Here is a 144179-nt window from a genome sequence, read left to right as displayed (position 1 = left end):
TGTTCACAGTGAGAGTTGGGGGAGATAAAGAGATGGCCAGTTCACAGAGAGAGGAGAGAGACAGGCAGATCAGAGTCTTCGTGTATGTCCCCTGAGTGAGAGTCTTTTGTTGTGTAAAGCTGAAAAGTAGACTGTTTGAGTAACGCTGAAAAGCCGTCTTATGTTTTGAGTGAAGCTGTACAGCGATTGCTGTTTTTTTGTGAATAAAACGGACTCACGTGAACTGTGGAAACCGGTTCCTGCTTCCTCCTTTATCTGCCCAACCTGAACCTTTGTTACAGAGACATTTTCTGTCACATGCTAATAAACTTAAAGTGCTAAAACACACAGAGCTAAAGACCCCCTTGTTTGCATGATCCTAATATGAAGACATCTCATCATAATCCATTAGCATTAAACACAAAGTCAATGTACTTCACTGAGATAACCCTATAAAATACACATAATATCCCTTTTTGTACAGAAATGTACACAATACCTAGCCTTGCTAGATAACTCTGAAAATGATGTGTAGTGATTTGGAATCACTTATAATTGACAAATGGATGAGCATAATCTTTAATCTTGTATTATTCATGTCATTCTACTCAGAATGGTAACTATTCAAGGCTTAACCTGATATACCCTTACAATCAGGTTTCATCATTTGTAGTAGAACCAATGAATTAACTGATTTATAATCAGGTATTTTCATGTTTTGTTACTTACACATGGAATATTCATGAAAGTATGTCATATTTAGTATGTAAATGCTTGCTAGAACATGTTGATGACATCGAATGCCATGTCTCTCTAGTACCAAGAAAAAATTCTCAGTTGTTTCCCTCTTCTTCTTGCTTCTTCCACTTCCTCTGCAGCTTCTCATTTCTCCACGCTCTAACCCTCATGACTTGCAGCCTCCATGCCATGTAGAGTCCAAGGAAGCTCGGAACACAAAGTCATGGGAGTTGCAAGGCTTACTTGCGGAAGGCCTCAATTCAAAGCCTCACCTCATCATCCATCGATGCAACAGACATCCACGATGTAATAGAGGTCCAAGACATAGATGGAAATCTCCAGACTTTGGCTGAAAGTGCTGATGCATTATTTCAATACTTTGGGTAATCCGATTGCAAATCGATTTAGACTGAAAGTAGTATAAATGGTTCTTAAGGTATTGTCTATAGACTCCATGAATTTAATTTCTCTGTACTGATAATTTCTTTCACATTCTGTCACTTTACTCGCCAACCAGTTTCATGTTTGTATGTGTTAGATTATTTTGTTATGTTTAGAATAGCAATAAAGTTTGTTTGTATTCAAAGATATTTTGACTGTGGTATATTTTGATATATAATCTCTTCACTTGATTTTAAAAGATCTTGGTTTAAAGCTCATACCTAAAATATTTGTGATATTATTTTCAATAAGCCATGAGAATAATATCACTCAAATAAGTGGATTAATCAAAATTCCCTTATTAAATCTAATTCTTTACTATAGAAATTGTGAGCGGATACAACGAGACGTTGTATTACATTTTAATGGTGGAGAATTTTATTTAATTTTATTTATAACTACTTATAGTAGTTGTCGAACACAACTAATTCCATTATAAATTTCCCTTCATAATAATAACTTAGAATGCAGACAGTTTAATTTAATTCCTAACACACATACTGTAGTTTCTACAACCAGCACAGGCTTTAAACTCAAGACGAGACAGACAGACAGTCAGGCCAGACTGTGACACCTACTGTGGGATGAGTAGTTTCTAGTGACAGAAGAACTCTGGGAGGTGCTGCAGCATGTGATTGGTCAAACACGTGCAATGCGTAAATCAATAAGAAAGACAAAAAGTCAGCAGCCATGAACAAACATGTTGCTGCTAATAAGAGGATTGCACAATTTTTTTAATTCCCTTTACTGAAATATTGTAAAACCAACCAAGTATCCAAAAAGTAAAATCAAATCCATTTATTGTCACTCAACCATATACACAAGTGCAACAGTGGGCGAAAGTCTTGGGTGCAGTTCCAAGTAACACAGCAGTACGTCCCAATATTACAATAAACATCTGATTTGCACATAATACAGTTTACACATCTTGTTACACAACAAAATATACAATATACACCTAATAATATACAGAATACACAAAATAAGAAGACTGTATACAATAAAAATACTCTGTACCCCCCACACTGACTCCACCCATGTAAATAGTGGAAATAAATATGAAGTTGTCTTGACATTCAGCTGTCGGTTGATAGTCAGTTGCCAGTGTGTTATTAAGAGAAGTATAAAATGTGAGTCCAGACTGAGGCTAATCAAGTGCAGTACTAATATATGTATTGTGAGTGATTAAGAGTTCAAAACTCTGATTGCTTGGGGGAAGAAGCTGTCATGTAGTCAGCTGGTGCGGGTCCTGATGCTGCGATACCGCCTGCCTGATGGTAGCTGTGAGATCAGCCCATGGCTCGGGTGGCTGGAGTCTCTGATGATCCTCTGAGCTTTTTTCACTCACCACCTGGTATAGATGTCCTAGAAAGAGGGAATCTCACCTACAATGATGTTTCTGGTAGTTTGCACCACCCTTTGCAGGCTTTGCAGTGGTGAGGGTGGTGCTGTTGCCGTATCAAGCAGTGATCTAGCCAGTCAGGATGCTCTCTACAGTGCTGGTGAAGAACCGTGTGAGGATGTGGTGGTTCGTTCTAAACTTCCTCAGCCATCTCAGAAAGAAGAGGTGCTGGTGAGCCTTCTTCACTACGGCCTCAGTGTGGACGGACAATGTGTGTTCCTCAGTGATGTGGACAACAAGGAACTAGAAGCTGCGGACTCTCTTCACAGGTGCTCCATTGATGTGATGGGGCTGTGCAAGCTCCTTGGTCTTACTGATGTTGAGGGAGAGGTTGTGCTCCTGAAACCAGCATGTCAGATTGTGCACCTCCTCTCTGTAGGCCGTTTCATCATTGTCAGTGATCAGACCTACCACCATCATCAGCAAACATAATTATGGCATTGAAGCTATTTGTTGCCACACAGTCATGTGTGTACAGGGAATACAGGAATGGGCTGAGAACACAGCCATGCAGGGCTCCAGTGTTGACGGTCAGTGATGAGGAGATTTTGCTGCCCATTCTAACCACCTGGCATCTGCCTGACAGGAAGTCCAGGATCCAGCAGCACAGTGAGCTGTTTTAAGCACAGAGCCCAGAGTTTCACATCAAGCTTGGAGGGCTGAGCTGTAGTCTACAAACAGCATTCTCACATATGTGTTCCTTTTTTCCAGGGTGTATTGTAGATACAATGGCATCATCAGTGGAGTGGTTGTTGTGGTAAGCAAACTGCAGTAAGTCCAGTGAGGCAGGCAGCACGGAGCAGATGTAATCTCTGATTAGCTTCTCAAAGCATTTGCTGATGATGGGGGTCAGAGCAACAGGATGCCAGTCATTTAAGCTAGTGATTTTGGATTGCTTTGGTACAGGCACAATGGTGGATGTTTTAAAGCATGTGGAGACCACAGACAAGGAGAGGAGAAATGTCTGTAAAAACACCTGCCAGTTGTTTGGTGCACGCACTAATGATCAAGTCAGGAATCAAGTCAGGAATCTTGGTGTGTCTCTAGAGTCAGACCTCAGTTTCAGTAGTCATGTCAAAGCAATAACTAAATCAGCATACTATCATCTGAAAAATATTGCAAGAATTAGATGCTTTGTTTCCAGTCAAGACCTGGAGAAACTTGTGCATGCTTTCATCACCAGCAGGGTGGATTATTGAAATGGACTCCTCACTGGCCTTCCCAAAAAGACCATAAGACAGTTGCAGCTCATACAGAACGCTGCTGCCGCGGGAGCTCTCTCCATGAGGGTGGTGTTTTTTCCCTCGAAACGAACATAAAAAGTATTAAGCTCAGTCGGGAGAGAGGCATCTGTGTTCACAGCAGAGTTTTATTCCCTTTTAAGTCCTTGATGATATTAATTCCCTGCCACATACTTCTAGAGTCGGTGTTGAACTGTCTTTAAATCTTGTCCCTGTACTGGCATTTGACTGCTCTGATAATTTTATATGATAGCGGAGGGTATAACTAACTTTTATGCTCCTCCGCATTCCCGGAATTAAAAGCAGAGATACGTGCATTAAGTGCTGCACGAACATCACTATTAATCCATGATTTCTGGTTAGGGAACATCTCACAGTCCATTTGATCAAAACGGTCCTGTAACATAGAATCTGATTGGTCTGACAAGCACTGAAATGTGCTTTCTGTTTCAACTGCTGCCTGTAAGCTGGCAGAAGGAGAATTGAAGAGTGGTCCGATTTGCCAAATTGTGGGCGGGGTAGGGATTTGTAGCCATCCCGGAAGGGAGAGTAGCAATTGTCCAAAACCCGGTCCCCTCGTGTGTTACAATTGATGTGTTGGAAGTATTTCGGTGCTATTGAGTTGAAGTTGGCTTTTTTAAAGTCACCTGTCACAATGAATGCGGCCTCAGGGTGTGCGGTTTTCTGCTCACTTATACTCCCATACAGTTCCTTGAATGCCCGGTCTGTGTCAGCTTGTGGGGGGGTTGTACACAGCTGTGATAATGACTGCTGTGAATTCCCTCGGTAGCCAGAATCCCTGTCACGTGGAGATTGGCAAAATTACAACAGGAGTACCGCGTGAACATAAACAATCCAAACAGACTAAATGAGGATGTGATTCATAAAGTAGCTTTGCCCTGTGTATGAGTGTGATTGTGTATTTATTCCCTTTGGGTTTGCTGTAGAAAGCGAATGCCCATATGGAGCCTCAGTGAGAAAATTAATTTTTCGTCTGTAATTGCTCTGTTTTCAACATTTTATTGTCAATTATCCTTAGCTTAATGTATTAATATTGCTGTGCCGCATCGCGCCTTGTGTGAACAGACCGATTGCGTGTCTCTGGAATCTTATCGTGTTGCGTCTGGTGGGAGAGGCCTGTGGTGGCTTGACACTCAGAAACAAGGCACTGCAAATACTAAATTGATATAAATAGACAAACAGAGCTTGAGTGTGTCAGCCATTTTATCTCTGCAGATCTACTAAAATATGTGCATGTGTGTCTGTGTTTTGGTCATGTATGATTGTGGAAAATGGGCCCCCTCCCAGCAAAAATGTAACTGAAGTATCCTTACCTAGGCGCAAATCAATGCGAAGTAGAGGGTGCATGCGCATTTGTAACTGTTGTCACCTTGTACGTTTCGCTGCAATGAGATTTGATTCAAGATTTATCTGGTGTCCATGCTGTGTTCCTTGACGAGAATACATGCCCCACAGATGCAGATGTCCCAGGCAGACATAAAACAAACTCCACGACCCTGGCTAAGACTCTGAAGTTCATTGTCTTGCTCTCCAACTCACGAAAAACATCTGTCCATCTCTCGGACATGGCCGTCCTGTTCCACTCAGTGATGCGACAAGTGACAATGTTTTTCACACAAGCCCACTCATCAAAGAGCATGGTTTCATCAATCAAACTGAGAGCGGGGATTTTGGAGTAGAAGTGATTGAGGTTGCTCTGAATGTATTTCCACTCTGGGATGTCTCTCAGTAGGGCCCACTCAAGTTTTTCTGTGTTCTCCAATGAGCGGCTCCAATTTTGGAGGTAATCCTCCGATGCTGAATAAAAGTTTCTCACTGCACAATAGAAATCATCCGCTTGCATTTCACCAGCTTCCACCAGTGCATCAAACTGCTTTTTTTAATGTCAGAGGGTATGAATGATTCCTCCAGCCTAGCCAGACTTTTCTCAGGTCATGAAAGTGCAACTCCACTTCTGTGGCTCATATGTGGTCTTGCTCTACTATCTCCAGTGCACGGTTAAAAGTGGTTGCTTGCTCTAGTGCAAAACCAATCCAAAGGATCACTGAAAATATCTCTTAGAAATTTTTCTTGGGCATTTTTCTTGAGAAAGTATGCAAGCAGACCTTTGAAAATGTGTATTATTCAAGAGCTGGACCGACAGAGAGGAAATGTGTGTTGCCATGCTGCAATTTCTGATAGTCCAGCTGCACAAAAGCGAGTACATTGCATATGACAGCCTCAGATTTGATGCGGGCAGAAGAAAATTTGTGATCATACAATTTCTTGATCAATTTCGCAGTGCAGTCAACCGACCGAAATCTGTGACCATGCACAACAGAATGATAAGCAAACGAACATGCTGCGTGTTGTCGGTGCGGTCTCCATGGGTGATGGAAAAGCGAGCTCCACGAATATCACACCTCACTTTACTAGTCTTTGTCTGTGACTCATTTTTTAGAACTGTAAACTCTTTTTGAAAATCCTCATTAAATGTGCATGCACCCTTCCTTGACATTTTTCCATCTGCAATTTCATCTGTGTGCTCTTTAAAACTTACTCTTGAATCAGTCCACTAACTGATCATCTATTGATAGAGAATTGTGAATGGACAGTTTATTCCAATCATCACTGACGTGCGGTCTGGGTAGGCAAACTAGGCACTGCCTACCCTGCCAAAATTCAAAAATAAAATGTTTATTAAATAATAAACTTGTATTTGTATTTTTACTTTTTATTCTTGTGATTTATATATGCAATATTTGTGTTATTCCAATTGTTTAGACATTATGATGACAAATGTAGCAGTTACGCATAATCAACTAAAAACATATGGTAGAATAAGCAGTGCTTTTACGGTCCATTCATTGCAGACGACAAGCGGAAAACCCATGTTGCGCATGCGCACTTCGATCCTGTATTCTTTAACATGTACGGCAAAAAGCACAAATCTGCTGTGCCTTTTGACGTAAATATGTTATGCCCGTAATCATCTCCGTTACGTATCAGACATGGACCAATTAAAATCGAGATATTTCTGGACATTTGCGTAGCTAACGTCATTACACCACAGCTAGCGTACATGCCTAATCCCCGCCAAATTCAAAATGACAGAACACCGGCCGTAATAACGGAATTAGGAAATTTCATAACCAAATATGAGTTAATTGCAAGAGGGAGGTCTACGCCAGCCTTAGATGGACTAGCACAGCAAAAGGGCCCAAAAATTATCCGATCATTTCAAACTGATTGGTATGTAAGAAAAGATTGGCTATGTGGCTGTGCTAACAATCAGCGGCTGTACTGCTATCCCTGCCTGCTTTTTTCAACCTGTCAGACTGTTTGGACTTCAGCAGGATATTGTGATTTGAACAACCTGCCAGCAGCTTTAACCAAGCATGTTAAGTCGTCAGCTCACATCCAGTGTCAAATTACACTGAAAACCTTTGGAAAATCTCGGATCAACCTTGCACTTGACGATCAAAGGAAGCTGAATATAACCTACCACAATGAAAAGGTAAAGGAAAACCGTGAGGATTTGAAGGATCTGATAAATGCGTAACGTTCACTGTTTACGCGCTTGTGTGTGTGTGTGTGTGTGTGTGTGTGAGAGAGAGAGAGAGAGAGAGAGAGAGAGTGTACACGATATACATCCTGATTTGTACATTTCTTGATATGCCGCGCTTGTGCGTAACGTTCACTGTTTACGCGCTTGTGTGTGTGTGTGTGTGTGTGTGTGTGTGAGAGAGAGAGAGAGAGAGAGTGTACACGATATACATCCTGATTTGTACATTTCTTGATATGCCGCACTTGTGCGTAACGTTTACTTTTATTACGTATTATTAGCTTAAACAATAAATCAGGTAATCTGGCTTTCATAACTCAGTGCCTAGCCTCTTTAAGACATCACCGCACGTCACTGCTAATCATGTATTTCACATAAGACGGTGTGATTTTATTGGTTTTACAAGCCGTTTCCTTGGCTACCTTTGATTAGAATACTCACGTGACTGAGAAAGCCACATAGACGAGAAAGTTTAGGAGAGGAGAAATACAGGACAAAAGTCTGTCAGAATAAGTCAGAACTGTCCTGGGAAAAATGGGATGTCTGGCCATGCTTAGATATTTAGACTTGCTTTCAGAGAATATATCTTGAATATAATTATATTTTATATTCTGTAATGCACTGGCAGGAGAATAAACAATTGAAAAATACACTTATATACAAAATACACATATATTCAAGATACATTCTCTGAAAGCCAGCATACATATATTATATGTTATTTCTCATTTAAATGTGTCTTCTTTTAAGGATCTTTACATATTTTTAAATGGAAACCAAGACAAAACACTTGATAACAATAGGACAGTGAATTGTTTACTGAATTAAACTTTAAAAAAAAAGTACTTTTTCCCTTTAATTCAATGAGAATGTTATTTAGAGGTATTTTTAAAAGATGATTTTGTCCTCTTTATTATTAGTAAGCATGTTTAATACAACCTTTTAAGTCGGGCACAAGCAGAATAACCGGTTAAGAGCTAATGATTAATCATTGCAATAATAGTCAAATAATCATTCTAATAATAGATAGATTTGTCGATTATCAAAATAATCATTACTTGCAGCCCTAAAACCAACACATGGAGCTACAATTAGTATGCATACTAACTATTCCAAGCACATTAAGTACAAAATAATTACATTAACCCCACATATGAAATCACTGCATCAGCATTCTTAAAACAACTCTTCCATATAATGCTGCATTAAGAAGTACAGAAGGGATCTTACCGTTAGATGGTCTTTAGAAGAGGAGAAATCATGGATGATATCATTAAACTCCATTATTCTAACAATGTCACATTCCAGGGACATACATGTCTCTCCTGTACCATCGTTGATCACAATATATTTTTTATTAAATATTATTTTGAAAAGGAGGTCTCTCTTGAAGCATTTGTGACTGGCAATGTGAGGTATATTCCCAAGACTGTGTCCACATTTGGGAAAACATTTTGAAGGTTCCTTATGTCTTGCAGTAATTCCCTGGCTGGTTCTTTTGTCCCTGGTTCTTTTGTCTTGTCCTAAGAATTTTTAAATCCTTAAAAATGCACAATCTCATCCGATAAGTCTTCTTGTAGGTCTGTACTGTATTTCTGTTGTAACTTTACAGCACAGGAACAAAGCTCTGGATCATTGAGTGTATGAATATTATTTAAGAACATGAAAAGCTGAAGGCAGGCGTACAAGGTGTGATTTGGGACAGCATCCAAGTTTTTTCTAAAAAACTTGGGTGCTGTTGGCTTGAATTCATGAGGTGTGTGCTGTTGAACGAGTGTGTGGTGAAGTTTACTAATCAGTACAAGGCGAAGTCACACGATCAATGAAAACTGAGAGTTCATTAAGCTTTTACACATGTGGAGAAAATGGTTTTGTAAAAATGTTGCTTTCCCATTTTATTCATGACCACATCACTGGAAAGGATTCTACAGAAATGCCATGCTGGTTTCTGCTCTTCAAACAAATAATTTGCCATACGGGCTGCACTAGAAAACAATTTTTATCACTGTGGTGAACAATCGGACAAGATGACATTCTATGAGCCAGTTTAGCCCCTATCTAACTGTCAAGGCAAAGAAGAGTGTCTCCATTTTGATTGGATCATAGCAGGACCAACACAAACAAATGCACAGCCATCAGATAAGCTGCTCGGACAACTGCCAGACACCCCTCACAAGGCAGGAAAGACATTCCAACCAGGGCCGGCGCTACCTATAGGCGAACTAGGCAGTTGCCTAGGGCCTCGGCCTTGGAGGCGGGGCCTCCAAAACATACACATGCTTATCCACCAATCAAGAGCAGCAAAATACTCTGCTGTTTGTCCATTGGATATAACAATTGTCATTCACCTGTAGTTAAACAAATTAATATCACCGTTTACATGCGAGTCACTCCCAACCTCTGAATTTATGAATGAAGAGATTGTAGATGAATAAAATCCAACGAACTCATCCTTCAGGTGCTGCTAAGCGTAAGGCTAAGCAGGCATGCAAAGAAAGCTCGTGATTCAGGTATCATCTGTTTTTGAGTGATTGTAATGTATTGTAAAAAATAAACTGATTCTAACGATCAGTGTCATTTTGAGATGGATCATTTGACGGTTATTTCCAGTTCAAAAGAGCGCGAGCACCGTTGATGGACTGAATTCGCTTCTGACACTTTGAATCCGAGCGTATGTAGCTACAATGCAGACTTTTGTTAGAAAAAAGAAATACGTTCTAAATGAACCGTCCGAAAGAGTCTGCTTCACGGAAATGAATCGGACTTCCAGTCACTGTTGGAGAGATAGAGGCGAATTCATGATTAACTGTTGAACTGAATCTTACAAAGGAGTCGATTCTCCTCTATGGAATCGATTACAACCTGTGGAATATAATCTTGATTCCTAACGCCTCTAAATCAAGGAATCGATTCTTTTAGAATCGATTTCCAGCCCTAGTCAGGAGCTGACTCGCAAAATACTACAGAAAAAGTCAAGTTTGTCAGTCAAAGAGCAAACGCACTATACTAAAGCATTGTTTATTATGTTTTAAAACAGTCTGTATATCTTCTAAAACGCAGATGTTTAGCCTACATTAACTGCTCTAGTCTATCATAATAGACTATAGACCATAATAGACTTCATTTTTTTCGTTTTCCAATCATAAATACTGTTGCAATATTTATTGAAAATAAGTATGCAATCTTAAGCGTATGAATAAGCACACAATTACAGTTGACGAAATTAACTTGTCTTTTCACTTCCACTAGCAGCTGATTTGTGTATCATAAGGTATTTCTCTACAATGCATACCTAATATGACTATATTTAGTCTATCAAAAACAAAACTGTTCATTATCCCAAATAGTGGGTTAGTGTGTTACCATAAATAAATTACTGAACAAATTACTGCAAAAAACTTCCTGACTGCTAAAATAAAAAAAAAAGATGACTTTTCAGATGATTTTTTTTTGTTTACCTTAATTAAAGTTACATTAATATGCACATTTAAGTAAAAATATAAAAATACTGATAACAGGTTTTGTATAAATAAAATGGTTTGGAATCATATTTGTTTTCAAGTCTTTTTATTAAATGATGTTTTATTAACAAAGTTCGGGAGGAGCACATTCAGATAATCAAGGAGATAAGAGGTATATATATACTGCAGACTTACCTCTGTTCATTGACAGTTTATCAGCATCCCTCCACCGCCCCCATCTCCTCACTTTGATTTTTAATAATCTCTTATTGGATGTAAACAACACAATCCAAAATACAATGCAATCCAATGTAATGCTGTGTAAATCTGGCCAAAATTCAGAGCCTGGAGCCCTCCCCTGGACAGCATGCCAAATACGCATAATCTTTACTCTATTTAATTTGATGTAAGTGTGAACTCGTGAATTCTGAAAGGTGGAGGGGAGGAGGGCATGGCGGGGGGCCTCCAACATACATTTTGCCTAGGGCCTCCAAATGTCTAGAACCGGCCCTGATTCCAACACATTGAAAAAGACTTCTCATTAGTCCATCAGTGGTTTCTTAGCAACCTCTCAAACCCTCAGATGCCAATTTACACATTTCTAATTTATTGGAACGGTACATTTGGATAATTCTTTTACTGTTATGGTGAAAATCCTTAGCTGGTGCCCCAAGGATGGAGGGAGGGGCCGTTTGATATTAGTAATCACACATACATATGCCTTAAGTGAAGCGTGATCAAAAATCACCACATATTTTAGTGTCTTGTGTGAGGCCCAGTTCATTTCAATCTCTCTACAACTCTGATGGGAAAAGTTGCAGATTTCAATCATGGTCTATTTTAATGAATCATACTTGCATTCATTTCAGTTCTAGGGTGACATTTTGGGGGGTATAGCATCTGTTATAAAGCAATATCACACGAGCAAGAGTGTGATATGGCCCTACATCAGCACTGCTGTGATTCGCAGCAGGTCGAGTGTCGTAGGTAATTACAGCAGTGCTGATGTACGGCCATATAGCACGATTGCGAGTGTGATATTGCTTATATACAATAGTTCAATGAACAAGTACATTTAAATCATTATGAAAAAACGGGTACGGTCATAAAAACGCATTTGTGCTTGGAACTACTTTCTTACGCGATCAATCAGAATCTGCCGTTGCTGGTAAATGATGCGTCCAAGCCTCCATTAGTAATTCAAAAATTTCACTTCAGAAATAGTATCACGGCTTGTGCTGTTTCTAACAAGTTATTGGATAAACAAGGATAGCCGGCTGGATGTGTGTTTGTGTGTGTGTGAGAGAGAGAGAGAGAGAGAGAGAGAGAGATGGAGCGTGTGGAATCACCTGTTGCCACATCCAAGCAGAGATGCTGTCAGCTTTCTGAAGGTCAGCTTTCTCAGTGGAATATAGACATCCAAATGGGAGTATTCCTCTCTATTTCGTGGTAGCGGTGCACACGTGTCATTCACTATAGAAACAGCGATGTCCTCCACCATTTTAAACAGTAAGTATCCAATCCAAGGTGGAAACTCCCATAAAAGGTAAACACCTTGAGTTCTGTAATAAATCAGTTGTGTCTGTCAGCATGAGCCTTAATCCTTAAGTTGTCCATTTAAAGCTGTTTAAAGCTATTTCCTAGCTTTGGTGATGTATTAGTAATACAGCGATCATGGAGCGCTGTTCTATGTAAACAATGACTAACGGATTCACTTTACGTCACCAACTGGATCATATTACACACAGAAATGATCTTTTGCCACCACCTGCTGGATAACATATGTAATGTAAAAAATAAAGCCAGTAACTCCTAACATATGCACTTTAGTTTAGAACAGCATGAACACAGAGTGATACACACACAGTGAAGCGTCTGATGCTGTCAGAACATCAGTGCTCATGGAACGTCTCTCGTCCAATCAGATTCAAGGACCGGAACTAACTGTAGTATATAATTGTATATACACAATAGTGGATATTTGAGAGATATTTTTCAACTCCCCAAGTGCGAGTCTGAAAGTTCTACCTGTCAATCAACCGCAGCATTTAATCCTTTGAGCATTTTAAGATTTAAAAAATGTGCTACGTGCGGTTTTAAAGTGCATTCACATGGACAAGATTACTTCAGCATGTCTGCTATCAACATGCAAGCAGTGACAGTGTAACACATATGAGAAGGACGTAGCCTACATCTAAAACTGGATAAACCAGGTACCCTACTCCACTAAAATAACTCTAAATGTTATGTTTGTGCTTAGATTAAATCCATGTATAACTGGCAGAAACGGTGCGTGAATTTTACACACTTTCTTTTTAATCTTGTTCATTTTGTGCGCTTTATCATGCAGTAACTGGCAGCAACACACTGCCGTTATGATTGATGTATGCAGTTATGAAATCACACAGCCTACCTTTGAAATCTAAAGTCAAATTTTGGACAGCGTTTGTAATAATTAACAATATATATATATATATATATATATATATATATATATATATATATACAGTATATAAAGATTCAGAAAGAAATATCAGTATAGACTATTATTTCTTTAGATGGACTTGAACCCAACACTTATATAAAAATATATCCATTTTTGGATATGACATATCCAAAAATATGTCAAAAGATTGAAACACTTGACTGAAATGTTTCTCATGATCTTAACAATCTTTTGATCTGAAGATGTATGATTAAATATTTGAAATTAGTTTTGTAGACAAAAATATAATTGTGCCACCATATTAATTAATTTCATTATAAAACTAAAATGTAATAATAAAAAAAAGTTTTTGAAATGGATGACTTGGACCAAATAATTAAGAAAAGCAGTCAATAAGTGCCCAACACAGATGGGAACTCCTTCAATACTGTTTAAAAAGCATCTCAGGGTGATTCCTCAAGAAGTTGATTGAGAAAATGTCAAGAGTACATGTCTGTAATTCTAGACTTTGAAGATGATCAAATATAACACAGTTTTGATTTATTTTGGACATAATTCCCATAAAATGTTTATACTTTTACTAAATAAAATCACATTTTGTTGTGAAAAAAAAAGTGTGTGATTAATCGCTTTCATTCAGAAAGAAAAGTAGTTTGCTACACTTCTTTCCACTTTCATCATATCTGGATACAATACCAGAAGATTGTTAGCCCCCTGACATTTAACTGGAAATACATATGCTATGTTTCATAAAAGTCTTTCTATGACAGTCGGACATTTTTGGAACACTCCCGGGAGAGTCTTTCCAGTCATTACTGTGCAGCTCCTATCTATTTGAATGCGGGAACACCGAATCTCAAAACCTGCTCGCTAGCTTATGTTTCAACTAAAAATCAGCAGTCAAATCTGACAACACTGGTATCACAAATTATGCTTTTTTTTACCTCAGATTACACTAAAAAAACTAAATTTTCCCAGCTTGGATAGCTAACGTGCATGCACATTCTTGAGTTTATTGAAAGGCGATGTCTGGATGTAAAAGCTGATTGGCTCTTTAAGGCGGGACTTCCTTTCTACATCTGTTGACTGTTGGCCACACAGAGCTGCATGGTTGGGCGTTCTCTGGTTCCATGCACAGAGTCCATCATAGACTTTTAGACTATCTATTATTATACTAACTAGTCTTTTCACACTTATTAAAACTGCACTTCAGCTCTTGCATTTTGTCTGGTACTAATGGGAATTTGGGAAGTGGCTCTAATTTCATTGTGTTCTCCCTTACATTAATTGTTACTGCTTGTATTCTTCTCATTTATATGATTCTTTGGATAAAAACATCATCTTCAACCAAAAATAATAATTCTCTCATAATTTTCTCACCTTTTTGCTGAAAATCACACATATGATTTTCTTTCTTCTTCAGAACACAAAAGAAGATATTTTGATAACACAAATATAAACACATCACATCTCTGGCTATGCAAGTCAATGGGGTCCAACACTTTCAAGGTCCAAAAAGGACATGAATGACAGCATAATTGTAATCCAAATGGCTCATGTGGTTTAATCCATGCTTTCTGAAGCAATATCTGTTTTTGGTGAGAAATGTAAGAAACTGTAGTCCCTATTCACAACAAATCTTGATATCTGGCCAAATTGGAACACAAAGCAGGCTTCAAGATGGTTATTCTTTGAATTTGCACATGGTTGCCTGGTTTTGAATCCCAATCTCATTATACACTGAACCAAAATATAAACACAAAATGCAAAAATTTCAAAGATTTAAGAGTTACAGTTCATTTAAGGAAATCAGTCAATTGAAATAAATTATATAGGCCCTAATCTATGGATTTCACATGACTGGGAATACAGATATGCATTTGTTGGTCACAGATACCTTAAAAGAAAAAGTAGAGAAAACCAGTCAGTATCTGGTTGACCACCATTTGCCTCATGCAGCGTGACACATCTTCTTCTCATAGAGTTGATCAGGCTGTTGATTGTGGCCTGTGGAATGTTGTCCCACTCCTCTTCAATGGCTGTGCAAAGTTGCTGGATATTGGCAGGAACTGGAACATGGTGTCATACACATCAATCCAGAGCATCCCAAACATGCCCCCCAAAATGCTCAATGGGAGACATGTGTGGTGAGAATGCAGGCCATGTAAGAACTGGGACATTTTCAGTTTCCTGGAATTGTGTACAGATCCTGAAGAGCACACTTCTCCAGCGTGCCAGTGGCCATCGAAGGTGAGCATTTGCCCACTGAAGTCGGTAACGACGCCGAACTGCAGTCAGGTCAAGATCCTGGTGAGGATGACGAGCACGCAGATAAGCTTCCCTGTGACGGTTTGTCAGAAATTCTTCAGTTGTGCAAACCCACAGTTTCATCAGCTGTCCGAGTTGCTGGTCTGAGACGATCCCGCAGGTTAAGAAGCCGGATGTGGAGGTCCTGGGCTGACTTATTGACTGCTTTTCTTTATTATTTGGTCCAAGTCATCAATTTCCAAAAAAAATGTTTAGTTAAATTTTTGTTTTATAATGAAGAAAATGTATATAATGGCACAATAAATTTTTTGTCTACGAAACTAATTTCAAACATTTAAGCATACATCTTCAGTACAAAATTTTTAAAGATCATGAGAAACATTTCAAACAAGTGTTTCAAAACTTTTCACCGGTAGTGCACACATATATATATATATAATATAAATAATGTACAGGTTTTGCTGTTTCTGAAGGAAATTGGTACCTTAATTCACCAAAGTGGCATTCAACTGATCACAAAGTATAGTCAGGATTTTACTAATGTAAAAAACCACACCTGATCAAATCTAGACAAACACCATTTCCAGCAGCCAACACTCCAACACCTTAACCTTGATGATAATAATGCTAAATTGCTAATTTGGTAAAATCACTTGCCATTATATCAAACACAGCTGAAAGATATTTGGTTTGTTAAATGAAGATTAACATTGTCTTTGTGTTGTTTTTGAGATGCCACAGTATACAATAGACTGGCATGTCTTAAGGTCAATATTAGGTAAAAAATGGCAAAATAAGAAACAGCTTTCTCTAGAAACTCATCAGTCAATCATTGTTTTAGGAATGAAGACGATACAAAGCTTGAAATTGCCAAAAAACTGCAGATATCATACAAAGGTGTACACTACAGTCTTCAAAGACAAAGAACAACTGACTCTAACAAGGACAGAAAGAGATGTGGAAGATGTACAACTGAACAAGAGGATGAGTACATCAGAGTCTCTAGTTTGAGAAATAGACGCCTCACATGTCCTCCGCTGACAGCTTCATTGAATTCTACCCGCTCAACACCAGTTTCATGTACAACAGTAAAGAGAAGATCAGGGGTGCAGGACTTATGGGAAGAATTGCAAAGAAAAAGACACTTTTTAAACAGAAAACAAAAAGAAAAGGTTCGAGTGGGCAAAGAAACACAGACATTGGACAACAGATAATTGGAAAAGAGTGTTATGGATCTTAACCCCATTGAGCTTTTGTGGGATCAGTTAGACTGTAAGGTGTGTGAGAAGTGCCCGACAAGACTGTCACATCTATGGCAAGTGCTACAGGAAGTGTGGGGTGAAAGGTCAAGTGCTACAGGAAGTGTGGGGTGAAAGGTCACCTGAGTATCTGGACAAACTGACCGCTAGAATGCCAAGGATCTGTAAAGCTGTCATTGCTGCACGTGGAAGATTTTTTGATGAGAAATCTCTGAAATAGTGTAAGAAGTTCTGAATTGTTTTTTTTTTTTTCAGATCGTAATAGTAATTTTTCACATTATTAATGTCCTGAGTTTACATTGTAATCAGTTAAATTACACTTTGGTGAATAAAAGTACCAATTTCATTCCATAAGAGCAAAATCTGTACATTATTCCAAACTTGCATTGGTCGCTTCCACCTGAAAGAGCCCCTCCCTGGCTTTGTATTGAACAGGAAGTTATTGCCCCTATTTTGCCACTGCAAAGCCTTTCTATCAAACTAAGCGGAGAAGTTAAACTACACCCCGTTATCTCGCATTTGCACTTGGAAAAAAGTTTCCAGTGTGTTGAATTTGGATATTTATCTAAATGTTGCCTCAAGCTTATGGCTGAACCCTACACTACGTATCAAAAAGTCCCCTTTCTGCTGTTCAGAGTGAATTGTGAGGGGGTTACTACACTTGGTAACCTATGAGTAGTGTGTTGAGATCCTTTAAAAATTTGATTTAACATTTTGAGATCCCCAGATCTGTTTTTTTACAGTCAGGTCCATAAATATTGGGACATCGACACAATTCTAATCTTTTTGGCTCTATCCACCACCACAATGGATTTGAAATGAAACGAACAAGATGTGCTTTAACTGCAGACTTTCAGCTTTAATTTGAGGGTATTTACATCCAAATCAGGTGAACGGTGTAGGAATTACAACAGTTTGTATATGTGCCTCCCACTTTTTAAGGGACCAAAAGTAATGGGACAATTGGCTGCTCAGCTGTTCCATGGCCAGGTGTGTGTTATTCCCTCATTATCCCATTTACAAGGAGCAGATAAAAGGTCCAGAGTTCATTTCAAGTGTACTATTTGCATTTGGAATCTGTTGCTGTCAACTCTCAATATGAGATCCAAAGAGCTGTCACTATCAGTGAAGCAAGCCATCATTAGGCTGAAAAATCCAAACAAACCCATCAGAGAGATAGCAAAAACATTAGGTGTGGCCAAATCAACTGTTTGGAACATTCTTAAAAAGAAAGAACGCACCGGTGAGCTCAGCAACACCAAAAGACCCGGAAGACCACAGAAAACAACTGTGGTGGATGACCGAAGAATTCTTTCCTGGTGAAGAAAACACCCTTCACAACAGTTGGCCAGATCAAGAACACTCTCCAGGAGGTGTATGTGTGTCAAAGTCAACAATCAAGAGAAGACTTCACCAGAGTGAATACAGAGGGTTCACCACAAGATGTAAACCATTGGTGAGCCTCAAAAACAGGAATGCCAGATTAGAGTTTGCCAAACAACATCTAAAAAAGCCTTCACAGTTCTGGAACAACATCCTATGGACAGATGAGACAAAGATCAACTTGTACCAGAGTGATGGGAAGAGAAGAGTATGGAGAAGGAAAGGAACTGCTCATGATCCAAAGCATACTACCTCATCAGTGAAGCATGGTGGTGGTAGTGTCATGGCGTGGGCATGTATGGCTGCCAATGGAACTGGTTCTCTTGTATTTATTGATGATGTGACTGCTGACAAAAGCAGCAGGATGAATTCTGAAGTGTTTCGGGCAATATTATCTGCTCATATTCAGCCAAATGCTTCAGAACTCATTGGACGGCGCTTCACAGTACAGATGGACAACGACCCGAAGCATACTGCGAAAGCAACCAAAGAGTTTTTAAGGGAAAGAAGTGGAATGTTATGCAATGGCCAAGTCAATCACCTGACCTGAATCCGATTGAGCATGCATTTCACTTGCTGAAGACAAAACTGAAGGGAAAATGCCCCAAGAACAAGCAGGAACTGAAGACAGTTGCAGTAGAGGCCTGGCAGAGCATCACCAGGGATGAAACCCAGCGTCTGGTGATGTCTATGCATTCCAGACTTCAGGCTATAATTGACTGCAAAGGATTTGCAACCAAGTATTAAAAAGTGAAAGTTTGATTTATGATTGTTAATCTGTCCCATTACTTTTGGTCTCTTAAAAAGTGGGAGGCACATATACAAACTGTTGTAATTCCTACACCATTCACCTGATTTGGATGTAAATACCCTCAAATTAAAGTTGAAAGTCTGCAGTTAAAGCACATCTTGTTCGTTTCATTTCAAATCCATTGTGGTGGTGTATAGAGCCAAAAAGATTAGAATTGTGTCGATGTCCCAATATTTATGGACCTGACTGTAGATACTGAAGGGTGAGGGTCAAAATCCCTTGGCTCTTCAGATATATCAATACATATATATATATATATATATATATATATATCCTTTTATATCAATATATATCTGTATTCTGTTGCTTAACTTCTTTAATAAAGTGATGAATTAACTATAAGCATGATCACATAATCAATTCTATTTTTTATGCATAACTGAAATATACTTTGAATCTTATGTGTGTTGGAATGTTAACTAGTGTCTTTTAAGGAACATTCCAGAGTCTCTCTCTCTGTCCTGCCCGTAGTCTGAAGGTCCTTTGGGGATAAGCTTAGCTGTGATGAGAGGGGCAGGGAGAATGTTAAACATATGTTCTGTGTTTGATCGTTACTTTTCTATGATTAAGTATATGGTTTAAAGTCCTATGCAATACTACCTGAATAGTAGAAGTGTGATTTTCTCTTATTATTTCTTTAGGGAAGAAAGGTATGTTATTTCTACCCCTCTCCTCTGCCTGAGGAGTGAAAATTTTATCTCTCTTGTTTTGGCTTAAATGACCTGATAATGTGTGCTCTGGCTCTCCTGTGCCCAGAGAAGAACTGTTGTTCGTCAGTGTTTTGTGTGTGCGTTTGACCTTCTACCCAGGTTTTGAACCCAGGAAGGCACACCAGGCCGACTTCGAAGACGCCCGCGATCATCTGCGAGGTCACTTCAGATGTAAATCTCGGGCTCTGACGACAAGTGCGCTGATTAATGTTGATAGGCCGCATAGCTCTCTATATGTTGTGACTTTATGTTCTTTTAGCCAATCAGGAGTAAAATAATGGAATGTACGTCCTTGCAAATGGTATAATTGATGTAAGATTTTGTGTAATGTACGAGTTAGCTTTCGATCTCCTCGTGAGACTTTGTCGCTGGCTCTACCAATTTCACTGCAAACTATTCTTCAGTAAATTTTGGATTCTTTGATTGAACTTCTTGACTCCTGGTTTTCTTTCTCCATATCTGGTCTGGGTCAAACTGTTACACCCCTAACAGTTTGGTGGAGAATGCGGGCAATCACTCCGTGGTGACATTTCTGGCAAATCAAGCAAACAATGTAGGAAGCTTTTATTAATTGTTAGGGCTGTCTGACTGGAAGAGGTTTTGAAGGGGAGCGGGAGAGCTTCACTCCGACGAGGCGTGTGAAGAATAATTTAATTATACTATTGAAAGTATAAGAAGTCGCTGAGAGAGCTGTTTAAGGGGCAACAGCAAACAGCGCAAGTGAAACGTGCTCTGTGAGGGGGCCCAGGTGGGCATGGGTGAAGCACCACCCCGGCAGAGTGCGTCCCTGGACGGGAGGTCCAGTGGCACCATAAACCTGCTCAATCTCTTCCACCTCAGATAGGGGTACCCCGAGCTTAGTGAATCAGGCAGTTAGGGATTCAGATATTAGTTATAAAATAAATAAAATACAATAGGGATTGTTTTGCCAGGGATGCATCAGGAGCGGTCCCAAGTAAGTGAATAAATTGTGACCCTAATTGGTATGGATCAGTATATGTGACCAGGATGTTTGTGAAGAATACTTTGTGGTGAAATTGGTAGAAATCCAGTATTGTTGCTGCTATAGTTAATTTATCCACGTAAAATATTTGCTGCTAAAATCTTTTCGGTAGTGATTTTCAACTGTGACCAAGAAAAATGTCTGATAAAGTGAATTTTCTGAGTAGTTCTGACCAAAACGAGCAGGGCACACGCTGTAAACAGCTCTGCTCTGACGAGCTCAAATCAAAGAAATGTGCACAACTCATTAAGAAAATGGTCAGTCAGGGGTTTGATTCTGATTGGAACGTCATGCAGCAGATTGACTGGCTGCAGAACGAAAAAGACGCTGATAGGGCCAAATATCTATCCGTGTTTGCCTATTCATGGATTTGTAAACTGGGTGGTATACCGTTAAACCATGAAAAGGCAATTCCAAATGTGATGGACGGATGGTCTAGTTTGATTGCCCAGCATGATAGAGTGGCAAAAATTATTGGGCAGGAAGTCGGCTGTGATCTGTGTAGTTTGAGTGAGGGTTTCGAGGCTGTTTGTGAAAAGGCAGAAAAATGCTGTAAAAAAATTCACAGTGCCCTTAGAGTATGAGTCAAAGGAGAAGGGTAGAACATTTAAACATGTGTTTTTGTGTTCACCATCTTGTCCGGTACCCCTAATGGCCAGAGATTTAATGTGTGAATTAAATTTGACCCTTACTTCCTTTGGAAGTAAATATGTTGTTCTAAATTTTAACCGCAGTGGGCTTATGAATGGTGTGTGAAAACTGAGACTGTGAAATTTGATAAGATTTTCTGGGAAAAAGTGTGTGTGTGCTCTCAGCTTGCCTGACAGAAAAACAAATGCAGTTCTACTTTGATAGCAGGGAACACTGAGACACTTTATCAGTGATCAAGGCCAAAGAGCGTTCAGTCTCAGTCACCATTCACTTTCATTGAAAAAAAAAACAATGAAAATAAATGTGGTCTGCTGTGAGCAGATGTGGGCCCCTGTGTGAGAGAATGCATTAAAGCAACAGATTGGGCTAAATAAGTGCAGGCGTGAAACACAGCAAAAGTATAGGAGCATTTATGTCAAAATGTGGTCTGAGGTGATCAGTCTCTAGCAATCTTCTTAACATTTCAAAGCTAGTGCTTGGCTGCAATGAAACCATTCGCTTATCTCAGAGTGGCCCCCACCATGAGCAGAAATGTGCAGTGGCAGAATCTGTTAGTCTAGCTGAGACGCGCTTTGAGTGGAAGTTTATAATTTCCAAATTTCCTGGTGTATGGGCAAAAGATAAATATGATTGTGGTTTAGCACAGATTCAGCCACTGAGCATCCCAGGTCCTTTGCATGAAGCCAAAAGACAATATCCTTTGAAAAATGAAGCTCGACAGGGGGCTGACACTGTTGTAAATGAATTATGCAAACGGGGATTGTGATTCCCTGTTCATCTCCCACTAACTCCCCATGTGGCCTGTCAAAAGCCGGATGGGAGCTGGCGCTTGACCATTGATTACACTTCTCTGAATTCAGTGTCTGAGAAAATGCACCCTCTGGTGGCCAACCCACAACTATCCTACATGAGATAGGATCTGAACATTGTCTTTTTACTGCTTTAGACATTTCTAATGGTTTTGGACTTGTCCCCTAGCCAAGGAGGACCAAGGCAGATTTGCTTTCACCAGCAGGGGTCGCCAATGGACATGGAGTCGTTTGCCACAAGGTTTCTGCAACTCACCCACACTGTTTCATCAGGTACTAGCATCCTTCATCGATCCGGTAAGAAAACAAATTGAATATGACGGATCTGTTATCCTACAATATGTGGATGACATTTTAATTGCTAGTCCAACCAAGTTCAAACATTTGACTGCTGTACAGACTGTTTTGAATGCCCTCCAAAACGGGGGATTCAAAGTGAACTTGAAGAAAGCACAGCTAGCACTGCCTGAATTGACTTATTTGGGGCAAATTGTGGGTGTGCACGGCAGACGCATCACTCCTGAACGAGTTAAAGCTATCATTGAACTTCCAAAACCAAACACGGTTACTGGTCTAAGGCAAGTAATGGGTCTTTTGAATTACTGCCGACAGTATGTTTCTGAATACACTGAACTTTCTAAACCAATCACAGAGGCACTGAAAGGAGGAAAACCTGGATCGGAGCTGATCGACTGGACTGAGGAGATGGAGGAGGCGTTTGTGAGTATCAAAGAAACTCTTGCTTCCTCCCCAGCATTACGTCATGCCGATGCCAGCAGGCCGTTCCATCTATGGACATGGGTGGGAACTCGATCCTATTCAGCGGCCCTGGGTCAAAGGGTTCCAGGAAGAAACTCCTATGGGATGGTAGGATATTATTCTGCCCCTATTCCTGTTTCAATGGCAGGACAGCATCCGTGCCTGTTGATATGCGACTGTGTGAGTGGGCTGTAAAGGTTACAGAGGACATTGTGACTCATCAGAAGGTGATACTGCACACTAGACACCAGATCCTGAAACTGTTAACAAACACTCGTTTAGGCTCTATCTCTAATCAAAGACAAGCTAAATGGGAGGCCACTCTCTTGAGTAAAAATGTGGATATAAATATTGACATTGAAACTGCTATCAACCCTGCATCCTTGCTTCCAGAAGAAGGAACTGCACACAACTGTGCCCGACTGATCGAGACGGACAGCCAGAGCCCTCTTCAATCTGAACCACTTTCTGATGCCATGAAGCTGTTCATGGATGGTTCCAGCTTTCATGAACAGGGAAAACGATTCACTGGCTGGGCTGTTGTAAATGAACATGGTGAAACTGTTGACTGTGGTTCTCTTTCAGGAGGAGGGGCTCAAGTGGCCGAGCTGGTCGCATTGACACGAGCATTGCAGTATGGCCAGGGGAAACGAGTCAATGTTTACACTGACAGCCGTTATGCATATGGTGCTGTTCATGACTTCGGCCCTGTGTGGAGACGCAGAGGATTTCTAACCACTGCCGGTCTGCCGATCTCTCATCAACAGCAGGTAAAAGAACTTATGAATGCCTGTGATCTTCCTGCAACAGGAGCAGTTATCAAAGTCACTGGACATGCAATGGACAAATCTCCTGAGGCCGCAGGAAACCGAGCTGCTGACACAGCTGCCAGAGAGGCTGCAACATGGACTGAGACTTGTGTGAGTGTTATGGCTCTTGCTCCTCAGGAGAGTGAGACCCCCAGAGACATTTTTAAACTCTATGATGAGGATGACCCTGAAGAGATAGAACAATGGACAAAATTAGGAGCTCAGAAAAATGCAGAAGGACTGTGGAACTTTAATGAGCGTTTTGTTTGTCCTGTTTCTGCTAGAACTGAACTAATGTCTTTGTATCATGGTTTGGCACATGCAGGTCCTGAAAAACTACATGCGATGATTTCCAAAACCTGGTGGTGGCCCCGACTGAGGGCTTCTTGCAATGATTTTTGTAAGAGATGTCTAGTATGCCTTAAGGTTAATTCTTCTTCTAAGCTGAAAATTCCCTTAGGACATGCCCTCGACCTCAAGGGCCGTGGACCCACCTCCAAATTGATTTCATAGGTCCACTGCCCCTAGTGGAGGTTTTACATACATTCTAATGATTGTTGATCTGTTTTCCAGATGGGTTGAGGCATTTCCACTGAGAAACTGCACCGCAGATGCAACCGCCAAGATTATGTTGAATGAAGTTTTCCCAAGATGGGGTTTGCCCTTACAAATTGATTCAGATCAGGGTACACATTTTACTGGGAAGGTGATGAAAAATGTCATGAAGTTGATGGGGGTTAGGCAACACTTTCACATTCCATTTAGGCCCCAATCTAGCGGATCTATTGAATGCACTAATCGTACGCTTAAAACTTCATTGAGAAAGAGATTGTTGGAGTGGGGGAAAGGGTGGCATGCAGCTGTCCCAGCGATTTTGTTAAGCATGAGAGCCAGCCCTAACAAGACTACACAGCTCAGCCCTTTTGAGGTAATGACAGGTCGCTACATGCGGCTGCCCTGGGATGCCCCCTTGCAACACGAGGGACCATCCGGGGCTTTGAAAGACACTTTACAAAATTATCTGAAAGCTTTGGATGACAGTCTGCGAGACACACGGGTTAGTGTTAGCACCACGACAAGCAGATCGAGATAATGTTGAGCAAAAAGACATGCCTGCTTTGCCTGAAATAGGTGACAATGTGATGTTACAGCGGAGATAGTTTCCCCTTAGGTCCGAAATTTGATGGGCCTTATCAGGTGGTATTGACCACTAACACCTCTGTTCTACTGGACAGGGGGTTTTGGGTACCATATGGAGACATTGGTCACAGGTGAAACCACTTGAAAAGTGTAACAACTTACTACCTCGGGATCATTAAATGTCTGTCGTGTATGTTAAAATTCTAGAATTCTAGAACAAATGTTTTATCATTACAGATGGCTGAATCCGACGACATACTGAAGCTGCTAATTCTTCAAGAAGAAGTGCGTAGTGAGAGACGACTGAAAGTGAAACGAGCTTTCATCCGATTGGTACTTCCGCTCTCGTTGGTATTTTTAATTCTGATCACTTTATCATTTTTGATGTGGATTCAAATTTAAATTTGGACAGGGAGATTCCATGCGTTTTCAACTCATTGGGATTGTGAGGAGATCGATAACCGTCCATCATGGGTACAATACCCATGTCTAAATTCAACTGAGGGTCTAAATTTAATTCCGACCATGTACCAAAAGGTAAATGATCGTTGTTATCGTCTGGACGGAAATGAGACAGTGACCTATTGGCTTGGTCACTCCCCAAATTATCCCGATACTACCCTCATTATGCAAAAGGTCGGTGGATGAGGAGTGGAGGCGTTGACCTGTTTGAAGGAGATTTCAGTTCAATGAGCTGGATCCCTGACCACATAGCTCGTGAAAACATGAGTGCATGCTCTATACGAATGGATATGGTTAATCGATATTTGTTAAAATCTAGAAAAGGTGATAGTAGAGCAGAACGAAGGAGGCATCAGGTAGCAGATGTGAATGACTCCCACATGATTTTAGGTGGAAAAGCAGTGAAACTTCCGTTATACCCAAGTGCTCCTGATCCTCGCCACATCATGTCATACTATCTTCCCAAAGCTAAGAATGAACTTGGTTACAACAAAGTCATTAAAGATGTAGCCCAAAGCTATATATATACAGCAATATTGTAATTAGAGAAGAACCGGGGTCTGATGAGTATCAAACAACAATAAATGATAAGGATTTGATGAGATGGGGAGTGTTAGTCCCAACTAAATGCCACATGATCCGATGGGACACTAATAGGGCTTAGGTCTGTGATAGGTTAGGACGGATAGATAAAACTGACAAGGACAAGTTCGATCTGAATGGCAGTAAAAATGGTTTGCCTGCTATTAATGCTTTGTCCCTCTCTTGGCCCAGGTACACTAGATTCGATGACCCTTGGAAGGAGACTGCACATGTTGAGCGTTGTTTAGGTAAAGAAATTCAACAGTGGTTTGTTAAGATGTTTCCTCCTGGAGATGTTGATAAATGTAGAGAAATTTCTGAGAAGCTCACCGGTGTGAAGATGATGGAGATACCCTGGGAGGTGTGTAATGCTTCTTTTGTTAAGTCAGGTTACACTTGGGCTAGTTTTTCTGATGTGTTACACCAGTATGAGTTTGCTAGGAACCTTGCTAACAAAACTGTTTTCAACATGGATCACTTGCATGATTACCTTGAAGATAAATGTTATAGTCCTACATCGATGGCTTATAATGTGACAGCCTGGATGCACTTGCAAGTGTTTAAACTGAATATTGAAACGATGTACACTCGAGCAAAGACTAGTCTGATACCTTTAAAGTATGTTGAACTGTTGTGGGACAATTATAAATCATTTCAGGTGAGGATGTGGCCTCAGTTGTCCGATGTAGCTATTGGAGATGAGTAGTTTGACAGGGCAAAACAATTTAGACAATTTCTGAGTCCAATTCCTTCAGTACAGGAAATCAGAGATCTAGAGTCTAAGACTCCATCAAAGGACTGTGCTAAACACAGGTTGACACACCCCATGGGTCCTGCATGGCGTCCAGTTGATAAGAGTAAGAAAGCTAACGAAGCAGAGCTGTCTCTTTGTGTTGCAGAGTTGAAGCAGAAGACTGAATATTTTCCTCGGTTGAAGGCGCAAACAGCTCGGCAGAAATTTATCACTGCATTTCTGGAACAGATAAAAACTAATGATCCATTTGCAGGTTATGAGTATTTGAATTCTGTATGGCTTAAATCTAAGGGCACTCCATGGTATACTGATTCGGAACCTCCGTCTGCTATAGCAGTAGCATTGGTTTTGGCTTTTTCGGTAGGAGCAATATTTACTGACATGACGGAAACAGTGGAGGAATATGTGGAGGAAGCTTGGGAGGAGTTTGTGGCTGCGTCAGAGCAGTTGGTCATGGGAGCTGTTAAATATGTGTTATATGCTTTTGGAGCACTTTTGGGAATGGGTGTCCTCTGTCTGTGTGTGTGGATGTGTGTTCGTTTCTGTTTTTCTTATGTATGCAGGTCTGCTTGCAGTAACTTGAACCCTTCCGAGGAGGAGAACCGACTGAGAAAACTGACGACACGCTTGGAAGAGAAACTTAAGAAGGATAACATCCATGCCCTGTTGTGAGTGGAAGGTGGGAAAGCCTTTGCGTGGGGACTGGGAATTTGTAGTATCCAGCATGGCCGCAGTGAGGCTAAGAGACAAGTGTGACCTGTCAGGGAAGCATGCGTTACCACTCCACCTTCCGTAGTGACCTCACTTGGTAGACTTGGCGGTATTGGACCCCACATTGGTCTAAAACGGGGGACTGAAGGGTGAGGGTCAAAATCCCTTGACTCTTCAGATATATCAATACATATATATATATATATATATATATATATATATATATATATATATATATATATATATATATATATATATATATCCTTTATATCAATATCTGTCTGTAAAGTGATGAATTAACTATATGCATGATCACATAATCAATTCTATTTTCTTATGCATAACTGAAATATACTTTGAATCTTATGTGTGTTGGAATGTTAACTAGTGTCTTTTAAGGAACATTCCAGAGTCTCTCTCTCTGTCCTGCCCATAGTCTGAAGGTCCTTTGGGGTTAAGCTTAGCTGTGATGAGAGGGGGCAGGGAGAATGTTAAACATATGTTCTGTGTTTGATCGTTACTTTTCTATGATTAAGTATATGGTTTAAAGTCCTATGCAATACTACCTGAATAGTAGAAGTGTGATTTTCTCTTATTATTTCTTTAGGGAAGAAAGGTATGTTATTTCTACCCCTCTCCTCTGCCTGAGGAGTGAAAATTTTATCTCTCTTGTTTTGGCTTAAATGACCTGATAATATGTGCTCTGGCTCTCCTGTGCCCAGAGAAGAACTGTTGTTCGTCAGTGTTTTGTGTGTGCGTTTGACCTTCTACCCAGGTTTTGAACCCAGGAAGGCACACCAGGCCGACTCGAAGACACCCGCGATCATCTGCGAGGTCACTTCAGATGTAAATCTCGGGCTCTGACGACAAGTGCGCTGATTAATGTTGATAGGCCGCATAGCTCTCTATATGTTGTGACTTTATGTTCTTTTAGCCAATCAGGAGTAAAATAATGGAATGTACGTCCTTGCAAATGGTATAATTGATGTAAGATTTTGTGTAATGTACGAGTTAGCTTTCGATCTCCTCGTGAGACTTTGTCGCTGGCTCTACCAATTTCACTGCAAACTATTCTTCAGTAAATTTTGGATTCTTTGATTGAACTTCTTGACTCCTGGTTTTCTTTCTCCATATCTGGTCTGGGTCAAACTGTTACACCCCTAACAATATCTACAGCTGTGTCACTTACTCTGTACTATTTTTCTGAATAGCATTCCCCCCCTAAAGCAGCATATACTATGAGAGTAGTGTTTACTGCTTTAGGAAAAGGTCATGATGCATCAGTGTATTACTACTTGTTGGTTCAGAGTCTGGGGGATGGAACCTCGACCACTCTCAAGAGATTATGGGAGAAAGATTTAAATGTAGAATTCCAGTCCACTCCTAGACTGCATCTAGAGATGCAAGCGTGCGCCTTATGCAATTCAAGACCTTACATCGGTTCTATGGAACAGTCCTTTATCCCTCTCTGAAACATGATTAGCCTGATTAGGGGCCGGGTGTGTGGAATCATGACCTGGCCCCGCCCTCCGCCCTGTCACAATGATTCTCAAGCCTATAAAGATAATGTTGTGATCTAAGATCTAAAAGCACTAGAAGAGAAATGCAGCCGCGATCAGATGATAAGAGCAAGTCATTTGTAACTCTGATAAGTGCAGTCTCTGTACTGTGATGGGGCCTAAATCCTGACTGAAATTCTTCATATATACTATTTCTCTGTAGAAATGAACATGGTTGCGAGGACATTACCCTTTCTAGTATTTTCGACATAAACGGGAGATTTGAAATCGGTCTATAATTCGTCAATTCTCCAGGATTAAGCTGTGGCTGAGTGAACAACTCCATACATAAGTTTATTCTTAGCCATAATTTACTCTGATTTAGAGTGTAAAGTTGTACACTCATCAACGCTAGTTACCCATAATCCAGTGTGGAGAGGACAGAATGATTATTTGACATAAGTAGTTTCTGCAACAGTTCCAGAGCTTTCTCTGACATGCAGTGTTTATGTTCACTGCTTGCTGATGAAGCGTATTCACTGGAAAAGTGAACAAGTGAGCAATTTCCGTTACACCATGTTTTCAGTAACAAGTAATTTGTACTGAAAAATGAAAATGCTGCATGACGTCACAGTCACATCCAGTCAGAACATACTTGATGTTTCATATACAGTCACGTGGAGTACAAATTTGGACCAATGAGATTTGACTGTGGGCAAGGCTACCCCACGCAACGTCAAAGAGATTGAAACAAAGCGATCAATAAAATGTCCTGTTGCTCGCTGAATGATGCAGTCGTGGCTGGCTGGGACAAACATTCCAGATCTACATGGAAGAGACAGCTTTTATTACTTGTTGAGTCCTTACCAGGTGCGATGCAATAAAATCAGCGTCCTCTGTGTTTTTGCCACCACAACAAGCGACAGGACATTTTGTTGATCGCTTTGTTATGATTTCTGTGGCATTGTGTTTGTTTGATTTGCCCACAGTGAAGGTCTAAGATATATCAAAGAATGACATCACGGTACATTGTAGCGTGCTATTTTATCAGTGACAAGGAAAACCTTTTATACATTTTGCATTGCACAAAAAAAAAAAAAAAGCTGCTTGACAGAATATTTTGGCATTAACATCCAGAGCATTTCAGGGTGTATGGTAAGATTTAATGAGTTGTGACAAGTGCCGCTTTGCAGCAATATGGGCAGCTCAAAGTTTTGGCTCATGTGCCCTGTGAAAAGTGGCTTCATTGGCACCAAGTGAAAAGAAGCTGCTAGTGTTGATTCATCCTGTGGCACTAATCCCCTCAATTTGAATTTGCTTTCATTCATCCTGGTTTCGCTGTGACAGGCGTGAATCCACCCCAATTTACCCTCTACGTGAGGTTCCCCCGAATGCGCCCGACCCACGCTGGTTTGATCTCAGCCCGCGTCTTCGCGGCTTCATTAGCTTTAATATGTAAAGTGTGCCAAGACCAAGTTTGAGCGTTGGTGGTGTGTGTGTGTGTTCTCTGTGTAATTGGATTAGACTGAACGCCGCGGATGTCGCCTGTCAATTAGACCTTTATGAACTGCTCTGCATTGGCAGAGAATATTTCATGTACAATGAGTGGATTATATGAGGAGACTGAGTAAAAAGCTTTAAATTACACCACTGTCATTGATGCATCATTGCAAAGATAATACTAAACGACAACAGCAAACTTTAACGGTAATACAAATACTCAATACATGTCATTTCATTTATAAGACTAATATATTAGTGCTATGTACTGTATTACATGCATTCGTATATATATATATAAATTATTTTAATTATTATTTATATCGTTATCTTTATCTTTTTATTGTTGTTATTTTAGGGGCTTTCTCAGCAAATATTGATATATACAAATAATTAAGATTAATCTCATTAATTAATTGTTATGCCATGTAATTAATTCATGTACTTTATAATGTAAATGTATTTTAAAAATGTGAATTAACTGACAACCCTAAGATATTATATTATAGGCTATATATACAGTAGGCCTATATATATCATTCCCTAAACTACATTCTAAACTAATTTCAAGCATTACAAGATCACGAGAAACATCAATAAGTGTGTTTAAACTTTTGAAACACTTTTAGCAGCGTTTACTGCGTATCATATACAGGCAATAGTCATTTGTGTTTATGTCGCACATCCTGTCTACACCGGAACGCATCTGTTGATGCGACGCGACGGCTTGAATGCTGTCAACACCGGACGCGTCGAAATGAACGTTCTTATTGACGTGTACCTGGACCAATCAGATGTGAGCAGACGCTTCATGGCGAGTAAATGGGTGAAGAATCATACTTTCTTTTCAATGGCAATCCACTGGTATAAACATTTACTTTATATGATATAATTATTATGATGATGTTATTGATATTAAAATGCGTTTACAATTGGTTAAAAAACAGGAAGGTAGAAGGAAGATTCACACGTATTATATTTGGAAAGTAAATTGTTTGTTTTTCCTATTTGAGACGGACGGGATTATAAATGTGACGAGAGTATCAGGAACAGAACGGCGCATTACGTTTGACGCGACGCATCAGGTGTACAGGGTGTCAGTGTCGGGATGTCCCGCCAGTGATCACTGACACGGATCTAATCCACTTTTGATGAACTGTGTTAATAGACTCCCCGTGGTCATTATCAAAGAGAGTCATTTCTATTCATTTCTCCGCGCACACGACCCTCAAACACCCACCCGTCATTACGCGTGCACTTTCCTCCTTAAATAGAGCTCTTCTGTCGTCTGGGGTGTCAGTCCATCCCCTAGAGACCAGCATGCCCCGTCCAGACGCGCAGTTCATCTGGAGAGAGACCGACGGAGCCCGGCGGAGCTGTGACCCGTGCGCTCTCGTCCAGCAGCTCCGCCTCTCCGGATTCGGGCATCCCGCTAAAGAGCAGAGCGCCATCGCCCGAACGCGGAGACGCCGCCGACTGGCAGCTAACGCCCGCGAGAGGAGGAGGATGCTCGGCTTAAACGTGGCCTTCGACCGCCTGAGGAGCGTCATTCCTAACGTGGAGAGCGAGCGGAAGCTGTCCAAGTCTGAGACGCTTCAGATGGCGCAGATCTACATCAGCACTCTGAGCGAGCTTCTGGAAGGCGGCAGCTGTGACCCGGAATTCACTTACCCGACTGTACTGATGGGTGTGCAGGAGGAGCAGGTGATGGGGAAGAGTTCACTGGAAGCTGCAGGAGGTGAAGAGACCAAACAAGAGCAGAAATCTGTTCCCACCTGCAGGAGAAATTCATATGGTGGGAACTTCGGGCGTGCACCCTGCTGTGACCCTAAAACACCTGAACTCTTACAGATGATCTCACTGGAGAGAAGCAATGGAGCCAAATAACACTGACCCTTCATTCGGAGTTTGTTGTTCTATTTAACATGATGTGCATGAATAAATTTAGATATTTTGGAATCAATGTTTCAAATAAATATTTTTGAAGAAAACAAAGTGTTCTCCTGAATGCTCATTTCATTTGTTTAGATTTAAACGAGATCAATTTGGTTCTTGGCGCCATCATGATGCTGCTGTCTGTAAGAACAGTCCATCCTGAAGTCGCCTTGAGACTGGGAACAAAAACTCCACATTGAAAGTGTTTTTCGGAAGACACACGTTAATGCCTAATAATTATTATTATTATTAATGTACATTATTTGATGTTATATGTGTGTGTAGAGTTAAATATATGTGCATTAAGTTTATAAATTATGTATAAACTTCAATTTAATCAAGAATGCAGCAGATTTTTATGCAGATTTTGGGAAAATGTTGCTAAATTTCACCATTTTCTCCACAAATCAGTTCAACGCACAAATCTTGGGATGACCGGGGTTAGTTGATGACAAGGGGTAATAACAAGATTAATAAAAGAGTGTGATTGGGGTTGAGGCACATTGGGTATAATATAAGAATACATAATTTATAAACTTCATGCACATATATTTAACTCTACACACACATATAACATCAAATAATGTACATTAATAATAATAATAATTATTAGGCATTATACATAGTCAAGCCAAGTCAATGATATGTGACTAAAAATATATTACATTAATATAAGCAAAGATTTATACTTTTATACAAGTTTGTATTATAAAGATTTTCATAAGAATTCCAAATCACAAATGAATCATAATAATAATATAATCATATTAATTACATAAGCATTAATCGTATTATTAATGTTAAAAGACAAACATGTGTTGGTTTAAAATAAACATTGTACCACACAACATAAATGTAATCATTAATTAACAAGTATAAATATGTGTTTGTATTTAAGAGCTTCAGCTTTCAGAAGCAGCTGTGGTCTCTTATCATTGTCCCAACAGTCTGCACATATACATCTATGACATTACCTGCAGTAAGGGGAAATTCAGTTAAGAAATTTGACTCTTTACAACCAATAAGGATACTGATATTGATGATAAACCGTATTTGACAGTATAATCGAAATAATAAATCTCTATGTAATGTAGGATATTTAATACACCACAAACAGCATAAATCTGCTTTTATATGACAAACAGTACAGCAAACAGCTGAAAATCATTTGTAACAGTTAATGTATGATTTACTGGATCGGTTCCAATCCATAAAAATGTCTTAAATGTATTAAAGTTATATTCAGGGAATGTAAACATCAATAAACATGTTGGGAATCAAGACAACATAAATAATAATAATACTACAGTTCAAATATATGCTGGGAAAAGGCTCAATTTGTTCCAAAAATGTTGGCAATTATGTCAACTAGCTTTTTTCCTTTTTTTGTGTGACTTTAGCAAGCTCTAAAAGTTCATGTCATTTTGTTCCCTGCCAAAAGAGCTTTTATTACATTTCAGAGTATTAGCGATTGTTATCTGTAGTTTTTACTCATGTTTAGTGAATCATAATAGAATTGCTTCAGGTAACCATTGTAAATCTGCTTTCTTCTGCAAGTCTTGGGGTGGTTTTTCCACTTGTTTTCTCATCCAAGTTACATAGCAAAGTTGAACAGGAATGCTTTGAATCATTACCCCGAGCACAAGCACTAGTAAAACAGTGATTGCATTACAAACACCACTAATAATGCACAGTGAAGACAATCAATCAAAAAGTACTGAAAGTAGCAATTTTTATTCGAGTTAAAATTATGTACAAGTAACCAAAGAAATTGTTTTTGAAATTGGTACAAATGTTCCTGCAGTTGGCTTTTCGATAACTCTTTCACCTTACCTAAAAGAACACAACTGAGAAAAATGCGGTATAAAATAAAAATTGGATTGGATTCAGAAAAGTAGTCTATCTAGTTCTCCAACAGCACAATATTTACAGTATTTACAGTTCATGTTGCATCATTCATGTCCAGCCGTGTGAATTCAATCCTGCACTGATGTTTGGAGCTCACACACACACAGAAGCTCAAATCTGACCGACAGAGACTCTACCGAGAACATCCTTAAACTCTGTGAAAACCAGCAGTTTAGCAGTGAGAACAATGACCCCTAGAAATGCAGAATTAAATTTATTTTTCTGCACGCAGGCCTGTATTACCAACAAACCAGCTTGTGACAAGTATGTGTGTGTGTGTGTGTGCGCACGCATTGAAAAACAAGAACATTTACTTGAGTCGAAGCACATTAAAACATTTTGACAACAGCAGCAATGAGTTTCTGTCAAGCTTGTCATCAAGGTAAACAAACATTAGAACTGCAAACTACTGGCCTTATCAAAGGAATATTCCAGGTTAATCCAAGTTAAGCTTAATTGAAGAATGATTTGGTTTACTTACAATGGAAGTGAATGAGCCTGTATGTAAACATTCAAATACTCACCGTTTCAGATGTATAGACACAAGACTAAAGATTAAACACGTGACTCTGGTGTGACAAAATCATTTATCAGTGTAAAGTTATATTTAATATTACAACTTTATGGCATCGTCATAGCAACGCCGATATACCCTATACTGAAATCATTCCACATGAATATTGTTTACGTCTTGTGGCTATACATTTGAAATAGTAATTTAATGCTTACAGATTGTCCTGTAAATGCATACGGCCTACAAATGCGTCAATTGAGCTTAATTTGTATTGAACCTGGAATATTCCTTTAAATCAGTCTGGTTCTAAGAAATAATTATCTATCATTACCGAAGACTTCTTCCATTTGACAAATACTCCAGAAACTAATAAAGAGTGGGATGAAATGGAGGCTCAGTGCAACTCTTGGTTATCTAGAGTAATCAAGAGATTCATAAACTTTGTTTATTGGACTCCTGCAGCAACGATCAAGAGATTTCCTGGCTTTAAATCACCTTTAAATGTATTGAACTTTACCGTCTTGTAGTCAGAATATATTATTCATTCTCATGTATCTCACATTATTCAAAGGCATTTTCAAAAATGTTTTTAATGGTGGTTTGACAACTAAAACGTTCTAAAAACGTTTCATCCCTCTCCTGCCCTCGTGACATGAGCAGAAACGTAATTTATTCATTTGTAGACCTTTGACATGACACTATCGATAAAAAAAGAAAAGTCGTTACACAAAAGGGGCACATACTGAAGTGAAGAGAATGGTTTTGAACCAGAAGGGCAGTTCTTTCCACTATTTCAAAGGGAACCAGAACCTCTAATGCAGTTTTGGATTCGCCCTGCAATCGTTTGGGTCAGTGTCGAGCACTCAGAAATAAGCAGACTTGGGAGTGGAACAACAAGAAAATCATAGAGGACGGGGCAGCCTTTAACAAAGGTTTCTCAAAGCTACTCTAAATATCTGCTACATTGAAAGTGAAATTACATGGTGACAGTTCAACAGAGGTAAAACAAAGTTCTCTGTCACTCAATGCAACAATATCAAACTCTTGAAGAAGGAACGGATGAACAACTAGACAAACTCAAAACAGCTTCTTTAATGGAGTTCAGTGCATGATGTGCTTTAATCTTCAGTTTGTCGAGTCTGAGTGAGGAAGATACTGGATGATGATGATGATGATGATGATGGGTTCAAGTGTGTGCTGAAGTCTGTATGAATCTCCACGATTACACTAGCAGTGCTCCAGGTAATCGATGACTCTGGAGATAGACTTCTGTCCTGCAGTGCCCACATCACACTGCAAAGAACACATCAAAACACAGTCAGTCAATAAATATCACTGCTTTCTCATTCACTGTCCTTTGCACACGACTAGGCAGAAAATGGTATTGAGTTTGCATTGCTTTCATACATTAGAAAATGATCTTGCTACATTCATGTATAGCTGCAAATTATGATTATTTTATTAATCGATTAATCTAATGATTATTAGAGCGATTATTCAAGTATTTGGTCAATTATTGCAACGATTAATCATTCGCTCTTATTTATTCAGCTTGTGCCCGACTTGAAAGGTTGTATTAAACGTGCTTACTAACAATAAAGAGGACAAAATCATCTTTTTAAAATACCACTAAATGACATTCACTGAATTAAAGGTAAAAAATACTTTATTAATTTTAATTCAGTAAAGAAATTCACTGCAAATAATCCAATTGTTTTCAAGTGTTTTTGTCTTGTTTTCCATTAAAAAATGTCAAAAAATCCTTAAAACAAGGATTCTACTTCTGCGAGTGCAGTAAAGACAAAATATACTTGTATTCAAGATCTCTTCTCTAAAAGCAAGTCTGAATATCTGATATGCTGCTTCTCAGGTGAATGCATCTTTTTTAAAGGATTGTTAGATATTTTAAAATATGTTAAATATTATAATAATTTCTGCAGCATTGAAGGTCCCAATGAGCACAGTGACCTCCATCATCCGTAAATGGAAGTTTGGAAGTGCCAGGACTCTTCCTAGAGCGATCTTCAGGGAGGTGACCAATAACCTGATGGTCACTCTGACAGAGCTCCAGCATTTCTCTGTGGAGAGATGAGATCCTTCCAGAAGAACAACCATTTCTGCAGCACTGCACCAATCAGGCCTGTATGGTAGAGTGGCCAGACGGAAGCCACTCCTCAGTAAAAGGCACATGACAGCCAGCCTGGAGTTTGCCAAAAGGCACCTGAAGGACTCTCAGACCATGAGAAACAAAATTATCTGGTCTGATGAAACAAAGATTGAACTCTTTGGCCTGAATGTCAAGCGTCATGTCTGGAGGAAACCAGGCACTGCTCATCACCTGGTCAATCCCATCCCTACAGTGAAGCATGATGGTGGAAGTATCATACTGTGGGGATGTTTTTCATCACCAGGAACTGGGAGACTAGTCAGAATCGAGGGAAAGATGAATGCAGCAATGTACAGAGACATCCTTGATGAAAATCTGCTCCAGAGCGCTCTGGACCTCAGACTGGGGCGAAGGTTAATCATCCAGCAGGACAACGACCCTAAGCACACAGACAAGATAACAAAGGAGTGGCTACGGGACAACTCTGTGAATGTCCTTGAGTGGCCCAGCCAGAGCCCAGACTTGAACCCGATTGAACATCTCTGGAGAGATCTGAAAATGGCTGTGCACCGACACTCCCCATCCAACCTGATGAAGCTTGAGAGGTCCTGCAAAGAAGAATGGGAGACACTGCCCAAAAATAGGTGTGCCAAGCTTGTGGCATCATACACAAAAAGACTTGAGGCTGTAATTGGTGATTCAAGATTTCAAAAAAACTTCTTTCACGTTGTCATTATGGGGTATTGTTTGTAGAATTTTTAGGAAAATAATTAATTGAATCCATTATGGAATAAGGCTGTAGCATAACAAAATGTGGAAAAAGTGAAGTACTGTGAAAACTCTCCAGATTCACTGTATAACTGTATAACATTTAAACATCCACTTCCTTATTATCTGAACTTTAATAAAGGATGCATTAAAGATATAACCTTTTTACACACTCTGACAGGCAAGTTTTGCTCAAGTGGAACACCGGGCAAGGTTTCTCTTTATTTCACGTCAGGATGACACTGCTTCTAGATTTACTTGTTTTGTATTTCTGTAGTATAATTCCCTCATACATTGAGATCTACATCGCCTGAAGCTGTTTGGAGTGTGTCTGGACTGTGAACTGTGTTTTCTTCCTCTCCTCAATCAAGCGCGAGCTGCAGTGCTGCATTGGTCTTTCAAATGACCTCATGTTGCGTTAAATGTGATCAAACATCTATTCGACAATGAACTTTTTTTTAATTGTCGAAAATATCGACTAATGGTTTCAGCCCTACACTGATGCCACATAATTTAATTGATAATAGACCGATATATCGGCCAGAGCACGTCATCTGCCAATAGTTGATCATTTTCAGATAATAGGTATTAGATGATAAAACAGAAATGGTGTTTTGTTCATGTAACATTGTTTGTTATTTTATTTAGAATCATATGAATGTTTATGTGAATGTGAATTGAACATTCAATCCTGCTGTTATATACCTCACAATATTAAAGTACCATTTACTTTGTTTTTGTTTCTTTAAACCTTTGTCAAAAAAAATGTTGTGTCAGTAATTTTAATGACCAGATTAAAACTGATTGAGAAATACTTCCATTGTTTTATTTTAATCTGTTCATATTTAAGTAACTATTGTACTGAATGGAAAGTGTGTGGACATTACGTACTTTTGCTGTGATATCAAATTTGTTAACGAGAATGGTTTACAACCTCAATATCGGCCACTGAAAACCCATATTAGTGGACTAATGTCTTGTGCACTTACTGTAAGGTCCATGAAATTCAAGAACTTCTTGAGCATCTCCGTCATGACTGAAAAATCCCCTTTTGGCAGGTTTTCCCTCACAGTAGTCACATTCATCTAGAAGAGACACACCGCATTAGACACATATTCCTCCCTGGAGGTTACAGCAGAAGAGTCTCCGTTGAGCAAAGCATCTCTGTCCAGAAGGTTTATCAGTAAAGTGTCTTTAAAAACACGTCCAAATGAACACACATTTCAATTTGCTTTCTTCCAAATGCTCTGATGAGAATCAAAGCCACAAGCAGGACGAAGACAAACTGTACTTGTGGTTCTGTCATCCAAAATAAAAGCTTAGTTTTGTTAATTTGCTTTATTTTTCAAAAAACACAAAAGTGAACTTCAAAGTAAACAAAGGCAAATCATTTGCTGTGAAATAACTAGAGTATAATTGGCTTCAGAAAGAGTATAAAACGTTAGAGTATAAAACGTTTGTGTCAGTCAGAAAGCAACAGAGTGCTGTGAGAGTGTAGGAGAAGAGAGGAGTCCATTAGCTACAACCGATTTTACAGCTTACGTGTTAAAGCCTTGAAAATAAAGCCATTAACTTGATCAAACACATCTTCGGGCGTTTTCTTCTGATACCTACCCAGAAACTTTAAGATGGCAATTTAGACAAACAACTCTCAAAGTCTGCAATGACAAAGGTCTGATTTTTGCCAGGGGTCAAGGTTTGACTGGTTTGCTCCATTATGGGTGAAATAAAAAGCTTTCTACATGGATGGTGTTTCTGTGATAGCCATGTATTTCTCTCCAAGTTGTTTAGTGTGTCGCTATGTGGTTGCTGAAATGTTCTAGATGGTTGTTTAGTAGCTCAGGTCAGAAGAGCCCACCCTGAAGTCTCTATAATGTTCCGGTCTCCAGATATGGTTTAAACGGCTCCTTCAATCATAGCCTATGTGATTTTTTTTTTTCATCCATTTTATTTTCTGTCAGGCAAATCTCAAGTCCTAGCTCGTGTGAATAGCACAAATGGTATTAAATTAAAATGTTCATAATTAAATACTTCCAGCAGAACATGCCTAAAGGAATAATTTAATAATAACAGCATTTTATATCCCTCTCCAGGGCTCTTTTAGTCTGATTAGGGGCCGGGTATGCAGCATCATGACCCAGCCCCGTCCTCCTCCCTGCCACATATATGTTCTGTTTAAATGATGTTTGATATTAGGAAATAAACGGGATAGTAAATATAACAGGGTCAAATAAATAAATAGGCTCATCAACTTTTAAAATTGGGGAGCGAAAACTTCCTGATTCTTTTGTTGTCAACATCAATAACAAATATAAATGGCACTTGATACTCACACTTTCTTGAAAACCATGATAAAAACTATGCAAGATAAAAGAAATGTCACTCAGGTTTATATTTTGTTTACAATGTTGGGTCACCAATTGATGTCAGAGGTAATAATTTGGGTCCCGAAGCAAAAACAGTTTCTGAATATTCCTTTTCGGATGAACAATTCCTTTAATTTGAAGTCATGAGAACAAGTGTTCAAGGTTATCTGTGTGTACGTGTTACTCACAGGGCTCCCCTGGCAGAGACAGCCCAAAAGCAGTGCAGTGTACGATGCCACGATACTGTCCTCCATGTGCTTGCCAGCATGCTGAAGAGCTGAAAACATTGGCAAATATATAAAAAAAAGTAAAGAAAATAATTTCACGGCAGGAAATTAACGACAAGATTAAAGTGTGCATATTAACTCTTTGGGGTGAGTCTCGCGGGTCTCTACCTTTATTAAGATCTAGTTCTTCATCCTCCTCTTCTTTCTTCTTGTCCTCCTCTTCTTTCTTCTTGTCTTCTGTGCTGCGGTTTTCTGTTGCCACCCACTGGATCTCCTCATTGGTCTCCTGCCACTCTCCACTCTGGTCCAACTTGGATTTGGGTGCGTCGTTGATGAAGTCATCAGTCTCCGCCTCCGCCAACACGGCTGCACGCTCTCGCTGCAGGAAAAGCTATTTAAGCCCAAAAGAGAACAAGACCAGCGCTCTCATCAATTTAGAAGATTATTATAATATTATTGAATGTTTCATAAATCACTCCAATATCGTATGGCATGGCATCTCATTTATTAACAATTCTTTAACAAATATGTTTGTATTGTGTTTATTCAAAAAAGGATCAACTTCTGCTTAAATCATTTTCACTTGACACTTTCGGTGCATTTTATTATTTCCCCAGAATTCCAAAAATAATGTTAATCCTTATAATGTTAAATGAAAAAAGAAAAGAAAAAAAAAAAGAGTCATTTAATTTTACATGATTATTTCCCACCATCTCTAAACCTTAAAAATAAACAGACTGACTTTATGTGTGAGAATATTTATTAGTGAAATGAAATATTCCTCTAAGTGTGAGTCATGGCAGGAGTTTCCCCATCACTGTTGTGAAACTCAAGTCAAGTGGCTTTTAAGTATTAACAGATTAACACACAACTACTAGTAGTTATGACTGAACATGTATGGTCATGGAATCAGTACTGAGCAGTGTCCGTACAGCAGTTGTTTTTGTGTGTGTGTGTGTGTGTGTGTGTGTGTTGCGTACCTTCACGAGAGCAGCAATAGCATTGAGAGCGCCTTCAGTCTTCAGCTCGTCTTTATCAGACACACACATCGAGTCCCAGACGTCACCTCCCTCCATCTGCAGCTCCACCAGACAGTGTCTGTTCCTCGCACTGTACTCCACCAGATTAATGAGCAGGCCCAGACCCTACACACACACACACACACACCTCATTTAAACTGACACAGCAACCAAGATGCTACTCAGAGCTAAAAATTCCAGTTTAGCCATTAATCAACAAAATGCAAATGAAAACAAGGATGGAAATACAGTCTGCATTTGCAGGTATATCAGTGAATTGAATATACTGTTCTATTTATAATGATAATTCTCAATCGTTGCGCAGAAAGTCAACATGATTTAGTAGTCATTTGTCTTGTAATTAACAAAGCAATCATGTGATAGTAAACTTATATAGATAAGAAATAATCATAAAAATATCATAAGTGGAAACGCAAATACATATTGTGACACTATTACATATCTGTGGTCACTACAACCCTATACACTTTTGGTAATGAAACAAAGCGATATTTATTTACTAGTTTAATTTCATATATTCTTTGTTTGAAGTCTGAAAACAGCGCCACAGTACTGCAACAAAACAGTCAGCTCCGATGGTAACAGTTTCTACTTCTATTTTGTGATTAAGACTTTTGTTGTATCATTTAAGATATTCAAGACTTTTTATGACCTTAATTTTGGAAAACTGAATTCAAGACATCAAGACTTTAAGGATCCACAGGAACCCTGGCCTGTGAACCCAGCTACCGTAATAACAACGGTTTGATGGTCTGTGCAAATGGCTTAAGGGTTAACCCTCTGGGGTCGACGGACGCGGCGCGTCCTGCTGGAAGTTTTCCGTCATTACAACGGAAACAACATAAATTCTCCATCATTTTGGGGCATACAGATAAGTGTAAGACATCATTAGAGACTATAAAGGGTCTACTTTTATTTGTGTACACTCACAATAACAACAAAATCTCGTGCTTTTGTAAAATAAAGTAGAATATAAAGGGTGAGCTTTCAGCAGTCTCTGTGTTCACGAGCATATTTCAGAAACACGTCACAAAAATGAACTGATACTCCACAAATACTTATCACACAAACATGAAACATATGTCTAAAGAAAGCTTAAAATGTCTACTTTTAAATAAAACAATTCAAATTTAAAACAAATATTCTCCTGCAATGTAATCTGTATGAAACAAAGCAATGTATGGTTTTCCTGGCTCAGCTTCATTATAGGTAATGTGGTGTAGTGGCTAAAGCACAGGGCTGTTAATCAGAAGGTCACAGGTTCTAACCCCATGGCCGCCACCATTGTGTCCTTGAGCAAGACACTTAACTCCAGGTTGTTCCGGGGGGATTGTCCCTGTAATAATTGCACTGTAAGTCGCTTTGGATAAAAGCGTCTGCCAAATGCGTAAATGTAAATGTAAATGATGAATGCCCCCGACCTTAAAAACAGCAAGTTCATTCACTTTTCTGCATGTTTGGAAGATGGCATGATTCACAGGTGAGAAAGATCCTGGATAGTGATGAAGAGTTCACATTTTCCTCAGAAGAAGAGCAGGACTCCAGCCGAGGATACAATTTCAGACGAGTAAGTCATTGAGTTTTCATTAGTTGACATGCTATTTTATATAAACATGTACATATTTTACTAGTGTACTGTTTCCAGACTTGCCAGCCAGGATTCAGAGTATTGAAATTTGAAATATGTCCTAATAAGCAAGTTTTAGTTATATTTAAATGCTGTTTCGGCTAAAGCAGGTATTTAAATTGTATGCTGTATGATACAAATATGATATGAAATATGGTATAAAAATAAATGTTTAGACTATATTTTATCTAGTGTTTATTCTGTCTAATTATCATCAAAGAAGCTTGTGCTTGCAAATATGTGTTCAGGTTAAATGAGTAAAATTAACTTTAAATATGCCCATATTTGAAAATCAGCATATTATAATGATTTCTGAAGGATCATGTGACACTGACGACTGCAGTAATGATGCTGAAAATTCAGTCGATCACAAATTACATTTTACAATATATTCAAATAGAAAACGGTTTACAATATCACCGGTTTTACTGTATTTTGGATCAAATAAATCCAGTCTTGGTGAACAGAAGAGACTTCTTTTAACGGTAGTGTAGGTCTAAAATTAAGTCTTTATGTAAAGAAAATATATAGTCAGATTTCTTCTTTTAACTTAAAACTTGATTTTGATCATTAAGTCTCCTCGCATTCATTCTCTTTCTGTCACATTCCTCATTGATGGGCCCAGGGGAGGGGTCTTTTGTCCTCAGGTGTGAATCACATAAATATTCATGATCATTCACGCCTCCTTGCATATGACCTTTCTAACACTAAAAGTGTCTTACAAAAGTTCAATTACTAAATTGTTTTGTATGAATGAGTGATCAGGATGGTTTTAACATCATTTTGTAGAAAAAACTCTAGAGCTACAAGATCCAGTTCTCAAAAGTCTTGTGGACAAATGTTTAGTATGTGTTATATGGCCTTATTTCAGTGACTTAACATTTCAGTTTTTTAAAAACCATGCATAAACATTATTTTCTCAAAAATACAAACCTGTACATACATGTTGCTCACATATTATTGTAGCCCAGTTTGTGTTGAATACAGTGTTATCAGACTTTAGCCATTAATATGTTTTTAAGCAACTGAAAAAAGCACAAATGTCAAGGCATGTCAAAACTTTCCAGGGCCCAAAACACCCTCAGACCCCAGAGATTTTAAGTTACTTTGTTTACAGGTATTGCATTGATCATAACATGAGTTGAAAGAATGAATACAAGTTTTATAAACTATATAAAGTTTGTAAGCAAATATATCAGACTAGTGTACAATGTTTTAGTCTTGTGACTGTATTTTCATGTCTGTGGCATGCCCCTGTGCACTATGGTTATAGTAAAGTACAAATAAACTTATTTTCTGTGGAAATCTACATTATTCCAAAGCCACAAAAACTTTCCAAAAGTTTTCTGTCCCATGGAAATTTGTGAGTAGGTGCAGTTTCAATAAACAATAAACTTGCAGGTACACAACACAAGAGCACATTTTACTTCTGTCCTTCCTCATTTACATTCACCTTTTATTCTGACAATATATTGTGTCACTTGTGTGATCCTTAAATCATAAAGAATTGATTTGCATAACTGAAACACCACATGTTTCCCTAATTTAGATAACTTGAAAGCACTTCATTTCTACTGGTTATTTTCGAGCTTGATAATTCAATGTAACATTAGCGGAGGTGTGTACTCACCAGGACTCTGATGTCAAACCTCTGCTCTTGTGGCAGGTACTGCGGGACCCTGAGCACACAGTTCAGGGCCGTGTTGAGGAACTCGTCCTGCTCACCCGTCTTTGTGCTGCCCCATTCTACAAAGACAGAGAGACAGCACGATCAGTCACTGCATATACTGTTCATGAGTTCAGAGCTGGTTCATCAGGGATAGTCTTTGATTGTTGTTCTGTGAGCCGCTCACATCAGGCTTACCGCTGAAGGGTTTAGCAGTGATGTTAGCGAGCAGCTAGCCAAAATAGCACTGCTAACAGAATTTCTTCCAAGCAGTGAACAAAACCAGAGCAAACGACTCGTACTGACTTCACGCCTTTCAGATGCAGCATATTGACCCGACAGCTTCTGGCACATTATGTTTACAATACATTCTTTAACATTCGAGTGAAAAGTTTGTTTTTTTGGTGTTGAAACAGGCTGGACGGTGGACTACCATCAACAACAAATACTTAGACGATTTATGAAGTCGACAAATGTATCTTTAGAAATGGGTATGTCTTCTACTTAAGGCTCTTTTCGCTCTGTGGAATTCTAGATGGTAAAATAAGTTTTAGATCTTAGTTTTTAATTTGTATTAAGAGTGTGTTCATGCATCACAAGAGATTTATGTCATTTAAATTCATTTCTGCACATCTCAAAAATTCTGTATTGACTTTAATAGAATTCTTTGCTGGAAATACATTTTTAATGTTTCTGGAATAAAATGACCGACTCCTTTGTCTTGCAAAGTGTTAAATGTTAACATTTAATGCATCCTAAATACACACAATTAAACTATTTTTACATTTAAAAATGTGTGCATAATTTGGCAGAATCACAGCTTGATTGATAATTTGATAAATAAAAATCTTCTGCTCGCAAGTAATATTTCCCTTGATTTTTCCCATATCTCATCTCAAGCATGCTCTTCACTCACACTTTTCCCTTGGTTAACAAGTACACTAACTTTTGAACAAACTTTATTTGGGGTAGAGTTGTTAAAAAAAAAAAATAATAATAATAATAATAATAATAATAATATATATATATATTTATTAGGAATTATTTTCACACAATAAATGTTAAAATGGTTTATGAACAAGGGGGAACAAGACTAAAACAGCTAAATCTGTACATAAGTAGCAAAATATAAATGATGAAGGCCTGGTGAAGTTAACGGGACCTTCATATAACAGAAAGAGAAAAGTTCAAATCTTTTTGCTTTAATAAGAATCAACAACTGTGACATGAAACTGTCTGAAGCTGGAGAAACACCAGTCTAAATTTTGCAGTGGTACATGATAGGCAAAGAATTCCAAAACAACATCTTGGAGAGGGTTTTGTGATGTCTCAAAATCGAATTTTAGTCTTGAAAGCATCAGCAATGAAAATGCTAAATCTGCAATATTTTGTTTTGGGGCAGTAGAAAATGTTTCAATCATTTTGTTAAGACCTGCTGACTGGTCATAGTTTGGTGTGATACTCTGTGTACTGACCGTTGTCATGTGTGAGGTTGAGCAGGACACCGATGATGGCTCTCATACAGTCCTCTACAGCTTTCCCCACATTACTGTTGCTACAGTACGGCAGCAGAGTTCCTGATGAACACAGACCTCTGTTCACCTCTCGACTGTACCTCTGAATCATCTCTTCACAGTGACGCAACGCCCTGAAACACACAAACACACACACAATAAGCATGCTGCTTTAACTACAGTAAAACCCATCCAAAGAGATTTCAGTTCTGGTCTTATTGCCATTTACAACTATTCACTGCAAAAAGTTGAATATTCTGTCATTCTGCCTCAAGTCATCTTCAGGAAGCCATGTTTTTCTTCCTTCTATGGAGAATAGTTTTATACAATAAAAGTGAGTGGGGCAGACACCGTCAAGCTCCAAAAATGACATAAAATGCACATAATAGTCCACATGACTCATGAATTATAGTAGAAGTCTTCGCTTTATGCTTGACCAAAATTGAAGTGGTTCTTCATTGAATATCTTGAGGGCAGGCAGGTGACAACAATATTTTAATTCCTGCATGAACACTATCCTGAACCAGCAAGCACAAACATTACAACACTTGTTAAATCAAATCATTATTTATAATGTAATAAAATTACATTGACAGAATATGACAATTACTATTAAAAATGGAGACTTCAGTTGATGTCACATTTAGACGTTTTAACACTACATCTGGTACTATAACTGCATTCATGTTCTGAAACACATATTAAGTATATAGATGTGAACCAAAATAAGTAAATATAGCAGGAAAGACTCAGTATTGGGCAGTGACAGATTACATGGATTACGTCTGTATTATGTCCTTGGACATTTGAAAATGTGTAATAGGACTGATACATTTATGGATTAGTGATTACATTTTCAATGACAGCCGGCAGCAATAACTTGCACATAAATACCGATTAGCTTGTAAAATTGAAATGAGCATCTGAGACAGCACCTGAAATACATGCGACGGGACAAACCAGGAGGCACCATGTACACTGATGACAGTAAAAAGTGTCATCTAAAAGATTATTATCAGTACCAGAGCTATGCATCACTGTCTGCAATGAATAAGTTAGTTCAAGCATGAATTCAAGTAAATTCAACATTTGTACTCAATTCAAACATTTAGAAACATGTAAAATCTTAATTTTATTTATATTTGTTTGTTATCTTTGCAATGAGTCCTCAATGATCAATTTTAAAGTAGAAAAACTAATATTTATTTGCTGATTTGAGTAAATGTAACTGGTAAATAAAATAAGTAAACTTAACCTTTCAAAGCTGGTGTTCCCAGCATGCACTGTGCTTTAATTAATTAGCCTGCATGGTTTCACTGATTGCCAGGTTCATTTATGTTAAGACTGTTTGAACGTTACGTTTTGTTTAAGGTGGTGTAAGCAATTCCTGATAGGCTTTCTGCAGGTTCAAATGAATGAAGACTTTAAGACTTAAGGCCAAATAAAAGAACAATTTAAAACCAATTTTGCAATAATAATAATAATAATAATAATAATAATAATAATAATAAAAAAAGCACATTAAATAATTTATTAGCTGGTAAATACAAAACCACTGAGACTACTTGGATGACATGTTATTTATATTTTATTGTGCATTTTTGTGTGTTTTTAAAATATTACACTAAAACTGGATACAATATTAAAACTCTAAATGAATTCATTAAGAATGCATGTAGCCTAAAATATGTAGCCTATATTGTGACCATTCTCTTTAGTCACTTGCTGTCCAGCAAGACTTGACGCAATGACCAATGCTTTGGCAACATCACCACTTATGTCAAACACGGGAGTGGTGACAAAAAACATGCGTAAAAATACACTTTTATGGGATTCATTTGTTGAAAAATGATTCCGAGGGCTCTCGTTGACTGCTGTGCTTCAAGATCATCAACAGAGCTGACTGGACTGAGATCATTTCAACTGTATTATTATTATTATTATTATTATTAACTCATATCATTAATGTAATTGTATCACTAAGCATATGTATGCATTAATGATGGTTTTGTGTCATTTTTTTAATCATCTAATCTGTCAAACCTAACACAACAGTCTGCGTATCCACTGCCATTTTTGTAAATAAGAGGATTAGTCTCTAGACTTTATTCACTAATTGAATTCACTATTCACTAATGGAAATGAAGCTGTGAGGGATAGATTTACCATCTCTTCAATGGCACGAACACTATAAATCTGTAAAAAGATCCAATATCCCATCTGATTTTCCACAACTCATGTTGTCAGGAGTTTTAAGTCTACTGAGTGTCCTTGCAAAGATATTTTTCCAATGTTTTGTCTGCAGAACGATCCAAAAACACTTTAAACTGCAGTACAGCCCATTGAAGAGACTGTACGTCTATCCTACACAGCCTCGTTGTCATTGTCATTAAAAAGCAAAGATGGCACTGCGGTGAATAAGATCCAGCATGTGCTGAAGAACATTTAGATATTTTTTCTTGGCAGATACCTTTAATAAATACTTTAACAGGTAATTAAATGTAAGAGAATGGTGACTGAAACTCCCTAATATCTCCTTTTGATATCCACTGAAATAAGAAAGTCATACAGGTGATGACAATTTAAATTTTTTAAGTAAAAGTCAAAACTCATCAGTTACCATAAAAATGTCCATTTAATGTTGACAATATGTATTGAAAATGTTAACAGATTAAATTCTGAAAGAGAACTGTGCTGCATAATTAGTTATGATGTATATTGAAAACAAATTATATACTAAATATTAAATATAGGTAATATATTTTCTTAATATTATAATTTATATAATTATATTATTATTGTTTTGAATATTACTACAAAAACATTTAAATTGAGATGGCAGAGAAAATACCTGTATATGTTAGATGGAGCTCAAGAGATGTGGAGATGAGAGATATACAGTATCTCACAAAAGTGAGTACACCCCTCACATGTTTGTAAATATTTGATTATATCTTTTCATGTGACACCACTGAAGAAATGACACTTTGCTACAATGTGAAGTAGTGAGTGTACAGCTTGTATAACAATGTAAATTTGCTGTCCCCTCAAAATTACTCAACACACAACTGCTGGCAACAAAAGTGAGTACACCCCTTAGTGAAAATGTCCAAATTGGGCCCAATTAGCCATTTTCCCTCCCCAGTGTCACGTGACTCGTTAGTTTTACAAGGTCTCAGGTGTGAATGGGGAGCGGTGTGTTAAATTTGGTGTCATCACTCACACTCCCTCAAACTGGTCACTGGAAGTTCAACATGGCACCTCATGACAAAGAACTCTGAGGATCTGAAAAAAGAATTGTTGCTCTACATAAAGATGGCCTAGGCTATAAGAAGAGTGCCAAGACCCTGACACTGAGCTGCAGCACGGTGGCAAAGACCATACAGTGGTTTAACAGGACAGGTTCCACCAGGGGTGTGAAAATGGCTAATTGGGCCAAATTTTCAGCGGTTTAGACATTAATGGCTGTGTGTTGAGTTATTTTGAGGGGACAGCAAATTTACACTGTTTTAAAAGCTGTACACTCACTACATTGTAGCAAAGTGTCATTTCTTCAATAATGCACGAGAGAGAGAGAGAGAGAGAGAGAGAGAGAGAGATGATTATGGCTGTTTTAAGCATCTCCTCTATTCATGGCCCATGTAAGACCTCAGCTAATACAATTTAAGACTTCTTGTAATTTAAGATATTTAAGACTTTTATGGCCTTAAATTGTAAAAAGTACATTTAACACTTTTTAACTCTTTCCCCGCCAGCATTTTTAAAAAAAGTTGCCAGCCACCGCCAGGGTTTTTGACGATTTTCGCTAAACTTGAATATATGAAGATGCTATATATCAAAATAAAGATCTGAGCCTCTGCTTTTAGGCAAAAAAAAACGATTTTATTTTATCTTCATTTGTTCTTTTTTTATTGCCACTTGAACAGAGGTAGGTTTTGTCAAAAACAACATTTCGGACAAAAAGCTGAGAAAAAGGCATTTTTATCAAACAAGTGCTTTAGTATTAGTATGGTGTTCCACTTCACGTTTGAGACAATCGCAGTCTGTTTCTTTGATCAAAGAGTTGCATACATGGATACCCGGAAAATTCCGTGTTTGGCGGGGAAGCGTTTTTTCATAAAACCCGGAAAATTCCGTGTTTGGCGGGGAAAGAGTTAAGGACCCGTGGAAACCTTGCCTGAGAAAGACTGTTGATATTTGAACTCAACAGCTAAAACAAACACACCCCTCCCTTCAATGCTCCTTCAGAAGCTCCACCCCCTCAAACTCATGGACGTGCAACAGTGTTGTGTGGATCGGTCCCATCCACTTTGTTTATTTTCCTATTTACAGAGCCAAGGCTGAGTACAAACACCAGATTTTATTTTCAGCGCACACACAGAACGGATAGCTAGTGGACCGTGAAGATATATTTGCGGAATATGACAAAAAAGTGTTTTGGGTTAAAATGACTTACATCTGAAGTTAATTTCTAACCCATACATGATAAAAAAAAATGATCTGCTTATTGTTGCCGCCAAGTGCCGTTTCTCATTTCATACAGCAATAATGCAAGGTGATACATTAAGCCTTCCACCTGCGGCCGACACATTTTAAAAGGATAGTCCATAGGGGCCTGGGTATCTCAGAGAGTATTGATGCTGACTACCACCCCTGGAGTTCTTGAGTTCAAATTCAGGGCATGCCGAGTGAATCCAGTCAGGTGTCCTAAGCAACCAAATTGGCCAGGTTGCTAGGGAGGGTAGAGTCACATTGGTTAACAACCTCGTGGTCACTATAATGTAGTTCGCATTTGGAATTATCCATCAGTGTCATTAAAATTCACTCCAGGACAGGAACTTTTGCGTAAACAATGCCTTTGCGTGTGTGCGTGTGAGACAGAGAAAGTGTGTTTTCGCTGTGGAAAGAGAAAGAGTCTGTATCCACAGCACAAGCTCTACAGTGCAACCAGCTCCATGCAAAATGCCTCTAATATGCTTAGCATAATGAGAAGTCATTAGTGTGCAAGATGGAAGAGGAGGAGCTTCGTGAGTTCAGATACTAGTGTGGGGTCATTATTAATGCAGCCTGCCGTTCTCTCTAACTGAATTAGAGCCAGCTGAACGCGCTCACACAGCCATGTGTGCGTTTGTGAGATGGATTTGTTGACTCACTGAGATCCCCCCTCATAGCCCTGAACTCCCATGCTGACTTCACAGTGCACTCTGAAGGGTTTGACCCCATCTAGAGAGCTGGGACATCAGCCCTTAATTTCATTACCAGCGGAAGAGAGGCCAGACTGCGTCAAAGACACAAGAATGAGCTACATTTATCATAACGGATGATTAAAAGGTACGCGCCACTCACTGCAGTTTCATATGGAAACCTAATTTGTGCTAGCATGTTGTGGATGCTTAAGATGCTTGAGCAGTATCACAGGGTGGTTTCTGGCACAGCAGCTCTGGGCTCATAGTGTTGATAAAGTGTTTCTGTTCTGTTTGGGGGTGTCTGATGTGATAAGGAGAGCTAGCAGAAAGAGCATGGTTAACATGCATTCTCCCTGTCCACACAAACCACTAGTCTACAGTAAAACTACAGCTAGACTGCTCAACAACCGTGTTTTGTTTTTGGCACTTACTTTGCTGAAGACACTATGAGTTGAGAGTCCTTGTAGGCGATCAAGTAGCCCTGGTTTTCTAGATTGTGAACAGTTACCTGAATCAAAAAATGTCATTAAAACATAAAAGTTGCAAAAATAAATTTTCCTTTTGTATAACTACACTCTATAAAGTTGCCCCAACAGAGATACAAGTCTACATTAAATAAAACACAATAATAATGTAAACACAATGCTCGAAACAGCAATATGAAAGACAAATACAGAGAGCAAACACGTAACTCTGTGAGACTGGGGAGAGAAAAAAAAATATTCTCCATTCACAAAAGCAATGACACTTTCTCTCAAGTGATCTGGCACAGATGCACAAAAATATCATAATCAGAATTTTTTATTAATTATTAATAATTTTGTTCACAAAAAAAAGCATAGAAATAGAAAAACATTGTAGCTAAAGATAAGTGCCATGCGGGGTACAATATCTGCTAAGATGAACTGAAACGGAAGATACATAAATACCTTGAGCTTTAAAAAGTAGTCTGCTACACTGTAAGATACTACAAACAAAAATGTACTTTCTACAGTTAAGCAATTTAAAGACGACGATATTTTTAAAATACAACAATCAGATGATATTATTTATTATTTCATTGAAAATGATCGTCTGATGGTTACATATTTAACAACGGTGACATGCCCTATGAAAATGACCCATGATTTTACTACAGTAATCATAGTTTAACCATGATATTTGTAGTAAAACCAAAGTAACCACACAATTACATTTTATTGTAGTAAAATCATGATTAATTTTCGTAAGTGTTAAAAACATACTTTGCTTCAAAAAGAAGGCAAAGTCCCTTTAAGGCTGTCTGGGGCTCAAGTGAGTCAGTGAATCATTTAAGTGAACTAGTTCATTTACATGAAGCATCCAACAGAATTGACTCACTAAAATGAAAATAAAATGAGTTCCCAATGCTAAATAGAAGTGAATCATTTATTTTAACAGATTCATTTACATTTACTGTCTGAAAGAACTGACTCAATAATATCAATCAAGAAAATGTGAGAATCATTTATTTTATGGCAGATGCTATTTATACCCTGGTGCAAATAATGGTATAAGCTATTATAACCAAGTGCAAATAGTGCCATATTTAAATCATACAGTATGGGAATCACTGCAGTGTATTTATTGTGTTTAGTCCCACAGACACACTACATTAACCCCTACCCTTACCTTAGAAAAAATAACCTTGGTTTTACAACAGTAACCATGGTTTCACACGGGAACGAGTTTGATTGACAAACCCCGCCTCCATGACCAAATCACTGTGATGAAATCAACATTTACAGGTATATAATTATTTGTATCTATTATAGTATTGAATGAAATGTTAAGAATGGAATCAGGAAATCGGATGGGGAAAAAAAAAAAAAAAAAAAAGAGTGGGACAAAAGGCTGATTCAAAATGTGGTCACAAGGACAACAGTACACACGCCACACCACTGCAGCAACACCTATTGTTTAGTCTGTCATATATTTCTGTGGTTTCACCAGACTATTGGGATGCAAATAGACATTCTTTTATTTTATTCATTTTATTTCTATAAACTGTGTGAAAGAAGCGATTCACTTAAATGATTCAGTTTCCCCAGTGCTACATGAAAGACAGGATGGTTCAGGTGATTGTGTTTGATTCACTCAACTCAGTTGATTCGTTCACAATATAGTGTGACAAATGAAGTGTTTTGTGATGATAAAGCGCTACTCGCTGGAAAATGAAGCTCATCTCTGGAAAAGTGTCACTATATTGTGAAAACAGCTGAACTACTGTCACGCTACTGAAACATGTGGTTACTGCAAGTTTATAGTGTACCCCAACACTTGCCACATTCTTCAGTAACTACATAACTAGGCCTATCATAATTTATTGCAAGTGATTTGTGCCTATATGCCATTGTTATAATTAAGATAATATGCATTGAATATCATTTGTGTTAGCTATTGCTAAATCTCAGGAGTCTTAAGACAAACGTATAAGATCTTATATTGGCAAATAAGCACTTCATCAGAGGTTTGAACACAAAAATATATGACTTAAAATCCTAATCCTCTACTTGATGTCAAATAAACTGAAGTGTGAAAAAAGAGAAACTTACACTCTCTAGTACACGCAGACATCTCTCAGCCCCCCACAACGACGCCACTAGATTCTCCTTATCATCCTCTTGGCTCAGATTCTCCACACACTCTTTCACTGAGAGGAAACACACACATCTCTCACCTAAAATATCTATGCACATGCTCAAAATGTGCTCTTAACAGAAGAAAACAAAACTATTTCCATGCAGAATTCTTTTGTTCAGTATGTACTCAATAAGATGTGTACCTTTATCTACAATGTGATCCAGGCCTCCCAGAAGCCTGAGCTCTTCTTTGAACCAGTCACCCGCTCTTTTCGACGTCAACGATAACAACGTCTCCATGGCTAAATGTCCCGTCTAAAAAAAGAAAGAGAATGCATATTAGACATTGATGTCACTGATTCAGAACCCAGATTTTCCACTGAACATCAAGTGGTGAAAATCACGTTTTTTAGGATGAGGGCATGTCCTGCAAACCTGTCCATATCAGCACCTGCCCGATTTGGCCGTTTCTACCACAAGACTGAAAATTACGGCAGAGTTTGGTATGATGCGCAGGATTTGACTAGAGCTGTTGAAATTAATTGCATGCATTAATGCGTTAATTCAAAATGTTTAACGTTGTCGATATTTTTAACATGTGTCCACCGGCATTACACTGACAAATACACCACAGCGATTTTGTGTGTTCAACAACAAAGATTAAGAAATGGAGAAAGGACCTCTTACAAGTCAAACCCAGAGTGTACTTTTGACAAAAATGAAGTACCTTGCATTCTTTATAAGGTGGCATTTTTGAAAGCCAAACACATGATGTCTGACCCTGATGAGGGACCACTGTGCCAGCTAGCTTGTTGGAGTTCTCCCATTGAAAGTCTGTGGATAGTCACAGGCACAGTAAACTGAAGCCGCATTTACATGACACGCTGGAGTGAAGCACGCCGTGTTGCACTTCCGTCTTACTGGACAATTTGGATGAAGTATCATCACATGAGCAGTGTCAGTGCTAAAAGCAAAACAAGATGTTCACTGCAGCACTGTTCATGTCCATTCAAACTTCAAAGCAGCGCATGACGATGATGTTGAGCAGAGCATTGACGCCCTGAAGAGGATCATGTGACTGCGGCTTCACGATTACTGGATCACAACAGCCTGGCAGCTAATGAATATTGTGGAGGGCGAGAGTTTTACTGCCCATTACAATGAACACTCAAACTATAGGGGTAGTTCCTTCAGTTAGGCTTTGGGAAATGTTAAAAGTATTTGTTACTTGAATTGGTGTTATTTTAGCGCATTTCTATCTTTATACTATGGGAGGATTAGTTTTGGAAAATGTTAATAAAGCACTTCTTACACATTGATTGGTTTTCATTTCTAAGAAGGAACTAAAAGCATTTTGACAGGAAGAGAAGCACTTGCAAAATATGTGATTAATCACAATATAAAATTGTAAAGACTGTCAGCACAATAAAAGCATATGGGAAGCGTTTTCTCCTTGCGTTTAAATCTAAATCTATTTAAGATGCCATCCTAACTATTCAAGTTGATTTAGTTAGTTGAATTCTATTATTTGTATTTAGCCAGGGACTAAAAACAGAAAGTCATTTGGGTTCATTCGAGCAGAAACAGTATTTTATTGTTACGGTTCAGAGGCATTCCACAGCCTCATTTTCAAATGGTTACCAGTTAGAGCTAAATAAATGGACGGTTAATGACATACTTTTTAAAGTGACAGTACTCTGTGCTAAGGGCGGGTGATAAACCAGCTGCAGTCTTTCCAGATCTCACAAGAAAAACAAGCTCAAAATAAGGGACTTGCCACACACAAAATAAGCAAAAACAAGTTTTCCATTTTCTCATGTGGGGAAATTGTTTTAGGATAACTCAAAACAAGCATCATATACATCAGCCTATATAAAATAAAGTTTTTCAATAAATGTATTCATGATATGAAATATATCCCCCGAAAACATTTCAAATATGAATTTGAAATAAATAACCCAAATCTCTCTCTCTCCTGCATGCATGCACACATTGCATTGGCACATTTGGACTAAACGTCACCTTTTGATGTGGGTAAATGAATGTCATTTTTTTTAACATTGGTTTTTAAACTAGAGGTGTCCTTCAGAATCAAAAAGGACATGCACATGTTCTACTAATAAGAGAGAAGCCTAATTATTTCGGGCAACAGGAAGTGGTTTACTGAGATAAACCCTTTGGTCTCATAAAAAAAAGATCAGAACAAAATTAACAAGTTATTAACCGGTTGCCAGCATTTAAAATGTATATTTTCACTTCGGAACAATTGTTCCCATTTTCGAGTACGTTCTGCAAAAAATAAGTTCCTTATTCCTTGAATAAATTTCCTTGAACTGTTTAAAGCATTTAGCATTGCTTTCCCATGGTGTCAGTAGAGACCTTCAACCCATTCAGTTGAGACTCAATGGTCTAAAAGACCCTTGACAGATTTGATGGTTGATGATTCGGTGTTAGTCAGACTCTTATGGTTCAAGCACATTACGAGCAAACAAGTAAATCTATCTTACATATCACATAGGTGGATAAGGTCAGGAGATAGATAGTGTGTAGGGAAAAAATACTGAAGTGTATCCACTAGAGGGAGCAGATACAGAACATATCCAGAACTCCTAAATCAACACAATCTCTCACCCATCTCTCACAGGCGTTCAGACAGCCAGCAAAGATGAGATTTCCTAGTACATACACAACTCAAATATGTTCCCTTTTTTATTCTGATTTCTGATTAAAATTAGATTTTTGGAAAAACAAATTCAACATGATCAATCAGATATTGTCAGGAGTTGTATCTGAATTCTCTCATGTTTGCTTACTCTTTTCTCAACAGCAAACTAGATGACAGTCACTATGTGGTGAACAGGGAATAGGTGGACCAGTCAGTGGTTTTAGATGCATGAATGTGTAAAATGCCTCTCGTGTGCCTCCTGCACCACGGGGAGATGTCTTTATAGACATGAGCAGAGGCAAATTTCCAGTTTTACGTCCACTTTTTCCACACTGACAACTTCTGTAGCAGAAGAAAGTCTCTTGGCATTGAGCTTGTCATTTCTATAGCAACCGGTGTACATACACCAGATATTGACTATTCTGCTTGAAAATAATGGGTCATATTTCATCACTTGCATGTGACAGTGCAGACAGTCTGTTCCATAGATCAGACTGGAAAACCAATTTGGATGTGTACAGTACAAAGGAAAAAATGCAGAAGTGCATGACAAAATCTGGGCAGACACACTTCTGAAAACACAAGCAAGAGAAGTTTACCGTGATGTTCTCCAGGTCCAGATGCTTATTGTGAACTGTCTCGCAGAGTTTGCGAATCTTTTCTTTCACTTTGTTCATCTCTCTCGCCGTCAGCTGATCAGCTGTGGATTTGTCCTGTTCCAACTCCAGTAATCGGATCATGAGATCCAGACTGGCTCGATCCAGGTCCATGTTCAAGCGGTCTCTGCTGAGGATGTACATCAGAGAGGCCGAACACAGAGCTAGATTCTGAGGGTCACAAACAGAAAAGGAAAAGACATTTTAACATAAGACACCAGCTGAAGACATTTGGGAGGTTCACACATAAGTCCATGATGTTTCTTTTAGATCTGCCAAAATAACACGTTAATGCAAGCAATTAAGTGACAAAGTGAAGGGAAAAGTAGCTCTTAATGATATTTGTTGTAAAAAAAAAAACAAGCCTAGGTGGAACTTGTGACAGAAGTCAAGTATGTTTCAGCAAAAGGTGCATTTTAATTACCACAGAAGCAAGGAAAGTCTGATTTTGGTTGATGCTGGTTCCCTGAAGTGAATCATGAATGCAGCTTCACAATTGCTGTAACAAAGCGGACAGCCACAGTCTGCCGGCTGACTAATATTGTGGAGGATGAGAATTTAAGAGATTTAATGTTTTAAATGTGAATCGACATCAAGATTTCAGGTTAAAATTTAGATGGTGTTTCTTCAACTTCTGGCACCTTTAGCACTAGTGATTGATCATCTGGGTTCTGCAAGCCATCTCTCCTGCTTCTTTGAATGCTCCACAAGTAAGCTAATAAAATAATTTAAACTAAATTATTTATGTGCATTTATTTATTGGCAAGAAGTCTTGTAATAAGCTGGATAATGAGGAGTCAGATGTGCATTTGCACAGAATAAACACCAACAGATCTCAGATGCAGACGGGAGGTGGATTGAGGTGGATTTCAGCTGTTCAGTGATTTCTTCACATAATTTCAACTAAAATCACTACTTAATGTCCATGTATTTATTTATTTGGTTAGTAGCCATGTAATAAGCAGGATATTGTAAAGTCAGACAGTTGTTATCGCAAAATATACCCCTTCAGGGTGACACAAGAGTTCATGATCACCCTTTCAGGGTTTATTGTCCGATAACAACCAGCTGACTGTACATATTTAAATAAACACAATTAAATCAGATTTTCACACTTTAGATCATTTGGAAATATTAGTTTCATGAAATGAAGCCCAATAAAAATCTTAAGCTCTCTACTGATATTTCCCTTGATTTTTCTTTGTCTCATATGTCATCTCAAGCAGTCTCATCACTCACACCTTTGTCCACTTGATTAACACGTACAGTAACTTTTCAACAAACTTTATTAGGGGCAAAATGTTTGGTGTGGTGGAAATGACGCCTCAACTGTCATAAAAGCTCAAATTAAAGTGTTACGGAATCAGATTACTTTTTTTGAGTAATGAGTAAAGTAACGCAATATATTTTATTTAAGACAATAATATCGGAGTTATTTTTTTTTCAATAAGTAATGCGTTCTGATAAATCAGAAGTAAAAGTGTGCAAACTTCGAGGAGAGGCAAAGATGGGCATTGTAGTTCTAGAGAGTGGGAGGCTTACTAGAGATGTTTAGTGAAGTTGAAGTATGTGTGTGCATGATGGGCATTGTAGTTCTAGAGTTGGACAGAGCACAACAAATCTTTTACCCCACCCTGAGATTTATGATACACCAGCAGCCATATCACACTACAGCTCTTGACTGGTTGCCCAGTAAAGCTAAGCAGGGTTGAGCCTGGCCAGTACCTGGATGGGAGATCTTCTGGGGAAAAACAAGGTTGCTGCTGGAAGTGGTATTAGGGAGGCCAGCAGGGGGTGCTCACCTGTCTGTGTGGGTCCTAATGCCCCAGTATAGTGACAGGGACACTATACTGTAAAAAAAGCATTGTCTTTCGGATGAGATGTTAAATCGAGGTCCTGACTCTCTGTGGACTCTCCCAGGACACTTCTTGTAAAGAGTAGGGGTGTAACCCCGGTGTCATATCCAAGTTCCCCCCAGTGGGGGGGGATTGTATTAATCTCCATCCCTGAATTGGCTACATCACTCTACTCTCTCCTCTCCACCAATAGCTGGTGTTCTGGCGCACTATGGCTGCCGTCACATCATCCAGGAGGATGCTGCACACTGGTGGCGGTTGAGGAGATTCCCCCTATACTATTTAAAGTGCTTTGAGTGCCTAGAAAAGCACTATATAAATGTAAGGAATTATTATTAAAATATTGCTGGTAAAGGAATGTAAATCTAAATGCTTCAATGGAATCCAGTTGTACTCATCATTGATTTTTATTGTGCACTGGAGGTTACATGAGCAGCCGTCATACACTTTTGCCATTGTCTTTGTGAAACTTTGATTCTTGTGCTTGATTCATGTAAGCCGCATTTAAAAAGTGTAAACACATTTTTGTGGTTTCTTAAAATTTCTTAAAATATTTGACATTTTTGTTCTATAATAAACAAGTTATTTGATTAGTGAAACAAAGTTTTGAAGACATTTTGGTAGCATTAAAAACTATTCCATTCAAGTTGTATCAACATGCACCTCTGATGTTGTGGCGTCTGCACTCACTGTGGATCAACTCAAAACAAGCGGGCACTGAGATGACTTAAGTGAAAAATTTATTCATCAGACTTATTCCTTGAATATGCTAGGATGGCATTCCCCACTGAATTTATCCTGACTTCTGAACAACATCTTAAGTTGACTCTGGCATTGTCAATGGGAACAGCACATGATGACATATAAGATGCAGGTTCAAGTGTTGGACTTTACTGCTATAGGTATGACAGTGTTTATTCTTCATTACTCATACTGGCTGCCATGTTGATGGAAAAACAAACCATGCATATTCCAGTTATTGAGTCTTCATTATAAATATGACGTGAAGACCTACCGATCGTAGACGTTCTAAATATCTGTTTGTTTACTGTTGTTCTGTCATGAGTATTGTACAGTAGCTAGCATGACTTGTAATGTCTCTACATATCTTGTGTATTTGTATTGAATGCACAGCAGAAGAGAGAGTGGCGGTGAGAAAAAAGTAACGCAAAAGTAATGTAATGCTATACTTTCCATAAAAAGTAACCTTTTAATTAATCTAGTTACCTTTTTTTAAGGAGTATCGTTAACCCAGCACTGGTCATAATGTTTGGAAAAAAATATATAAATAATTTTTGCACAATAAATTTGTAAATGGTTTGTTTATAAACCTGTAATAATTAGTATTTTCATAATGGATTTTCTTAGTTTAATATTGAAAGTCTAATCTATAAACACAACATTTGAAAAAACTAAAAAATAAATAATGAAGTTTTCCTGGTGAAAATTTTCCATATCAGTTTTAATGAGAGCTTCATATAACAAATAAATCTATTAGTTTTAATAAAAATCAACGCATGGGGCAAGTCCCCAAATTTGAAAAAAAAAAAAAAAACAACACCCATGAAAAGGGAAAGTGTATGTTTTTGGTGCCGAGACCGGTCACCATTTTATTAAATATTTATTAAAGTTATTTGCCATTTTCAATAACCAATTTCATGACCATTGGTGGATTTCTCTTCAGCATTATTGGTAGTGTAGTTCTTTGCCTGGAATTCAACTATTAAACAAAAAGATTATTATAACATTTATTTTTTTTTTTTTTTTTTAAAGAAGCCAAAAAAAAACACTGACTTTTGGCTTTTAAAGCAAAAACATAAATGCTGAGCATATCCTGGAGGTCATGGTAGGTTTGTCTTGTATGGTTTAATTGTTCTCTTTAAAAAAAAAATGGATGGGATTTTTACTTTTGGAAACTATTTGCAAAGAGAATTAGTCTTACCGCATGCTGAGGTGCATCATTGAGAGTTTTAAAGACCTGAGCCACTTTCCCACGAGCCCTTAGGTGCATCCTGAAACTGGGCATAGCACACCGTGTGGCCAAACCAATAACACTGCACATAAAGACACATTAACATGCTGAAAACACCACATGTATAGCAAACAATCAAACAATATGTGATATGAGTTCAAAATTGGTCAGTGGAAAGATGAACTTTGTTGCATCCATAGAGATGATTTCTCTGTACCTAAGGCAGCGTGTATTAAGGGGTTGGCCAGTCTTCAAACCAGTGGCAAGATACTCAAAATCATCGGTGAACTCCTGATTCTCCCCAAACTCCACCACATCATTGAAGTGCTTCACATGCTGGACAACAGTGTATAACTGCAGAGAGAGAGAGAGAGAGAGAGAAAGAGAGAAAAATGGAGCTTCCGATTATTTGCATGCATTGAAACCGAGCAGAGAGTTAAATTAATGGCACTGTGAATTCTTTGAGAACATACAGAAAATGTGATATATTTATGATAAAGAAAAGGCCTCAGACTGCATCTTCTTGTCTTTTGGTGTTGCCAAGCAACTGTAGCTCTCAAGGCCTATTTACAGAATGTTTTTACAGGCCTATCCACTCAAAGTGTGGACTTTAAAATCGAAAGCCAATAATCTTACCTTGAATTTGAGACTGAGCAACAACTTTGTTGGTTCTCGCTTGCAATGATGCACCAGAATTAACCGTGCGGCAATGCAGATGAGATTTAAGATGGTGGAGGGGAAGGTTTTCAATTAAATATGGCTTAAACTTTAGTCTGTTCCTCACACAAAGTTATCGAATGGCATCAGAAGACTTGGGCGTTTTATTTTCTGTTTGGACATTGCAAATCACAAAACAAAAGAAGTTGGTAACACTTCACAATAAGGTTGTATTTGTTAACATTAGGTAATACATTAGGCATCATAAACTAATAATGAACAATATTTTCAACTGCATTTATTAATCTTGGTTAATCAAACACACAATTGTGCATTGCTGGTTAGTATGTTAGTTCATAATGCATTTAAAACGTTTAATTCAAAATATATTCAGAACATTAGTCAAGATTAATTAAGATTTGTTCATTGTTAGTTCAAGTTAACTAATGTGAATGAATACAACCATATTGTAAAAAGTTTTTAAAAAGTCAAGCGGTTTTTGAACAACAGGTAAATGATAGAAAAGTCATTTTTAAAAGGACTAATTGTTCTTTAAGCATGTGAATGACTGGAGCGCTATTCATCTTTTATTCATTCAGGTACGTACACCTTTTGCAGAGCCCAACGAAAATGTACTTTGTGTCCAGTGTGAAGGGTTTTAGGGATAACCGATTTGCTTCGATTTGTTTCACACTTTGTCGGAATAGGCCTTCAAGCTAATACAAAAAAAAAAAACTCCCAGAGGACCCCAAAAACGTAATTATCATAAATGTAAGGGTGGTGGTCCGTATACTGCCTAAATATACAATTATCAGAAAATAAACAATCTACTCAGTAGGCAGAGGGTTGTCATGTAGGTGGGTTTTAACATGGTCACATCACAGAACAACAGTGCTTTCTGGACAATCTCAAAAGGTCATGCCAAGGTTTCCAGCATGCTGCGATTGTGACATTTAAACTCAAGTTTCATTCAAAAACAGCTGCACCACAATTGTCTGAATACATTAAGATAAAGCTTTATGCCATTATCATTGGTTCTGTGCCATTGACTTTCAAGTTGAATTGCCTCCTGCGTGGGTCTTTATAATAAAGTTTCAAAAATATTCAAATGTGAAGTGCCAAACAAATCTCTCATCTCAGCAGTAAAGCCATTCCCAATCCAAATAAATGTTTGTTTCTTTGCACATCACAAATCATAAGTGCGTCAACTGCTTTCAGTCTGATATGCTGCAATTAAACTAGTCAAACTTCCAAAAACATTGTAGCTTCTCAAAGGCAAAGTAGTTTTCCAGATGACACATCATTAAATATTTCAAGGACATCAAATACAGAATGACAGGTTAAAAATGTGGGTTGCCAACTTTCTACCAGCTAAATAGCTATAAGACATTTTATTCTGTGTTTACTTGGAAAATGCTTAACATGACTTAATGTATGAATACAATGACCAGACAGAGCCACATTTCTCTCTATCCTTTGCCAAAAATAATGAAACCGCAATTCATGGTGAAAGACACTATTTTTCTGTTAAGCGATTTCATTTGTTAAGTGACCCTTCACTAAGCCCTCGCCATAAAAGTATTTCTGACAAATACTATCTTAGCAACTGTTGCCCTACCAAAATTTCTCTGACAAGCGTTTGCCCTTTTACAATTAGAGCCTCTGGGAGTGATGTGTGTTTGAGCCGTTTAAGTGGGATTTTATCAAAATGATCAGAAAAATGAAACACTTTGTTGCTAGGTCACCTGTAAGTGTTTTTCCTTTCTTTTCTTTATCTATAAATAAATCTCTAGAACAGCATACTATGAATTAAACTGTGTAATTCCTCTTTCTCAAATTAATTTATATAACAATATATATACACACAACTACATATGCTCCAAGCTAAATTAAAGCTAATAACTTAACATGAACTCATTTACATATTGATTCAGGTCCGAGTGAAGGTGATATAACACACACACTATAATGCCGTTTTTTTATTTTTTTTATGAGACATTATGAACAGTTCTGTTCATTTTCAGTATTTTCTTCAGGTGTGTAATCATTAAATTACTCTTCTCTTTTCTCAAAATAATTTTCCAAAAGCAATTTGAGTTTAGTCATTTCCAGTGTGACATATGAGTAAAAAATGCTTACAAATGTGATTTTTAACATCTCTCTTGATGCATTACTTGATCAGACTGACAAGAGATACAATTTTATATATATATATATATATATATATATATATATATATATATATATATATATATATATATATATATATATATATATATATATATATATATATGTAACAAACTGAAAAAAAGAAAAAAGAAAAATAAATATTTTATTTCCAAGATGATGGCTGGGTGCCACTAAATGTGCTACACTCACTAAACAAGCAGCATGTGATGTGACCGCAATGTAGCATACATCTGTTTGGACCATTGCACAATGCATTGTTTTACATTCTATTTATAAAAATTAGTAGGCAGTTCGCAGTACAAACGGCACAGTATTTAGTATGTAGTAAGGTAGTATTTCATATTGCTATTACTTCTGCAATTCTGTTGGATGCTGCTAGTGGCACAGAATACACTTTGCTTTAAATCAATGTAGAGAGGAAGATATTTTGATTTGATGCCCTACAGCGGGTTTAGGCACTCTTGTGTGAAGGGTTTGCACTCACCTCCTTGTGTTCCTTCCTACATTTGAGCGCCGTGACCATGTCCTGGTAAGGCTCTGTGGGGATAGTGACAGACTTGATGACTTTGGGAGGAGGGGCCGGAGCTTTGAACACACCATCATCCTTGTGAGAGTTCGACTCTTTACTGCCTCCTGACGCAACGGCCTGTGCAAAAACAACCGCTCAGAATGACAGCAGAACAACAGTGCTGTGATTCACACGAGCTGCCAATAAGCAACCCACTGCTGCTTATGTAACATAACAACTAAATATAGGGCTACAGAAAAATATAGACTGCTCACAGAGCAGAATAAATAGCCATCAGCAATGCGGCTAAATAAAAAAAACAACAAATCGACATAACACCCTTTAAAGATGGCTAGGTTCCACACACTTTGATAATAAAAGCATAAAAAAACATTGTTTTTCATTTATAGGAATTATGCAAATGGGGGTGATGAGAATGGTCCCAAACAATTTCAGTGAAGTGTAAGTGTATTTTTCAGTCAGTGTGCATTACATTACACTGGCGGGAGCAGATGCAGGCCGTCTCATTTGTGCAGAATTGATTTAGTTAGATCGACGCGTTTTGAGAGAAATAAAGGGAGGGTGCTGGTAAATAGAGAACATTATGGGACCGTGTTTGAACAAAGCTACTCAAGTCAACATGACATCAAAATGTATCCGGTTTCATATTTTAATACACAATCCTGGTCCAATTGTTCTTGATTCATCAGTGCATGTTATTCCAATGAAATAAGAGAATGACCTTTGATGAATGTCTTTTTTTTAAGTATTATTTATTTATTTATTTCAAGCAAAAATAGTGTGACAACAGAAAAGATACACAATAATACTTATACACTTATGCTTGAAAATGGAGTGGGAAGAAGTAAAACTTATTAAACCCCACCCCAGTCTATCAAAGAATTTATACAAACAAAAAATAGCTGCTTCATCAATAAACTCAAAGAGAAAATAATAATAATTAAAAAAAAAAAAGAATAATAATAATAGTAATAATAATACCTCATTTAGAAACAGTGGTTGCACAAGTCAAAACCACACATTCATACCATACATATTAATAATATACAGATATTTCCACAGGTAACAATGATAATCAAATACCAACAATGGTAGACGAAATACCACAAGGGTAACTAATTAATAACTAATCCAACAATCCACACAACATGAATACAATCAAACCACAATGTCATTGTAATGGAACCAGACCTTTCGTTTGTAAAGACGTTTGAAATTGTGAATGCCTTGACACTGCTTTAATTCAAGCCCCAGATTATTCCACAAAGTAACCCCACAAACAGACATAGAAAAACTCCTCCTGGTGGAACCCGCCATTGGGACCACAAAGTTTCCAAATCCTCTCAAACTGTACGACTGCTCCTTATGAGAAAACATATTTTGAATGTTCACAGGTAATAAATAGTGATACGCTTTGAACATGAACTGTGCATTACATAATTTTACAAGATCCTGCATTTTTAATAGCTTTGATTTAAGAAAGAGAGGATTTGTGTGTTCGAAATAGGCTGACCTTGTGTATAATTCAGTATAGCTCTTTTCTGTAGCAAAAAAGTGACTGTATTACATTTTTGTAATTATTGCCCCATACCTCTACACAGTAGATTAAATATGGCTGTATTAAAGCACAATACAGGGTATGGAGTGCATTATACTCAAGAATATGCTTAACTCTACTTATTATGGCAAGGCTTTTGGAGACTTTAGTTGTAATATGTCTGATGTGGGCATTCCAACTTAGCTTGTTGTCTATCGTTACACCTAACAATTTTATTTCCTGAACATTTTCAATGTGTACTCCGTCTATCTCAACCAGTTTCTGCGAATCAGCTTGATACTTTGGATTTATCTAGGTTTAAGATTAATTTGTTGCTTTCCATCCATTTTTTTAATTTACTTAGTTCTTTGTTTATAACGCTAATCAGTCGCTCCAAACTATCATTACTATAGAAAATATTTGTATCATCAGCGTACAATACACATTTAACCAATTGAGAAACATTGAAAATATCATCAATGTATAAATTAAATAATTTGGGGCCCAATACTGACCCCTGCGGGACACCACAAGCAATGCCAAGACATCCAGAAGAGAGCTCACCCATTTGAACAAACTGTACTCTGTCGCTCAAATAACTTTTCACCCATTTCCCAGCAACCCCCTATATTCCATATAGTTCTAATTTCTTAAGTAATATATCATGATTAATGGTATCAAAAGCTTTTTTGAGATCTATAAAAATTCCTATTGCATGTTTTTTGTTTGTTAGAGCCTTCGATATTTCTTCTGTGGCGTCAATTATGGCCATCGAAGTAGATCTGTTGGGTCTGAACCCATATTGTCCTTCATTAATTAGCTTATGCTTATATGTAAAAATTTCGAACCGTTTGTCAAAAACCTTTTCAAGGATTTTTGAAAACTGGGGAAGGAGAGAAATGGGTCTGTAATTTGTAAAGTGTTTCCTATTTCCATTTTTGAACAATGGTATGACCTTAGCAATTTTCATTTTTCTTGGCACACAGCCGTTTTTAAGCGACAGGTTACAGATATGTGTTAGAGGCTTTATGATACTTTTAATTGTATTTTTTATTAGTACCATATCGATGGAGTGACAGTCTGTAGAAAACTTGTTTTTGGATTTTTGAACAATATTCATTATTTCCTTCATAATCTTTCATCAAAGTGTAATAACTTGCAGCATTTTACACTTTTGCCTATTCCACATGAATATGATCAAATCCTGCACTACATTGTTCTTATAGAATATCCTATTTTACTCTAATGCCGAGTTTACACCACATGACTTTAAGCCTGATTTTTGCTCGCCGACATTTTTGTGGATATCGCCGACAAAAGCCTGAAATCGTGGGCAAATCGGAGCTCGCTCCTGTGTGACGATCGCAATGTATAAATTATCAAAGATGCTGGTGAGTTTGAGAGATGCGTTGACGCGTCGCCGATGTCAGTGAGATATCTAGGATGTTCAATATCTGGACAAATCTGCGACTCCAAATCGTGCAGTGTGAAATGTGTTTTGACTGAATACAACAGCAGTGTTGAACTACAGCCAATGAGAGAGCAAGAAATGAGCACGGGAAGTTTCAGTGGGAGGAGTCCTGATGTACCTGCAACAGAACATCAACTAGCATGGCTGCGATATCAAGAAAGTCTCATTGGACCGAAGAAATGGAGGAAATATTAGTGGATCATTGGCAGGAGCACCAGTGCCTATTTGATGTACCACAACCGGGTGGAGAAAGAGAAGAGATGAAGAGAAAATGACAATTGTCTTGGTCAGTCAGGTAGCAAATAGGTCGATTTTCAGTATGAGGTACTATTTCATATTGTAAAAAATAAAAGATATGACTAAAAAAAACCACACATCATATTCTGAAACGCATAACATATGATCATGCATTTGTTTTCGTATCACTTCTCGCGTGTACTCCGTTGTGAAACATAATTTGGAGTCCAGGCAGAGTCGTCTGAGATTTGTCAATAGTAAAATGTCTTGTAATGTGTTCACCCCTGTCGCGGAATTGTCGTGTAATTTGAAAACGCTACGACTTCAGTGACAAGCCAGACAGTTGTGTAATATGAATGGTATCAGATGTCTTTGAAAGCAGTGTAGTGTGTAGGAGCCATAAATCACATTAGAGGGATGTAAATGCTGTTTCCATGTAGACATCCACAGCTGAGTTCCTGTGCTAAATGATCACAGCCCAATGGCTCGCTGGTCCGTGGACAGACACATTAAGGGGAAATGAGAGCAGAAATGTGTTTCACGTTTGTGAGAGTCGAGTCCAAGCAGTAGGAGTTTACACATATGGCTGATTATAAATATTGCAGTTCAGTATGTGAGAAGTGTTGGAATTACAGTGACCTCTGAATTGGACTGTGAATTGCATGTAGGAGTTGGAGTGGAGAACACACAGTGAAGAGTCCTGTGCTATGCATGTGTGAGCTAATAAATGCATTTAACACATTCATTTGGTGCAATTAAGTAATCAAGCTTGAATCAGAGAAATTCAAGCTTGATTAACACAGTGATGTGTTTGTGAATCTGTTGCAGTAGGGGGCAGTCAGCACGACACCAGTTGTACAGGTAACACGTCTCGTCAAACCAAAAAGAGCAGCACAGCCTTTCACAGGTGACATGATCCAAGACAGATAGAATGAACACGAGTTTTTCAAAATTTCAAACTACGTTTAACTTGACAACGCGTGTTAAAAATAAAGCTTATGACTAGACGGCAAAAACTAGTGAGATGCTTCAAAAGTGTCCGCCTGACACATCAGTAAATAGACAAACTATTAAAAATAACGCAGACAGAATTAGGCCAATTATACTGTTATGTTTAAAGATATGGAAATAAAACAAACCATTCTTTCTAGATTGTCTAAATGCTTTACTTGTCTGCTGCCACAATACATTTATTTGATGTAAAGTATTTGAATGACTTATTATAATATTAATTACATATTATTTATAATTATTTAAAATTGTTATATGCTTAATGATCTTTAGCTCTCAGTATATTGATATCCAATGATTATTGTTTTTATGAATTAAATCATGATATATTAATTTGATTACAATTTTTCATTTGATTGAAAACCCAAATTGTAATATTTTCCACATGAGATTTTTCCATAAGTCGTGATGTTCACATGAAAACAATTTTCAAGAAAATGCAATAAACGTTTTTCAAAAATGTGTGAAAACAACATGGGCTCAAATAATACATTTCTACAAACTTGTTTTGAACTAGATTTTTCAAAGATTTCTCATCGCCTCTGACAACCTTATTTGTCGATGACCCATTAACAGTTTAAAACAAATTGCAGATTGGAACGATACTGATAACAAGTTGTTGTCATGTACATCTACTTCTGTAATTTATATTTGCTCAAAATTCTGCATGTTTTAAATGTACAGATGTGAATTAAATGTGACAACAAATGCTTCAAGATTGAATAATGCAAGCAATAAAAAACTAATAACAAACTAAACCCATATAATGTCTGACTTATGATTTGCTATTATGTTAAAACTCTTGTATGATAGGACAATAATGATTAATATGAGATTACAATAAATGATTCATTTTTGTGGAAAAACCACCATGCTATTGGTACATAAAGGCACTCCGATACAAAGATAAATGCAAGTATAGAGTAAATGAATAAGTCACGGCAGTAGTATTAATATTTGGTGAAGTCATGTAAGATCCGTAAAGTGATACAAGGCAAAGATCCTGCAATATCATTTACAACTGTCAAAAGAGTAGAAGTTTTAAAGGGGTTGCACAGGCAGAGATGCAGCAATGTCATTTACGCATTTAGAGAACTGTAGGAGTTTTGTTTTTGATGCAAATTAAAAACACATCCTCATTGCCGGTTCAGGTTTACTTCCTTGAGTTACTTCAGTGTTTAATGATAGTGGGCAAAACAGCTTTCTTTGCTTTAGTGCTGGTTTTGGTAATTGCAGCCGACACATGATACTTAGCTAAAATTTTGTAGTTTGAGGCTTTTCATTAACGTGCAAAAGGTGAAAAAAATCTCACCGTATTGAAAAACAAAATAAAACAAATACTTGGGTGTATAAGGATGTCTCTGTAGTGGTGTTCTGTGGAGCATCCTGTGCGGTGTATGAGTGGGTTAATAAAGGTGTAGGTGTTGTAGTACTCACCGGAGTAGCTTGAGATCGTGATGGAAGCGAGGGCAGCAGTTCTTCTGTCTCTGGCTGGTTCCAGTGTCTGGCATTATACACAGCTTTAGTAGGGGACTGCAAAAACAAACAGTTACATTGATGATTGTAACACAAAGGACGGGCAAGGAGGTGGCGGAAACCGGCTGAACATTAAACAAAGTTTAATGGTAAACTTAAAACCAACATAAACCGACGTGCAACGTGTCCATATACGTCTCTCCCTCCAACCGGTACCCCCATCCGCCCCTGATCTCGCTCTCCCGCTGATCAGCTGACGGCCACGCCCTCCTCCTTGTCACAATGATGTTTCACACTACAGCATTTAGTGAGGACTAGTTTCAGTAACTTATATGCTACCTTATAAGCTGCTTAACTTAACACAATTAAAGGGACATTTGAAAATCCTTAGAGTCCTAAAATTAGGAGTGACAAGCTGATCAAGAGTTTTTCTTAAATGTATGAGTTAGAATACACTTTCATCCTTAAGTCCTTCGGCCCAGTTTTTTTTTTTTTTTTTTGGAGTGGCAGCTGTTTTCTGAACGAAAATGCACACCATACAACCGCATCAAAGAGAGTTTAAAAACAGGGATCTTGAGTAGTACATATTTCGACTACAGTACAACTCATTCATTTCAGATAGATGCAATTGTCTTCCTATGTGACAAATCTAGAGATGGGACAATATATTGAATTTCAATATATCACAAATCAAAAAAATTATGAACCATATTGAGGCAACACTTGATATTTCGAAATTTGCAACATTGTTTTCTGGTCAAGTGATCATAAATGAAATGACCAGTTAAACATCATAATCTCTCTTTTGCTTTTTTCTACACTGTTGACGGGGGTCACACAAGGTCCTTGACGTATGCCTCAAGTGCCTGGATTTAGCTTTTAGAAATGTAAGTACTGGAATACCTGGAAAATCACTTTGTTTTGTTAAAGTGCTTAAAACGGACCATTTCTTCGATGTAATATGTGTCCATTAAAGTTGAGATCACGCACTCCACTTTTATTGAATAATGTGTCTTTTAATATCCGTTCTGTTCTTTACAGTCATATAAAAGAGTACAAATAAATATTCATTTTGATCACAAATAGCACGGATGTGATAAACTAGACTTCTCTCATTAATAAATGAACCGTAACACCAGTGCGAGTCTGTGAGATGCACGTTAAACTCCTAAAGTGACAGTACCATTAATCATTAGTTGCAAATTGTACACATTTCAAAACATTAACAGCTCATGTCATGATTGTATATACAATTTCAAGAAATAATATGAATTGATGGAATGCAGAATTTTTATATTTTAAAAAGTTACATTTTTATTATAATAATGACAAATAAATGATCAAAATATTAAAGAATTCACTTTCTCATGCTTTTTTCAGTATAGATTATTTCGGTTCGGTTGCTTGTTCTGCCTGAATGTAGCCCACTATTTTTGACGGCTTACTTATGTGATCTTTTCTTATCAAGTATATGAGAAACTCTTATTATTTAATGTTTCAGCATTTATATTGTGTATTAAAGAACTTTATTTTAATGAGAAATGATAGACATTTTTTATTTTTTGAAAAATGTGTGTGCAAAATGCATGTCATAATAAAGTATGTCATTTAAGTGTTAACATATCAAATCGTGAGATAACCATGTCATCTTATCTCTAGTCAACTCTTTTTACTTTTTTAGTTAGGTTATCTAAAGTGGTAAAGAATTAAAGCTTTCACTAATATTCAGAGAGTTGTTCATGCCGATGATGGAAATGTAGATTGTATATATATAAGATGACTGCACACTATATTACTGTGAATAAAGGGGACATACACCAACAAATGAGAGGTTTGCTGCAGAATGGCAAACATTTTGGTCATAAGTGACCTTCCTCAGTGCTTCATTACAATACCAAATGGATAGATGGAAATGTAGAACAAGTCAAAGCTGAATAATACTGTGAAACTACATTTCAATTTTGTTGCCATTGCTAAAGGATTCTGGGTACATGTTAAGGCATTACTACGCAGATTCTAGGGTGTTCTGTGCAGTTGCTTGCTGGCCCAAATGAGTAAAAAAGCCCACCCCCATGTCTCTAGATGTGATTTGAACCCCTCCATATAATATCCATGGGAGATCCAAATGAGTCTGGTAAAAGCCATACGTCTGATTGCTTGGAAAAAGTAATGGCACAGCTCTCCTCAACATGCTCTATGATTGGAGTTATCATTTATGTCTCTAACACAAACAGTTCGGGACGAGTTATGCACTGAAGTTTAATACTCAGGATTAGGGACTTGAACAAAGCCCTAATTTACAGTAGAGATAAAATACACTACGAAAGCAGCAGTAATGCTTGCCAAAGCAAACACCTGAAATGAGACCAGTGGGAGCTGGAGGAGGGGATGGAATCGAACTCTTGTTTGAAACAAGTAATCAAAAAAGTGTGAAAACCTGAGAATAAATGACATTCAAAAACACTCTAGTCGCACAGATAATTGCCTCGAAATTTTATTCAAAATACAAAGCCTTCTGCTACACCTTGTACAAAGATGGCTATACTCCCTCTCCAACTGTAATCAAGTCTGTAATTAAAAGTCATTAAGTGGTGCTACATTTCTCGGCTTGTTTGTGTTGGCGGAGTGTGGATTGAAGCGCAAGTCATTTTTCTCAGCAGGAGCGCAGTGAAAGCAGACCGCAGGAACACTCTGTAGAAGAACAACTAGCAAAGGATGCCAAATTCAGTCAAACAGCAGGCACTGACGGTGCACAAACAGCCAAGAGAGGAGGGGGTGATAAAAGTGAACTTCGCAACCATAGGAGGCGTATGCACAGTCCACTGGGCAACAGTGAGGCGGTGTTATTAATAATAATGAAAAGAGAAGAGTCTGACCCTGAACATAACTCTGCTGGAGACTGCTTTTAATCATCTGTAATTAAGAAGTGTTCTTCAAGTCAGTGGGGAGCGAAAGTCTAGCTCCACCCCATACAGAGCTCCTCACACTGGGTTAGACGCTTCCAGAAGGTCTTGCAGAGGGAAATCAAAAGAGTTTTTTCAGCGAGTTGGAATCCCCCTGTAAAGTCTAGGAATGACGCTGCCAAGAAAGAGACTCAATGCAGATCTCCCACTCCGTGAACAGCTCAGACATGTATCCAGCCATTTCATTTTTTTCCCCCCAAGCCTTCCCTTTCCTTTAAGGCTTGAAAGACTTCACAGGGGGTGAGACCAGGAGGTGCACGAGAATGACTGTGTGGATCAAACTTTAAAAAGTGTTTCATTGAACATGGAATAGAAATTAAGTCATTTGTAAAATATTATAAAATACCCAAAATACTACTAGAAAACAAAATATTTTTTGCATTGGTTTTAAAAATGTCTGTCATAATTACAAATTAATCTTTTGTGGACATTTAAAGATATTTTATCCATGAATAATCCACAGGCAGGGTAGGGTGGGTTACTTTTGAAACATATTCCACTACAGATTACAGAATACATGCTGTAAAATGTAATTTGTAACATATTCCATTAGATTGCTCAAGGTCAGTAACTTATTATAAATACTTTGGATTACTTCTTCAGCACTGGTAGATTTTTTGTTCACTTGTTTTGACTATATAAACTCTGTCAGTACAGTAAGACAAAATACACATGTTAAAAATACATTCTCTGAAAAACATAAATATCTTATGCAGTCAATTCTATTTCTGTCTGCTCGTATGAATGTAACGCATCATAAGAAAGTGTTTCACCGCTGTTCAAATGCACTTTAGATCACATCATTTATATGTATAAATGTTTCCATCTGAAAGTACTAAATATTAAATGAAACAAATGATCATAAAATGCAAAGTAATCTATTCAGTAATCAAAATACTTTTTGAATGTAACTATTCTAATTACCAATGATTTAAATTGTAACTGTAGTGGAATACAGTTACTTATATTTTGTATTTTAAATACGTAATCCTGTTACATGTATTCTGTTACTCCCAAACACTGTCCACTGATGCCAGCGAGTCTGATATGTGACCGGGCGAGTATACACACGTCCACCAGCACATCACCGTAAACATCTCTCATTCAGAAGTTACAAATGTTTTTGTGCTGTTTTCTGTTCTGATTAAATCACATTATTAAAAAAACCCGTCTGTATGAATGTAAAAGCTTCTTTTAACTCCTGAAGAAGGTTTTGTCACATCTCACAGTGCAGCGCAATGAATGTTTATGGAATATTGATCACAAACATGGCACCGCTGTCAAACAGTGACATCACATGAAACAGGTCAACAGCCTATCTTACATCTTAAAATCTGTTTATATAACTAAACTTGAATATTCAGCTCAACTAAATATCAGTAAACAGATGGACATTAATGAAATGGTGGTTCAGCACTACCTTGGCTGAAAGCTCTTCAATTGGCAGATGTTTTTAATTAAATGAAAAATTATTTTCATTATTGTCTGGTTTTTGAGAGGATCTCACTGGGGTTACACACACTAAATACACGTTCAGTATTAATCTGATAAAGAAAAGTACTGACAAAAAAAGAAGTGTTTTTTGATTACGTTAACAAAGATGCATATCAGAATAAATCAGTCGCATATGCAACAAAACTTCGCTCTATGCAACTAAAATATGTCAGTTATAAGTCACTGGCTAGTAAATATTCCGATTTTACTTGCCAGTGATTGAGTTGTGTAGTGGCGAAGAAGAACTTGACTGCCGCGTTCCTTTTATTGAACAAGAGGCTGGCAATTAAGAACCTGGATTCAGTCTCGTCTTTTACAGTGTGTTGTGCCTCTTGAGTGCGTACCCATAAGGAAAATGAACTTATTTGGATGCAGTGGGTCTGGATCAGTCACCATCGCTTTAGTTGAGCTGTGATTGTCATATTTATTTTTACACTGCATTTAAAGATGTCAACTCTGATTTAGATTAAACCTTTCCACGGAATGATATCACAGCATTCCAAGTTATAAACCATGGCTAAAGAACATGACACGCCTGTTGGACATCTGCTCGAACAGGTTTTCTTAACCACTGGATTGTGACCCAAAAGTGGGTCGTGGATCATTGTCTGCTGGGTCGCGAGATCCTTTCTGTCATGAGTAAAAAATGACCTATTAGAAGGATAGAACTGTACATTTGCAATGTTTGGGGCAACAGTGACCTCTATTGTTAAATCGTGTCGATATCTCCAGGTTTGCGTAAACAACCGCAAGTCAGTGGCTGCATTTCTCTGATGTTAATTATTAGCGGCCCAATCACAATAATCCATAAATGCTAAAAATCGCTCATTTTGTACAAGGTCTCTTAATGTAGCGTAGCATGCGCTAGCAGCGCTACTCAACACGTGGGCCACATTCGTCATTAAAAACATATTTATCAATAGCCTATAAAATGTGCATGAGGTGTTCCTTTATAAGAGGGTTTATGGTAGCTCACTGAATGGCTGTTAGAGAGGGAAATAAACGGCAAAAGGATGTAACGAATGAAATAAACAATAAAGAATATATGAGCACAGCTGATGTTTAATGAGAGCGGTGTCCATCAGCGCACGTGTTCATAGAAACAGTCTGTCAATGAAGAATGCGTGCTTTCACTTTCACCTGAGTCACTCATCAGCGTGAATCTGTCAAAATCATTTGAATAGCTTTACAGAGATATTAGCTTGTCATGAAAATTCATAACAGGAAAAAAATAACAGTTTATTCTGCAAAAATGGCGTTAGCAAATGCAAAACACTATAGAGGATGAACAAATCTTTAAATTCTCACTGGAGCGGTTTTGGAATTCATAGTGGATATATCACTCTTAGTGTCTCAGGTGAGTGTGATGTTGAACACTCGTGGAGTTTTAAGTTGACAGTGTCTTTGACAGTGACAACAGAACTGATCATATCACTTTTCTTTATTGCAATGAATGTGGGAGAAAGTGGCTCTTGAGAAATTAAAACCAAACCATGAAAAAATTTAATGTTACATCCCTAATTTAGGCTTTTATAGAGGCTTGTACGATTAGATTACATTATAAAATTAATAATTCTTAATAAAAAAAAGAAAAGTTGACTGTAAAAATAATATATATATTCTTCATAGTGTTTTTAAAATGTGTATTTATGAAATTATTTGGGCTACAAATATTGGGGTATAGATATTAGGCTACTATATTATAAGCATATAAACATAACTAGATATAGATAGACATAATAGATTAATTAAGTACAAATTAATTTACACCCCCCTTGCTGGGTCATGGATGACTGGCATTCAAAAAAAGTGGGTCACAGTGGGCAAAAGTTTGAGAAAACACCCTGTGTTACAAGGTAAAAATATTGCAAAACTTAAGAGCTTGTAGATTTGATTTTGAGAACTTGTACAATAAATATTTCTACAAGCTAGACAATACACATTATACAAGTAAAAGTTTCCTTTTACTTTGTTTTGTGTATTTTGAATTCAAAGACGTGACCCAGGCACCCCATTTTCATTTCATGTCTCTTAAAATCATTTGTTATTTACAGTCAGTTGGTAATCAAATAGTATAAAATAAACATTAATTCATCTGTGCAATGCATGGTTAGAAGGAAAAACAACAATGCAACTTCTCTATGCGTTAATCCTTCTATACAGTGCGCTGCGCTCACTCAACCGTAAACACTTGCTCAAGCAGCCATTCTCTTAGAGGCAGTACCCATTTAGTGCTTGTTATACATAATGTAAATCGCACGAGTGCATATAAACAAACATGTGACGAGATGTAATGTTTATGTGTAAATACATGCAAACTTCAGTACTTCACTGTAAATATTAAAGCATTTAACAAACAGGCTCATGCCTCATCTATGCAGGGGTTTACTTTATCTTTCTTTTTTTGCATAGTAGTTTTTATATAGTAGCACTATAAATTATTATTTTTTATTTAATTATTAGTGTTGTGTAATTCTCTTTTTATTATTATGTTACAACTTGTGAATATTTTGTAAAAAATTTGTATGAACTTTAAAACAGTGACAACAACTTATTATTAAAATGCAATTTCACGACATCATATACATTTATAGAATGTGGAATATACAAGCCATGATTAAAATGATCAAAAGTGAAATATGAAAATAAAATAATAAAAAACAAAAAATAATGTTGTGCATTATATTGAGTGTCATATATACTTATGAAGATGCCCCCTTCTTGGTTTGATTAATTAATTTATTTTTTCAACTTACACTTACATGTCTTTAAAAGTCAGTTGTAAGTACATTTAAATGCTTAGTGGGTTAATCACCTTTTTTCAAACACATCCTATTTACATGACATTTATCAGATACTATATATCAACAACAAATCAAAAATGACCACTTACACAAACAATAAAGTGATTGCACAACTGAGCTTGTACCAAGTTGTGCATTTCTGCACAGAAAATGAAAGAATGCAGAGCTGAACTTGAACAAGTTGTGTGCTATGCATAACTCATGTTGTGAAAAGGCCAGTGCCATAATGCACTGTTGTGCAAAATCTTTTCATCTCTAAAAAACTGAAAATGTATATGTCTCTAGCATTTAGAATCAACAACACAGTAACAAAGGATCTATACTTCACTATACTCATTTGCTATTATTTTATTTCAGGTTTTCGCAAGGTCTTATTTGATGCCTTACGTGCACATCACCGCCGGTGGCAGTGCAACACCGTGGTGTCACTCCAGTTGTCACGGTGATTCTAGCAGCCCTACGCACAACTGGGCTGCTCGCCTGCAATGTGTTGGCCAAGCACTTGCATCTGCTTTTGCACACTTATGTAGATTATATCTTGGGCCTAAGAAAACACTACAAATGTCAGCACAAATTCTTCCTAGCTAAACTTTAGATTTCAATTTACATTTTCCACTGTGGTAAAACGTGTTAAAAGGCAACAGTCATTGACCTTTCCTTTCCTTAGTCATTTTAACCTTTTGATTTAATTTGCTCATGTCAGCAAGGTTCAGACTGTAGTTCTTAAATTCCAGATTAAAGCAAGCACTAGGTTGCAATTTCTGTAGTTATGGGCCAGATGGCTTTTATTTTTCTTCTTACATTTTACTCACATTAGGCATAATGTTAATTTTGGACCCTGAACAGTCTTTTTACTTCAATCAAACAAATCCTTGAACAAAAGCAGTGAAAATACAAACAAGTAATCTGTCCTAAGGCAAGAGGTTATCTGATGAGGCCGTCAAATGATTGGACAAACAGTGAACTACCGAGTCATTTTCAGATACGCTCAGCCCACGCTGGAATAATGAGACAGTTTTGACTTCAGCTTCTGTTTACAATCTGTCAGTTATTTGGCACGGCTATGAACGGATGATGTGGAAGTGGAAGGATTAAAAACCAAATGTGACCCTCCACCACCTGTGCTTCAATAGCCATGCGCTCAGATTAAATTAGCTTTAAATATCATAAACAAATATTTATTTTGAAAAAGAGGAAAAAAGGCTTTGCAGTCAAAGATTAAAACAATAGCAGAAGTCTGGAGCTTCCAGTCAAAGATGGTTTCAAGATGGAGCCACAGATAGCTGCTTCATTGCGGAGCTCTCTAGCATTTGTTACTTTTGTTTGTGTCATGTTCGTTTGTCACTCTTTCCTGATCAATTTCAACAGGGATGAACTGCTGAATATTCGGTAGAGCATATTTGAATTTTTTTTTGTCTGTGTTTGATTATTTTGACATTTTATTAGACATCTTAGTTGAAGGCGTAGCAGTGCTCTACAAGTGATCCAAAATATGCACGTGAGGGAAGTGAGCCGGCGCGTTTGTGAAACTTTGTCAACGCGGATTTAGGCATCCGCTGCAGAGTCTTCATCTGGCAAATGTCTGTTACCTCGCAAAAAAAAGGACTAACGGCTTCTACTCACTCAAACAAATAAGGACTTTTCTAACTTCACAGAAACATGGCTGAATGAAGCCATCCCGGACAGAGAGTTATTTTTGCAGGCTTCCAGCTGTTCAGAGCGGATCGAGTTACGGAATCATCAAGGAAAACGAGAGGCAGTGGAACATGATTTTACATCAACGAAAGTGGGTGTACAGATGTAACAGTGTTGAAGAAGATGTGCTGTCCTAATTTAGAAGCGCTTTTAATCAACTGTAAGCCATTCTACTCACAACAGAAGTTTTCCTTGTTCATTCTGGTGAGTTTTTACATCCTGCCACAAGCGTACGTGAATGCAGGGTTGCAACAGCAGGTCACAGACACGGAGCAACAACACCCGGTTTTATTATTATTCTGGGAGATTTTAAAAAACAAAAAAACGCCAACCACACCCTTGAACTGCCAAAATACAAACAACACATCACCAGAGACAGAAATATACTGGGACAACTGCTACACCACTGTAAAGTATGCAAGTATGCCCTGTCCCACGTGCAGCTTTAGGACTCTCTGATCAATGTCTGGTTCATCTTCTCCTGACCTACAAGCAGAACTAAAATCAGCTAAGCCTGGAGTAATGATTGTAAAGAGATAGAACTACAAGCCTACTTTGACTGCAATGATTGGAGTGTTTTTGAGGCTGCCTCCACATACCTGGACGAGTTCACAGATAATGTGACATCATATATAAACTTCTGCGAGGATATGTGCATCCCTACTAGGACACTTTTATCATTCAATAATAGCGGTGGGTATTGGCAGGGAATTCACGATACGATACATATCAAGATACATGGATCACGATACAATACATTTTGCAATATTGCAAAGTTCACTGAAAATTTAAAAACAGAGCTGAAATACAAGTTACTGTGTACGATCTGGGTAGTCTTAATACATCACAATGTTAAATTATATACAACTGATAGCGTTGGAGTGGTCTCCTCTGACATGACAAGTGTAGCTACCTTCATGGGCTTCATAGCAGTGACTACTTCAGCAGCTGTTATGTCTGACTCACTGAGGGTGCAGATCTCCTCTGTCTTCACCTCAGCTGAGAGGGGGGCAGCATGGATGGCTGGCTGCTGTTTTAAGAAGCGGTGCAGCATGTCATGAGCACTATTCCATCTGGTAATGATGTCAATGATTAATTTGTGTTGAGGCAGATTTAGCAGCTTTTTTATTTTCACGCAGCACACAGCAGGTTATTCTTCTCACACTTCCCAGCAATCGGTCTACTGGTTTTAGCTGCAGTGCGCGCTGTGTAGCCAAATTCAAGCTATGTGTGAAACATTTAAAATGTAGCAAACCAACTAGATGCGCTGGTCATGTTTGATACATTGTCTGTAACTATAGCGGGGTCCTTGCTTTTTATGTCCCATTCCTCTAATGCTCCTTTCAACAGCTCGGCGATGTTACTGCAAGTATGGCTCTCATGCATTGCCCTTGTCTGCAAAACATGAGTTCCCAGTCCTCATTGATGTGGTGCATTGTGATCATAACATAAGATTCAGTGGCTCTCAATGTCCAGCCATCGCACATAAGGGCCACTCTTTCTGCTGAGCCAAGAGATGTTTTTACTACTTGCTTCACCTCTTCATACATCCTGGTCACAGCTACCTCAGTAATGTGTTTGCGAGTCAGGATAACATAGCGCGGCTCCATGATGTGCTATTGATGATCATTTTGTCAGCCATGCTGCTTCCAGCTTTTCACTCTACTGAAAATATCACCCGGCAATTCTGGGCAGCTAGCCATACTGCGACATCAACAGGAACGGAGGAGCTTGTAGTTCACACCATGTTTTTTTTTTTAAAAAAAGAATTTTTTGAGCTGGAAATCAATGTAGTACATCGCGAAAAAAATATCGCAATATATTGCCAAATCGATTTTTTAGCACAGCCCAATTCAATAATAATAAACCACGATTTACAGGAAAATTCACACAGCTTAGACATGCCAAAGAGGATACTTACAGAAGTGGGGATAAAATATTGTAAAAATAGGCCAGGAACACACTGACTATAGAAATCAGAGTGTCTAAAAGAAACTACTCTAAAAAGCTGAAAAAACTGTTTTCAGCCAATGATCCTACATCTGTGTGGAAAGACCTGAAAAGCATCACAAAGTACAAGACCCCCTGCCCCCCCATCGTAGAGTCAACTAATGGCTGATGAACTGAATGTGTTTTACTGCAGGTTTGAAAAGCCCAAACCACACCCCTCCCCTGCACTGATATTCACTTCACACACGCACCAACACCTTCTGGAACACCCCTACTCCCGCTACTCAATCTGCATTTATGATCTATGAGGAGGATGTGTGCCAGGCCTTTCGGAAACAAAAGACCAGGAAAGGTTCAAGCACAGATGGTGTTTAACCTGCCTGTCTGGAAATCTGTGCTGACCAACTGGCCCACATCTTCAAGAGATCACTGGAACAGTTTGAAGTTCCCTGCTGCTCCAAACGCTCCACAATCATTCTGCTACAGGATCTGCTCACAGTTCTACTCGGCCATCATTGAGTCTGTCCTGTGTACATCTATAACTGTCTGGTTTGGTTCAGCCACCAAACCAGATAGAAAGGAATCTATAAATGACAGTCAGGATTGCTGAGAAGATTATTGGTGCCCCACGCCACCCTACAAGACCTGTACATCTCCAGCATAAGGAAACGTGCAGGTAGAATCACTATGGACCCCACAAACCCTGCCCACTCCCTCTTTGGACTGTTGCCCTCTGGCTGGCACTACAGAGCACTGAGCGCCAGGACATACAGGCACAAGAACAGTTTTTACCATCAGGCCACTTTCCTCTTGAACAATTAAACTGCCCCTGGACTCCCCAATAGTGTAATAATGTAAATAAATGTATCATGTACATATGTAAATTCACATATTTTATTCAATAACTGTACATACCCATATCTTCCACATACATTACCACTTGCACATGTACATACGTCATGCAGTAATATGTTCTATTATTATTTAATATGTCTATTTATACTCTTACCTTGTTTTATATTCTGTGTCTTACAGTAATGTTCTGTGCGCACTTGTTTCTCCTGTCACCAAAAGAAAATTCCTTGTGTACGTGAGAACACTTGGCAATAAAGCTCATTCTGATTCATCTACGGTCAGGCCTGTCTCTAACAAGAGTAGCTGCAATCGGCTACATCAAACCCAACTGATGGGTTTGAAAATACATGGCCAAATGCACAAGAACAATGCAGAAACAATGTACAAGAGAAAATCAAAGAATCACTCAGACTAAGGATAAGGGATGTGAATAAGGAATTTACAGATTCTGGTTCCAGTTCCACTTAATGATACCAATTGCTTGATTTCATTAACAATTCTTTCAGTGTCTGTCTATATCATAACAATACCAAACAAAAATAATCTGCAACATTGGCTAAACAGATGGTGTTTTTGTTTGGGATGGACAATCTGTTGTTTTTAATACTTTCTCCTTTTATAATGCAGAGAAAAAACTGAATGTAATCCATTCGTAGATACATTCCTCCAAAAAGATGTATCCAAAACCGCTCTCGGTTCACACAGAGTTAAATATGATGTAACGATTTTTCAGTTCAGTGAGTCAAGAACAGCTGAGTATTTCAGTCAGTGAGTCAATTCAAATGTTTGAGACAGATTCAGGAGTCTTTTTAAATTATTCATTAAAAGGGCTAGTTCACCCATAAATGAAAATTCTCAAATTATTTACTCCCGTTCATGATATCCCAGATGTATATTACTTTCTTCAGCAGAACACATTTGAAGACAATTATCTCAGCTCAGTAGGTCCTTAAAATGCAAGTGAATGATGATCAGACATTGGAAGCTCCAGAAATCACAGACAGCCAGCATAAACATCATCCATACGACTCAAGCTGTCTTCTCATGTGAAATGATGCTTTTGGTGCAAAAAAATAAAAATAAAAAAAATCAACATTTATGTACTTTTAAACTATAAATAGTAACTTCTGGTCAGCAGCGTTATGTACGTGTGATATAATCACGTTGGTGCATGAGACGCGAGAACTGACGCATGTTCGTCACAGCTGGAAAAGCAGCTCTGTTTACAAGTGCGTATGAGGAATTCTGTACAGCAGCTTTGTTGGTTTTAGTTTAGATCCGTTTTTGTATCTGTATTTCACAATGGTGAGTTTTGTGTGCATATCCTGGATGTCTCAAAAGTGATCTTTGATTTTTTTTGCACCAAAAGTGATCGTGTCGCTTTAGAAGACATTCATTTCACTGCTGGAGTCGTATGGATGATGTTTATGCTGACTGTCTGTTATTTATGGAGCTTCAAAAGACAAATCTCTATTCACTTGCATTTTAAGGACCTACTGAGCTGTGATAATTGTCTTCAAATGTGTTCTGCTGAAGAAAGAAATCCATACACAACTGGGATGGCATGAGGGTGAGTAAATGATGAGAGAATTTTCCTTTTTGGGTGAACTATTGGTTTAAATAGGACTGACTCATAAGAGTTATTTGTTTGGGTATAGGACTTCACTGGTCACAATGCATGTTTGCTGTTGTGTGCAACCTTAGTATACTATCCAGAAGAAATATGTTTATTTATGGTCTTTGTATTATTTTGGACATTTAGAAAAGTAGTTTGTTTCAAACAGAGTTTCGCTCATCACAGACCCCAATATACACCTCATAGTAAAATGCGTTTCACGTGATCCAATCACAAATAGTCAGACGAGACATATTGCCTTGTAGACCTAGTATTAACATGCATCTCAAATGTGTCTCCTTTTAACTAGAGAGATATATTGGTTTTACTGATTAATCGGCACAGCTAACAGATATCTGAAACTATCAGTTATCTGCAAAAATCCACACCGATAGTTTTTCCCCATTGCGTCCGGTGCTGGAGCAGCTGGGAAGTGTCCGCTGTCGTTATACAGTATGAGAGTGGCCAACAAGGCTGTCAGGATGCTAACATTAAAGCTAACCTCAAACGGTTAGAACAATGTGACAAAAATACACGCAACTCCTACCCATTTGGATTAAATGTCACGATTATAGCAATGAGATGTTTAAATACTTTGTCAGGATATTCATCTTGGAAATCTGTGTCTCGAGATCGTCGCATTCAGTTCCAGTCTGTTTTTTTGTTCTGTCTGTTTGAACAGCCCCTGACCTGTGCTCATAGTCTGAGCCGCTTCACCGGCGAGTTCAGCCGAATACCTCTGCAATCTGTGAATATTGCTACTCTACATACAACTGTACTGAATAAAACACAATGTGGTGTTTTACTGTTATTCTGAAGCTTGAGTATAGGGTAGTACTTTGGCATCAGTGCAAGTGTAATGCCATGTGAACTGTCTATTGAAGCGTTTTCCCCCCTCATTTTACTTTTGACTTAACATTTGACAATATGAACCGATTAAAACGTATTTATTTTATGCACATTAGTTGAAAATGAAATGCCCTTCTTTAACAGCCGGGATAGGAATGTTATATGCAACAATATAACAGCGCTGAATGGTTTATGTATTGTGCACTCTTGCAAACTAAGGAACCAATGTCAATATAAAAATCAGCTGACAGCTGTCAAATATTAGTTCATATATATATATATATTTATATTTATGTTTATTTCATTTTAAAAAGTACTACTTATTTTAGTAATATAGTTCAGTACTATTTTACTTTGAGTGTTTTTCATTCAGTATTCATTTTAAAAACTATCGGTTGATTAATCTGCTATCGGCAGGTACTGCCCAACTTGGTTATCTGTATTTATCAAATCCACTATCAGTCAACTTCTACTGTTAACACTTGTGCTCTCATTTCGTGGGGTCTCTGATTTCATGACGACAAATAATGAAGCACCATTTCTCCCTGTTAGTCATATGTAATCCAAGCGCAAACATGACGTTTAGAGCAGAATTGTCAGTAATTTTAGCGGAGTACCTGAATGAACTTCGCTTCAGATGTAGGGCAGAAATTAGTCGACATTATCGACAACTTCAGCAATAAAAAATTAAAAAAAGAGACAAAAAAGTTCATTGTCGAATAGATGTTTGATCACATTTAACGCAACATGAGGTCATTTGAAAGACTAATGCAGCACTGCAGCTCGCGCTTGATTGAGGAGAGGAAGAAAACACAGTTCACAGTCCAGACACACTCCAAACAGCTTCAGGCGATGTAGATCTCAATGTATGAGGGAATTATACTACAGAAATACAAAACAAGTAAATCTAGAAGCAGTGTCATCCTGACGTGAAATAAAGAGAAACCTTGCCCGGTGTTCCACTTGAGCAAAACTTGCCTGTCAGAGTGTGTAAAAAGGTTATATCTTTAATGCATCCTTTATTAAAGTTCAGATAATAAGGAAGTGGATGTTTAAATACGCACAGACTCAGAAACTGGCATTTCTCTGTGCGGTCAGAGCCGCTTATATGAGTTATTTATGTGCGTGCTTGCTGCAGCTAGATTATAATGTGATTGTTCGTGACATAGTGAATCATAATATGAGTGTCACCGAGTGTATCTTAACGTGAATACAATCTGTGACACGCAGCTCTATTAAGAAGAGAGAGTTTGTTTTTGTGAGATAAAGATGGATCTAAATCAAGTGAACAAAAAGGTGTGAGGGTGTAGTCTTAGCCATTACACAAAGCAAAAAATTGCCTTTTAATTGGTCGTTTGGTTCAATTTCCAATATAAATATCTAAATTCTTCAGGAAATTTACTGAAAATTGTATTTGGAGAATGTTAAATATAATGTTTAACATTTAAAATACAATCCTTTAAAAAAAGTTGCATTCACCTGAGAAGCAGCATATCAGATATTCAGACTTGCTTTTAGAGAAGAGATCTTGAATACAAGTATACTTTGTCTTTACTGCACTCGCAGAAGTATATGATAAAAATACACTTATATTTAAGATATATTCTCTTAAAAGAAGTCTAAATATCTGATATGCTGCTTCTCAAGTAAATGTATCTTGTTTTAATAATTTTTAGACCATTTTTAATGGAAAACAAAAGCTCTAAATGTCATTCAGTTTATGTCACTTAGAGGTATTTTTAAAGATAATTTTGTCCTATTTATTGTTAGTAAGCACGTTTAATACAACCTTTTAAGTCGGGCACAAGCTGAAAAATCAGTTAAGAGCTAATGATTAATCATTGCAACAATCTCCAAATAATCATTCTAATAATAGTTTGATTAGTCGATTATTAATATAATCATTAGCTGCAGCTATATTTAAATGTGTGTGCTTCTCATCTGTGTCACTGCATGTTCATATCAGACACACTAGGGCGATATGACAAAAATCCCCAATTTTAGATCACCATTCTATATACATCACAATTGCTTTTATAAAAATCTATACAAATTGGTTTATATACACTAAATAATCATATTGTAATTCCTATTTTTGAAAAATGCAGTCATTGAATTAAATACTTTATAAATTAAAACTACTTCCTCTTGCTTAATTTCCTCTTTATTTGGAGCTTGACAAAAAATTGGTGGTATACAAAAAGCAACCTTACCACAAAGAAAATGTCACATTTAGTCGGATGTTGACTAGTATTATTATTGTAAAACACTTAGTTATTGTATTAATTGTTGAAGTAATCTCTGTAGACAATATTTGAATATCTGGAAGCAACACCGGTTTGTTTTCTAATATCCAACATCATTCGAACTGAAATGTATTAAGGGTGATGAAGTGTAGTTTAAAAAAATCTGCATGACAGATGACACATTGTTTTAGCTGTTTTCATCATCAGTGTTGGTTATAATGTCATGCTCTTTCACTGTTTGACTTCCTCCATAGTGCTTCAAGGTCAAAAAAACCTCAGCGCTGGAGCACAGTCGGGAGGTCTGCCGGACTTGCATGTACTTTCATGCTTCAGAGAAAGCGCACCCAAAAATCACATGAAACAGTTGTGTGTGTCTGATGAGAAACATATTTAGAATGGCAGAAGAATGTCATTGAATTTGTCAGACTTTGAAAAACCTTGTTTCCTCAATTCTCTCAGTCTTGCATAAAGCCGTTCTGCCTTCCTCAGAATGTGTGTTCCACGTGCGTGTTATGTGAATAGAATGAGATGCAAATTTTTGGCATGTGATGGTGGTTTTGCGTAACCACGATACAGACGATTATCCGAAATGTATACCGGTTTATCATGTCTACCGGTAAATCGCCCACCCCTGAAAGCACACCGAAGACTTTTCGTGAATTCTTGCGCATGTACATGCTTTTTCAAATGAATTTCCTTTTGAGGTACCCCTTGAACTTTTTTGCCATCTGACCAAGGTCCATCTGGGCGCGGCTTAAAATATGGGACAAACCATTTCATCATTTCGTTTTTAAATACTGGACGATCCGTATTTTAATTATTTGGCACTATAGAATTAGTAGTGGTAGGTTAGTCAACGGCAGAGCAGGAAACACCGTTTCATCCACAACGATGCAAGAATGCAGCTGTTAAAGAACTCTTAACAGACTAATTATTCAATTCCAGTATTTCAAAAAACAACTACATTTTGAACCCGTTCTGAATAAGGAACAGGGGCCAGATTCAAGAATTATGAATGTTCCTTAGTGCAATTCTTGAAAAAATGTTTAAGTTCTCATATATTTTCTTTAGAATGTCTTAATTGTTTTTCTTAAAAATAAAATGACATGTTTTGACATTGTCTGATTCTACTAGCCTGCTCATGATGTTGCACAACAAAAGGAATGACGAATGTTGAGCTAAAGAACTGTCTTAGGATAAATGATTCATGCAGGAGAATCATTCGGTGTCTGTGAGTTCATCAAGAGAGGTGAGCAGGTTTTGCTCTGGCATGTTCAGCTGTGGCAGTAAGACTCACCGTGATGTTGAGCTTTGCCCCGTTTCAAACACATCACATTCATCACTGGCATGAATAATATCATCCCTTTCTACTCCTCTCAACTATGCCATAAATAAAGAAAAGACACAAAGGAATCTTCTGTGTTCAATACAACTTAAGCTCTGTGGATCTGGATCCTAAATATGATCCGTGACATGCTGTCGATTACCACAAAAAATAATTGATCATTTTATGTTTATCTAATAGAAATTCTACACAAAATGAGCATACAGTAATGCACTTACAATGGAAGTCTATGGAAGGAAATTACCTGACAACTAAACAAAAATCTGCCATTTTTAATTTTGAGATTGATTTTGAGGGGTACACTGATTGTCATAATTGTCTCATAGCAACCAAACTGATACAACACAGCAATGCTTTCTTTACGATAATCAAAAGAGAGTAATTAAATGTGTTTTGAACACCTGTCGCTGCAAAAAAAAAATTATCATTTAATTTAAGAATTTTGACTTATTAATGGATATTATTTCATAAAAGTGAATGTTTGTCACTGATTGTAAACCTCTTTGGGTGCCGACATGTTTGCGTGACGCAACACGCACCTGCATCTCATCGAAATGGGAGATTTCCGCACAAGTTTCCAAGTTAGAAGTCTGATATAAGGTGTCATTCTGCTGCACTTTCCCCAGTTGAAAGGTGGAAATTCACACTCTAAGAGTTGAATGGAGCTTCGTGAATCATCACAGCAACAACGAGGAGCATCACAGCTTTCCCTGGAGTGAACACACACAGATACACACTCCAGGCTCGTGCGGCAGTGGACTCAATGCATATACAGCAGACGAGTGTTTCAAACAGCTAGACAGAGTGCAGCTAAATGGAACACAATGCTGCATCTTCAAAACTGAACTTCAACTTAACATGCATATTAAAAACACGATGGTTATGGCGTCTCTTGTTAATCCAATGCTGATTTGAAAATAGACGGTTCAGACAGTCCCTAAAAAAAACTGGTGCGCACTAAGATTACTATGGTAACCTGAAGGAAGAACAGACAGACGCGTGTTGAGCAAATTCTTTCACTGAGTTGGGCGGCGAATCATGATGTAATATATTTTGATTATGTAATCTTATGTACATTTTGTAACAGATTACAAACAGATGTTTGTCAGACATGCTAATATATATACTGTTATGTATATGTCATTGCCCCTCGAGTACTCATGATGCTTCTGGGCACAATTATTATGGTAAAATGTAGGGCTGCACAATTAATCGAAAAATGTATCGCGATTAAGAGTACGGCTGCCACGATTATGTAATCGTGAAAATTGACGATTACAGCATTCAATTGAAATCTGCTCCTGTTGCATTAATGGTTTCTATTTATAAGGTGTTTTTGCAGCTGTTGAGTATTCTAACCAATCATTAACATGTCCGTTGAGCAATGAAACTGCAATGGCCAATCAGAGACGCTTAGATTAGTCCTCCGTCCTTATAAGACAACTGATCCGAATGCGCACGTTTTAACCCGTCTGAATGCCCAGATGCTTGCTTTATGTTCTAGCTCTGTTCGCGTGGCACACAAAAATGAATACTGAAGAAAAATCACCTGACACTTGAAAAGAAGCTGTAGACAAGAGCGAAAAGGACTTAGTAATTATTTTGGATTAATTGCATATTGCACTGCTCGCTTTGAATGAGCAACTCGACTAAACCAAAACGCTACCGTTCTAATCAAGGCACATGCGCGGTGTAAATAATTGTACATTAATTATGCTGATTAGGCAGCTTTGTATTTAATGAGAGCATTCGTGAGAGTGCAGAACATTGTGTGGAGCATCACTGAGCAGCGTCGTAATGTAGGTCTTAAACAGTGTGTAAACCTGCAATGAGTGACATCAGTCATTGTAATGGGAGAGTTTGTCATGTTGCTTGATTTCTGTGTACAATTTATTACAAATATATAACATATAACAGTTTTGTTTTGTCATGTTAATAAGTAGGCCAATGTGAATTTGATTTGAACAAAATAGCAATAAAGTAATTCAGCTGAACCGTATGAAAGTGTGTTTTGGAAGTGTAGCCAACATAAAGAATATGGCATGAATCGCATATTTCAGGAATCACCGTCATTGTTCTCACTTCTGTTCTGTTAAGACTCATTTGCCATGCAGCTGGTATTGGTAGATTTAATATTTTCACGAATCGCACAAACTCCGAAAGCAAATGACTGTTTTTAATTCCTAAGTGCAATCACTGATGCCAAAAATAATCCAACGATGATCTTACATGAACAAGATCACCATTGAAGATCTAACGGGATGAATGGTCCCGTCTCACACCAAAGGGCTTATTAAATGCAGTAACTTGGTCGATTTAAATCGGCTGTTAATAAGTTTGAATATTGAATATGCCATATTATTTACTGTACATGGACTAATAAATTAAGCAGTAATTAGCAATAATTTAATTTATTCTATACCATAGATATCCATTTTAAATATTTTTTATTTTCCTTTTCTTAACAAATATTATTACAATATAAAATACAATATAATGCTTAAAAGAAACTGGAGCGCAGCTCATATCCACATTGAAATCTGCTACTCCGAAGAACCACACGGTTTGTGACGTCATGGTATTTTAATATTTGAATCGACATTAATAATCGCGATTACAATATGAATTGCAATAATCGACAATTATGATTTTTGCCATAATTGTGCAGCCCTAGTATAATGTTCATATATGTATCATACCTGCTCGTCTCGAGCTATGAGAGCAGATCATAGCCTTCATATCAAGATGTCTTTAATACTTCTGGAGTTATAGGAACTCTAAATTTGATTAAACATCACTTTGTTCTGTTGTTGTTGCTGTGGTCATGACATTTAATATTTTGGCTTTCACCAATTGTTTATCTTTCATCAGTAAAAAAAAAAAAAAAAATATTAAAAATACATACTGAGATCACAAAAAATCAGTTGAAAGATGAAGACAGACAGACAGAATAAAAAGTGCTGATGTCAGCCTCACCTTCTTGGGTCCGCTGAAGATCTTCCTGCTGCTGTCTTTTGCTTTCTCCTGAGCTTTGACCTGAGGCTTCCTTACCATCTCAGACAGGGAGGGACAATGGACCTCTGGGAATTTCATAGGATCTGAAACAATGTAATACAGCAAACAAACATCAGCCTTGTTGAATGTTGCTACTGTCTCTGAGGGTTTTCTGCATTGTTGACCAGTACAGATAATCTGTACTATTTAACAAAGATAAATTATTTGACTAATAGTTGAACGATGATGAAAAAAGTTTACAAATAATTGTTTACCTAAACAGCAAAAACAAATGAAGAGAATAAATGTATGTAGGCCGGATCCATTCCTACTCAAGTACACAAATGTTTCAGGCCTAAAAGTACAACTAGATGCCCAGGTTGAACACGCAGATACTGACCGTGTATGAGGCTATGACTGTGAGCCGTTATGTGACTGCTCTGCCTCTCTCTGGGTGGAGGACTTTCAACATTCGTCTCTATAGAAACCAATGGTCCATCTATGCCCACAGCAGCCATCCTCTTGGCCTTCCTCCTCTCAGAAAACCTCTCCTCATCTTCACTGTCGCTCTCACTCAGGTCATCAAAGCCAAAGTATTTTATCCTGTAGTTGGAGCTTCCTGAAGTGGAGTCGTCATCATCCTCAGCCAGAGTGTCGGCATCATTAAACCCAAACAGCTCCAGTTTACTGCTCTTCACTTTGCTCTGTGTGGGTCTTGATCGACTGCAAACACAACAGACAAACAGTCAGAGTTGTACACATATAAACTTCAATGAGCCCAAGATTAAATAAACAATAAATGATGAACTTGAGACTTTTAGCCCCTTTTGCTTTGTCCATACAGCCTAGGGGTGGGTGATGTACTGGTAGAAATATATATTGATAACACAACATTTTGGATAATCGGCTCTATAAACGTTATGCAAAATCGCCACAGCGTGGTAAGAAATGTGCACCCCATTCTATTCACGTATGCGGTACACATTCTGTCCGAGAGGAGGAGGAAGGTGGAGCGGCTTCACGTGAGATAATTGTCGCTCACGATCTCTGGAGCATGCAAGTGCATACGAGTCCAGTAAGCTTCCCGTTTGTGCTCCAGGAGAGATTACTCGCACTACTCAATCAGGTTCTCTCTCGATATTGAGGCATGCTGCACAAACCACAAAACTTACATGACCCATTTAAATTCTACTGAGATTTTTTTTTTTCTTCATTAAAATTACTATGGAGGAAGTCCAACATCTCAAACAGCTAGACAGCCTAACATTTTAACCACCTCTGACAAGGGAAACAGCTAAAATAATGTGCCATGCGTCGACAATTGTGTCATGCGGGTTTAAAACTACACATTATTACCCTCAATAAAATTTAGTTCGAATGATGTTAGATATTAAGAAACAAACCAGCCTTGTTTGCCTTCAGATATTCAATACTCTCTACAGAGGAAAGTTTAGAATTATAATACTAGTCAACATCATCAGGCTAAATTTGGCTTAATGTGACATTTACGATTATGGTAAGGTTGATTTAACACCAAAAGTTGATTACATTTATTTTATTTATTTTTTACATTGACTACACTATGTTTGATAATTATATGAGAGGAATTACATTATCATTTAAAAAGTATATCATTCACTGACTGTTCAAAAATTATTGTAGTCATTATAGGCATTACAATATTATAGATTTTTATATAATTTGTTTAATGTATATCTTTATAGTGATATCAAATTTGTCATATCATGATAATTTGGTCGATTCGCCCACCCCTAATACAGAAAAATGCTCATTGATGACCATTTGACCAGTTTTAAGCTGAATATTTACTTTATAAAACTTTTTGTCAACACAAACAAAATGACCAAATCATTGAATTTCAGGATGTTAGTGCTGTCTGTGTGCGCAATAGAAATATTATTCACCCAAATAAGTTTTGGAGTTGGATGGGGTATAAAAGGTCATGCTAGTTTAAAAGTTGCTTGGGTTGGAGCTGTAGATTGAGCTGGGGGCTTATGTGGATCACGCAAGTTTGGGTTCCAAAACTAAACCAAAGTAGGGATGTTCCAATTCCCAAGTAAGTCCATCCATCCATCAAAAAAGTAATCCATACGGCTACAGGGGGTTAATAAAGGCCTTCAGCTGCATACACACTGCCAGCAACTTTGGCGCTGCAGGTCGCCAGTGGCTGGCAGTGAAGTCGCTAGTGGGCGTTCCCACTACTGGTTGCCTAGTGACGTTTATTAATGACATTCAAGGATGTCATTCCATTGCTCTTGACAGCAAATCGCTTTTCTTGGCGCTAAAAACAAACATTTTGGAGGGAAAAGACTAAATATAAATGGAATCAGTACATAAAATGCTTTATATCAAAGATGAATGAGAAACAAGGCGTGCTCTTTGCCATAGCGGCTGTTTATCTGCGGCGAAAACGCAAAACGCTGGTCTCTCTGTGTCCACAAAACCATTAAATCTCAGAGTCAGCACGGCGAGTACCACCGGCTGGTGCAAGAGCAGCGGCTGGATATACCATATCCATATCATAGAGCACTGGAACATTTCTAACAGCAAGAATATTTTTTATAAAACTCAGATTGTATTTGGCTGAAAGAAGAAAGTCATATACACCAAGGATGGCTTGAGGGTGAGTAAATTATGGGAACACTGCTTTTGTTTTCTTTGTTTTAAAATGAAATAATATTTTGTTTTTTTGTGGTTTGTTTGTTTCTTCATATATAAAAAATACAGAGAGTTCAGTTATGAAATCGGTATCGGGGAGAAAAAGTGGTATTGATGCACTAAACCGAAACAAAGAACATACCAACCAAAACATAAACCCAAAACAAAATACAGAATAAGCAAAAATCTTACAACACTGAAACCAAACAAAACAAAAGCAAGTTGTTAAGGACTACAGATCATGGCCAAATAAAAAACATATTAAAATCGTGATATCACAATATTGATTCATTTCAAATCATCAGCAAAATCATTCCAATTATACAGTGAATATTCGATTTGTTACAGTAGTGCACATGCCTCACACTATTACCTAATGTGTTTGCTCTCAGTCTCTGTTTCCTTCCTCAGTCTTAGTGCATCCACTGGGTCTGCAGCTGGGGCGCTGACTGTGTACTCCTCCATATTGCGGTCCATGGAGTCCTGGAAAGTGACGTTAAACATTGACAAACAGGACGGGTTCAGCACAGTGAAGTCTCTCGTCCGACCTATGTTTGTCGTCATCCCAACGGCGCAGTCAGCTCCGCTGTTGTGCGACACTCCTACAGAGTCACCACCGGAGGCAATTTCACTCCCATCAGGTCCTCCATCCTGCTTGCCTTTACTGGGTCTGCAGTACGTTCGGCAGTTGGAAGACCTGAGTGGCGACTGCGAGTGATCCTCACTTTCAGATGGCTCTACAGGAATCTTAAAGTACCCCTGGCCAAGCTCGTCTAAATGAGTCTCAGAGGAGGTTTTGTCCTGAATGCTGCTGCGACTGTAACTACTGGATGCCCACATGGTAGACGGAGGGTTTTTGGGACTGGTGAAGAGGGATGTGGAGCGTACCCCCAGACCGACCACAGAGCTCCAGGCATCATAGGAATCCTTGGCATCCGTTTTCTCAGACTTCAACGTGGCCGTCTGGGCTAGAGGTCTCATGTCGCTTTCAGAAGGGTACCATGAATAGCTGTGCTGGTCTGTGCTCTCGATGGACCAACTCAGGGTCTTTCCTACAGAAAAGGAAGTCAAAAGGTAAAAGCATCAGTCAGATGTAGTTTGTAATAAAGGACATGACTCCACACGTACTCAACGGGAACTAAGATTCCTGAAAAACAAGTTTGTGAATGGCTTCAACAGAACATGGTTGAAATGTTGTTTGTAAATCCTTAAACTACATCAGCAATAATGCAAAAGTTAAAGCTGTGAGCCAATAAAAGCAATAATCTGCACTATTGACCATCAGTCGATTGTTTTTAAAACGGCCTATGATGAGAACCGATGATTTCCTTTCAAAATGGGCCGTAAAAACCCTTTTAGACAATTAGCCTACAACCAGTATTACTTTTTATACAATGTTTATTTTTATAAATAGCTTTAGTGTTTTGACAAAAATGTCCTTTAAATGTAGTCAATATTTCATCATGTTATATTCATTAATTTTAGTCAGTTTTACTCTGATGGCATATACTCTTAATCAATGGAAATAAAATATATATGACCATACTTTAAATATTAAAACAAGAAAAATGTAGAAACATTTTTAAATTTAAACATGTATCAAACATCTAAAAGATACATTCAAAATAGTCTACAACTGTCCTTGTGAAAGCCTGAGTTCTGAAATAACAGCATATAAAGAATATAGAAGCTCCTGCATTCTTCATGCTTTAGAGAATGTTATTCATTTCAGTGTTTTAACCAGTTTAGGATATTGCATTGTAGAAACAGCGTATTCACACCGCAAGTTTACCAGTTCATTGGCTTTATTGTCTGTGCAGATGTAAGTATGATGCTTATGTTCTGGACATAATTCAGCTTCATCATTCAGAGTTCATAAAATTACAAATATTAAGAAATCTCACCAATATAATGTGTCTAACAACAGGCTATTCAGAATTCAGTTAATGTCAGGTAATAATGTGCTTTGTTTATAACAGTGCAATTACTCTGAAACATGGTAAACCTGTAGAGCCTAAGGCTGAGATAACAATTACAGCTGCCTCAATAACATAACTGTGAAAAATGTCAGTTATAGCAGTCTATGCATGCAAACTTATGTTGCATCATGTTGATATTTTATTCTAATTGGGGCACACATGAAATAACAGACATGGAGAGTTCAAAGATACTGCAAACAGATGTAAAAACTAATTAACCAAAAAATAAAGATGCAAATACAAATCTGAGTTTACGTGATGTAACGCGAGTCACGACAGTCAGACGGTGTGTGGAGCAATAGATTTCTAATTTGCAAAAATAGAAATACATTTTAAATACCAGTAAATTGTGAAATTATTGCACATTTTATCCTGTAGGGTGAAAGCTATTTGTTAGTGGTGCGCCGATCAGGAAATTTGAGGCGGACACCAAGCACCAATTTGTTAGCCCTAAGATCGGCCAATACTGATACCTTTTTTTTTTTTTTTAAAGCGCCCATCGCTACACTTTGCAGATATTTTTATGCACCAAACAGTCAAATTACATTAATTGTGAATTGCTAACTTTTGTTTGTTTTGAAACAGTTATGACTACTTCAAACATAAGTTGTCTAGGTTCCTGTGAGGAATCATTAGTATTTCTGATTTCTTTACTACCTTTGGTGTTTCGTGGCAATACAAATCAGGAATTATTAAGCAAATGTGTGACGACACACTGCCGTTATTAAAGGTTAAACAGTTCTATCTGTTATTAGTGGCATTGTGACCAACATCAGTCTGATTTAAATTGGGAATAGCGCTGCAAGAGAGACTGATGAGATATTGAGAGAACATGTTTGATTGACACAGAGAGCTGAAAGTGCTCATGATCGCTTAAATAGTCTCTATAGCTCAACACAACATCTGATTGTCACGACTCATCATGTATTTGCATGTTTATTTGATTTTTATATCTGTGTGCAGTCTCTTTATCCTCTCTGTGCTCACAGTGCAGCAAGTCAGAATAACTACCGTATTGAAAATGGGCAGCTTGATATTCATACATGTGTAATTCTTACACATTTTTAAAACCAAACCACATATTCATCTGAATAACAGCATGTCTGAAAGATTACATTTGTGAATGCTTAGGGGGTCCTGGGTAGCTCAGCTAGTAAAAATGCCGACTACCACCCCTGTAGTCGCAAGTTTTGAATTCAGGGCAAGCTGAGTGACTCCAGGCTGGTCTCCTATGCAACTAAATTGGCCCGGTTGCTAGGGAGGGTAGAGTCACATGGGGTAACCTCATCATGGTCGCTATAATAGGGTTTTGAGTGGATGCCGTGGAGAATAAAGCTTCCACAGGCGCCATGTATCCACCATAACGCGCTCAACAAGTCATGTGATAAGATGCGCAGGTTGACTGTCTCAGACGTGGAGGCAATTGAGATTCGTTCTCTGCCACTAAGTTGAGGCAAGTCACTACGTCACCACGAGGATTTAGAGCACATTGGAAATTAGGCATTCCAAATTGGAGAAAAAAAAAATTGTGAATGCTTGGAATTGCCAACATCTCGCCCTCCAGTGGTCACACTGGCATGCTTCAAGGGCTGAGAAAGCACTTATACATTAGAGAAGCAGTGTGCGTGCCGCAAAAAAGATCAGCCCTGATTCTAGGCCCAACCGGCCAATTGCAGATTTAATATGAAATTCAGAAGATTTAGATCGGTGGCCAATCGATCGGTGCACCCTTATAATGTGCACTTTTTTAAGTTACATTTTGTCATAAAATACATATTTTATTGAGTTTGAGAGATATCATGTGTAACAAAATCTGCATGTCCCCCTCATACCTCAAAGAGGTTTCCTGGGATATAATAGAAACAATTAAATGTATTTAACACAAAAAAGTGGTTATATTACGAAAATAGATTTAATTGAGCATGTACATAATTATAATATTGTTAAGACATAGTTATTTTGTGATATTCAAAGAAGTTGTGTCACTCTTCTTAAAGGTCCACTCAGTAAATGTATGAATGTGTCGTCTTGGCCTTACACTGACAACCAGCTGTATGGATGCAGCACCATTCAAACAACAGTTTTCAGTTTCAGATGCCATTGTAGAAAATCACCATTAACAGTCAGCCATGATTCATTTCTTACATGTGTGAAAGTGTCCAATAACAGCTTATATAAACTAGAGTCCTCATCTCATGGGAGTGTACATTATTTATTTATGTATTACATGTTTCAAAAATACTTTTCATTTCTTGAGTAAAAGTTTGTTAGTGAGGAAAACATTTCTGAGTGCACCTTTAGCTAATGTCTGTGATGTTACAACAATGGAAACTGCCCCTGAGAAGAGGGATTTCTATTTGCACTACTTCCTGTATGTAAAGGTCATTGTAGGTGATGGTTGATCTGAGGAGTGAATGGGGGGTTCATTATTACTTATTAAATTTCAATACATTTCTGACAATTTCACGTGTCACACTATATCTATGAGTTTGTGTTGTTACAATCACAAACTGTATTAATTCTTACAATAAATAAAAGCAAAAACATTTACAAACAATCAACATTTAAACCCCACAAATCACCTCACCCCTTCCAATCCTCATATATATATATATATATATATATATATATATATATATATATTATATATTATATATATATATATATATATATATATATATAATAAATAAAAAAATTTAAAACTATACTACTCTCTACCCGCCCCACACCTAGAGCCCTCAAAAAAAAAACTCCCCATTTCCCAACAAACAAATCCAAGCTACTCTGTCTTCCAAATGAAGCCACCTCAAAGTCGGCATGCTCCCCATCTCTGGGCACCACTACCGCTGACCTCCAACCCATCAAACCCATCTGCCTGGTGATCAACACACTGGTCAGAACCCAATTCTCTATGTGTCTATTCCCCACATCGATGACCGCTCCATCGCCCAAAACACAGAGTCTGGGGCAAAACGAAACCAGAGTGCTCAACACATCACATACAAAACTCTGAACCTTCAACCAGAATTCCTGGATCTCTACACAACACCAAAAAAGATGGGCTATATCTCCATCCTCTAAATGGCGGCAGTGAGGTTGGCTGCAGTCACGACTGCTCTGACCACAGTTTGCTTTTTTTCTCTTGCACAAAGTTATTTTAATCTTTCTTACTTCTCACCAAGCATATTATCAATTACAACAGAAATACTCCTATTTATATTGGCCAACAACTTACTGACCATCAATAGTGATAACGGCTGCCTTCACACAATCCTAGAACATCTGGACAAGAGGAAGGGAAATTGTTAAAATGGTGTTTGTTGATTACAGTTCAGCTTTTAATACTATAATTCCCTCAAAACTCACCACCAAGATGGAGGACCTAGGATTTAGCACACCTCTGCGTCAGTGGATCTCCAACTTCTCAAGCAGTAAGGGTGGGCAGACATGTCTCACCCCACCACCACTGGAGCCCCCAAGGGGTGTGCTGTAATTGTACATTTATTGTATCCCCTGCTGTACTCATTGTACACTTATGACTGTGTGGCCACTTCCAACTCCACCACCACTGTCAAGCTTGCTGACGACACAGTTGTGGTGGGCCTGATCTCTGATAATGACTAGAGGGCCTATCTACAGGAGCTCAAAGGCCTGGAGGACTGGTGCCAGGAGAACAACCTCCTTTTGAATGCCAGCAAGACAAAGGAGCTGATTGTGGACTTCAGTACAAAGCAGGCAAGGACATATCACCCCATTAAGATCAACGGGGCAACATTGGAGAGAGAGCGGATCATTTCCTTTACCTTGGTATAAACATCTCACATGATCTGTCATGGTCCTGTCACGTTAACACATGTAGCGAATAAGGCCAGTCAGCGTCTTTACCACCTCAGGCGCTTAAAGAAATGTAAACTGCCCTCTATGGTGCTAAAAAACTTTTACACCTGCACCATTGAGAGCATCCTGACAGGAAACATCACAGCCTGGTTTGGAAACTGCACAAAACAGGATAGACTGGCTCTACAAAGAGTGGTGCGATCAGCTGAGCACATCACCCACATCAAACTCCCTGACCTGCAGTCCATCTATGTACAGCAAACGATGCTGGACCAAAGCCAGGAAAATCATGAAAGCCCTCAGCCATCCTAATAATGGACTCTTCTCTTTGTTGCAGTCAAGGAAACCCTTCCGCTCCCTGATGGCGAAAATGGAAAGAATGAGGAGGAGCTTTTTTCCCTAGGCCATCCGTGTCCTGAACCAAGAACAACACCAGGACTAAGTTCACTATTCAACACCACACACTTGAAGGAATATTCTTCAGCAATATTCTGACCTGTTGCAGGACTACATTACTACATATTGAACATTACTGTACAATTGCACTTTACCCTGCACAATATATATATATATATATATATATATATATATATATATATATATATATATATATATATATATATATTGCCAGTCAAACTGTTGCTGCTACTCTACATCTGTCACAATGCACCATTTCATATAGTATATTTATCTTTCCCCTATTTTATAGTGTATTTTATTGTTTTTAAATGGCCATTTTAAAATTTAATTTCTATTTCTACCCTTTAGTGTGTATAATAATCTTTATCGTAAACTGTGGGGAGAAAGGTTGTATCAAGAATTTCACTACATATCATTCTGTGTATGGTTATGTATGTGACAAATACAAACTTGAAACAATTGGCATCACCAGCAGGTGGGTATGTCCTGCTTTGTGGCACCCCAGCTTTCCAAAGTTAAGTATATCTGTTCATAATGATGTGATATTCATATCAGCACACATATTTTGTATCTGTGCATTCCATTGTAGAAATATTCTATTCACAGGAATATTTGTCACCCATGGTTAACTTGTTTCCTGAAATCCAAAAGTGTCTGACAATTGGTGTGATTATGTGATTGTCTGATGGTTAACTAAGATAAAGAGAGCAGTATTCGGCTGGTCATGTGATCTCAACACGTCTTAAGAAAAAGAAAAGCAGCTTGTTCTAGCGCACTGAAATGTCACCTTTATGTTCTGAAGACCACAGATTACATCCATCAATTTTCTGATCCCATAACTAGTAGCCTGCAACACACCCAAGAAAACAAGCTAAACACAAGGCTAGAGACCTTCAAAACAACAATCACACATTTGCAGTCATAACATATGTACTACAGTCCGCCAGACAATACTCATTTTCCATCGTTACATTACCGTACCCTCCACACATTACCGGTACTGAAGTCTATTTATAGCAAGTTGGAAGAGAGAACAAAACATGGTGAAATGTTGAAGGTAATAGCAGCTTTGGAAAAGGCCTCCAACATACAAAAACCCCACTGAGGTCTGTGGAAAAGTCAGCCAGCCAGGAAACATGGCAGGGAGGCTGTAAAGTCTAAAAACCATCCATTACACAACAGCAATTACACAATTTCAGTTACATCACTACTTTGGCAATTGTGAACATTTCCCTATTACTTGGTTTTGACGAGACAAAAAAAAAAAAAAAGATTTTTACTTTCAAAAATCACACCAAATACCCCAATTTTAATAATGATAAACGGAGGCTGTCTAGTTGTCAAACTACCCACCACTCTACAAAGAATGAACTGTAAATATATTTTGTTTTGTGCTTGTTTGTAAAAGACTGACGTAACAAACCTAGGGTTGCGCAGTATACTAATGAAATATCGCGATTCCAAAAATGTTAAAACAGTACAATATCATCTTAATTATTTCGGTACATATTAAAGTATGCTTCCATTAGCAAAATGTAATGTAATAGTTTGAGATGAAATCAAAGACCATTTCAAAATAATAATAAAGTCTCGATATGGCCAAATGTGAACATTAAACAGCAGAAGGATGTCATTTAATTCAATAATATATAGGGATGTGCCGAACATTTTCGGCCGAAAATGGCACTTTCGGTTTTTGGCCGAAAGAGAAAAAAGGCCGAAAATATGAGCCAAAAATACCTCCTCGCCCCGCCCCTCAGTGCTCAGATTTCACTCTGGTCGATCTAGCCCTTATCAAGGCGCTACCAAACAAAGGCCGATCATGTCAGCGGTGTGGAAATTCTTCAAAGTTTCTGATAAGGACATTAAATTTGCGATCTGCAGTTTTTGTTCAGCAGAACTTTCAAGATATATATATACAGAGTACAGCAAGAGATTCTACAGGAAAGTGACACAACTAGCGCAGCTACACCACAACTTGAGACGTATCTAGCGGAACTACGCCAGAAGCGACAATCCCCTTGACTACGGGCGCATAAACAAAGACCGCTTTCCTTTGCTTGCGCGGATTGCGCACAGGTATTTATCTGCCCAAGCACCAGCACAGAGAGTGAGAGACTGTTCAGTGCAGCATCTCATGTTCTTGATGAGCTTTCAGACAGGAGAGACTGTCAGAAAATTGAGCAACTTTTGTTCTTGAAGAGAAACCTGTCACTTGTACTTAAATAGAAAGCGGTCCAATATGATGTGTATAGCAATTACATTACACTTGTTCTTCACTTGAGGATACATCTGTCGTTTACAGTTGAGGTTGGATTTAGTTCAATTACTGTTGTTTTGCACAATCATTTTCACTTAAAGTGTACATACGTTTACATAAACAGAACAGAGCACTGATCTATATATATATAATTATATATTATAGTTATATATAGATCAGTGGAATAGAGGCCCTCTGCCATTCTGTGTTCTGCCTTTTTGTTTTAATTAAAATTACTGTTGCATATTGAAACTTTTTGAAAGATGCTAGCTAAGTTCATTACTTGACTGTTGTTTTGCATATAATAGTTTTCTAAAACTTTACATTATTTGGATAATTGTTAATCAAATCTGTAAAATTACATTTTTACAGAACTGAAAGAAGAATAATATTTAATAATGTTTTAATATTGTTTTTGTCCAATTTTGGTGTGTTACTTTCAATAAAAGTGTGATTTATTTTATTGGTTTGTAGTTTTTCAATTCAGATTCATTAAATTCATGAAATTCATGAAAAAGTATAAAATTAATACAATTATACACACCATTTATTTTATTTTTTTTAAATGGGTACAAATTTCGGTTTTGGTTTTTGGCCAAGTGCATCCTGGATTTTCGGTTTTGGCCCAGAATTTTCATTTCGGTGCATCCCTAATAACATACAGTCACATGCACTGCGCGCCACAATGAAAGGCTCCACTCTGCTCGGTCATCTCCTTCACACACACAGAACTACAACTACTGCTTGATTTTCAAAGTAGTCACATTAATACTCATAAAAACAATAATTTAATATTAAATGGTTATATTATTAGTATTATTATCTGTAAGCAATATCACAAAAGATGAATACCAGCACTGAATATCAGAATGTTGAGATGCAGCCATGGCAACCTCAGGTATTATTAATATAATGTAATGTTTTCATTAAAGCTCTGTTGTGCATCTTTTTTTTGTTTTTACCTCAAGTAATTATTTATATATTATTATATTTTCATTTGATCAAAGCTGTACAGTATGTATTTGATTAAAACATTAAATTAAATAATTAAAACATTTAACATGGAATCCAGAAAAATAAAACAGAAAAAGGCATCATTTTATCTAGAAGACTTTGTGCAGTTGTTTTGTCAATAATTTTCTGTGTAATTTAAGCAAATATCTGAGTTTTTTTTTTATTTGTTGCCCAAGTAAAGAGTTAGTATCGATACCGAGGTACCAGGGCTGGTTTCATACCGAAGCCAAAATTTTGGTATCTGAGCACCCCTTAGCAGACCTAAAAATGGCTCAAACACAATATACTGTTTCTGCAGCATCAAATCGGGCTGGGTATTGATACAGATTTCCTGATTCAATTCCAATTCACAAGCTCTAAATATGATTCTGATTGCGATATCAATTCATAAGGGAATATATCAGTTACAAAGTCCATTTTGCTGTAATTTTAAAGAAATTCTCTCTCAGCTAATGCTGTAAATTATTAGGGGTGTAACGATTCACTCATCTCATGATACTGAACTAACGGTTTGGTTCACAATTCATTAAAATATGCCTAAATCAAGAAAACTTAAGATTCAACGTTTTTTATAATTATATTATTACTTAAAAGACAAATGCAATCAGTTAAATTCCTTTCAATTTAGATAAAAGTACTGTTCTTAAAAGTGCTAACTGATCCATCAGAGATGTACTAGGACTACAAATCAGCCTAGAATAGGGCAATGGTGACACCAAATGGAAATATGAGCTAATAATTCTGCCTACTGAAAATACAGAATTAGGTGTACACATATTATGTGTAATTATGTGGCACTATCATTAAACCTCTGTAAATGTACATTTTCTCTCATGCAGTCAAAGCATATACCTCTCATGCTTCTAACAGATATTCAATCCCTTGTGCAGAAAAGGCACGTCTCTCTTCCACTGCTGGTGCTCCCTGTATTATATTCTCTTTTCTGTATCAGCTTTTGGAATTTTAGCGGAACTCATCGTATAATACCTGTGGCTGCTAATTTACCAAGTCGCATTTTAGGGCTCCTTGTGTTCAATGAAGCAATTTCCATTTTTATACCCACATTATTTATGCATAGGGCATTGTGCATATAGGATAGAATAGATGCTATTTATTTATTTTTATTGCCATGTCAGCATCACTGGATATTTTCATGGCAAGTTCAAGGCAATTTTAAAAGGTAATGTACTCAAAATATAATACAGTAATATACACAATGAACATTATAGAAGATCTTTCATTTCAATATTTGATAATAAAAAAAAATTTGTTTTAGAACATTTTCCCTGTTGAAACATTTTGAAAACATCCAAAAACTTTAGAGTAAAAATGTTCCCTAGTGGCATTAAAAGTAGGACATTCCAGTAAAATGTGTTTTATAGACAGTGGTGTCTGACAAAAATCACATGTTGGTGGCACTTCCCCTTTCAATAAAAACAATATTATTTCGCACTGAGGTTCGCTGGCTCTCCAGAGGTCGGGTTTTACATCGCCTCTACGAATTGCGTTCAGAGGTGAAGACATTTGTTGAACACATTGATCCAAGTGATCCAACATCTTGCTTCTTTCAGACCAAGTCAATGCATTCGTAGGCAAATTGGATCTTTGGCATGATCGGCTGATTAATAAAAATGTTGACATGATTCCCAACTTTGCTGACTGTGTGCAAGAGACAGGGGTAAATTGAATGCCACATGATAGGGGAGGCTTTAGTTCCAAAAGTTTGAGAACCTCTGGAATAAACTATCCAATCACAATCCTCTATCAATAGACGTCCAGTTAGTGGACTGATTGAAGAGTAAGTTTTAAAGAGCACACAGATGAAATTGCAGCTGGAAAAATGTCACATTTAATGAGGATCTTCAAAAAGAGTTTACAGTTCTAAAAAATGAGTCACAGACAAAGACTAGTAAAAGAGGTGTGAGATTCGTGGAAAAGCAAGCTCCATCACCCATGGAGACCGCACCGACATCACGCAGCATGTTCATTCAAAAAAAGCATGTGGATGCTGCTAAAAGTAACTGAATCGTTCTGAATCTGACACAGTGCACGCAACTGAAGGACTTTTTGCGTATCATTCTGTTGTGCATGGTCATATTTTGGGGTTTGATGATTGCACTGAGAAATTGATCAAAAATGATTGAAAACTTTTTGCTGTGTCAAGAGATGGACAGATGTTTTTAGTGAGTTGGAGAGCAACCACCATCAACTTCGGACCAACAACAGTGAAAGCCATTATCTCCAAATGGAGAAAAATGGCACAGTAGTGAACCTTCCCAGAAGTGGCCAACCTTCCAAAATTCCTCCAAGAGCACAGACGACTCATCCAGGAAGTCACAAAAAATCCAAGGACATCATCCAAGGAACTGCAGGCCTCTCTAGCGTCAATAAAAGGTCAATGTTCATGACTCCAGAATCAGAAAGACACTGCCCAGAAATGTCATCCATGGAAGAGTGGCGAGGTGAAAACCACTGCAAACCCAGAAGAACATTGAGGATGTGTTTTGACAAAATTTAGATGAGCCTCAAACCTTTTGGTAGAATATTCTGTTGACTGATGAGTCGAAAGTTGACAGTAGTTGAAGCTCAAGCGCAACTGGATTATGCAGCAAGTCAAGATCTTTTGAAATCCGGGTCGGCCAATGGCCGATAAATGCTGCAGATTTATTTTGGCCGATATGTGCTTGTTTTTAACCTCTTATTTGAACCTTTTATTTGAAAGATAAAATGTAACACAAAAAATTACTTAAGATAGACAAAATTTCTCAACAAAAACATTTATTGAACACTTGACCAATCTGCACTTGTAGACTTAAATTAAAAAATGTATAATGTAAAAACATATTGTATAAATAATGTATAACAAACATATTAAGTAAACTAATATAGGCACAGTGATTTAATTTCAGGAAGGTCTACTAACATTACTGTTCAGGTGTGGTCTAAAAAGAAATCTAATAAAGTAATCAATTGTAAAATAACACTGCATAGTTTATCATAGATAGATTAATGCAGATTAATGCTTATTAATGCAGAAGTTATTCATTCAAGAGCTGTAAGTGATTTTCTCTTTGCCTTTTGTTGTTTGATTGGCAGTAGTGGCTCAATCGTCAGCATGTTTATTAGACTGCTTCCCCTTTAAGACAGAGTCTAATAGGCTCCTGATGCACCATATTTTCTCCCAACTATTTCCATAACTACGTCCATTTAAGACATAAACTGTGTTTAAGTGAATCTCCAAGCCGGTCGTTTTGACATATTTTTTTGTATAGTTGATCGTTTAGACACGCACATGAAACATGTGGAGTGGTGGTGGCGTAGTGGTCTAACGCACATAACTGGTAATCAGAAGGTCGCTGGTCCGATCCCCACAGCCACCACCATTGTGTAATTGAGCAAGGCACTTCACTCCAGATTGCTCCGGGGGGGATTGTCCCTGTAATAAGTGCACTGTAAGTCGCTTTGGATAAAAGAGTCTGCCAAATGCATAAATGTAAATGAAACCCAAAGTAGCCTATATTTTGCTTGTCTCGTTGCGGTCTGTTTTTCGGAGCACGCACCGCCTTGGGAACAGTATCTCTTACGCTCTTTTTATTATTAAACGCAACAGTAGCTAGACTGGATTTTACAACAATCACCGATCCTGACGTTAAGTTTGAGTTTTAGGGAGAAATGTCAGCGCACCGCTGTGAAGGGAAGGATGTTGTGCTAGACAGAATGCGGCTTATGTATAAATATTCTTTTTATAATCTTTGGAAGGCGAAATCTAAAATAAAATCAGACTAATATCACAGATCTAAACCAGGCTACGTTTGAATGTTTAGTTCTGTCACTCATTATGCAGGGCTCATGTTTTGCTCGCTGTGGCACCGCGTCAGCGAGATCTCTCTCTCTCTCTCTCTCTCTCTGACTGCGAATAGTCTAAATGTTCTCATTGTTTTAACATCCTCCTCTTATGGGGTGTCAGTGTTGTGAAACTTCTCTAACTTCACCTCATTGATTACTTAGCCAGCCAAATGATTTGCAACACACTAGAGGATTACTGACCTGAAAAAGCAATTACGCAGAGGAAATGTCAAATAGGGTTTGGGCCAAATAAAGATTTTCAATTCTTGGTCGGCTGGGAGCTCCAGGCTGTTGTTGTAAGTCAGCCCTCCATATCCATTACTGTGACATTAAGCAGGGTCTTACATGAGTCTACAGCCTGTAATGCTGCAGTCTTGAGCAGAGTAATACTGCACTCATCATGAGCTTATCAGCGATATAACGGCGAAGCAAATAAATCAGCTGATTTTTTGCATTTTTATTTAATGTTTGAAAAATGTCCTTATAAGTGCACAGTATCTGCTGTCAAATATTTACATTTTGTGTACATTTTAGGGATGTGAAAAACTATTTCTTCTACATTGTTGAGTTGTCTGAACAAGATTAACTCACTAGATTCATCCTGCTCTAGATCCCTGTATCAGCCACAGAGAAAAAAAAACAGAGGGACAATTGGACAAAAATATATAAGACTGGGTATTGATACAGATATCCTGAATCGCTTTCAATTCACAAGCTTTCTGTTTGAATGGACTCCTATTCATATGGGTATTTTTCAGCTATAATGTCCATTTTGTTTACATATGAAAGAAATTCAGCTTATGATATTGATTATACAGGGGAACTTCTAACTTGGAACATTACTAAAATAAACATCCCTTTTTCAGGACACTGCATTTTAAAGAATTTGTAAAAATCTAAATAACTTTACAGATCTTTATTGTAAAGGGTTTAAACAATGTTTTCCAAGCTTGTTCAATGAACCATAAACAATTAATGAACATGCACCTGTGGAATGGTCATTAACAGCTTACAGACGGTAGGCAATTAAGGTCACAGTTATAAAAACTTAGGACACTAAAGAGTTGTTTCTACGGACTCTGAAAAACACCAAAAGAAAGATGCTTATCTGCAAGAATGTGCCTTAGGCATGCTGCATGGAGGCATGAGGACTGCAGATGTGGCCAGGGCAATAAATTGCAATGTCTGTTAGGGCTGAAACGATTAGTTGTCGTATCAAAAACAAAAAATTGTTGACAAAAATGTTCACTGTCGAATAGTCATCTGATTTCATTTAACACATGAGATCTTTTGAAAGGCTAATGATGACGGGAGAGCAGCTGTTCAGCTCGCACTTGATTGAGGAGAGGAAGAAAGAAGGGCTCACAGTCCAGACGCACTCCAGACTTTCCAAACAGATTAAGATGATGTAGATAGAGTATTATAATACAAAAATGCAAAATACAGAAGCAGTGTTGTCGTGAAATATAGTGGAGCTGTACCTGGTGTTCTGCTTGAGCTAAAATTGCCTCTCAGAGCATCTAAAAAAGAAACACTGTGCCGCTATATACTGTATTATATGCATTCTTTATTAAAGTTCAAATAATAAGGAAATGGGCTGTATAGATAAGCACAAACTCAGAAACTGGCATTTATCTGTGTGGTCAGAGCCGCTAAATATGAGTCGCGTGAAAAACAGCGAGAGAGTTTCAAACTTCTCCTGGCTGATACACTGCCTAACGCACGCTTGCTGCAGCTAGATTTTTTTTATAGTGATTGCCAGTGACATAATGAATTCTAATATGAGTGTCACAGAGTATTTTTTGGTGCAGAAAATCTGAGATAAGCAACTCTATAAAGAAGAGTTTGTTTTTTGTCGGGGAAGGACAGCTGATCGTCCTCGCAGTGGCAGACCACGTGTAACAACACCTGCACAGGATCGGTACATCAGAAAAACACCCGTGTGGGACAGGTACAGGATGGCAACAACAACAGCCTGAGTTACACCAGGAATGCACAATCCCTCCATCAGTGCTCAGACTGTCCGCAATAGGCTGAGAGAGGCTGGACTGAGGGCTTGTAGGCCTGTTGTAAGGCAGGTCTTTAGCAGACATCACCGGCAACAACATCGCCTATGGGCACAAACCAGACAGGTCCAGACAGGACTGGCAAAAAAATGCTCTTCACTGACAAGTCACGGTTTTGTCTCACCAGGGTGATGGTCAGATTTATCGTTGAAGGAATAAGCGTTACACAGAGCCATGTACAGGATCGATTTAGAGGATGAGAGTCTGTCATGGTCTGGGGTGGTGTGTCACAGCATCATCGGGCTGAGCTTGTTGTCATTGCAGACAATCTCAACACTGTGCGTTACAGGGAAGACATCCTCCTCCCTCATATGGTACCCTTACTGTAGGCTCATCCTGACATGACCCTCCAGCATGACAATGCCACCAGCCATACTGCTCATTCTGTGCATGATTTCCTGCAAGACATGAATGCCAGTGTTCTGCCATGGCCAGCGAAGAGCCCGGATCTCAATCCCATTGAGCACGTCTGGGACCTGTTGGATCAGAAGGTGAGGGCTAGGGCAATTCCCCCGAGAAATATCCAGGAACTTGCAAGTGCCTTGGTGGAAGAGTGGGGTAACATCTCACAGCAATAACTGGAAAATCTGGTGCAGTCCATGAGGAGAGTCACAATCTGGTGCGGCCACCAGCTGCATTGTTACTTTTGATCTTTCGCCTAGGTTTCTTTAATACAAAGATATTTATTACTGAACCTGCAGAGTTGCATTCACAATGCATGTTACCCACAAACTGCTGTAGCGTCTGGAGGAATCAATGAACGAACAATCATGGACTCGGCTATTTTGGAGACAAAAGAGCCTCTGTAAGATCACGGAAATGGTCTGTGTTAGTACAATGAACTGTTGACAAAGAGGACAAAGAACTATTGACAGAGAACCGCATGTGACATCCGCATGCTCACCACGTGCTTATCGTGTGGAAAGAAAGGGGGAAACTTTGAACGTAAAAATGTGTATGTCTTTCTTATAAAGCCTAAAAGGGCTTATTTTTAATTAAATATGTTTTAATCCCTGTGTACTGTGTATCTTTGGTGTTAGATCAAAATTAGTAGAATTGTTTAGTAGTGTAGTAAAACTCATTATATTTAATAAGAGGCTTTATATTTAATAGCCTGAGTGTAAGAATGTTAAACCCACTTTTAAAGGTACCAAATATACTATTCTTGGTATCAAATTAAACCTTACGACTTGCCCTAGCCGAATATAAATATAAGATCACCTTAGAACTGTGTTCTGTTTTTACCATCTTTTGAGTCATTCAGCCCAAAATCTCTTACTGTCATAAACCCGGTCATAAACATGCAAATGAGCCTTGACAAAGGAAACATTCTCCGGCCCCAAAGGAATGTTAGAGAGTGCAGACTCTCACTGCTTTCTTACTGAGAAGGAGAAATGAACACCTTTTAATCCTATATATTCGATATATATAGATATATATATATATATATATATATATATATATATATAATCCACGTGATAAAAATATTGACATGTATCTAATGTGCCATCTCACATTTTCCCTTAAATGTGCTTGATCTATGTTTTCTTGCAAACTCTAATGGGTTAATGTTTCAGACGTTGCATACTCTGGTTAACCAAAATCATATGTGTGGCATATTTGGTCTCTATAACTTGGTATTTTGAAGATTGAAATGACTGTGTACATGATATGTCGATAACAACAACATATTAGTATTACAAGAAGATTTTCTAGTTTCTTCATCGGCTCCCACCCCTCTCAGAACAAAGGGGCAATAAACCAAATTCCCGCCTGAAACTTCCACTCTTCTTATTGGTCGAGCCAATGAGAGGTGGGACACATTTTCTAAGGGCATAAATTGCACCAACAACGGACCTTCGCTCTCTTCTTCGAACGCTCCGATCTTCTTCCTCTCTCTCTCTTGCTTCCTGCCCTCTTGCTGAATGATGCTGAACTAGGAAGCCCTCAAGGACTCCCAAGCGTGCGCCAGGCTACGGCCTTGTCTTTCCAACTCCCAACTTCACTTCTGGACCTCCCTTGGACTTCCCCTGGATCTCTTCAAGCCATCTCACACTCTCTCACTTCTCCTGATCTTCTGCAACTCCCCGGAACACTCGTCAACTATTCAACTCCACGCTCTGGAAACACCGCACCAAAGTCCTCTGTCTCAAGAACGCCACGAGGACACGCAGTCTCGCTCAAGCAACACAAAAGGTCTAGTGTGCAAGTATGATATCACCTGAAATTCCAACGCGTTAAAGTGTGTAATTCCAGTTGTTGGCTCTTAAAGGGTTAATTGTTGTAATAAGTTTTGCCATATCTCCAATAATTCTTCACTTTCCCTTACTGTATTTATTTCGTTTATTTTATGCTTATTCTGTGTTATATGTATGTTTGTCAATTGTAAGTGATATATCATAGTGCCTTGTATTAAACTCAATTATACACGTAATTGTCTGTGTGTGTTGTTACAGAACAAAGCCTCTTTAATGTGCGATTTTAAGCTACGAGCTGATATTATCAAAGTAAGTTAACGTGCTTTTGATGAGTAAGCTTATAACTAGGAATAACCCCTCTGGAGAATTGATCAAAGTACCGAATAAAGTGGTTCGGCGGATCGAACTGACCGGTTCGTGTAGCCTCACGGGTCAATTCCATTACGGGGTTATTAAAATTAATATAGCCTGTCTGCATAGAATATATATTCCTAATTAAATATAATTCGTTGTGTTTAATTATCTATATATTTTTGAAGCAGAATCTTGGACTATATAAGCCCGTTTGGGGCGTTTTTACATGTATGGGTGTTCGGGTCACACTGTATGATTAATCATTGATTTCGATCAGTAATATTAATTGTACATTCCCCAAACCTGACCTGTTCACACCCTACATATTAATGGTGGAGAATGATGCGGGCACATTTTAAGCTTTGTTTTGTGAACGAATGCATTGTCAATTTTGTGTATTTTTGTTGTTAATTTTGTACGCGAGCGCGCCGAACTGAAAGGCAAAAAAGCCCGTCCCAGTTCAGCATGATTAACAAGTTGCTAAATGACGTCTAAACAGTTGTTACCACTGTTGAATGATAAAGTAAACCGCAGTTCATAATATTAAAATTGCTTCTGTAAAGACGCGCTATATTTTAATATTACAAACCAGCCCTGTTCAGAACGATGCTCTTCTGTCTGGGCGATAGAAGACTGGGGAAAGCGATGCTCCTCTTCCCATCTTAGTAAGGCCTGAGATTATAACGTTATAAAATTAACTCCTGGTTTACATTGACGTAGCTAATCAGTTGGAAACCTAATACATTTTGAATAAGTGCTATATTTCTGATGTGTATGGGAGCCGAACACAGACGTACAATTCCTGTTATTCACATTTACTCGTAGTGCAGAAAAAAAAGAATCTGCCACGCCATTTATGTAAAGCATAGCACCAGAAAGAAAGAAAGAAAAGACCCGCCGAGGTCTCAATTGAATAAGTGTGATTTTGCAGAAAATCACAGCGTAACACACGCCCAGATTTGAGTCACACCGAAATATAGGGTGTTATTTTGCTAACAAACAATAGAGGGCAGCCTGTAAAAGCTTGATTAGTTCTCAAGTTACTCCCACCCCATGACGTCATCTTGCGCGTGCGCAAGTACGCCATCGTGTGGACATTAGCAGACAGGTCATATATATTTAGTTAATTTAGTTCTCAAATTACTCCCACCCCATGACGTCATTGTGCGCGAGCCCAAGTACGCCATCGTGTGGACAATCATTGTAGGTCATCTCTTTTCTCAAAACCCTTTCACCCTGTGAAGATTTACAGGGCAGTTTAACTGTCAATACATATTGGCATTTTCAAGCTTTGCATGTGCTAATATTATTGGATGTTAAACAATTCCTCTACCTCCGACCGTTACATTTAATTGGTTTAAAAAAAAACTTGAATTAAAATTTAAAGTTAAGTCTCAGTCCAGTTGGTTTATTTCAGATACCATCACTGATATCTTACAGCAATCTGATTATCGTCGGACACAATTCTGATCTCTAACTTTTCTTACACTTATTCATATATGGTTTGAAACAAACAAATTTCGAATGTAAATCTGAATTAAGTCTCTCATGTCAATAATTAATAATTAATATGATTAATTATTATTAATTATTATTGATATAAAAAAAATGTTTTTTCAAAAAAACATTTTTTTTTCTTTTCCCCTCCCTCTTTGATACTTTATTACGACTGTATCCTTACTATCTTAGATGCTACTTGACATCTCTTTACAAGCTTATTTAAATTGAGTTTAACAAGTTGAATTCAATTTAAATTAAGTTTGTCTGTTAACCCTGCCTTGTTTACTTCTGTCTTTTCTTGTGGTCAAATTGTTTGATAATTAACATCATTATCAAACTTCTCGATTTATCATCAATTGGTAAAGATTTGCCTGTTATTTCTACACACATAATTACTCAATTTGGTTTAAACAAGAAAGCCTTGATTCACTTTAAGACTTTCACTTGCTGAATCCTGTCCTGTATTTGTATGTAGAATTCCCTAGTGTGCTGTGGTGATTCGACCGTCATCTCTGGTTGGTTCCCAGCAAGCTGGTTTGTCCGACCGGCGTTACCGACGCTGGCTGTATGCGAATCTCGGACTCTTCTGTCTCTTTTCATTGGTGCGGCACGCAACGACATCAGCAATTTGGCACTCCAAAGAGAGTCAACCCCGTCAGTCGACACACACGGCAAGTTTGGAATAATTACCTAAACCAGGGCCTAAAGAGGGGCCACTCTCACGAGGGTTCTAGGGAAAATCCAAATCTTGTTGTGCCGTCTGACAGTTGACACCTTGGTGTTGCCGGTTGTGTTTAAAGTCAAGTTGTTTGAGAGGGCGCACCGTGATAGTAGCAGAGGGCCCGGGGACACTGCTGCCCAGTGTTCGGGACCGTTGGAAAGATTGACCACGCGCTGGTCCCCAGCAGAGTGACATCGATTCACCCCAGGCAAACTAAAAGAAGGTAAAATCCATCCACCAGTATAGGCCACATAATACTAGACATTCCCCTGGTCATTTAAGCATTTGACCCATTTCTTTTCTTTCTCTCCCCTAAGCCACACCATCTTCCTAGGGTTTATACCTCGATAGCGCCCCACCCTGTTGGTCCTATCATAAACCCTAGGAGTGGTGGTAGACTTAGGCCCTTTTTCTCCTGCCTATCTGTTCCTAACATTAATTGTGTTCTATTTTATTCTGCTGTTCTGTTCTGTCGTAGTGTGTACTTCCAGTTCACAGTAAGACAGAGCCTACAAGAGCCATCAAGGAAAACTGAATAAAGAGACAAATGGGCAGCCCGCATCCTCAGATAACCCTTGTGGGCTGCCGCCTTGTCAAAGTCTTTATTTAGACCTGCACTGACCCACGAAATTCGGCCCACTAACTGTCTAACGGTCAACCCCAGTTAGTCAAAATTACGGCTTATAATAGCCACCTCATTGTAGCTTGCTAACCCTACACGTACTTGCATTGGCCTCTTTGTGTGTGCTGTTCTTTTCTCTCGCCTACAGTAAGCCAGTATGTCCCGGTCGTCCAGTCCCGCAGCCCACTGGGATCACCTTGAGGCCTGGTTGAGCGCAATGACGGACACCGTCCTACCCAAGGACGCCAGGGACCTACAGCCCCTAGGTCGAGAGCAACTGGATGCCGAATTGGACAGCCTAATGGCCCACGACCCAACACAGAGCTACAACCACAAAGAATGGACCAAGATCATCGGAAGTCTTACCCACAATCTCGTCGCCCAGGCACGGATAAATGAGAAAAGCAACTTTGACCTGGAGCAGGAGGCCGCAGCACTAAAACACCAAGCTGAGGAGGCCCGTAGGAACCAAGCAAAAACTCAGTCATCTAGATCAGCTACGCCTCGAAACCAAGGAACAGCGAAAGGAAGAGGATGAAACGGACCCAGAACAGGAAAAGGAAGTAGAAAGACTTCAAAATGCCCTGGAAAAACTTCTCCGAGACACAGACCAAAGAGAACAGTCGGAGAGAAAAGCCAGAGAAGAACTCGATGACAAGTTGCAACAAGCTGAGTCTCTCCTTACAAGAGCAGAGACTGCATTAAAAGACAGAGATGCTAAAGCCAGAGCCTGTGAAAAGCATCTGAACATGGCCCGAGCTGAAATCCATGAACTTATTCAGCACAGAGACCAGCTCCAATATGAACTTGACACTGTTCACAATGAACTGAAACATTCTTATAAACTGCAAAGTGAACAGAAAAGGGAAACGCACACCACAGAGTTTCCCCTGACCAGTGGGCCCAAACTTTTCAGCCAAGAACTCAGAGCTGACAAGGAGGGTGAAAGCCCACTGTTCAACATGTCACCAGCCAGCCTCCAAGAACCCCCGTCAGCAACAAAACGGTGGGAGCCCGCACACCAAAGCCTGGTCACTAACCACGGCATGGCTCCCAAAGAACTTGACAAACTGGCCAGAAACATCCCTACTTTCACCCCAAATCCTGCAGGAGGCCACGACGTGCACGCCTACCTGCAAGACATAGACTTTCACTTGCACACTGTTCCCAACGTGACCATGCGGGACAAAGTGTACCTGCTGAGAATTACGTCTAGCCGCGACGTGCGCAGCTTCCTGGATCGACAACCAGACTATCAAATCAGACTACCTACAGCTACGGCAGGCCTTCATCAGAGAATTCTCCGACCCAGAGTCAGAACAAGGACTCATCACCGCTATGGACCTCAAACAGGCCCGACTGGAAACTCCACAGGCCTACTATGGCCGCATCCGACGAGCCTACTTTGGAGCACGGAACGAACCTGGTATGGAAGAAGATTTCAACTTCAAAACTCTGTTTCTCCGAAACCTGCATCCCACGGTGAGCCATCACTTAGGGGTCCTGGCCTGCCCTCGTAGCATGACTACCCAACAGCTGCGAGACTTAGCCCATAAAGCTTTCACCAAACAGAAGATTGCTTCTGAAAAGACTGTAAAAAATCCAACCATTTGCCCTGTCACTGATCAGCGCTCAGAGCTGGCCCTAGAGGGTGCCCACCAGCACCACAGTAACAGACCTTTTTACCACGAGTCAAGACCGTTCCATGACAGAAGAGGGCAGCACAACCGTGATGGTGCCCGTCCTAAGCACCAAAGCGGGTGCTCTGAAAGATTCTACGACGGCCCACGGCCAACCCACAACCAAAAGGGTGGAGCCACGTGGGAAGCCAACCGACGACCCAGACAGAACAGAACCCCGTCGACGAGAACGTCAAGCCCAGACAGCCCGCAGCGGAACACCTCGCGGCATGCATCAGGCAAGTTCAAGCCTACCCCACAGAAAAACAGTGAGGCCACGGCGGAGACCGCAGAGATCCTGAAGGTTCTGAAAGAGCTTCTTCATAGAACACCTCACAAAAAAGACAAAGAGGACAAGTCAGACTCCGCATGACTAAGTGTAAGGCCCGTAACCAACACCCTTCCTGACTGCCCTCCTACTGAACCAAGCACCCAGAGCACCGCTCTTCAGACACAGACTACCAAACCAGCTATCACATCACCAAGTGACAGCGACACCCACTCACTGCAGTTGACAACCACACATCCTGCAGCGGACAACCCAATCCGTCACACCAGTGACCAAGCCCCTAAGATACCAGAAAGTGCTGTTTTGGTTGTGGGTCTCCACAACGAACCACAAGAGACCGAGCCTAACTGCCTATCGATAACCACACAAGCCCCAACACCAAAACTCCTGGGGAATCTGATCGAAAAGGGAGTAGCACGAAAACTCTATCTCGCCATCACTGTGGAACATGAGGTGAGACTCGAAGCCCTGGTAGACACTGGAGCAGACCTCACTTTGATATCAGCTGAACTTTTTGAAAGACTCAAATTTGAAGCTAAGAGGCAAAATCGAACTCTAAAATCTCAAAATTGTGTGCTAAATGTACAGTCATACAGCCAAAATGACGTCCGGCTTGAACAGATACCCCCATTCACTTGACAATTGGTCCTATGAGTGTGGTACACCCTGTGTACATCTCACCAATGAACACATATCCCCTCCTTATCGGAAAAGATCTACTAGACCGCTTCGAGCCCCTGCTGGACTTCAGACAGCTGAAGATGTGGGCTCAAGTGCGAGAACCTCTCCCCCTTCAGCCACCCCGATCACCTGAACCAGACTGTCAGGTCACAAAGGTCACGGGAACTCTCACAGCCAGCCACAGTGACACAGCATCAGCACCCGAGCGACATTCAAGTTCGCTACTCTGCACATTTCAACTCACCCAAGACTTTGACTCCTTCTGCCCCAAGGTTACAGCTGACCTGCACTTGAATGGTGTAACTGCCACTGACATCATACTAGCACTATGGGCAGACAACTCAGCCATCAGCCTCTCCCTATACAATGCTCTCATTGAAGACACACCGGACCTTCCATCTGCCAGCAAGCGCACCCGTTTTCCTTTGAAAAGGATCTGTGCCTTGAACTTGAAGTGGAACTACCGGTGTCTGACTCACTACTTCTTGGTCCTTCCAGACCTGCCCCATGATGTCTACATTGGAGCAGACATTCTGATTCGCCTCAACGCTCATGTAGACATTATTAATGAGGTCTTATGGGTCCCACTGACTTTACAACCTCCTATGATTCCAACCAACACTGCTAACCTCCGGTCAGGCCAGACCATTCCAGAAGTCTGCACCTTGGTCAACGAACAGGAAACTGTAGTACCAGCATACACCAAAGGGGTCGCTGTTCGGCTCAACATGCGCTGTGGTCAAACCCTAAACCACACGCTGGGTTTCTTTCAACCTTCACCCGAATGCGTTGAAATTGGACACACGCTGGAAGCCACGCCCCTCACTGAAGTGTCATCCCGTGCTGTTTACATCCTCTTCAACAACTGCATGGCAATGGACATCACAATTCCAAAAGCCTACCGGGCAGGATGGCTAGTGAGCCACGACTTTCATGACTTTGAACTAACATTACCAATCATTGGACCCATCCCAGCTTCAATGATACCCGAAGGGCACACAGACAACACAGTCTTCACAACCCCTTCAAAATCATCTCCATAACTTCAGTCATGCCAGTGGACAAAGACCAGGTATGCAGAACAGAACTGACAAAGGACCAACACCTTGCAGTATACACAGTCTCCAAACAGCCTACCTGCGAGATTGATGACACTGCCGCACCTCTGCCTACCAACACGACAGACGACACACCGACAGAGGAGCCATACCCAGGATTTGAGTCTCAAGTTCAGCAAATTCTAAAAGACGCTGACGCAATTAACAACGATGCAGATCGACAAGAACTCAGACGAGTCCTTTACAAGTTCAAAGCATCTTTTGCCAAAGACTCTTTAGATTGTGGTCTCACCAAGCTCCACACCGTGCGCATCCCAACGCACCCTAATGCTCCTCCCACGTTTGTCAGGCAGTACAAGATCCCCATCACGTCACACGAACCGGTGCAAGAGATCATCGACTCCATGCTTGGAAAAGGTGTCATCCGTCTATGCAACAGCACCTATTCTGCCCCCATCTGGCCCGTTCTCAAACCAAACAGCAAGTGGCGACCCACCATTGACTACAGGAAACTGAATCAACAGGTGCCACTGTCACGATGGCCAATGACTCAGCTAGAGCAGGAAATACCCAGAATCAGAGGAGCCACCATCTTCTCTACACTTGATGTGGCCTCTGGATTCTGGACCATACCAGTGCATCCCGAAGATCAGCACAAGCTAGCTTTCACATTCGGCAACAGACAATTCACTTTCACAAGGTGTCCGTTCGGCTATGCCAACTCACCTGCTGAGTTCAACATCTTCCTGAACAAAGCATGCCCAGATGCCAGAACAAGAGGCAATCTTATCTACGTAGATGATGTTCTCATGAAGAGTACAACAGTGGCTGACTACATGAAAGAAATAGACTATGTTTTGAACCAATTGTCCACTGCTGGCGCCAAGATCGCCCTCCACAAAGGACAGTGGTGCCAAACCAAGGTCAACTACGTGGGCCTACTCATAGGATCACAGGGCATCGAACCACAGTCCAGCCGTATTCAAGCCATTCAAAACATCAAGCCACCCACCAACATCTCAGAGCTGCGAAGTTTCCTAGGGGTGTGCAATTACTCACGGCAGTTCATCGAGAGCTACTCAGACATCGCAAAACCTCTAACTGCCCTTCTGAAAAAAGACTGCCCATTTGTATGGACAGAGGTCCAAAAACAGGCCATGGACGAGCTAAAACGACACCTCTGCACCGCTCCGTGCCTGGCTTACCCGGACCCACAAAAAGAGTTCTACTTAGAAGCTGGATTCTCCAGCCACTGTCTCAGTGCTGGCCTGTACCAACGGCATGACCAAGACAAGAGAGTAATCGCATATGCCAGCAAGACACTTCTTCCACCCAAGAGTAAATTCTGAAACTACGCCAGACTCAGTTTCACATGCCACCTTCCAAACTGGAAACAAAATGGCTTTAAAACTTCGAACAACAAGCCTATCAAACACCAACACCTGTTCCAAGAATGTGATGACATCACAAGAAATCACAACATGATTGTCTACTGGAAGAAGGTGAAAGGACACTCAAGGCAACCAGGCCTTGACAAAGACTTGAACGACCAAACCGATGCACTTGCCAAGACTGGCGCACTGCACGGTACTCTATGGTCACCTCCAACCCTCCCACCCACCGTGAACGTTGCAGTGATAACCCGAAGCAAACGAACTTTCCCTGCAACAGTGCCACCCTCACAGCCTCTAACGCTGACTACGCAGATGTCAAACAACGACATAGCGGACATGCAAGACTCTGACACATCCATAAAGACTTTCCTGAACCACCTCTCTGACCCCACCAACCACCCTCTAGCGCCGTCTGACCTCACTGACGACCCATGCCTCAGATGACTGCATGACATAAAGCACATGCTGCGTGTGATAGACAACATTTTGTGGTATGCACCTGATGACATCACAGCGCCAAGGCTCGTGGTGCCACAGTGCCTAAGGGGGGTCATGCTAAGTTATGCCCACGACGCACAATGTGCCGGGCACCACGGCGCCAGAGCCACTTATGAGACACTGAAACAAGTGGCATACTGGCCCCGCATGCAGGAACATGTGACAGAATATGTCAGAGAATGCCTGGTTTGCTGCCAGTTTCAACCGGCAAACCCAAACCACAGAGCTCCACTGCAAGGCAGGAGAGTCACATTCCCAAGGTCAGACCTCCAAATCGACTGGGTAGGACCTCTGCCCAGGTCGACGAGGGGCAACAAATACTTCCTCACAGTCGTGTGCCAGTTCACAAAGTGGGTAGAGTGTCTTCCAGCACCCAACGACACTGCCCAGACCACGGCATACCTCCTGATGAACCACATCTTCTCCAGGTTCGGACTGCCCCTGACAGTCAACTCAGACAGAGCCACTCACTTTACGGCTGAGATTATGCAACAGATCTGGAGACTCCTGGGAGTCCAAGTTCAACTACACGTCAGTCACCATCCAATCTCATCTGGCCAAGTGGAACGATCGAACCGAACCGTGGTCAGTATGTTGAAGAAGTATGTGTCTGCCAATCAGAAGGACTGGGATGTAAAACTCCCGCTGGTGCTAATGGCTCTCAGAGCCACCCCACAGAACTCGACTCACGTGTCTCCCTTCGAACTAATGACTGGGCGGCAGATGACACTGCCACTGCATCTGCTGTATCAGCCAGGAGACTCCAGCCTCGTCACGGCCTGCACCACTCATCAGTACCTCGACGAGCTACACCGGCACCTGAAAGCAACATTTGCTTTTGCACAACAACAGCTTCAAAAGAGTGCCGAAGGACAGAAAGCATACTATGATCAGAAAGCGTCGCACCAAGAACTGGACATGGGCGACAGGGTCTGGTATTATAGCTTCATTCAGCCATCCCGCACAGCCTCCCATCGGCTGTCAAAGAAATTACTGCCCCACTGGACGGGACCCCATGAGATCATTGACAAACTCTCCCCAGTGGCATACCGAATCCAACTAAACCGGCGACAGAAAGAGCCGGTTCTCAAATGGGTCCACCGTAATCAAATAAAACGACATATGGCTGACAGGGAAAAGCGGGGAGGGGCCAATGCAAACTAACCTGATACCCTTAAGCCTTGTACAAACCGTGCTGGCTTCCGCCATCACCACAACGACTGACCCGTTACAACTACACCTTGCCTACTCTCTGGGTAGCGCCATCCAACTCTACATCGACCCCGAGCAGAGGGAAGTGGGTTTTCTCCTGAACCTACCCATCATAGAGTCAAGCCAAATCTACCGACTCAAGGACATTGTCAACACACACATCAAGATCCACACCCCAGACGTGGTGGCCTACCACGACAGCGACCCACGGCTGTACCTGGCCCCAAATCTGCACATGTGCACGTTGACCAAAGACATTCACTACCTCTGCCCCAGCAAACCCTTCCTCAGAGACAACACTGACGGAATCTGCGGGCTGCAACACCTGGGCAGCGATACCCGCTGCCCCGCCAATGCCAAGCCTCGCACACAAGTCACCGAGACACAAGCCGAGATCGTAGGCGACAGATGGCTCGTTAACACTCCTGTGCGCGCAGCTACACTCACCTACGACCAGCATGACACCACCACCCGTCTCACCTTGCCCAACCAGAGCATGTGGATTCAAGTCCCGAAAGGTGCCATCCTCCACCTCGATGACCTGGCGCTATACCACCTCCCAGGTGAAGAGTACGAAACAAAACTGGAAATCCCATCTTTCTTCCAGAATCAAAACCTCACCCTAGATCCAGAACTGGAACTATGGATCGAAAGAGAGGGCTCCCAGTTAATTGACATTGCTCCTATCGACACAGCCCTCCAAGCCTTGTCTCGAATGCCCATCTTGATCACCTCACCTGTTGTCCGAGCCTGGACCGTAGCGGACACTGCACTGTGCATCTCTATGGGAATCAGCCACCTCCTGACACTTGGCCTGGCCTTCATCCTGTACCGAAGGCTCAACGAGATGCAAACATCCACAGCCAAGCTCACGAAAGCCATGTCCGTAGGTTTCCGACGGAACCCCCGGAAAGAGGGGACCACAACAGAGACCACTTTGAACCTCATAGAATTGAGCCCTCCGTCCGAATAACCACCTACTACAACACCCTCATGATTCACCTGCCATCCGCCATTGTGATGATTGTCGTCCGATGATGTCTCCAACAGGGACGTCACCTGACGAAAAATGGGGACTGTAGCGTCTGGAGGAATCAATGAACGGACAATCATGGACTCGGTTATTTTGGAGACAAAAGAGCCTCTGTAAGATCACGGAAATGGTCTGTGTTAGTACAATGAACTGTTGACAAAGAGGACAAAGAACTATTGACAGAGAACCGCATGTGACATCCGCATGCTCACCACGTGCTTATCGTGTGGAAAGAAAGGGGGAAACTTTGAACGTAAAAATGTGTGTGTCTTACTTATAAAGCCTAAAAGGGCTTATTTTTAATGAAATATGTTTTAATCCCTGTGTACTATGTATCTTTGGTGTTAGATCAAAATTAGTAGAACTGTTTAGTAGTGTAGTAAAACTCATTATATTTAATAAGAGGCTTTATATTTAACAGCCTGAGTGTAAGAATGTTAAACCCACTTTTAAAGGTACCAAATATACTTTTCTTGGTATCAAATTAAACCTTACGACTTGCCCTAGCTGAATATAAATATAAGATCCTAACAGAACACAGTTCTAAGGTGTTTTTACCATCTTTTGAGTCATTCAGCCCAAAATCTCTTACTGTCATAAACCCGGTCATAAACATGCAAATGAGCCTTGACAAAGGAAACATTCTCCGGCCCCAAAGGAATGTTAGAGAGTGCAGACTCTCACTGCTTTCTTACTGAGAAGGAGAAATGAACACCTTTTAATCCTATATATTCGATATATATAGATATATAATCCACGTGATAAAAATATTGACATGTATCTAATGTGCCATCTCACATTTTCCCTTAAATGTGCTTGATCTATGTTTTCTTGCAAACTCTAATGGGTTAATGTTTCAGACGTTGCATACTCTGGTTAACCGAAATCATATGTGTGGCATATTTGGTCTCTATAACTTGGTATTCTGAAGATTGAAATGACTGTGTACATGATATGTCGATAACAACAACATATTAGTATTACAAGAAGATTTTCTAGTTTCTTCATCGGCTACTACCCCTCCAGGGTGCACATGCAATGAGCAACCTGAGAACAAAGGGCAATAAACCAAATTCCCGCCTGGAACTTCCACCCTTCTTATTGGTCGAGCCAATGAGAGGTGGGACACGTTTTCTAAGGGCATAAATTGCACCAACAACGGACCTTCGCTCTCTTCTTCGAACGCTCCGATCTTCTTCCTCTCTCTCTCTTGCTTCCTGCCCTCTTGCTGAATGATGCTGAACTAGGAAGCCCTCAAGGACTCCCAAGCGTGCGCCAGGCTACGGCCTTGTCTTTCCAACTCCCAACTTCACTTCTGGACCTCCCTTGGACTTCCCCTGGATCTCTTCAAGCCATCTCACACTCTCTCACTTCTTCTCCTGATCTTCTGCAACTCCCCGGAACACTCGTCAACTATTCAACTCCACGCTCTGGAAACACCGCACCAAAGTCCTCTGTCTCAAGAACGCCACGAGGACACGCAGTCTTGCTCAAGCAACACAAAAGGTCTAGTGTGCAAGTATGATATCACCTGAAATTCCAACGCGTTAAAGTGTGTAATTCCAGTTGCTGGCTCTTAAAGGGTTAATTGTTGTAATAAGTTTTGCCATATCTCCAATAATTCTTCACTTTCCCTTACTGTATTTATTTCGTTTATTTTATGCTTATTCTGTGTTATATGTATGTTTGTCAATTGTAAGTGATATATCATAGTGCCTTGTATTAAACTCAATTATACGCGTAATTGTCTGTGTGTGTTGTTACAGAACAAAGCCTCTTTAATGTGCGATTTTAAGCTACGAGCTGATATTATCAAAGTAAGTTAACGTGCTTTTGATGAGTAAGCTTATAACTAGGAATAACCCCTCTGGAGAATTGATCAAAGTACCGAATAAAGTGGTTCGGTGGATCGAACTGACTGGTTGCGTGTAGCCTACGGGTCAATTCCATTACGGGGTTATTAAAATTAATATAGCCTGTCTGCATAGAATATATATTCCTAATTAAATATAATTCGTTGTGTTTAATTATCTATATATTTTTGAAGCAGAATCTTGGACTATATAAGCCCGTTTGGGGCGTTTTTACATGTATGGGTGTTCGGGTCACACTGTATGATTAATCATTGATTTCGATCAGTAATATTAACTGTACATTCCCCAAACCTGACCTGTTCACACCCTACACTGCTCCATGGAATTAAACTCACAGCACCTCCTGAGATGATCAGAGATCATTTGCAACATTCTCATAAATGGCATTATTCATGTGTCACTCTGAGACATCTTACAGGTCGCCCGCCTGTTGCAGGTACATGTGCTTTACATATGGGCATTACTCGTGCATTAAAAACATTTGGACGAGGAGCTTGCGAACTGGATTAAGCCTTATCGCATTTTGCGGTTGGTGGGTGCTAGTTTCACACCCTGATCACCGTTTAATATATTTGCTGACTTCGCAGATCTATGGTTTTGCCATTTCCCAATACTGTCAATCATCATCTTGAAATCTCAACATTTACCACACAGTGGTGAATCAGACATTTTCAGTTGCATAGCATAAATTTAGTCACAAGCCTGAGTGATTTACTTGCATTGTAGAGCAGTGCCACTTAGATCGATTTAAAGAATATATATAAAAATTGCTCAAATGTTCAACAATATATAACCGTTAGCAAAGAGGCTACAACATAAAACCCACACCACCTTAGTATTGACAGGTAAAGAGGCCCCAAGAAAACACTGACAAGCTCTCAAAAGCAATCCTAAAGGATATGGCAAGCTTCTTTGTTCCGATTCTAACGTATGATGTGTGATATGCTAAACAAGGCGTTTTAAGTCAAATTTAGCAATATTAACATTTCAGTCTGGTTGTGGAAATCAAACAGATGTTAATTCCAACGTTTTAGATTATGTAAACAACCACAAAAAAAAAAATCCAGGCCAGGTGCAGGAGTTGTGGTTAAGTGCATGCATCCTTGTTAAGTTAAACAGGTCAAGTTTGTTTCAGACATCTGAATGACTCTGACAGCATAAACCAGTGTTTCTTTTTCTTACTTTTTTGCTTTAAACAGCATTATAGCACCATCAGTCACGTTCAAGTACCCCTTCATCAACACAAAACCAAAGATGTGTACCAACAGCTAAAGATCATTTACATTTTCATTAATATTGTAAAATCCCTGATGTACAAAATGAAAAGATGAAGATTGCAGTTGTTTTCTCATCAACAACAACAATAACAAACACACAACAGGGCTGAATGAGACATGACACGCACATACTTGGGAGAGTTCTTCAGAGAAGTACAGATTTCAGATATTGTGAACAAATCACTCTTTTGAGTCTGATATTCTCAATGAGAAAGATTAGAATTAAGTACACAAGTCATATAGACAATTTATCAAAATTTTTATGTTTAAAGTAAACAATGACGGAATTTTCATTTTTATCTCAAACTCAATATTTGGAGAATAAAATATCCATGAAGCAAACATACCTGCAGTAGAGGTATTTAAGAACTTCCCAGGATCCTCTGGCACTTTGTGAGCACTTCTGTCCATGCTGAGAGTAAACGGGGCCCTGCTGGGAGCCACGGCCTCCACACTGGCAGGCTGGTTCACCCTGCTGTTGGGCTCCAGTGTCAGGCTGGCTTGGGACCCTCCCGTTGCAATCACCTTGGGCTTGGACTGAGACATGCTACGAGACGTGACCGGCCTGGACTCATCGTCACTGTCAAACCCGAACGGATCCTCTGAGCCATCACCTTCCAGTACCTTAGACCTCTTGGTCCGATCTGTCACATCAGTCTTCAAGGCAGGCCTCTTCGCTCCCACCTTGGCTTTGTAAGTCGTTTCGCCCCATTTGGTGCTGAGAGTCGCCCTTTTATTGGACAACACCTCATCAAACTTGGAGGTCCCATCTCCTCCTCTTCGACTATAAGTTTTTCCAAATCTAGACGTCATTGTGGCATCTGTCTCATATTCCCTGAGGACAATCAGAAAGTGTGTTTATTATTATTATTAATAATAATAATAATAATAATAATAATGATAATAATAATAATAATAATTCACAGGCTTTTTAGAAATAAAATGCTCATGGTCAACAATTTTAAACAGACCATAATCAATAAAACTAGGATAAATACACATATGTGCTATAATTATCCCAAGACCTTATGAAACAGTGTAATCTCTTTCAAACCTGAGTGTGCTGATAGAAATGGGGAGGGTGAGGACTAGTCAAAATTGTTGACATTTACAACTCTTAAAATTCACAGCATGTTTATATGTCTCTGTAAATCCTACGCAAGTACAAAAAAACTGAAGCAATACACTCTAAAGATTGAGATGCTTGATTTCAACGATAAATAAAAAGCAATGCTAGTTTAAAAAATACTTGCATCAGTGAAACAAAACATAGTACAGCTAATACAACAGCACCAACAAAACGTACCCAATATAACCCTGTAATACTAGAACAAATAACATGTCAGTGCCGTGTAAAAACATGATACATTCAGTATTGTGAAATATATATAGAGAGGTACTTTAAATATGGTCTTCCCATGTTAACTTGTAGCAACCTATCTGGTACTAATAAATGAAAAGCCACAAGAATAATATACAATATTTCATAGTTTAATATTGAGTTTAACTGGAAAAACAGAAATAATCTGAGCTAATATGCTAATGCTAATGAGTGGGTTAGATTATATCAGCTCTCTTCTGTTTACCTGACAGGTATGCCACTTTCTTTTCCTCTTTAAATAAATAACACCACAAACCCAACGTCCTAACCTCTATTTAAACGAAAGAGTAACTTTAAATACACTAAAATCACTCTGTGCTGATAAAAACAGCCATGCTAACGGCTAATGTGCTAGAATGAGCTTGAACACAAACATGCTCTCAGACTACTCATGGAATACTGTGAATGATCACCTAATTTCCAAGATTAAAGCTTATTCAATCCTCGATTTAAATGTATGTAAAAGTGTAACAGCAGGACTGAAGGAGGTGTAATACTCGCCTGCTTGTTAAGGAGAGTGAATCCGGGCCTCTAACAGCAGATCAACAAACAAATCCTGACACACACACGGCCTCCACCGACACAGCTGCACGAGTACTTGAGGTCTGACGCGCTCTAACGGAAGATAAACAATCACGGGCTTTTCACTGAAGTTTTGCTCGTTTATTTCGGACTCGATTGTTTCGGCTCTGAAACATCAACTGCCTCCATTCGCGTTCGCGTCACGACACTCGCGTCGCGAGACAGGCGTATCAATATCGTCCAATCAGGGGCCGCGTCGGTGAACTTTTGAAGCATATGATTGGTCAGTTCAGACGAGAAGTTGAACTTGAACGCAATGGGCGTAACGCACTTGTGCTTTAATTTTGGGAGATGTAGGCGAAGATGTTTATTTGGGAGGAATTTGTAAGAAATGAAATAGCTATGTAAAAAGTATATGGACCGTTCTACCGAATTGGTACAAACTCAGAGTTGGAAACATTTAAAAATGTATAGGATTTTTTTACCCAAAACTTTGTCTGTATTCATACCATAAGGTAGGCTATATCTAATAAAAGTACAATCAGTTTTCATATTACACTGACGGCCAAAAGTTTGGAATAATGTACAGATTTTGCTGTGTGGGAAGAAAATTGGTACTTAAATTCACCAAAGTGGCATTCAACTGATCAATGTATAGACAGGACAATATTAAGTCAAAAAAGGCAACAAAGAAACAGCTTTTTCTAGAAACTCATCAGTCAATCATTGTTTTGAGGAATGAAGGCTATACAATGCTTGAAATTACCCCAAAAAACTGCAGATATCATACAAAGGTGTACACTACAGTCTTCAAAGACAAAGAACAACTGACTCTAACAAGGACAGAAAGAGATGTGGAAGTCTAGATGTACAACTAAACAAGAGGATGAGTACATCAGAGTCTCTAGTTTGAGAAATAGACATCTCACATGTCCTCGGCTGACAGCTTCATTGAATTCTACCTGCGCAACACCAGTTTCATGTACAACTAGGGCTGCCCCCTGATAGCCGATAAACCATTAGTCGATGAGGATAGTCTTGGTCGACCAAGTTTTGATTGGTCGGTTAGTCGGAAAAAAAATAAAACTCTGCAGAAAAACGACGAACACCGGTAATACAGCTGGTTGGAAACTAGGTGGTACTATGGGATAATATTCGGTATGGTTAGGATTATGCCTACACAAGGAAGCAAGACACCTTGATTTCAAACTTTGAACTTTATTTGAACAAAAATTTCAAATGAAACTGGAAAAAAAATAAGTGCATTAAATGTCACCTTAGTATCTGGACAAACTGACCGCTAGAATGCCAAGGATCTGCAAAGCTGTCATTGCTGCACGTGGAGGATTTTTTGATAAGAATTATTTGAAGTTTAAGAAGTTCTGAAAATTTTGTTTCAAATTGTAATAGTAATTTTTCAGGTTATTAATGTCCTGACTATACATTGTGATCAGCTGAATGCCACTTAAATGATAAAAGTAACCATTTCTTTCCACAAGAAAAACATCTGTGCATTCTTCCAAACTTTTGGCCACCAGTGTATATTCACAGACTTTTTGTATTTTTTTTTTTCTCTCACAAACATGTCACTGCCGAAACATAGAAATACACCATAATAAAAAGCATTATATTTGTTGATTAAAAATGCGTTTCCACTTTGTTCCCCCACTCTTATTTTGTGTTTTGGTAGTGACACGATTTTACATGACATGAGACACAATCAAATTTAATTATTTCAAAATTGAACCCCAAACAGATAAAAAAAAAAAAAAAAAAAGAATTCCTTTCACTTTAAATGAAATCAAAAAATCATTTTAAAAACAACAGTGGAAAAAAACAATTCACTTATTATTTTCACAAGTTAAATATAGGGGTCAGGGTTCAGCAAAGTTGCTTCCTAATAGAAAATAGACTACTCTATAAATTTAGATTTTGTATATATATATATAGCTTATTATTATCTCTATTAATTGCCAGAGGCAAAGACTTATTCTAACAATATCTGAATATGTCATTGTTTTTGAATAGTTCTGTTTATTGTGGGACTGCACTTTGAACTAATTCTGTAGAATGCTCCATATACTCATAAAAGTAGGATATATTCAACCAGAACAATTTATTAATTCAAGCAATGCCTTAAAATGGCCTTGAAGGGGTATTTATGAAGTATGTCATTTTAAGATTATCAACAACATTTTAGGACAAAATGACAGAGAATGTTCATTCAGTCAACAAGTATTTTTAATTGATGCAGTGACATGTTACATTTTTGTTGGCTTGTTGTAATCAGGAATGTTTAAATATGTGTAATCTGACACTTAACAGGTCATTTGGCCTCGCAACAGGACCTTTCAACAGTACATGTGGGCCCTAAAAATGACAACTATCTCGTCCTCATTCCTGATCCACTTGTGCAGTGCTGCTGGTGAGGAACTCTTTAAACTTCTGCTCTGAGTGTTTATGAGTGTGATTTGGGCTGTCAGTCAGCACCACTGTACAGAGTATTTGGACTAAAAGGAAATGCACGTTCAGTAGAGTCCGTAGTCTGCCAGGAACATGTCGTCCAGTCCTCTCACAAGGTGGATTACTACTGTACATAAGAACTGTCATGTACTTACCACAGGAGTAAAATAACTACAATACTCTACTGTACACTTTAATAAACATCAATATACTGTAACGCTTGTGCATTTAATGCAAATAAAGGTGCACTAGCGCATAAAAACATCAAAAAGTGACACATTTTGGAGTTTAAGTTTTGGGAATTTATAACAAACTCTGTTCATTTCAAAATTTCAAAGCTGAGGTGTATAAGTGTTCTGATGTTAAAATACTTTCCTACTTATCTTAATATGTAGAGATAACTATAAGTAAGCCAGTAGTTGGTTGATGTAAACACCGTGCTAGCACTTTTCAAACTTGCTCTGGTTGCTTGACAAGGTAACATCGGTTCAACCTATGGCGTGAGTTTGGGGCGGGGCTAGTTTTTCAACCATTGGAAGACGTAGGGTGTATTTAGAAATTTGTTTGAAAACAACATTTTTGTTTTTTGCCGTCCCATTTGGTGACAGTAGTGTCACAGAAATTACACACTTATTCAGTTCTATGCTTATTCTATCCCACATTTCACAAAAAGCTCGACAAGATGTGTAAGTGTCCACTGCATTTATTCTTTAAATTCAAGTTATACATTTTATCACTCTTAAAAACAGGTTCTCAATCAAACATCCATGGAACCTTCCCATTGCTCTAAAGGCTCATAGTGGAAAACATCTTTCACTGCAAGGTGCTTTGGGGAACCAAAAATGGTTCTTCTATGGCATCTCTGCGAAGAACCTTTATTTTCAAGAGTGTGGGAATTAAACCAATGACCTTGGCATTGCTAGCGCCATGCACACGCTACCAGTTGAGCCACAGGAACTCAAAAAGTAACTTTACTGGAGTTGCATTGTTCAATTGGATTACTCAGTTAGCACATGTATTTAGTGCCCTTTAATATGAGCAGCACGTGCTCTTTGCTGTTGCTGTTACTCTTCTGTTGTAACTGGTGCCAACTCGCTCAGTATGTCAGCGCACTGAAGCTGGGCACACTAACTCCTGGCAGCTGGCTGGTCTGTTGGGCAGTGACCTGTTAGGGCACATATAAATGAATCACATGTTTTTAAAGGAAATTTGACTTTGACTCCAGGCTGCTGGACACATAAACAATACCTTATCAATCTGTTGTTAAAAATAATCAAACCATATTAAACAGTGTATCACAGTGATCATACTATGAAAAAGATTATATAAGAATAGTTATGAAAAACAAAATCATTATGCGGGAAAAATCATTCAGACTCAACAAATACCAAAATATAAAAATATAAATAAATAACTAAAACTATAACAAACACTGTATATCTGACAGAATACTGTCAAATAAAAATCTAAAGTTTGGACACAGCTCAACATTCTTTATTACAACTCATATCCATGTTTTAGATTAACTACAGTATCAAAACTATGAAATTACACAAATAGAAATATATGAATTATGTAGTGACCAAATGTTATTTGAGTGCAGGATCAACGATCAGCTATGAAAAATGCTAAGATTTGATATCTGACTGTAAATGTGTTTTCAACATGTCAGATTTGGTATTTCAGAAGTCTAGAAATGGATTCCAGGTATTATTAAACTGAAGAGTAATTAAAGAGTTGTCTAATTAAAGAAGGCTTTCTCACGAAGACCATTACACATATATGAAATGAACATTGCCACATATGAAAAACAAATGACAGATATCACAAATGAGCATTTTTACAAGTTATAATTCAGTTGATTATATTCAGGATTCAGGAATGAACATCTGTAACAATATCATTATAAACTCGAAACATATTTGAAATTAGAATCTCAACTAAGAAATTCATTATAGATATCTGTCATTTCATTTTGAGCAGGAGTGAATAACATAATTGTGAAATTCTACTATTCAGAATGCACTTACTGAAATCAAGATTTTTGTTTTTTTCCAGTTGAAATTATTATTATTTTTTTAAATCATGAATCAAAATTTGTACTAGTGCAAATGTCAGAAAGACGTACTTTCACTAGTCATGCCATTCATGATATGAAGAATGAGCATTTGAACTGAAAATGGAATTGAACATGGGGTCAAAAGTGTCTGTGGTTGCTCTGCACTTTCTGTTCTTCATGAGGTGCTTCACCTGAGATTCATTCGACAGTGTTGCCATTGTTTGAGTTCACATGTATGCTAGAACACTTGTTTGCTGCTTTTCTTCAAAATTAGGTCCACATCATCCATTAAAAAAATTAATAAAATAAAAAACCTTTTCACATTTGTTAAAGAAACTAATGTGTAAGCAAAATGTATATTTGTCTACAAAAATCATTTCAAGCATTTAAGCATACGCTCAAAGTAGTGTGCACAGATGTCACAGATGCAGGTGCACAGCTGTACATGTGTATGTGTGCCAGTGTATTTCTCTTTATCCTATAAGCATTTAAGCACAGCCTTTAAGTCAAAAGATTTTCAAGATTATGAGAAGCATACCTTGGGTCAAGTGTGTCCAAACTTTGACTAGTAGCGTACATCAGGGCTTTTTACAGGACAAGACATCCTACTTCAATCTAAGTACACAGATCAACATCAGTCCAATATATCCACAAATGATCTGAAATCATTCTTCATACTTTCTGGAAAACTGGTGTTTGGCAAAAGCTTTATTGCATCACGGAGTGACTAATTCTGGCTCAACTCATGATGCCACAGGACGTCCTCTTCATTGACTGTGCCAGAATCCTGGGTTGACCGGGGGGGATATGAGTCCCACTCTGTGCCAACCCCGCAAACCTGGTGTCACAAACCTGGCATCATTGTAGAGATAGGCATGTGGAGGGGTCCGACTTGAGAGAGGTTTAAGAGGACTTGGCAGTTCCGCACTTGAACGCCCTTTAAGAGAGACAGTATGCCTTTTTTCCCAGTGCCAGATTTTTTGGGGTCTGTTTTAATCTAAATATTGTGGTGAAATAGAGGTGCACATGTTGAGAGGCATCTGTTTGGACTTCTTATGATTGTAGTTTGAAATCATCTGAAATCATCTTAGACACTGAACATAAGGTATGATCAATCTGTAAAGCTGCTTTGACAAACAAATAAAATTACTTTCCAAAAATAGGGTGCACACTGGAGTCCCAATACTTTTTTCAAGCAATAAAGGGACAAATCCTATGTTCATTGGATAAAGAACTGTTAGATATGTTATATCAATTATTATCTAAATTAAAATGAACATACACATATTTAGCCTATTTTTAAGATTTACACAATTAAATTCATAAAAACGGAAAATATTTATGTAATTTTATAAAAGCACTTGAGTAACTGTAAAGTTGTTTAAATTGAAGTTTTTGCAGCGGACTACTTAATTACCAGGATTACAGTGTTTAAGTCTCCACATCACCATGGCAACGAAGTTGTAAAATTGTCTATAACTTTACACAAATGTGGTTAGGAAGTGATTTTATCACACTAAAATCATGTTAACACATATATAGTTTACATCTTGTGGCTATATTTTTGAAACAGTGAGTATTTTAACATTTACAGATTGTTAAAATTGACCCCATTGACTTCAATTGTAAACCAGGTTTTAGCTGGCAACTTGAAATGTATTTTAGTGTTAATGAGAATCATCATTGAAAACAATGGGAAAATCTGGATACGTTACGTTATCATAATAAGGGGATAAAATGAGCTTTAGCGTCATAATGCAAAAAAATCATAATGGTCCTAAATGTAGGCTTCATTTTCTTTATGCAAAAAGTATATATGCATATTTCTGTTGATTTGGGGTCTAGCCTGACTAAGATCACCCCAAGATCTACAGTATTTGTTAGATAGTTCATTTATGATTTAAAAGGCCAGATATGTATCGAAAAAGCTTGACTTTTAAAAGTCTTACATTAAGCCTTTCTATTTTTTTCATTGACCCATCAACCATTTGTCACAAAACAAAGACATATGTTTGCTCTAAGCTCAAAATATCTAGATCACTTCATGCTATTCTTGAACACACACAAACACACAAACAGATTTTCTCTCACTGTGTGTTTATGTTGCAGCTGACATCATGGCACTACACTGGCGTGAGGATCAGATCCAGAGTCGCCTCTGCCGCGTCTCATTCGCCCGCTCTCAGCCAGCACACACATCAGACTCTAGTACGCTGCCAAGGCGAGTGCACTTCCATGGAAACTGTTTAGCAGGAGAGAGAGAGACAGGCAGGCGAGGAAAGAGGGAGACAGTTTATCTCTCTCCGGGGAGAGATCTATGGGATAACTGCCAGGACACATGCACATTAGAGAATGACAACTTTCAATGTGGTGGGCCTTTGAACACAAACACTATCAGGAGGGGCCACAGAATACTTGGCACTGAGGCATTGTGGGATCAGAGGGGATTAGAGTGACAAAATGTGTGTGTGACCACAGTTTGTGGATGCACCCATGTCTCTCTTTACTTTTACAGCAATGATTTAAGATGGTCTTTAAAGCTTGACACCGCAGAGTGGCCTGTAAAGCTAAACCAGGTATTTTCTGAATTGAATCTGATAATTAGTGTCACTATTGCTCGTACTTAAGGCACCAATATATTTCTAGTGAAATCAAAGAAAGAACAAGTGTGACATTATTTTCAACAATAATTTCCTCAGTCAAGATCAGTCAGTCAACATGAAGTCATACTGGAGTGCATCCAGTGTATTGAGTCAATGCAGTGTAAAAAAAAAAAGGATACAAATATCTACAAGATTTTATTCAGATCCCATAAACTCGATGAAACCAATGCATTATATGGCCAAGTATAGCATGTTAGCATTAGCACCTTGAATGCAGAATGTAAACATGACAAAAGACACATTTTCTAAGTGCATGTTATTTTAAATCTTCATCGAGTGGTTAAAACAGCTTCTTTTACAGATCTCAAGTGGATTCTGTTCATAGAATGAGGCATGTCACATTGGTTTTACATGTTCCAGTTGTGTAACTACCGGCAGTGCAGCCGCACTGGGGCCCGGGGAGAGACGGGGGCCTGAAAGTAGAGGTGGACTGGCCATCGGGAGAACCAGGAAAGCAGTGCTGGCCGTGATTTTTTTTTATCTAGTTCCTGTTTTATGTCATGTTATTCCTGTTTCCCTCATGTGATCTTGTCATATGTTTCCTCTGTTCATGTGTCTTGTTTTCATTGGTTCATTGGTTGATTACTTTGTTATTAGTATTGTCTGTTCATTGGTTTAAGTTCATTTAGTCTTGTTACTTTGTACTCATCCTCCATCCTCATCATTTTACTCCTTCTCCTACAATTTACTTGGAATCTGATCCTCTGTCTTTCCGTTTTTGGATATCTGCCCTACCTGAGACCAGTCTTCGCTATTCATGTCTTCAACATCCTCCCCTCCATCTACATTACTTCCTTCATTTTCTTTATTCACATCAAAGTCTTCGCCAGACACACAGCGGCGTCTTTCTTTCAAATCAATCAAATCAAATCACTTTATTGTCACACTACCATGTACACAAGTGCAACAGTAGGTGAAATTCTTGTGTGCAGTTCTGAGCAACATAGCAGTCATGACAGTGACGAGACATATACCAATTACAATAAACAACATACTTACACAAAACAATTTACATATCAAATGTACACATACTTACACAAAACAATTTACAAATCAGATGTACACATACTTACACAACACAATAATTATATACAATGCAGAATATAGAACAGAATATACAATACAATACAATAAGTGGGAGTATATGAAATATATATGTGTATATATATATATATATATAGCAGTTGTATTGAGGAGAATATGTTGACAGTCCAGTGTGAGATTATAGATTAATAAAGTGCAGTGCTAATTATTGATCCTGATAGATCAAGAGTTCAACAGTCTGATTGCTTGGGGGAAAAAGCTATCATGTAGTCGGCTGGTGCGGGTCCTGATGCTGCGATACCGCCTGCCTGATGGTAGCAGTGAGAACAGCCCATGACTTGGGTGACTGGAGTCTCTGATGATCCTCCGAGCTTTTTTCACACACCGCCTGGTGTATATGTCCTGGAGGGAGGGAAGCTCACCTCCGATGATGTTCCTGGCAGTTCGCACCACCCTTTGCAGGGCTTTGCAGTTGTGCGCGGTGCTATTGCCGTACCAGGCGGTGATGCAGCCAGTCAGGATGCTCTCTACAGTGCTGGTGTAGAACCGTGTGAGGATGTGGTGGTTCATTCCAAACTTCCTCAGCCGTCTCAGGAAGAAGAGGCGCTGGTGAGCCTTCTTCACAACGGCCTCAGTGTGGACGGACCATGTGAGTTCCTCAGTAATGTGGACACCGAGGAACTTGAAGCTGCTGACTCTCTCCACCGGTGCTCCATTGATGGTGATGGGGCTGTGTTCTCCGTCTTTCTTCCTGAAGTCCACAACAAGCTCCTTGGTTTTACTGACGTTGAGGGAGAGGTTGTGCTCCTGACACCAGCGTGTCAGAGTGTGCACCTCCTCTCTGTAGGCTCTTTCATCATTGTCAGTGATCAGACCTACCACCGTCGTATCGTCAGCAAACTTAATGATGGCACTGGAGCTATGTGTTGCCACACAGTCATGTGTGTACAGGGAATACAGGAGTGGGCTGAGAACACAGCCCTGCGGGGCTCCAGTGTTGAGGGTCAGTGATGAGGAGGTGTTGCTGCCCATTCTAACCACCTGACGTCTGCCTGACAGGAAATCCAGGATCCAGCTGCACAGCGAGCTGTTTAAGCCCAGAGCCCGGAGTTTCTCATCAAGCTTGGAGGGCACTATGGTGTTGAATGCTGAGCTGTAGTCTACAAACAGCATTCTCACATATGTGTTCCTTTTTTCCAGGTGGGAGAGAGCAGTGTGTATTGTAGATGCAATGGCATCATCAGTGGAGCGGTTGTTGCGGTAGGCAAACTGCAATGGGTCCAAAGAGGGGGCAGAACAGAGCAGATGTGATCTCTGATTAACCTCTCGAAGCATTTGCTGATGATGGGGGTCAGAGCAACAGGACGCCAGTCATTTAAGCATGTGATTATAGCTTGCTTCGGTACAGGCACAATGGTTGATGTTTTGAAGCATGTGGGGACTACAGACAGGGAGAGGGACAGATTGAAAATGTCCGTAAAAACACCAGCCAGTTGATTCGCGCACGCTCTGATGACGCGGCCCGGAATGCCGTCTGGACCCGCGGCTTTACGGATGTTCACCCGTCGGAATGATCGGGTTACATCCACAACAGAGACGGAGAGTGAATCAACCTCTGTAGCGTCAGCAGTGAGTGCTCTCTCCGCGAGGGCGGTGTTACTGTCCTCAAAACGAGCATAAAATGTATTAAGTTCGTCCGGAGAGATGCAGCGGTGTTCATGGCGGAGACTTTATTCCGCTTGTAGTCCGTGATTGTGTTAATTCCCTGCCACATACTTCTGGAGTCAGTGGTGTTGAACTGACTTTCAAGTTTGTGCCTGTACTGGCGTTTAGCTGCACTGATAGTGTTACGGAGGGCATAACTGGCTTGTTTACGCTCCTCCGTGTTAGGAGAATTAAAGCGGAGGTCCGCGCAGTGAGTGCCGCGCGAACATCGCCGTTAACCCATGGTTTCTGGTTGGGGTATATCCGTATAGTTTTGGTCGGAACAACGTCCTCTACGCACTTCCTGATGAAACACGTTACGCTGTCAGCGTAAACCTCGATGTCGTCATCAGAGGCGGACCGGAACATCTCCCAGTCCGCGTGATCAAAACAGTCTTGTAGCGCAGAGTCTGATTGGTCCGACCAGCACTGGATCGTTCTGAGGGTGGGTGCTTCCTGTTTCAGTTTCTGCCTGTAAGCGGGCAGAAGCAGAACGGAAGAATGGTCCGATTTGCCAAATGGGGGCGGGGAGGGATTTGTAGCCTTCCCGGAAGGGAGAGTAACAATGATCCAAAACCCGGTCCCCTCGTGTGTTGAACTTTATGTGTTGGTGGTATTTTGGGGCGATTGCTTTGAAGTTGGCTTTGTTAAAGTCCCCGGCAACAATGAACGCAGCCTCAGGGTGCGCGGTTTCCTGCTCACTTATACGCCCATACAGTTCCCTGAGTGCCTGGTCTGTGTCGGCTTGCGGGGGGATGTACACAGCTGTGATGATAACCGCTGTGAATTCCCTCGGCAGCCAGAATGGTCGACACAGAAGCATGAGATATTCCAGATCAGGAGAGCAAAAAGACTTGATGAAATGTACGTTCCTCTGATCACACCATGATTTGTTGATCATAAAACATACACCACCACCTCTGCTTTTACCAGAGAGGTCTTTCGCTCTGTCCGCTCGGTGCACGGAAAAGCCCGTGATTTCGATGGCCGAGTCTGGAATCTCCGTGAGACAGCCAGGTTTCTGTAAGGCACATAACGCAGCAGTCCCTCGTCTCTCGTTGGAAAGAGATCCGCGCTCTCAGCTCGCAGAGTTTGTTGTCCAGAGACTGAACATTTGCCAGTAGTATACTGGGTAGCGGGGTCGATTTGCACGACGTCTTACTCTGATGAGAACGCCGGCTCGTTTTCCTCTTTTCCTTCTGCGTTTCCGCGGCCGAGCAGCACAGACAAAGGGCTCCGCCGGCGTGTTTGTAAACAGCGGGTCGGCATTAAGGAATTTGAAGTCCGGTTTTCGATGTGTGATTGTAGAACTAATGTCCAAAAGCGTTTGTCTGTCGTAAACAATAAGGCAGACAACATCCAAGACAAAAAAACAAAGAACTGTAAACAAAACAAACAATAAACCGCAGTGTTGTAACGGAGCTCGCAACGCAGCAGCCATACTCGGCGCCATCTTGAGTCCATTTCACCATCTTTCTCCTGCCGACAATCCTCGAGCCAAAAAAGAAAACTGTGTCTCTTGACCACCAAAAACTTCAGTCTGTTTTGCAACCCCAACTGCCGATTTCAAATGAAAGACAAATACATAAAAAATAAAAGACATGATAGAACAAATAAATAAATCTGATTGGCTGTTGAACCCGTTGAGGGATTCTGTGGAATTCTGAAGGCCTGACGGGGTGCAGCTCAAACTCACGCGCTGCTTCGGGCCTGTGATTTGTGAAACGGTCGTCACACTTCACTTGTAAGCATCAAGGAATACATTCAGATATTATTTATCTTTTTAATTTTTTGCTATTCATTTGTAGATTAATTAAGATTGGAAAGCGATTGAAAACAAATAGGCCAAAAGGTCAATGACAATGAAAAGATTAAAAAAATTTGAATTTATTAGGCATATTATGCAACATGGGAGAGAGCAGAGTGAGGGGGAAGGGGGAACACACAGGGAAGGGGGAGAGAGAGAGAGAGAGAGAGAGAGAGAGAGAGAGAGGAGACCTCTTCCGCCCTCAGCTATGCCACCAAATGCTCCTCCTCGAGCTGGACAGCTTCATCTAGCTACTGGAACCCATTCCACTATCCCCTATGGCAGTCGACGAATCAGCTACTCTAGTACCACCTGGTCGATCACTCCCCCAACATCACGATTCCCTGCTAGCAGCCATTTCCGGCACGTCATTGGGAGAAAGCAAACAGGCTTCTTCCCCAGCTTCAAGGACCGGAACAACTGCCGATACTGTTCCGGACTATGACCCATCCGCTGCGGGATAGCCTTTTTCAGATCATCGTAGGACAGGAGATTAGCCGCCGGAAACTGTTGTGCAGCAAGCTGGGCTTCCCCGGACAGTAATGGGAGGAGCCTGGCCGCCCACTAGCCATGCGTACAGCCCCAGATCTCCGCGGCCCTCTTAAACAAATCGAGGAAAGCCTCGGAGTCATCTTCCGCCCCGTCTTTAGGAGCGTGGGGGGGATGGAGTAGGCTGCGATTTTCCGGGGTCACGGCTGGCGGTTTCTCCTGGCTGAGGAGGCTCCGGATCGCATGCCGGTCCTCTGCTTGAGCTTGTAGGATCTCAAAGAAACAATGATCCTTGGCATAGCTCAAGCAGGGATTGATGGTTGGACTGATGCAAACTGGCGAGGGACTAGAGGATCTTGGCCAGCTGGGAGGACTCCATGGGGCGTACTTCGATGTCCCGGGTTTCAGCACCAGTGTAGAACAGAGAAAGGTTCAGGCACAGAAAAGAGGAGTTGGGAAGCAATAACCCAGTGCAGACAAGGGCTTTATTTTCTGCAATCACACTTTGTACACTCTTCTTAACGTTTCTTTGGGCTGACTCAGGTAGCTTCACAAATAACAAAAATGCTCAATAAACATAAACTTCTTAATGACGTAGTTCTCTAAGTACAGGGAACACGCCAACACTGGACTGACGTATCGCTCTCTCTCTATCTTGTCTGGCGGTGGCATGGCCGTTTATATGCCGCACTCCCCATGTTCACTGGAATTAGAGACAGGTGTTAGACAAAATTTAGCTCAGGTGTAAGCCCGCTTACTGCTTTCTCTCACCGGACGGGTGCTTGACCATGCAACCGCTGCCACACATGTTAATATTTTAGTGCATAATAAATGAAAATAGAGTTAGCAACCACAAAATAAATAAAAAATGCACACAAAAATATAATACATTTAGGTGAAAGCTGTTTGTATTGAAAGACCCATAATTATTTTTGAATTGTAATTTTGTGCCTCGGAGAATGAAATTAAATGTATCCAAGTTTAAAATAGACGTACAGTAAATCTGTGCAAATACAGCCACGGCCTGTGCAATAAATTGTTTCATCAGGATACACGGTTACTTTTCAAAACTTGATCTGACACTGAATGCTCAAGCAGCCTAATTTACACTTTGAACACTCCTGATGTTGCTATATATTGATTTATGAGTGGAAAGCGATTAAAAATACATAAAAGAAAAAATGCAAAAAGGTCAATGACAACGAAAAGATGACAAATGTTTTTATTTATTAGGCATGTTTTGCAGCAGAAGACTTTGCTGGTCCTGAGAAACCACCACTGGCCCTAAACTAACAAATACAATTAGAGTTAAATACATATATTTGAGCATTTATGTACACATTTAAATTCCACATGTGTTTAAAAAAACAAGACACGGATATGAACATTTTCATTTTTGTCATATTGTGATATTCTGTATATTTCATAAATCTACTGTATATAATTGACATTTTCATATCAGTAAAAACATTTATGAACACTTTCAGCTTACAAGTGTTCAGCACATATTGCCATTTTCAGATTCGTAGCCTAGAGGAGCACAAACTAATGTGGGGATAGTTGTCACACACGTGGTTTAAATGTTTCCACACATGCTGGTTAGAGAAAACTTCTTTTGTTTACTTGTTGCCATATCAACACGGTGCAGATAAAAAAAATAAAAATCCGCTCAAGCAGTGGGAATTTGTGCGAGAGCACCAGTTACCAAGATGGCACAGCTCACAAACAACCATTGCACAACCCAGCCAAGAAACACTCAGTTTATATAGGAAGGAAACACACTGCGTGCCAGTGCTCTCCATTAACAATCAGATCACCTGGTTACCCCACACATGAGAGTGATTAAGACAAAACCCACGCTCTACATACACACAAACAATACAGCCGAGAAGACAATAACAATGTGGGACATATTTCGCATTTCTATTTCTTGGAAAAGAGCGTGTGTTGCAAAAAAAATAGCTGACACTAAACGGTCTGATAACAGCCAAAACAAACATTTATCATAAATTCAAAATAACACATTCCACAAACATTTGGCTCCATTTTCATGTTAATCTCACCATGCACGCAGAAGATATGAGACATTTCCTTATTTCCAATTCTGTGACATTATTTTATTGCTTCGCCATGGCAACACCGTTCAATATATTAAAAATCCTCGCATTTTCAGTGCTAGGGCCCTAATTCATCACATTATGGTGATCATGATTAACAGACCAGCTGTTTTTGGTGTTATTATAAGTTCATACTTTTTGGCTTTATGTAATTTTAAAATATTTTTAAAGGTTTAAAGGTACACTCAGCAATTTTTTGCTATTTGAAAATAAAATGCTCCCGCCACATGTCACAACTCGCCCGTCGTCTCCTCCTTTGGAGCCAGCAGTGACTCTGCGCACCACTCACATCCCCGGCAACCTCAATGTGGTGGCGGACGCGCTATCACGACAACGCTTGCCCAGTGGAGAGTGGAGGCTTCACACCCAGTCGGTCCAGCTGATTTGGGAATGGTTTGGCAAGGCTCAGGTAGACCTGTTTGCCTCCCAAAAGGCCTCCCACTGCCCGCTCTAGTATGCCCAAACAGAGGCTCCCCTCGGGGCAGATGCACTGGCACACAGCTGGCCCACGGGGCTGCGCAAGTACGCATTTCCCCCAGTGAGCCTTCTTGCACAGGTGCTGTGCAAGGTCAGGGAGGACGAGGAAAAAGTCACTCTAGTGGCTCCCTATTGGTCCACCCGGGCTTGGTTCTCAGACCTCATGCCCCAGGGACGGGGCATGCTCTGGCATCCACACCCAGACCTCTGGAACCTCCATGTCTGGCCCGTGGATGGGACGCGGAAGATCTAGCTGATCTACCACCTGCCGTTGTAGACACGATCAACCAAGCCAGAGCCCCTTCTACCAGGCAACTTTACGCCTTACGTCTCCCTTGGGCCGTTCCCACTGCCCCCCGGTCGCTGTGTCTGTAGGAACTCCTCCCTTCGAAGAGGCGGGATCTACCACCACGCCACTTCCCACATGTGACCTAAAAGCCCATGTGGTGAATGTCACAACTCTTCCCTCCCCCTCTCTGGGCAGGTGTGGTCTCCGCAGGGTCTTTTCCCCCTGAAAGAATAGGAAACTGGATAAGAACCCCTTTCCCGATGCGTGTAAGGGCCCCAGCCTTTGACTCTATGCGAGAAACATAGAGAGAAAAGAGGCCTGGCTAGGCTCGGCCTGTTCCCAGTTCGGCAAGCGTCGCCTTGTTCCCCTGTCTTGGGTAACTATAAGGATTCCGATGACTTTATGGGGCATTGGGGAAAGGATACGTGCAGTCTGATACAGCTAGTCGTTTTGGTACGTGAAGTACCTGACTGCTCCTGTGTCACCAGTATATGTACACGGCTCAGCGCATGGCGTGATTTAAATTGGACACCTAGTGTCGCTTCTTCGACACAACGTCGAAGTGAGCGACAGATGGGGAATGTCTAGGTTATGGATGTAACCTCCATTCCTTGATGGAGGGAACGAGACGTTGTGTCCTCCCGGCCACGTCGCTGAGCCAAGCCACTGTTGTGGCCAGACCATTTCCGGCTCCTCAGAAAAATCCTGAATGAAACAGATTCATTTCCCCGCCTTTATACCCGTATGTCCAGGGGCAGGACATGCAAATTCTGTCTGCCAACTTCTCATTGGCCTTTTTTCATAGATCAGAGGTATATTCGGCGCTCAAGAGAGACCCCTAGTGTTGCTTCTTCGAAGCAACACTAGGGGTCTCAATCCCTCCATGAGGGAACAGAGGTTACATCCGTAACCTAGACATTCTTCACCAGGAATTCAGCTATTAAACTCTTCATTTAAAAAAATGAAGATGAAATAACACAGATGTATGGCTTCAACAGAAGCATATACCATCTGTGGCAGGGCGGAGGGCGGGGACGAGTCGTGTGTAGGATCAAGACCCGGCCCGGCCCTCCGCCCTGCCACACCATACATTAACAATCTCAGAGTTTTTAAATGTTTATAAGTTATCGTTAAAAATGTATTAACTTATGGGAAGAAGTTACTTTATTTTTTTACTAAATTTACCAAAATTTTAAATAATGAGTTCACCATTAAAGGAATAGGTCACCTTAAAATGAATGTGTTGCCATCATTTTACTCACTTGTTTACACACAATGGTCAGTCACAATTCACTTTTGTCATTCCCTAACGCAGAGAAGTCATAGGTGTTTGGAACAGCATTAATTTTCATTTTTGTGAACTATTCCTTTAACAGTCTGTTTATCACAGAGCATGTGAAATAGGCAGACCCATTGTGAAAAACTTAAGAGTGAAACTGAGGCGATCTGACAGTGGTCATGGCAGCAGAGCTGGACGTTCTCCTTGACCCTCCGACTGTCAAAGATACCTCCATTACTAAAGACACAATATATTTACCTGTCAATTTCATACTGTGTCATCATAACTTTGCCATCAGTCTGTGATATCAGTGATGTTGACTGATGCAGGTGCATACAGGAACAGTTTTGAGTCTCTGCTCTGCACCAGCTCTGTCATTTGCTCATCGGGCACTATATGACCCTGAGGAACACCCTGATGAGTGAGGAGAGGCAGTGATTGCCACTACTGCTCTGCTGGGCACATCAAACCTCCTCCACAAGTGAG

At 39.1% G+C, this 144179-nt stretch overlaps 2 protein-coding genes across 2 annotated transcripts; one reads left to right on the top strand and one right to left on the bottom strand.

Annotated features, from left to right (window-relative positions):
* Positions 1–31482: 31482 nt before the first annotated feature.
* On the top strand, positions 31483–32314 carry LOC127633548 (transcription factor Atoh1-like). Its single transcript, XM_052112729.1, has one exon. It carries the CDS (start codon positions 31704–31706, stop codon positions 32268–32270), a length of 567 nt encoding a protein of 188 aa, XP_051968689.1. The 5' UTR covers positions 31483–31703; the 3' UTR covers positions 32271–32314.
* Positions 32315–34042: 1728 nt separating this feature from the next.
* LOC127633541 (wings apart-like protein homolog) lies at positions 34043–127498 on the bottom strand. Its single transcript, XM_052112714.1, has 20 exons — positions 127282–127498; positions 125747–126234; positions 93961–94639; positions 91309–91631; positions 90891–91012; positions 70060–70155; positions 64322–64483; positions 61208–61344; positions 60961–61072; positions 57106–57333; positions 54045–54156; positions 53815–53912; positions 51673–51749; positions 46017–46189; positions 44506–44621; positions 41189–41353; positions 40377–40599; positions 40170–40258; positions 38605–38700; positions 34043–36033 (listed from the first exon to the last, which is right to left on the bottom strand). The coding sequence occupies exons 2-20, from the start codon at positions 126210–126212 to the stop codon at positions 35968–35970; spliced, it is 3540 nt and encodes a 1179-aa protein (XP_051968674.1). The 5' UTR covers positions 126213–126234; positions 127282–127498; the 3' UTR covers positions 34043–35967.
* Positions 127499–144179: the final 16681 nt, after the last annotated feature.

The sequence above is a fragment of the Xyrauchen texanus genome, chromosome 40 (genome assembly GCF_025860055.1).
Source record: "Xyrauchen texanus isolate HMW12.3.18 chromosome 40, RBS_HiC_50CHRs, whole genome shotgun sequence".
Lineage (NCBI taxonomy): Eukaryota > Metazoa > Chordata > Actinopteri > Cypriniformes > Catostomidae > Xyrauchen > Xyrauchen texanus.
The sequence above is the reverse complement of the archived record's forward strand: the minus strand, read 5'-3'. Positions and strand labels throughout refer to the sequence as shown.

Coding starts and splice junctions, on each gene's coding strand:
- LOC127633541 (XM_052112714.1), bottom strand. CDS start 126,212: ATGACGTCTAGATTTGGAAAAACTTATAGTCGAAGAGGAGGAGATGGG. Junction 70,156..90,890: donor TCTTCAGCGGACCCAAGAAG/GTGAGGCTGACA, acceptor TTGTTTTTGCAG/TCCCCTACTAAAGCTGTGTA. Junction 51,750..53,814: donor GTCTGCGTGTACTAGAGAGT/GTAAGTTTCTCT, acceptor TTTTTGATTCAG/GTAACTGTTCACAATCTAGA.
- LOC127633548 (XM_052112729.1), top strand. CDS start 31,704: ATGCCCCGTCCAGACGCGCAGTTCATCTGGAGAGAGACCGACGGAGCC.